The 144,179-nt window shown below is 41.8% G+C and overlaps 5 protein-coding genes and 1 long non-coding RNA gene across 9 annotated transcripts; 3 read left to right on the plus strand and 3 right to left on the minus strand.

Annotated features, from left to right (window-relative positions):
* Positions 1-4,501: 4,501 nt before the first annotated feature.
* Positions 4,502-13,750, minus strand: LOC141764454 (fascin-like). Its single transcript, XM_074629719.1, has 5 exons — positions 12,673-13,750; positions 8,221-8,377; positions 7,977-8,098; positions 6,999-7,169; positions 4,502-6,415 (listed from the first exon to the last, which is right to left on the minus strand). Exons 1-5 carry the CDS (start codon positions 13,520-13,522, stop codon positions 6,210-6,212), a joined length of 1,506 nt encoding a protein of 501 aa, XP_074485820.1. The 5' UTR covers positions 13,523-13,750; the 3' UTR covers positions 4,502-6,209.
* Positions 13,751-21,570: 7,820 nt separating this feature from the next.
* On the plus strand, positions 21,571-37,843 carry iqce (IQ motif containing E). 2 transcript variants are annotated; one of them, XM_074629731.1, is made up of 21 exons: positions 21,571-22,012; positions 23,156-23,197; positions 23,292-23,337; positions 24,393-24,542; positions 25,698-25,796; positions 25,980-26,050; positions 26,901-27,014; positions 27,096-27,146; positions 27,239-27,309; positions 27,402-27,474; positions 27,765-27,805; positions 28,461-28,612; positions 29,779-29,834; positions 29,927-30,156; positions 30,377-30,484; positions 32,136-32,406; positions 32,541-32,627; positions 33,970-34,100; positions 34,211-34,302; positions 35,714-35,812; positions 36,460-37,843. In XM_074629731.1, the coding sequence occupies exons 1-21, from the start codon at positions 21,953-21,955 to the stop codon at positions 36,582-36,584; spliced, it is 2,169 nt and encodes a 722-aa protein (XP_074485832.1). In that variant the 5' UTR covers positions 21,571-21,952; the 3' UTR covers positions 36,585-37,843. The 2 variants fall into 2 exon arrangements, with proteins under 2 accessions (XP_074485832.1, XP_074485831.1); XM_074629730.1 differs by having other exon boundaries at positions 21,572-22,012; positions 23,289-23,337.
* On the minus strand, positions 23,647-24,353 carry LOC141764465 (uncharacterized). Its single transcript, XR_012593267.1, has 2 exons — positions 24,190-24,353; positions 23,647-24,153 (listed from the first exon to the last, which is right to left on the minus strand). It is a non-coding gene; the product is annotated as an uncharacterized LOC141764465 (long non-coding RNA).
* Positions 37,844-39,164: 1,321 nt separating the features above from the next.
* Positions 39,165-75,263, plus strand: ttyh3b (tweety family member 3b). Of its 3 annotated transcripts, none has more exons than XM_074629724.1 (15): positions 39,165-39,694; positions 42,264-42,449; positions 53,021-53,217; positions 58,184-58,295; positions 58,590-58,810; positions 60,253-60,348; positions 60,493-60,565; positions 60,709-60,784; positions 61,882-61,937; positions 63,035-63,127; positions 63,325-63,417; positions 63,500-63,636; positions 66,246-66,419; positions 68,744-68,819; positions 72,235-75,263. In XM_074629724.1, exons 2-15 carry the CDS (start codon positions 42,324-42,326, stop codon positions 72,367-72,369), a joined length of 1,665 nt encoding a protein of 554 aa, XP_074485825.1. In that variant the 5' UTR covers positions 39,165-39,694; positions 42,264-42,323; the 3' UTR covers positions 72,370-75,263. The 3 variants fall into 3 exon arrangements, with proteins under 3 accessions (XP_074485825.1, XP_074485827.1, XP_074485826.1); XM_074629725.1 differs by lacking the exon at positions 39,165-39,694 and adding an exon at positions 39,840-39,960; XM_074629726.1 differs by lacking the exons at positions 66,246-66,419; positions 68,744-68,819 and having other exon boundaries at positions 72,235-74,943.
* A 3,603-nt stretch (positions 75,264-78,866) lies between these two features.
* On the minus strand, positions 78,867-92,843 carry LOC141764459 (beta-1,3-N-acetylglucosaminyltransferase lunatic fringe-like). Its single transcript, XM_074629727.1, has 8 exons — positions 92,329-92,843; positions 85,720-85,768; positions 84,633-84,735; positions 84,398-84,551; positions 83,707-83,792; positions 83,451-83,610; positions 83,267-83,352; positions 78,867-81,754 (listed from the first exon to the last, which is right to left on the minus strand). Exons 1-8 carry the CDS (start codon positions 92,683-92,685, stop codon positions 81,688-81,690), a joined length of 1,062 nt encoding a protein of 353 aa, XP_074485828.1. The 5' UTR covers positions 92,686-92,843; the 3' UTR covers positions 78,867-81,687.
* A 37,516-nt stretch (positions 92,844-130,359) lies between these two features.
* Positions 130,360-141,457, plus strand: LOC141764460 (uncharacterized). Its single transcript, XM_074629728.1, has 3 exons — positions 130,360-131,887; positions 132,317-133,676; positions 135,424-141,457. Exons 2-3 carry the CDS (start codon positions 132,802-132,804, stop codon positions 136,415-136,417), a joined length of 1,869 nt encoding a protein of 622 aa, XP_074485829.1. The 5' UTR covers positions 130,360-131,887; positions 132,317-132,801; the 3' UTR covers positions 136,418-141,457.
* Positions 141,458-144,179: the final 2,722 nt, after the last annotated feature.

A 144,179-nucleotide genomic window follows, 5' to 3' on the forward strand; every position in this document is an offset into this window, starting at 1 on the left:
AGGGTTAAAATAGTCTACTCCATCACAAGTAAAAGTTCTGCTTTTACAATTTTACTTAATTAAGAAAAAAGCATAGAAGTATTAGCTGCAAAATATACTGTAAAAGTATTAAAAGTGCTTGTAATGCAAAACGACCCCTGTCAGTATGATAGGGGAGACCGGGGATGATTCACCTTTTGTTCAGCCTCAGTAACTCAGTGGTTGTTTGTGCTAGGTCTCTCAAACTTTGATACACGGTACCCATATTTCTCTACTACAAATAAAACTCACGTCTGTACTTCACAAACACACATTATGTGAGTGAATGCCAAATGCAAAGAGTTCTCTTGTTACAACCTAACCCACTATACTGGGTGGCGGTTGTAACATTTGCTGGGGATAGCTGTGACAATAACAGGTTATTTGCTGAAATAATATCCCCCCTATCCAATTTATGCAAGAACTCTATTGAAGAATAAACAGTTTTGAATAAAGTGAACAATTTAAAGTTACAAAAAAAAAAACCTTTATTTCTTATTAATTTTGTAAACCACAAAAGCGTTTTTGAGGTCGGCTGGTGGCCCACAGTTGGTGTTCAAGTTCATCCCAAACATGTTGGATGGAGTTGAGGTCAGGGCTTTGTGCAGGACAGTCAAGTTCTTCCACAACAAAACTGATAAAAACAATTTCTTCATTTACCTGCTCTGCCACTCATTTTTTGGGAAATAACCAAACAAAGTTACAGGCACACTAAAATGTAATGCTGTGATAATAACATTTCTAACAGGAACTAGCTTAAATCGACACTAAATTGCCCGTATGTCTGAATGTGAGCTTGAATGGTCGTCTGTCTCTGTGTGTCAGCCCTGTGATTGTCTGGAGACCTGTCCAGGGTGTACCTCGCCTTCGCCCAATGTCAGCTAGGATCGGCTCCAGAGTAAGCGGTTATAAATAATGGATGGATGGTCTAGCCTAAACCGTGAAGAACAGAGATGTCCACATACTTTCGGCCATAGTGAAATCAAAATCATCTTCACATCATGCACACTAGATGGCAGCAGTAGACTCATTAGGACATTAGCTGACAGTCAGGTTAAGAAGTTATGCAAACACTGGAAAATCACTGGTGTCATAACTGTAGACTCACAAACGCACAAAAACAAAGAAACTTCACATTTTGTGTCATGCCCAACACATTTAGTACGCGTGTTATGAGTGACTGCCTCATAAAAATATTAATCAAACTGTTTTGGTCACAAAAGCTCATACTTGACATTTGAAATAATTTAGTGTTTTGAAAAAAACTGGCTTTACTAGCTTTTTCTTCTAACCACTTACAATCTGAGCAAACTCCCTCCACTGATGAAGACTATGAGATGTGTGGTCTTTATTGTGTCTCTCTCTCTCTCTCTCTCTTTCTGTTTCCAGTGCCACCAGAAGCTAAAAGTTTTCACCTATCCAGTAAGATATTTCTAAATCTTCTACCACTTGGATTGTCCTAGACATTCGTGGTCCCAAGAGGATGTATCGTAATGACTTTGGTAATCTTCTGACTGTTTCCTCTAGCGCCACCATGAGGTTGACAGCTGTGGTTTTAAGTGAAATATCTCTACAACTATTGGATGTATACAGATATTCATGTCCCCCTCAGGATGAACTTTAAAATGTAAATTTGTCAAATAGTTTGGTTAAAGACCAAATACCTGCAAAACTGATGACATTTCCATCAGCCTCAGCTGTATTTTGTGTTAAGTGCGAACAAGCCCATTTTTGCAAGCTAACACGCTAAGTGAACATGGTAAACATTATAGCTGTTAAGCATCAGCAGGTGAGCATTGTCTTTGTGAACATGTCAGCATGCTGATGTTACTTAGCTCAAAGAACTGCTGTGCATTTAGGGGGATCTATTGGCAGAAATGGAATATATTATTAATAAGTATGTTTTCATTAGTGTATAATCACCTGAAAATAAGAATTGTTTTGTTTTCGTAACCTTAGAATGAGCCGTTTATATCTACATAGGTAACAGGTCCTCTTCACAGAGTCCTCCATGTTGCTCCGTCATGTTCCTACAGTAGCCCAGAACGGACAAACAGCACGTTTTCATCCCGAAAATGTCCTAATTTAAAAAATCTGAACATAATTTCAAATCAATATATGTTTATTTTGGAACACTATTACATCATACATGTTTGTATATCATTTGTATAACCTTATATTAAAATCCATTTCTCTCACCTCTTGCTTTTTGGGGTCAACTTCCTGTTTGATGCTGACCACACCATGTGATGTCACAGGAATTATGTCATGTGACTTTGGTCATGGGCTTCAACCAAGGCCTATTGAAGGAGGCTGGGTCACACGTCATCAACGCGTCATATCTTTGGGGTACAAACACATGCGCAGTAAAATCTGGTCTGCACTCGCCAAAATTGAGCCAATCACAACGCACGACCGCAGCTTCAGTTACAGTGCACGTGTTGTACCCCATACCCGAAGACCCATGTCCGCCCGTGTCCCAGCCTCCTTGAAGCCTCCTTGGCTTCAACCAAGCTCCCAGGAAGTGCGCCGGGCTTTGAAGCAAATGTTCGTAGTGGCCAAACGGTGATACTACAACTTCCGGAGTTAAAGGAAACGCTACTGTGCCTGCTCTATGGGCCCAATGGATGCGGAAGATAGCCGGATGATCAAGGTACTTTATCCCTCGGCAGTTGAGGCATTTTGGCTTCATGCACCACTGAGCAACTCTCATAGTTCTCCGACACGCTTGACACATGGAAGTTTCAGTTGGTTGTAATCTGCAACCTCACCGCTAGATGTCGCCAGATCCTACAAACACACTGCACCGTTAAATGGTTTATATTATACTAAGAAGAAGGATTTTCTCAACTCATGAAGAAACATTTAATCCTTCAGTTTATCTGAAAAATACAAAAGCACCAAATCTCGTGAGGCATACTCTACATGGTTTTCCTATATAATATTATTCTGCCACCTGAACAGAGATTGAATATCCTCATTCATTTCCTGCTTTGTCTTCCCCTCTGCTTATTAGTCTTTCCTTCCTCCACTCAAGTGCCATATTGGATTTTTCCATGTTTTCTCTTACAGTTGTTTTACACACAAGGCATACGAACAGACTGACTGAAAGGATGCAGGGAATGGGAGTGTTATTGTATTAGTGTGAGCACATGTGAAAGCTCCAATTCATTTAAGGACTATCACATGTCTGTGCTTATCTTGAGGTTTTTATTTACAAAGGCCTCTTTCACTCACTTAGTATCTGAAGTGCCTCAGAAACTGTATCCGCAGTTATTGTCTATGAGTATTACGAGGTTTATTATTGAGATTATTGATCTATGTCTGTCTGTTACATCTCCAACTATTCATCCTCCTCAAGCCCCATCCCTGCCATTACCTGTTACCATGGCAACATGCAGAGACCCTGCAGTGAAGGATGCTCGTTGGTCGGTTCCCGTCTCTGCCTGTATCAGAACACACATGAAAACTTTGGCACACATTAGCATGACTGTTTAAAGAGGAGCAGAGCTGAGTTTCCTCTGCAGAAGGACGGAGAAAGTAGAGTAGGTTACCCCCCCCCCCCCCCCTCTCCACCCTCACCTTCCTCTCTCTTGCACAGTTTTGGCTCAGTGAAATCTCAAGGGTACACGATTCAGGCGCTTTCATCCTTCTCCCACACACAACAGCATTTGCAAAAATCATGACAATGGATTTTTTTTATCAGCACAAGATGGTTGTTACATTGGATAAACCGAGATAGGTCACTAAATTGAGGCCAAGATGGCCCATTTTTTATTAAAGCGAAGGAACATGACACCCAGTTAAACTGTGTGGCTTAAATGATGGAGCTCTATGACACAGAGAAATAAGCTACAATATAATAAGTTGAAGATGCAACAGAATCAATTCATCGTTGGGGCAGGAGCTCAAACAGAGGTAAAAAGAGCTGCTGCAGCACAGCCAGTATGAACTAAAGTAAAGCGTGTTTTGAACATTGAAGCCTGTAAACATGTTCTAGTAGAAACCCAAAAATACAAGTATGTACCTGAAAATAAGCAGTAGCCCAGAACGGACAAACCAAACACTCTCTAGAGAGAGCTTTTCCCATTTTTTTATGTTACCTGAAGGCCACCGTAGTTCCCCGACACGCTTGTGAAACTGCGGTGAGCCGCAGAGTGCAAAACCGTGGTACCGCCAGCCGCCGTCTGACTTTCGTTCAGCTCCTAAAGTAGTGTTATCATGGTAAGGATGACCTCTGAGCGAGGTGAACAGCGTTACTGAGGTTTTTGCACTTGGCGGCTCACGTTACCGCAGTCTTGGAAAGGGAGGAGTGAGCAGAAGGGTACTCAGTTGGTTGCAATCTGCAACCACACCACTAGAATCCTACCCACTGTACCTTTTGCAGTTTTCTTAGAAACTATTTATTTGGTAGAAATTAGATCCAATGAAAGCTGTTCAGATCCATATATCAGAAAATGGACAAAAAAAACAACAACAAAAATCAAGGAAAAGGTCCACAGAGGGAAAACTTTATTGTTATTTTTTACTCCATTCAGTTCAAATGTAAGAACATGAAATAGACTGAAATGCTCAATGGAAGGCACATCCACAATAATAGCCAGAGAGACTCTTTCGTTGTGTTTACACACCAGAAGCAGCAGCAGCACCCAATCTATAACAAACATGTGCTTTTCACGTCTTGCAGTTGGACATTATTGTGCAGATTTTGAGTCCTAGTATAATGTATCTAATATGACTGCATAACGTGCATTTGAGTGTGTAGTAACTAGGTCCTTCACTCCTTTTAACAGAAAGGATGATCATTCTCACTAAGAAGGCTCCTCCAGTCAATGAGTGAGCTCATTCATTTGGTTCCTCCTGAAGTATAATCAAAAACCTTACAGGAATCAGAGGAGAGGATTATAGTTTTTAAGGGAAACCTTGGACTACTGACTATTTCCTGTAGATGCGTCTGTCTATATACAGATTTTGTCTGCCTGCACATCTGATGGTACATGTCCACAGCCTCCGTCTTTTCCACGCTTCCCATTCATTGTCAATGTAAGCAGCTGTGCAATGCATTCTGGTAGCGTGGCGGCACGTTTCAAGAGATGGGGCGTCACGTTGGCCACTCCTCATTTGCATAAGGTTGAGGTTTAGGGTACTTTATGCAAATCAGGGACGTCCGGTGCGACTCGCTGCCTCTGGAAACTCCCTAGAAACTTGGAAACCTTTTGTCAATCTAAAATAAAGAAAGATTTACCAACTGCATCGCTTATTTCTCACATAAATTGTTTTCATAAACACATTTTTGTGAACTATTTTCATAATATAAGAGAAGAAAGTTTCCAAACGAGCCGCCATGTTGGTTCTGGTTTGAAAGCTGGGAGCAGCAGCCCACGAGGGAAAGCGTTCATCCAATCAGGTGCCTAGTGCCTTGTGTCTAGTAGCCCATCAAGTGTCCAATGCTGGGAAGCGAGACGATCCCTCGCGATAAGAAACGCCCCTGTGGACATGTACCATAAAAGTGAGAGGTGCAGCATACAGGCGAAGAGCGTGTCAGATCAGGCCGGATCTCATTTCTTTCTTTACACCCTCGACACACTTGTGCACTTAAAGTTTCCATGGTTACTATGTTTTTGAAGCATTCAGTGACAAATAAAGCCTTATTTACAGCAGAAACATGTAAATCAGTAACATCCGTTTTTCTGATGTGTGTTGTGCTTTGATTTGAAAGAAAGCAGCGCAATAGAGCCAGCAGGACATTTAACAGGAGATGGCTAGATAGTGTAAGTTATGAGTTATAGCATTCCATATGTTTGTTTATACCAGTAGTTACCACAGATAGGCACACAACTAATGACAGCAATCGTCCTGACATTTATCAGGTACAGCTTGTGTAAATGTGACTGGAAGAGAAACAACACTATGATTCATTCATTAAACAACAAGTCCATCGTACATCCAAATCTCCAGTAAAAAGCCCAGTAAGAAGAGATAATGATCGAGAAAGAAAAAGGGTAAAAAATAAAACACCTGTAGTGCTTTGGTGCCGTGACTTCCAGTTTATCAGCTTCAGTTTCCACCACACATCCATCCAGACAAATTCACAATTACACACACACACATATGCAAAAAAAACCAGCTACCTACAGTATCAATAGTTTGAAGCATTGTGTCAGATAGAGGAGAAGTCCGGCTGTGCTTTCTCAGTATTCCCAGCGGGTGGCGCTGTCCAGGGAGTCGACGCTGGCCTTGAGCCCTCCAGCATGGTCTCCTTTAAGGTACTTTCCCCCTAGAGCACGGATGGCCATCTTGTTGAGGTCACAGAACTCAAACAGGAACTGGACAGGTGTGGAGCTGCTGCACGCCACCGCTGTGTCGTCTCCAACGCACCAGTACTTCCCCTGGGAGTCTGGACAAACAACAACACACACTTAATGAGGCCGGACTCACACACAGCACATATAGACGCTGGGTGACATGTTTACGTATTCAAAGTGACGTGTTAAATAATCAAGTTGATGCTCGCTGCATTTAAAAGAACAGTGTGTAACATTTTGGGGATCTAGTAGCAGAAATGGAATATATTATTCATAACTATGTTTTCATTAGTGTATAATCACCTGAAACTAAGAATAGTTGTGTTTTGGTTAGCTTAGAATGAGCCCCTCATATCTACATAGGGAGCGGGTCCTCTTCACAGAGTCCGCCATGTTTCTACAGTACGATACCAAACACAACAAACCAAACACTGGCTCTAGAGAAAGCCTTTCTCGTTTATACGTTATCTAAAGGCCACCAGTTCTCCAACACGCTTGTGAAACTGTGGTAACGTGAGCCACCTAGTGGAGCATTTAGCAGCCAGATATTTCCCTCAGGAGTTGGTGGAGACCAAAACCAGAGCTAAAAGGAGAGTGATTATTGGATTTACATACAGCAGGTGGACAGAAACATGACTTTAAATGAATGCTGCTTCATACTTGGTGACTGCCTACCTTTAAGGGAATAAGCTCCGTTGTGAAACTCCAGCTGGAAAACGTCATACGATGCTCGGTTGGAGTCCAGAGTCGGTATTCCGGCTTTACGAGCCCCAATGAAACCGTGCTCCCCACGAAGGACGATGATCGGACGGTTGATCAGCTTCATCAGGAATTGTTCAGCCTCCCCTGAAGAGACAGTTGATCATGGGTCTGTCAAACAGATCTGGGTTTGTTTGCCCAAAGGCATCTTGAAGCTAAGATAATCATAGCCCATCGTCATACAAGGGTACCAAGATTATCTAAACCTGAATGTGCTTTTGGGAAACAGGATGCCTGGTGTGTTATTTGTTCTCTTTAGGGATGGAGAGAGTGCTATGATAGCCTAGCTGAGGAGAAGTAATGACACTTGACTTAAAAACAATTCTTCCGTAACTGAAAGCTACTACAAGGAACTTTCATTTTGTGTTGACATTGGCGGTCCCTGTGGAGGAAAGCGATAGTGTTTCTGAGCATCAGAGTCCCTTTAGAAAACCTCTCATTTTATGGCAGCAGGGCATAGAAGTTTATTGCCAAGAAGTGAAAGTCAATTGTTTGTTCCATTGCAACATCAGCGCCCAGCAGCAAAGCTAGGCTTCCGCCATTTTGGACTGAAAGCGACTACCGGACGCCAGTAAAACGTTTTTTACAAAAGTAAAACTTTATAAATATAGTAAAAAATATCATATTCTACCAAAATGGCCTGTGTTGAACAATAAAATATTATAGATATAATAAACATTTTCAGTCCAAAATGTTGTTTGTTAAAAAAACATCGGAGTTTCGTCTCTTTGCTTCTACACTGTAGAATTGAGACTGTTTCATAACCAGTTTAAAGTTCCTTGTAGTAACTTTAAAGTAAAATGAACATGTTTACAACGCATTCAAGTAAAGTACATGAAAATGACTTGGTTACATCATCGAGAGCAGTTCAGAAACATCAGAAGCGTGACTGACCTGCGTTGTCAATAGTAGCAGATAGCTGCCCGTTCCTCTTAGCGATCACATATTTGTTGTTAGCTGCACGCACACACACACGACCGTCACGCCATTCCAGTTCAAAGTAACTGTTGCCCGACCTGTGACACACACGTTAACAAACTCAATGAGCGTGTATGTGTGAACTAAAGTGTGTGATATTCAACATGATGCAGTGTGTGTGTGTGTGTGTGTGTGTGTGTGTGTGTGTGTGTGTGGTTACTTGTCGGAGGCAGTGCACTGCAGTCCTCCACTGGCTGTCAGAGCCCAGTATTTTCCAGAAGCGGTTCTGAAGGCACACTTCCTGTCCTCACGGCTCATCTCCAACTGGAAGACTTCCTGGTCCCCTTCTTCGTCCTGATTGGCTGACAGGTCCATGCCTAAGAAAGTGGAGCAGTCTGTTGTCAGATTTCATTCGTCTCTGGAGGTTTTTCTCCTCGTCTGAAACTCTTCTTCCCTCTAATCCATCAAGTTCCCCAGATAGACTCTTAAAGGGACAGAACATCCTGAACTCTCTGTGCCCAGCTGTCAAAGGTGTGGCCACACGGGTATGAGCCAGTCCTGTAAGGGACTAAGTAAGAGGAGGGGAGTGAAGGTGAAAATGATGGCTGAACAGCAAAAATGTTTTTTTCCAAATAAGAAAATTGAGAGTTGCAATTAGCCTATCAGTAAGAAATGCCAAAAATGTCTTGTGACTGCTTTCTGGTCTAGTGAGGTTACTGTGGATAAATATCTCTGCTTCTCCCATGGTGAATATCTAAACTGTACACTTGAGACATGAATTCAAAACACATACTGTTAGTCCCAAAAATTAGGATTTGAGAAGACTTGAGATGTGACTTGAAAGCAAAACCATTCAAGTCAAGGGGGCAATGGTCCCTTCCCTACTTCCTACCCCTCTACTTCCGACGCCCTGGCTTGGACCACACCCATCTTCAAACTCTGTCTTCATTTTGATCTCAACTACACACATTATGTATTATGTACACATTGTAGCACAATTACATTTTACATACTCCTTTATTTCTATTTTCTTACACTTCTTATGTCTATACAAGAGCAACTGTAATGGCCAAATTTCGCCCTGTGACAGTATCCTGCATGGTTGTGACGCTATCACAGTGATTACAGCCAGGCAAAGTACTCAAAACCACTTCTGTGGTAGTTCCCGCAACAGCAGGTGTCTCCAGGACCACATTTTGCCATGATGACACACACACACACATATTCGCAATACCAGCCACACACTGTCACAGCTGGTAAAAACGGGCACGCCTTGCATGGCCAAACGCTTTAAATACTTATTAGGCCCATGTATTAAACACTTCTAGTGACCTGCTAGTGATCTAGTCTCTGTACATAACTGTGACTAGGATCTCAATCTGAGACTAGGGCTCAGTTATGTAAGTAGGCCTACACTAGTTTGGAGTTGTGTTTCTGGTCAACTGATGAATCCATTCCAATATTCACGCTCTTAAAGCTCTATTTTGGTCTCCACCAACCCCTAAGGGAAATATATAATATATATAATATGGCTCTTTAGCTGCTAAATGCTACACTATGTTCACCAGCTAGTCGCTACTTGCAGTTGTCTACTGGTGCTGGGCGGGTAGTGCACAGCTGGTTTATCGCTGCCTGCTGCGTCTGAAGACGACGCTGATGAAAATTATGTTGGGTCGTAAAAACAAAAAAAAACAATCAGATGCTAAGACGCTCTGTAGGGCTGAAGGGAACTGCAGTCAGGTGATAATCCTCTGCTGGTTCATCACTACGAGCAACACCTTTCACATTACAGGTTGCAATATAACCCATTGTTAAAGGAACAGTGTGTAACATTTCAGGGAATCTATTAGCAGAAATTGAATATAATATTCATAACTATGTTTTCATTAGTGTATAATCACCTGAAACTAAGAATCGTTGTGTTTTCATTAGCTTAAAATGAGTCGTTAATATCTACATCAGGAGCGGGTCCTCTTCAGGAAGTCCGCCATGTTTCTACAGTAGCCCAGAACGGACAAACCAAACACTAGCTCCGACATGCTTGTGAAACTGCGGTAACGTGAGCCGCAGAGTGCAAAAAACGTGGTACCGCCAGCCGCTGTCTGATTTCCGCTGGTACTAAAGAAGTGTTATTATGGTGAGGATGGCCTCTGAGCGAGGCCAACGGCGTCACCACGGTTTTGAACTCGGCGGCTCATGTTACCGCAGTCTTGGAAAGGGAGAGTGAGCGGAGGGGTACTCAGTTGGTTGCAATCTGCAACCACACCACTAGATGCCGCCAAATCCTACACACTGTACCTTTAATATAAAACCACAGCTTCGAGAGAAAAATGTTGAAATCAGAGACAGGAGAGACTTGAATCTTGACCTTGAAGTTGCTCATAAAGACTTGAAACGTTGTCTCAAATGGCTGTGAATCTCTTCGCCATAGAAGCGTTCCGAAAAAAGCTCTCGCTCTTCATTAAGAGACTTGACACAAAAACCTAATTTTTACCGTTTAGCCGCTGGCTAACGAAATGTCTGTGCATGCCCACACTGAGCCTATATGGCACCCCATTAGGAGTTATTGCACTCCAGATGCAGAAGCACAGGTTAGAAATAATGTTACTATACTTCAATGAACGACCAGGTCACAGGTCACTGCCCTGCACTGACCTCATTCAAACATGATTATCTTTCTTCTTCTGCAATCCATCTCTCCTGGAATGCACACTTACACACACACACACACACACACACACACACACACACACACACACACACACACACACACACACACACACACACACACACACACACACACACACGCATTAAAGCATATCGACTGCCTGGATGAACTGCTGTCAGTGATCAGTCCCATGTGCACGGCAGCACAGAGTGAGACTGAGTGGCGACAACACAAAGAGGTTGTACAAAGATCCACATTCAGGACCGTCTGAGAGTCACACCTCCCTCTTGTTTTCTCTGCACTCTCCTCCATTTTATCCCTTTTGTCTCCTCCCTCGTTTTCTGTCTTTATTCTCAGTCTATTCTGAGATAAAGAATGATGGATAACTGTAGGCTGACCCTGAACCAGCAGCCAGCCACAATGCAGGGGTAGAATTACTGCAGAAAAATGTTAAGCTAGGCAGAGGCAGGGCCAATAGGAGGGAGGGAAGGAGAGGAGGAGAGGAGGGAGGGCATGATAATGAAAAACACATGGTGTGAGGAAAATGAAGTAACAGTAGTCTCTAATTCTCTCTCTCTCACACACACATTAAAACCATGCAACAGCTGCACATGTGGTGTGCCCAGTTATGCAGTGACTGGAGGGAATCAGGACACAACCTGAGGCACCACAGGCCAGAGAGCATCTCCACTCACAACAGCTTCTTCCCAGCTACAATAAGACTGGTGGCAAAGGATGTTAAAGAGGGACACAAATCCCCCACACCTCACCTCCATACCATTATTGGCACACAGTACACCTGAACTGAATGGACTGTAATGCTGCTGAGCATATATACTGTATATTTGTATTCTGGGGGTATCGTTCCTATTCAGAGGGTAGTTTAGTTTTTTTATTGACTACACTGAGGGCGTTTTATATTTTAATAATTTATTTATTTATTGTGTTGAGTTGAATGTGCTACTTATTTTGTACTGTAATTACCTTGTGCCTTTTCTACCTTTTTTCTTTTCTTAAAAGGGACTGTTTGTAACTTTTCACACAGGCGAAAGCGTGTGGCTATGCTGTTCAGACCGCTCCTCTGCCTGCTTGCCTTCACTCACACAACGCGCGTGTTCTCGCTCCACCTCACGTGCATGCGCGCTCACTACACACTGCAGAAGACTTCGTAGCTCTGAGAATATCTAGTGAATGTAGAGTGGACGTTTGTGCAGAATTAACTGCTGCAGCTCCTCCATACCAACAGAGGTTTCCCGTGTCTTGTGAAGTGACGGGGCTCCGCAGCGAGAAACGTTATCGTCTCCGACCGGGTGCCGGTGTCGCCACTGTTCACTCCGGCTGCGGGCGGAGACTATAACGGTTCTCGCTGCGGAGCCCCAGAGGCTGAGGCAGCGGGGCGTAAGCAGGAAAAGCCAACACTAGGATCAGCATTGATTCATGGAGAGACCTTCGTCTGGTCAGCTAACATTACTGCCAAGCAGGTGAAATATAGTGTGATATTGTGGTTTTAGCTGACGTGTGTCGCCTCACTGTTTTGAGCGATGCTCGTTCATGTCTATGTAGAGCGAACACAAGCGCGAGCCCGACGCTGACTTTCGTTGACTTAACGGCCACAGGTGTCGCTGTTAATAAGCATTTCTGATTCTTACAAACAGTCCCTTTAAAGCTGACTCGGTGTAAACTGCTCAGAATTACAATGTACTTATAGGTGCAAATGGCAAATAAAACTCTTGAATCTTGAATCAGTATACTGTAAGATGTGATTTTGTGTCTCTGAGTGGCTGCAGAGCCTCATCTTGCATAAGAATACAGCCTAATTCTCTCTCTCTCTCTCTCTCTCTCTCTCTCTCTCTCTCTCTCACACACACACACACACGCACACGCACACACATGAAAACCATGCAACAGCTGCATGTGTGGTGTGCCCAGTTCTGCAGTGACTCCATCATCAGTATGCAGTGAGATGTGCTTTGTGGCTCTGAGTGTCTGCAGACAGAGCCTCACCTTGCCTCGTGGACACGTTCCTCTCGTTGCCGGCGGTCAGCACGACCTGCGCGTGGCTGCGCTCGAGGCCAAACATCTCGTCCTTCCCGACCCGGGTCCCTTTCCCAGACTTCATGGTACCGGTGGGTCCAGAGGGCGCCAGGTAGCGGCCGGTGACGTCACGGAACGCCACTTTACCGGAGCGGAACTCCAGCATGTAGCCGGTGTCCTGGTCCGGTTTGGTGGCCAAGGTGCCGTCATTACGCAGGAAGCGGTTGTCTGACGTCTCCAGGTGGTAGCGCTGGTCCCGGTACACCAGAGTCACCAGCGAGTCCACTCCCCAGGGGACATCCCGGTCTATGGACACCTCGTCCTGCCGCGCGCTCAGGTGGGCGAAGCGTTTTCGCGCGAAGCTGTACAGGTTGACCTGCGGGTGCACGGCCAGGTGCACGCTCCACTTCTCCGATGGTGGCGCACTACTTTGCGCAAAGCAGGTGATGCGGTCCTCGCTGCCGCTCAGGTAGCGGCCGTAGGGCTCGGACTGCAGAGACCACCGCCCGTCTTCGTGCGCGGTGATGACGAAGCGGCAGTCGCGTCCGGTACCGCCGCTCCCGCCGCGCGTCTCGCTGTCTGCCGTCACGTTGCCGTCTTTGTCCGTGGCGAGGTAGCGGCCCAGGTGGGAGCGCAGGAACACCGCGCTGCTGTCGTCCTCTGCGGTCTGCTCCAGGGTCCACGTCTGCTTCTTCTTCAGGCTGCTGGCCGACGCGTTGATCTTGAAGCCGAACGTCTCCGCGGTCAGATACTTTCCCTCGCTGTTGATGAGACCCAGAGGGATCTGCAGCACGTCGCCGGCGGCGCCGTTAGAGGACATGATGGTGTGTGAGGAGAAGAGAAGAGAAAGAAAAGAGGTGTTCTGAGGTTCAGAGAGACGGACAGACAGAGAGAGAGAGAGAGAGAGAGAGAGAGAGAGAGAGGATGTGGGGGTGTCTGAGGGAGGGACACAGAGAGAGAGAGGCTCTCTGCTGCTGCTGATGATGATGAGGAGGAGGAGGATGAAGAGGAGGAGGATGAGGAGGAGGATGATGAGTGTCCCCTGACTGCAAATCCAGACTGAGAGCTGCAGGAGTTGCAAGACTGGTTTTTTTTTTCTAACAGCAGTACACGCCCCAAGATATACAGGCAGAAGAGCTGAAGGGAGATTACTGCAGTTTGGGAAAACCACCCCACCCTTGTTCATACATACATACAGCCTGTTCAGTATCACATATGTTTTGCAAAAAAAAAATACTTAAAGGGACTGTTTGTAAGTACTCACGCTTGCTCGCTCTACATAGACATGAACGAGCATCGGTCAAAACAGTGAGGCGACACACGTCAGCTAAAACCACAATATCACTCTATATTTCAGCTGCTTGGCAGTAATGTTAGCTGACCAGACGAAGGTCTCTCCATGAATCACTGCTGATCCTAGTGTTGGCTTTTCCTGCTTACGCCCCGGAGGCTGAAGCAAGAAGAGAAACGTTATCGTCTCCAGCCGCGGTCGGAGGGAACAGGGGAGACACCGGCACCCGGTCAGAGACGATAACGTTTCTCGCTGCGAAGCCCCGTCACTTCACAAGACACGGGAAACCTCTGTTGGTCTGGAGGAGCTGCAGCATTTATTTCTGCACAAACGTCCACCGTACATTCACTAGATATTCTCAGAGCTACGAAGTCTTCTGCAGTGTGTAGTGTGCGAGCATGCACGTGAGGTGGAGCGAGCTGAGTGAAGGCAAGCAGGCAGGCAGAGGAGCAGAGGAGCAGAGGAGCAGAGGAGCAGAGTACAGCAGAGACTCCGGCCTTGGAGACCAAAGCTACGGTCTCCCCTGCGTCCTCCGACCGCGGCCAACACTGTTTTGCAAGACGGGCTTCACTAGATACAACTTTGAGGTTTTGGTGCTTCAGTGTAGTTTGTGTTGGAGTCTGATGGTACGTGTCCACAGGGAGTCTGAACAGCGTAGCCACACGCGAGCGCGCATATGCGAGCGCGCATGGGAAACCGACCTGGTAGATTTATACGTGTAAAAAGTTATAAACAGTCCCTTTAAGTAGAATATTGACGTAGTTGTATTTTACTTGAGTATTTCCATTACATGGTACTTTATACTTACTACAACTCCACTACATCTCGGGGGGGAATATTGTACTTCACTACATGTATTTGATACTAATAGTTACTAGTTACTTTTTACATAAAAAAACATATATGATGCCGTACTGTACTGCTAATCTACCTAGTAGCACACTAATCGTGTTCCCTCTACTTTTACTCTGTGGTGGAAGAAGTATTCAAAAGTACCAGTACCAAAAATACTCTGTTCCAAGTACATTCAATTATTGGAAAAATGTACTTAGTGAGTATCAAAAGTAAAAGTTCTGGCAGTGGTGGAATTTAATAAATACATTTACTGAAGTATACTGTACTTAAGTAGAATATTGACATAGTTGTATTTTACTTGAGTATTTCCATTACATGGTACTTTATACTTACTACTACTCCACTACATCTCTGGGGGGAATATTGTACTTCACTACATGTATTTAGTATTACTAGTTACTTTTTACATAAAAAAAATATATAGGATGCCGCACTATACTGTTAATCTACTCAGTAGTACACTAATCCATGTTCCCCTTACTTTCCCACCCTCTAATTGAGATGTGCTCAGCCTCAGTTCCACATGGATAGATCCATTCAGTCTCTGACAGACCAGTGTTTGTCTCCAGGGCTGCGTGTGTGCGTGCTGGCTTATGAAGACATTGAATTGAAGTTTAATTAGAACAAGATGATCTATATCTGACTAGAACAATGATAACGTTACGTTATGATGAGTCAAAACTCTGCAACTACAGATCAAATCCAGTTACTAATGTTAACTTATTATTATTATTATTATTATAAATAACTTATTTACTTACTTACTCCTCTTTTCATCAACTATGGGTAATAAGGATGCAATGAGATCTTCTCCATTGCATTTTGTCCGTGGCAACATGCTGCTCCTCTCCCCCAGTAGCATCTTGTCCAGCATCTCCTCCAACTTAAGGCTAGCAGGGCCAGTTCTAGCTCTTTGGGGGCCCATATGCAAAATCTTGTTTTTTGACCAAATGCTACTTTTTACACAAAATATTTACAAAAAAATATTTTAATTTAATTTAGCTGCATTGTTAACATGAAAATCAAAACAAACGTGCAAATTATAAAAAATAAATAAAAATGAAATTGCTTTTTAAAATAAAAAAAACGTTTTGGATAAATTTAATTAAATTTTTTGATACATTTATGAACAAAAATAAACCACTTTTATGTTCGATTTATGTTAAAGGTCACTTTGAATGATTAACTAATGATAATGTAGAAAAACAAAGATTTTTAATTTGGGATGGTCCGCATTCATTTCGGGACAGCTTAGGTTGCATGTCGGGACGGTTCTGGGAGGATGGGGGAAAAAGTTAGTTTAGAGCCCTAACCACACCCCGGCATACTTTCTCTCTGCGTTTACTGTTGACGCGGATGGGTTAACATTGTAGTTAATGGACCGCCCAGCGCGTATTTGACACCCTGGGAATGAGAACGAGCTTTTATATGGCATGCGCTCATATATTCTAATCGTATTTGTTTTTTATGTACAATTTTTACTGAAAAATCAGAACTGTCAGATAGATGTAGTGGAGTACAATATTTCTCTTTATAATGTAGTTAAGTAGACGTATATATTAGCATAAACTGAAAATACCAAGTAAAGCACAATTTGTTAAACAGTACTTGAGTAAATGTGCTTAGTTACTTCCCATCAATGCTTTTACTTTTGGTCTGGCTGTTTTTTCTGGTTTGGATAAGGATCATTTTACTTTAATACTACAGCATATTAGACAATAGTGTGCTTCTTTAACTTTTTCAACATGACAATGCCCCAACACGATGCCAGGTCCATAAAGAAATAGTTTCTGAGTGTGGTGTGTAGTGTGGTGTGCACAGACCTCAGCCCTATCCAACAGATTTGGGGTGAATTGATAGAAACACTAAAGCTCAGGTGCTGCTGCAGGCGGTGGGCCTCTTGTCTCTTCCTCTCTCTGCCTTTAACTGCCCCTGGTGACATCTTGTCATGGTAACGTTAATGTATGTGTGCTGTAGGGTGAGAAGGTGTGTCTGTTATAACGTTCTCCCTCTCTTTGTTTCACACACAAACTATATTTCAGCATTATAAGCCCTGAAAAAGGAAGGGCTGTGTTTAAATGAAATCTGCAGCAGAGCAGGTAATGAACAATATTGTGTTTTAGGACACACACATGGAAATCAGACGTCCACAGCTAAATGAAATGTGTGGGTTTCCATTATGAGCATCAGCTGTTTCCTGACCTTGTTCCACCCGTTTCTGTCCGCTGATATGGTCGGGTCAGCCCTCCCTGCCCGTCACCTCCGTCCTCCTCCCCTGAGCTCTGTCATGACTCCTGCCTGCACATCCACCGTTATTTATACTGGACAGAGTGTTAGCGGGTGTGTGCTCATCTTTTCCCTCACACCTAATACAATAACATTAGCAGGGTAACGCAACGCCCATGAGAAGCCAATTTATCCAGTTAAGCTTTTTGAGCCATTTTCTTTGTTTCTTTAACTGTGAATCTGATTAATGTGCTGTTGACCGTGTATTCAAATATCTGATAATTAGGGTGTTTTACAAAGTTAACTATAATAGCAGTGGACTGTTTTGTCTTGTAATGACCGTCCTCCTCACCGACAAACAAGTTGCTTTCTGTGTTAGAGGGCCAGAACTCCTTTGTGCAACTAACTTCCTCCTACTGCTGAATGTTGAGCAAGCATGACACACTTTTCCTGTTTTCCGTTAAAATTCCATACTAAATGTGAAAGACGGAAAGGTTGTGACCCGTGAGTTGTTCACAGCAAGTACATTTGCATAAGTTTGCATGTGAACATTTTCATGACAATATTTATGCTAATTACTATGGAGGACAGAACCTGCCAAAATCCAAAATAAATCAGCCAGTAAATCAATTACTCGATAAATAAATAAATATCATTAAATGTAGCAAAAATAGATGTAGCCATTAATTAATTGATAAAATGTGACATTAATTGATATTTCTGTTTTAATTTGCTTCTTTATTTCTCTTTGTATTAATTACTTTATTTATTTACCCTTCTGTTTAATCTACCCTTAAATTTATTTATGTATTTATTTTTATTAATTTTAAAATGTATTTATTTATTTTTTATTTTTTCATTTTTAGGAGCAGGACTTGGCCTCTGCTTGGGAATCTGGTGGTGGACAGGACATGAAGACTGGCCTGGGACTGGCTCGATGCAGGAGACAGTTCAGCTCAGACCACATCGCCACCGTCTGGCCATTTAGAGAACCACAGCAAGGACATGGATTTGCATACATATACAGTATGTATGCAGATCCATGTCCTTGCTGTATATATACAGTAGAGTATATAGGAGGATTTTGTATGTGAGGTGATTGGGGTTGTTTGCCCTGAACGCTTGTTTGATTTTTCAAAGTTAGGTCAGAAATACAGAAACAACATCCACAATACAACTGACACTCACACTGCACCGCACATTTTCCACATTATTAGGTGTTGATTTTGCAGTAATGACTGGAAACACAAGCGTTAATAGGAGTGTTGTTTGCTCTGATGCGGGGACTGTGAGTGGACCTAACAACCACAGCATGTACAGTGTGGAGGACGGAACCTGCCAAAATAAATAAATGTAGCAGAAATAATATTAAAAATAAATGTAGCCATTAATTAATGAATTGATAAAATGTGACATAAATTGAAATTTCTGTTTTAATTTGCTTCTTTATTTATTTACCTTTGTATTAATTCGCTTATTTATTTAATCTTCTGTTTAATTGTCCCTTTTATTTATTTATATATATATATATATTTTTATGTATTTTTCTTTATTTATGCATTTATTTTTAAATGTATGTATTTATTTGATGACAAGTTAATTTTGTTTAAAAAGCTATGTGAGGAAAAAATCATGTCTGTTTAGTGTTATATCCCCATCATCTCTGCAGAGGGTTAAAATGGATGATGGGTTTTCTTCACTCTGGACACAGCCTGTGTTTTGAATTACAAGTCCAGTAAATGCAGCTACAGCATTCAGTGTGCTGGTTTGTTACCTACAGAGTCAGGAGGTAGTTTTCCTGGGCTCCACACAAAAACATTTCATTGAACCAGTTTAACTCTTTTGTAAGAAAACAGACAACTTTAGCAATGGGTTTGTTTGCCCTGAACAAAAGTATGCTGGCCTGCCTGGCTGTGTGGCTCTGGGGGTCCACCACCTGTATAAACAGTGTGTACGAGAATATGATACAATAACAAGAGGCCAGTGTGTTCTCTGCAGAGTTTGAGAGAAGAGAGTGTGAAGAACAATGCAAAAGGAGGAAATGGCTTATACATTTCTGTTCTTCCACATATACCGCACATGGCCAAATGCATCCAGCAATGCAGACCTTACCTGTGCTGATGGTAGAGACAGATTAGGTGCACTCTCTGCCTGCTTTCCCTTCTCTGTCCTGTTTAAAGGGAGCTCCTACCTTATGCCAATAGCCTGGTTTATAGGTCAAGAGATGGTGGCATGCAGTTGAGACATACAGAGTAAAGACAATGTTAACTTTTGTCAATCATTCCTTGAACTTCTCTTATCAGTTGTATTATGCTGCTGACCAAGAGGATGATGGAGTGATGGGGAAAGAGGTGAAAGAGGAAAAATGCACCCCCAAAATGGCAGGTTACAAGGAAAGCAAGATAATTAATACGCAGGAGGGAAAATTGATTCAAAAGAAAATATATTTGACTGACAGGATGCTGCTGGAAATTTGATTGCATTCCCAAGTTTTGCTGAAAAAAATTTAGTCATAACTATTACAATATGTCGAATAAGATTCTGCATTTCGTGCATGTTTCAGAATATATTTAAAATAGGCCAACAAAAAATATAAAATAAGGACATAAAGTTGCAGGAAGATGTAAGTTTTAAAGGTCCCATATTGTGCTCATTTTCAGGTTCATACTTGTATTTTGTGTTTCTACTAGAACATGTTTACATGCTGTAATGTTAAAAAAAAACTTTATTTTCCTCATACTGTCTGCCTGAATATACCTGTATTCACCTCCTGTCTGAAACGCTCCGTTTTAGTGCATTTCAACGTAATTGCGTTGCTAGGTAACAGCTTGGGTCCATGTTTACTTCCTGTCAGCTGATGTCGTTCACATACACTGCAACAGGAAATAAACTGGGACACATTTATAATGTTTATGTTTAAAACCGTGTAATGGTCTAAATATTGTAGATTTGTGACATCACAAATGGACAGAAATCCAGATGGCTTGTTTCAAACGCACAATTTCTGAATACGGGCTGTGTGTATTTCTCTGTATATTGAGAGCTTTGATACTTTCACAGTATTTATATAGGACTTAAACCTGCTGTATAATATAAAAGACATGAAAATCTTACCTTTTACAATATGGGACCTTTAAAGCTACTGTGAGGATACTGTCTTTGATTTGTTGTCATCTACGTATAAAAGCAACGTTATATACGTTTTTTTAATATATGTTTTTTTATATGCAGCAATGTTCTGTATATGTAAAATTGTATATATTGTACAACATGGGAGTCCCATGTTGACTTGCTGTGGATCACACTGGATCAGTCTCAAAAAAGTCTCTTTCACCTTCCCAGTCTCCTTCTCTCCTGCTATTGGAGGAAAACACTTTAAGTCCCTCCATTTTAGCACCTCTCCACCAATGAGCAACGTGAGGAAAATGAGTCAAAAGCAAGGAGGGATAAGAAAACTATTGACACTTAGCCCTGGGCTGTGGGTTCAGTTATTAGCTCTATCAAGCTAAACATAGCTGAAAATATACATCCGGTTTAAATTTTCAAAATAAGCCTCTTATTGGAAAATCATGTTACCATTTTATTTAAAATATTACAAAAATGTGCCATATTTAAAAGTATATGTGATAATTAATCCATAGTTAATGCTAAATATATCATATTAAACTTAATTTGACAAAAAATTGTCCCCCCCACTATCCCTCAGACACATACACACACACATGCTGCGTTCCAAATCGCATACTTTTTCTTTTTACTTCAGTATGTAATGCAGCTGCCCTTATAAAGTAGTTACTATTGCATGCAGTATGCATACAATTTGGACATACTACTTCATCATAACATTGCACAAACTTTGACCTTCTTGCTCATATATTCACTGCTCAGAGGAATGCGACCGGCTGTGCGCTCCAATACTCATACTACCATACTATTTAGTACGCCAGAAAAGATTTGGTATATCCCAAAACATAGTATGTCAAATGCAGTACTTTTTCTAGCTATTCTGACCCACAATCCTCTGCACAGCAGATATATGAGCAAGAGGGTCAAAGTTCAAGGTGCAATGCATACTGCAGGCAACAGTAGTATGTACTTTGTATGGGCAGCTGCAGTATGTACTAAAAGTAAAAAGAAAAAGTATGCGATTTGGAACGCAGCCACAGACTTGCACATGGCTTCGGCCCTGGACTGCTTTTTCATTCATCCATTTTTTATATCCATATGTACCGTATACTGTGTATACTACACTATTTTGCACAATTTTAAGTATTTTACTAGTACTACATTAATATCATTATTTTTTTAACTTTCAAGATGTTTTAAAATGTCCTGTATTGTGTTGTTAATTGTAACCACTCTACGAGCCTCTACAATTGCCCCTCGGGGACAAATAAAGTGATTTGAATTGAATTGAATTGAATCTTTTATCCTGTTTGACTTTTATTTTGAAGGCATACTTACGTAGTTTCCGGTACCACTGTGACGTTTTCTAGCTAGTTTGACGCAGGTCATTAACAGCTGCCTGGTTGCTAGACGACTACAATCTGCAACACTGATGTGAAAACAGTCACCTCTGCGCGGAAAGGAAAACAACATTTTAACGGATATTCAGCAAGATATGATCAACAGTGTGTATCACAGCATCACCGGCTCGTTCACTTGGAGAATGCGTAGTGTTAATGTGGACGAAATATCCGAGTAGTAGTTTAGCTAACGTCTCTTTTGTTGCTCCATGTTTTTACTAACGTTAACTAGCAAGAGAGGAGACCTGACATAGTGCGCTGTTTGACTCGTTAAGAAAACAATGAGAAGGTTAACGAACACACGGAGAAAGTCAAGTTCTCCAACTTAACGTGACTGTTTTGCTCAGCAGCTATGTTTAGATCTACTGCTAAGATGTCTCTGGAGGCGAGTGATGAAGACTGTGAGGAGCTGGTGAGTCCTTAGCTTTGGTTTAGGTCAACTGACTTTGTCCCAGTCTTTAGCTGGCTAGTTTACATATTTAAAGCCTGTAGTTGTGCCATGTATGACCCTTGTGTCTTAGCTTGTACACAACTATAGTTTATGGCAGTTATTCCCCAACACGTTTAGCTTGTGACAGCTTCAATCTTCAGTGATGTCTACTTGTGATGCCATCATTTGAAGATGTGTTGAGTAATTCAAGCAAATCCTTCTTGTTTGTTTGTCAATTGTCTTATTTGAAGGACTTTTAGAGTTATCTTGAGGTTAAAGTGTGCAGCATTTTACAAGAAAAGAGCAAACATTAGAGAGAAATCAAAAAATTACTTAAAGGTCCCATATTGTGCTCATTTTCAGGTTCATACTTGTATTTTGTGTTTCTACTAGAACATGTTTACATGCTGTCATGTTCAAAAAAATCTTTATTTTCCTGATACTGTCAGCCTGAATATGCCTGCCTCTGTCTTAAACGCTCCGTTTTAGCACATTTTGACGGAATTGCAACAGAATTGCGTTGCTAGGCAACAGCTTGGGTCCATGTGTACTTCCTGTCAGCTGATGACATTCACATACATTGCAACCAGGAAATAAACTGGGACACATTTAGAATGTTACGTTTAAATCTGTGTCAAGGGTCTAAATATTGTATATTTGTGACATCACAAATGGGAAGAAATACAGACAGCTTGTTTCAAATGCAGAGTTTCTGAATATGGGCTTTGTGTATTTCCTTGTGGATTGAGTGTTTCGATACTCTCACCATATTTATATAGGACTTAAGCCTGCTTTATAATAAAAAAACATGAAAATCTGACTTTTTTATAATATGGGACCTTTAATGTAAATCGAATATTTTGTGTAACAGAAGTATTTTGTGTCTGTTTTATCCATTTAATCATAAATCCAAATCCTCAGGTTGGGAACCACTGGTTTATGAGGCTTAATTTGACTGACGTAAACTAAAAATAGTCTAAACATTTTAAGCAGGAACCTGCATCATCATCATTATTATTATTATTATTATTATTATTATTATTATTATTATTATTATTATTACAGATTAATGCTTTCTCTCTTTGTCTGTCTTTCTTCTGACTGTCAATTCTGTGTCCAACATAGGTTGTGGATGGGTTCTCTTTCTCTGCTGATTTTTTGGAAAAGGTAAACAAATGAAGTGTTAATGATGAGAATTTCATCTTTGTTTGATTAACACACCTCCCCTCTGCTTTAACGCCTTGTATTTGTTCATTAGCAGAGAACAAGGAGGAAGAGACCTTCTAGCAAGCCTCCTCCTTCTCCAAGTAAGAACCGCTCAGCTGCTCTGTGGGGGGGGGGGTTAATACTGTAACAAACCCACTTTACAAATGCCATGATTGTTTATATGCAGCATGTATATCTGCAAACTTTCTTCAGTTAAACTCAGATAAATCTGAAGCCATTATCATAGGTCCAGACTCCTATAGCGAGCACTTCTACTCTCAATTGGTTCTCTGTCCTGCTGAATCAAAAACCAGTGCAGAAATCTAGGCGTTATTGTTGATAACAAACTTTGACCAACAGGTGAAGTCTGTCATTCAATCGTGCTTTCTGCAGCTTTGTAATATCTGGAAATTTGATTTTTTTTTATCTCCTAAGAATCTAGAAACTGTCATCCACGCTTTCATTATATCCCGTTTAGACTACTGTAACTCACTGCATTCTTGTCTCACCCAACACAAACCTCTCAAAACTTAAACTACTACTCACAAAATCCAACAGAAGACTCCACATGACACCTGTTTAGCATCTCTACATTGGTTACCTGTACCTTTTAGAATTGATTTTAAAATTGGAATGATTACTTTTAAAGCACGGTTGGGGTTGGCCCCTGATTATATCACTGACTTACTAATCATTTACGAGCCTTAATGCAGCCTGAGATCCTCCGGCAGAGGTCTTTTAGTTATTCCTATAAGTAAAGGCTAAAAACCAGAGGAGACCGAGCCTTTGGAGTCATGAAACCACGACTCTGGAACGACTTGCTGGAGGAGATCAGGCAGGCTGGCTCTGCTTTGTCTTTCAAATCTCTTTTAAAAACACACTTTTTCAGAATTGCTTTCTCCTAATTGTTTATTCTTCTGCTTTTATTCTAATTGCTGTAACTGTGTTGTAACTGTGTTGTAACTGTGTTTTAGTACTTCATTCCTTGCTTTTTATTTTTTACTGTATCAACTCTAGTTTTATTTATTACTGCCTGTTAATTTATCTTTGTAACTTGTTTTTGAAAAGGGCTATATAAATAGAGTTATTATTATTATTATTATTAATAATAATAATAATAATAATAATAATAATAATAAAATATGTGTGTGTGTAGGGTCTCCATACCTCTCCAGTATGAGTGTGAAACCCAGAAGAGCAGCAGTGGCGGCCTGGAGACTGCCGAGAGCCTCCCTTGGGGACACCAGAGGGGACACTCCTGTGGAGAGTGGCTCAGCTCGCCTCACATCCCTCAGCAACGGCCATGGTAGATACAGGCACACACACACACACACACACACACACACACACACACACACACACACACACACACACACACACACGGTGTCTCTCCTCAGGAGGGATGGTGGGAGGAGTGGCTGCTGAGGCTCACATGGAAAGAGAGATGGACGGAGCGAGAAGTGAGAGACTCAGTTTGTTCAGCTGGTTTTCTGACTTCGTAGGTGTCCTGCTCAGTACTGATGTCTTTGTGAAACTGATGATAAGCAACTCTGCAAGTGTTACAACAATACTCCATTTGGCTTGATCTATCTGGGATTTCCTTTCACTAATAGAAAATCACTTCTATACCTTAAAGGTTCTCTAACATATCCAGATCATTAATATATCAGCATCCAACTATTTGCAATGTAAAGGTATAGAGGAGTAATGCCTACCTGAGCAGAGAATGAAGTCACTCTCCCTCTGTGTGTGTTGTAATCCGAGCTTCTCCGCACTTTGTTAATTTATTTTTTTCTGGCCACATGGGGCCAAAATAACTCCACAACAACCTGAAAAACACTGAGTCTAGCATATTTTCAGTTAACAAAGTTGTTACGTCTAACATTTAGCAAATACACTCAGTTGCCAGTTTATTAGGACCACCTAGCTAAAACTAGTGCAGTGTAATGCAACAGTCCTGCAATAAATGATGATGGTTATCATGTGCAGTATTTGTTGATATTGTTTTAGAGGCGTTGATTAAACTTCATGATCATTTCAGAGGATGTGGTGCTGTTGAACTTGCATTAAACAGAGAGGTGTTTCTGTTATTTCCCTCCTTGATATAAATGGGCTGGACAAAGTAATAGAAACACTGCAGTTTGTTTATCAGTGTAGTTTGTTGTTGTTGCTGAGTCATTGAGAGCGGACTTTGCAGGCTACACAACCAAAAGAAAGAGTTAAAACAGGCTTAAAAAGCTCTGTAGAGTTGCAGATTCTCTATGACATCATGACTTCATGATCGCTGTACTTAATTGCATTGTACATACTTGTTAATTGATCCTTTGTTATATAGAAAAATTGGATTGGTGGAGTTTGAGGCAGTGCTCAAACTACAAAATGTTAAATGCATGAGTCAGGTGGGGCATTGACTTGTGTTGGGGACATATCTTGAACCTCTCTCTGTCTACCTCTTCTTCAGATTTGTCCCAGACGCTGAGATCAGAGTGTGACGTCACACCAGAGCTCCTCAGACAGACGTTGAGCATGAGGAAACACAAACATCTCTCTGGATCCAACGGTGAGAGAACGTGTGGGTGTGTCAGAGTGAGGGAAAGTAGAGACAGGCGAAGCTGAAGGTCAGAGGAGTTAACTGAGGAGAGGAGACAGTACCAGAAAACAGACTGGAGGTGTTATATAACTGTAAGGTGAGAGTGTGTGTGTGATTGTGGACCATCTCCCCATTTGTCTCTATACGTTGCAGGCTCCACCCTCAGCCCAGGTGACTACAGAGAGAAGGAGGACATGTATGATGAGATTATTCGCCTCAAGAAGGTAAAGAGTTACAAAATGAATGTGGTGTATTCAGCTTGTTCATGCATTCAGGAAGAACACACACACACACACACACACACACACACACACACACACACACACACACACACACACACACACACACACACACACACACTCTGTTAGAACACATTGTGCATTAGTGGTAGCGAGGTGGGAGTTTCTTCTTCTGCAGGAGAGTTCAGTGTAACATGATGTGTACCTTGCTAGTCTGCTGAAATGCTACCAGCTCCAGTGTGCTATTCTGTAATTAACTTTTATTGCACTCTATATATGGTTGGGCGATATGAACGTATATACTGTGCGATGGTAGATTTTACTGGAAGTATAATTTGCTAGGCGTAATATATATTTTGAATTAATTCAGAATTTGATTTTCACAAACTGTTGTTTTGGTCACATGAGGTTGGCACGGGTTACCGTGGTTACACGTCTCCGACCGGCAAGGAGGCTATGTCTGAAAAGATACATAGTACTGTTTATTCACACAAAAGTATGTTGAACGATAGTACACATATTGGGTATGTAGTACATAGTGTGCTATTTCGGATGCAGCCCAACCGTTTAGAGTCTTTTGTTTTTTTCAACTCCAGTGTTGTCTCATGAGAGGCCGTTGTTTCTGTTTGTATGGAAGTTCCAAATAAAAGAGAAAGTACTCAAATGTAATGAAGCAAGGTATGGTTACTTATTTCAAACCATTTCTTAATTAGATTTGCAGAACAATCACTGTATTGTGATATACGTATATCGTTACCGTGATAGAAGATCTCCCTCTCTTTTTATGTTGAACTTTCCTTTTTGTGTGATTAATCACTTGTGATGTTTTCTGCAGATTCTCCAGGCACAGAAGTCTGACAATCAGCAACTGAAAGCCAAACTACGCCGCCTGGAGGAAGATAACGCTAAAAGAGAGAGACAGATAGAAGAACTGTTGGATCCCACTAAAGTATGGTCTCGAAATTCATGTTTTTGTCATAGAAACTTTGAACAAACAGACACATTTTAAAAACATGTTTTTTTTCTGTAGGGATCTGAATATACTCGTAGTTTTGTGGATAAGAAAAAAGAAGGGAGTGTGGTGAGTATGCCCAGTCTGTTGATGAACATATCAGAGATTATTTGTAGGATTGATTTTACACAGATTTTGGAAAATTGATTGTATCCATGAAGGTTCTCAATGGGCTGAAACAGAGGATCCTGAAGCTGGAGCAGCAGTGTAGAGAGAAAGAAAATACCCTGAGGTATAAAAAAAAAAAGCTCCCACCTTTGCAAAAGTCCATTTGGTTAATATGTGAAGCGGCATAATGCTCAGTTTATTCACTTTTTCTCCCAGTAAACTACAAAGTGAGCTGAGGACCACCAACCTGGAGGAGCTGAAGATCACACTAGAAAGCTATTATGACGAGGTAACATGACGGCTTGTTGTTACTTTTCCTCCTGAATGTTGAAGTAAAAAGCCTTCTGGTATGTTACCCGAACACCTGAAACATCCACCAAAGGAATGAGAGAAAGAAGCTTACACTAAAAAATAGTGTTTGGATGAAAAACATGCTCCTTCACAGCTCTGTGTTTCCTTGGTGTGAGAGACGGATGTTATCATCACATTTACTTTGGTTGCAGAGTGTGAGTTCAGCTGAGGAAAAAGGAAATCTCCACTTAGCTTGTGAAGTTTATGTTTGTGTGCATCGTGTTTCAGATCCAGAGGCTGAGGATCCTTCTAGCAGCTGCAGAGAAGAGGTATGCATCTGCTCAATTTCACCCCTTTCAGCCCGATACTGTGACCCTGAATAAACCTGTTTATGTCAATCTGAGTAGAGTGTTACAGGGATGACGTATTTTTGCAGGCCAACCAGGGAGTTAGCATCACCCTGGTTCCCTCGACAAAAAGCCAATGGGATTTTTCCATTGGGTTTTGCAGAAAATAAACTCTGTGGCAAACACACGTTTATGATACTTGCACGTTTTGTTCAGCAAAATAATCTTCACTAAAGAACACGTGTATCTGGTCCAACAATAGGATTGCTGTAACCTTTTTAGTTGATTTTGGCTGTGACTTCATGCCCTCTGCTGTTCTTTATCTCCTGGATATTTGAACATGATTGTAGCTTATTGGCGGCGTGCTGGTTGTTGCATTAACTTCTCATGAAGCTGCCAAGTAAGCAAAATAAATCCTATTAAGATATTGTTCATTGCAGTGTAAATATTGCAGATTTCCCTTTTTCAGATCTCAAACACACTCGAAAGATCAAATCAGTCACTTTCCTTCCCCTTCACTAGCATTTAGAAAGGCTGAGGGAACCCTGGATGTAAACAATGGCCACACAGATCAAAGGATATTGTTGCAGGATTTGTGATGAATGTTGAATGTAAACCCCTCTCTTTGTGTCTGCAGTAGTCGAGCAGACAGCAAATGCTCCCAGAGGCAGCTGAAAGTTTTAAGCACCACGGTTCATCGTCTGTCTGAGAACCTGAAGCAGCTCCAACAGGAGAACGCGGCGCTCAGAGAGGAGCTCGACACCGACAGTCCTGCAGGAGGAATCGAAGGTCTTTCCTCACACACTAAACCACACTGACACCCTCGGCCCAGTGTCTCCAAAACCAACCAGACTAAAACACATTTACTTCATTTGTTCCTTTTATCAATTCCTAGCTTTACTTTTGCTGTACCTCCTTTTAAACATGCCTTCGGGAGCAATTTGGGGTTAAGTGTCTTGCTCGAGGACACATCGACATGTGATAGGAGCAGCTGGGGATCGAACCACCAACCCTCCGATTGGTGGACGACCTGCCTTACCCTCTGAGCCACAGTCGCCATATATCTCCCAAATATTCTGACACTAAAATGGCACTTTTCAGACGGACAAATCAGGAGAAAATTAACTTTGTTCGAGACCTTTCTCTGTCTCAGCAACATCGGGCAAATAACGTTTGCTAATGTCCTAGCTAAATATGTCCGTTAGCTGTGTAAATATCTAATGTTAAAGAAAATAAAAATACATTATGCAAATATAATCCAATCTGCTTTCATCCATCCACACGCCATGACCACGCCCACTTAGGAGACAGGAATTGTATACCATTTCAAACCATTGGCGGAGAACATAATGCATCATCTTTGTTATAGAGTATCTTTGGTACAAATACAGTGGAGTACAAACCATCCATCCATCCATTATCTGTAACCGCTTTTCCTATTCAGGGTCGCAGGGGGAGCTGGAGCCGATCCCAGCTGACATTGGGCTAAAGCGGGGTACAACCTGGAACAGATTGGCAGACTATCACAGGGCTGACACATAGAGACAGACAACCATTCACGCTCACATTCACACTTACGGGCAATTTAGAGTCAACAATTAACCTGCATGTCTTTGGACTGTGGGAAGAAGCCGGAAAACCCGGAGAAAACCCACAGTAACACGGGAGAACGTGCAAACAGCCATCAAAAATGTAATGTAAATTAAATGTAACAAAACATAAATTAATAAAACATAATGACTATCTATTAACCAACAGTCCTGCAAACAAAAGTAGCAAAATATCAGGTCATTGGCGTCTTTTAAAGTCCTATAACAGTCTGTTTAATTAATCCAGCTCTATTTAGTTAACTGGGTTGTTAAGACAGAATTCATAGGAGTCGTCTATTTAAGATTGTTGTATTCTGCACTGTAATGCTAATGAAACAGGTGTGTGTGTGTGTTTGTGTGTCCTAGGTTACAGAGAGTGGAGTAAACAGAGACTGTTGAGAAGGCTGTTGGAGGTGGAGAAGGTGAGAGGAAGCTGTAACTAGTTGTCCATGTAAACACATGCAGTCACCTGTGACAGATTCATCACAGACCGACTCCTCTCTCCTCTAATCAGAGGCTGGACGACAGCAGAAGACACGCCCAGTCAGCCAAACGCAGAGGCCAATTGGACCAGGAGGTCCAGGCCGCGCTCACGGAGATTCTGGGGTTTACCATGGCAACAGAGGCAGGGGTCTCCGTGGGAACGATCACTGAGAAAAGGGAGGAGGTTTGTGATCTGAGAGAATGCCTCGGGCAACTGGAGAAGGAGAGGGTGGAGCTTCAAGAGACGCTGTCAAGTAAAGAGTGAGTGAGCAGCAACCTGAGACTGTTTTTATATATGATATACAGTGTATCCATCTTTTCAAGCCATAATAAATGTTAATTTTATTATATGTTAATAATCTAAATTCATCATATTCACCAGAGGGAGAATTCAAGGTGGTTCATCAGACTATAAGTAGAGTTTATAAAGCCCCTGAATTTAGTTCTTGAGGCTGAGTCTGTGTTGTGTTTGTGTTTTCAGTGATGAGTTGAGACATTTTAGGACGGAAAGAGAAGAATTGGAGACGGAGACAGAACGATGGAAAGCTGAGCAGACAAATGAGCGGGACAAAGAGAGACAGCAGCACAAGTATGTTTTAGTTGTGATGTGCCATTAATATGATTAATGATGTTTCATTTGACTCAACCCTTGTTTTTAAAATCAAAACATACATATTCTTTGAATGTGTGGTGAAGAGAACTATGATTTTACGGGGAAATCTACTTCAGCCCATCCCACAGATCACAGCTGGTGCCTCTGTCATACAGATACTTTGTAGTTACTTCAAAAATGTCCCAGCAAACACAGTTGGCATCATTATAAAGATCCACTGGAGAATTGTCTGTAAGCAAATTATGTCTAAATATAGAACAGCCAGGCAAGACAAGGAGATGAGAGAAAGAGATGTGGCAGTGTGGGAGATGGTCAGATCAATATTATAATATATATATAATATATTATACTTTCAACTGGAAAGAGTCACTTTTACAGTTTGTTTAACTTAAACAAACTAGCCCTAAAGCATACTTTGCTTTATGGTCTATTTGACTCTAAATGGGACCATAATTTACCAAACGAACATCATGCTGTATGAAAGAAGACTTGAAATTAGTGATTGAGACCATAAACTCATGTTTACAATGTTTACTGAGGTAATAAATCAAGTGAGAAGTAAGCTCATTTTCTCATAGACTTCTATACAATCAGACTTCTTTTTGCAACCAGAGGAGTCGCCCCCTGCTGGCTATTAGAAAGAATGCAAGTTGAAGGCATTTCAGCATTGACTTCACTTTTCAGACCCGGAGGTTGCCCACTGTTACAGTTACACTGTCAATGCCTAAACATAAGAATCTTGCGAGAGTTTCACAACGTGTGGGTTACCTTCTAGATAACCAACAACAACACGTGTCACCCGCTACCCCCGATCCGTACATCCTGCCCGATCTCGCTTCTTTCTCATCTCTGTTGACGGCTGCACATGCGCCGTACGGATCGGGCAGGTGCTAGCGGAGAGTGTAAGGGTAACCAGAGAAAGCAAAATGTCAGAGATTTGGCAAAATTTGACCCTGGAAAATCTGTCAAACTAGATAATAATAGAAAGTTCTATGACATTCACTCTCTGTATGTACAGTATTTATTCATGTTTTACAAAGGGTTTAACCTGAGCCAGGCCATACAACAATGATAGCGAATCCCTACAGGGTTGGTAGTATACAGCTGTCAAAAAATAATGCTCATTTAAATATAGGGCTGTCAATTGATTAAAATATTTAATCGCGATCAATCACATGATTTTCCATAGTTAATCTTGAATAATTGCAAATTAATCAAATTTTTTATCTGTTTTATATGTACCTTTTAAAGGGAGATTTGTCAAGTATTTAATACTCTTATCAACATGGGAGTGGGCAAATATGCTGCTTTATGCAAATGTATGTATCTATTTATTACTGGAAATCAATTAACAACACAAAACAATGACAAATATTGTCCAGAAACCCTCACAGGTACTGCATTTAGCATAACAAATTAAAAATGGTATCAGAACATCTCTACTTGATCTGATGTATGTGTGACATAATAGGTTCCCTGTCCAAAACCTCTCAGAAAATAAAATGTATATTTAGCTCAAAACCAAAGTAAGCCTCAGCTAACTAATTGCTAACTATTAGAGGACGTCCACTATGGCTGCTAGTTATTGTTTATGTATTATTTACGTGTGTCCATTTGTGTTTCTCAGACAGGAACTGGACCAGTTGTGCGCGAGGATCCAAACTCTGGAAGACAGAAGTAAACCTGCACAAGCGGAGCTCTCCTCTCTCTCATCACTGGAGATTCATGAGGACTTTCAGACTGGAGCAGGTCTGGAGGAGGGAGAAGAGAGGGACACTGGAGGTGAAGAAGAGAAGGAGGTTGAAGAAGATGAAAAACTGGGTACAGATGCAGAGAAGAAAGAGAGAGAGAAAGCAACGTTGGTCATCCAGACAAAGTGGAGGAAGCACAGAAACAGGGTATGCAACACACCACAATTATGTCAAAGAAGTCACTGATGTGTCAGAGAAATATTATATAAATACAAAATGTCCTGACGCTTTTATCCCAGATTTGTCTTTTCACCTCCCTCCTCTCTGCATTCTGTCTTAAGGACATTGTGATGTTGCAGTCTGCGTTAAGAGGTCATCTCCTCAGAGAGTCACAGCTCAAGGACCTGCTGAAAGATGCACAGAATAAGGTTTCACCCACTCACAAACACTTCCATACAGACTCACAGTCACTCTGGGAACGTTCCAAATCGCATACTTTCTTTACTTTTAGTACATACTGCAGCTGCCCTTACAAAGTATGCACTGTTGCATACAGTATGCTTGACCCTCTTGCTCATATATCCACTGCACAGAGGATTGTGGGTCAGAATAGCCAGAAAAGCATGCTGGCTTGCATACTGCTAAATGTGACCGGATGTGGTAGAACATCCTGGCATTTTTGGCATACTGCATTTGACATACTATGTACTGGGACATACTTAATCTTTTTCCGGCATACTTAATAGTGTGGTAGAATGATAGACACACATTACACTTCAGAATCAATGTATCTCTCTTAGTATCAATATCATAGTTACGATTAAAAAACTATTGGCCACTGTAATAAAATATAAAGACATTATGTTTAGTGTATACTCAAGTTATTCTTCACACTTTTACCAGTCTGTAATTCTAGGTTTATTTTCACAGTACAGTATTACACTACAGTTTGCAGTAGGGCTGCACGATTTTGTGAAAATATCTAATTGTGATTATTTTGACTGATAATGCAATAGCGATAGTGATTTCGATAAAACTTTGATTAATTGTATAGCCCTACTTTGCACTATAGTCCTCACAATCATCATTTCTTTGTACTATTTGTCAGCAATGTTGTGATTTGGTATCGAGAGTGAAGAAATCAAAGAGTCAAATCAAATTTTATTTCTAAAGCTCAATATTGCAAATCACAAATTTGTATTAGAGAATAGATCAACATAGTAAAATTACAGTGTGGACAATCACAATGACACATTTATAGATCAGATTGTAAACATATAGACAAATATACGGGCTAGTGTCGCCTCAAATTTCTAAGAAAGTGATCTGACATCACAGACAGGAGAAACAGTCCGGGTAAAAACCACTGTCCTGCGTAATAGAATCAAGTCGAGGGCAGTAATCACGATGTGCGTCACAGGATGCAGCGTCACGGCATCTAACGGCACCAGCTTTCTCAAGCCCTGAGAGGGAAGGGTGTTGAAATGATGACTAAATCATAAAGTTTCATGTGTGCTCTTGTCTCAGCCTGGGGCAATGCTACTAGACATCATTATGGACAGACTTGTGCTGAAATAAATCACAGTTGCAGTTTAGTCAAATTACCACTAGATGGCTCTAAAAAGCATTTTCTAGGAGTTTCTCCCTCTGTCTCACTACATACATGTCTTCCTGTCTCTGTCTCCCCCACTGAACATCCCTTATCCCTTCCTGTACTCCTATTTCTTGGTCTCTTTTGCTCTGTCTTTCTTCCTCATCTCCTCTTTTCAGGCCGTAGAGGCAAAAAACAGTAGCGGCGATGTTGCATCCTCCGTAGAAGGAGGGCTGGATGTGGTTGCCTTGACAATGGTACAGTCTGCATTCAGGGGACACCTGGCTCGCTGTAGCCATGCATTAGAGAGGTGACTCATGTTTACACAGAAAAATGTTAACAGATCCAGTCAAGCATACAGTGCATTTTACAGCTTTATATGTGTGTGTGTGTGTGTGTGTGTGTGTGTGTATTCATTAGCTCGGGGTTCTCTATGTCTTCTCTAATGGGAAACAATTTGCCCACACTGGTACCAAGAAGAGCTCGCTCATCACACGCACCCAGCAGAACAGGTGAGGTTCACATATACTTTTTTTGTGATTCATTTCTATATTTATGTTATATATTAACAAAAGTAAGTGACTCAGACTAACCATAAGGTACAAAGCATCGCCCACAAAGAAACTTCAAACAAAGGAAGCTCACTCCTCCCTTTCTAAGACTGTGGTAACGTGAGCTGCCGAGTGTAAAACCGTGGTAACGCAGTTCGCCTCGCTCAGAGGCCATCCTTACCATAATAACACTACTTTAGGAGCAACGTAAGTCAGACGGCGGCTGGCGGTAACGCGGTTTAGCACTCTGCTGCTCACGTTACCGCAGTTTCACAAGCGTGTCAGAGAACTACGGTGGCCTTCAGGGAATATAAAAATGTGAAAGGCTATGTCTATAGCCAGTGTTTGGTTTGTCTGTTCTGGGCTACTGTAGAAACATGGTGGGGCTACAAGGGGTTCTCCATGAAGAGAACCCACTCCCTATGTAGATATGAAGGGCTCATTCTAAGCTAACGAAAACACGTCGATTCTTAGTTTCAGGTGATTATACACTAATGAAAACATAGTTATGAATATTGTTTTCCATTTCTTCTGATGATCCCCCGAAATGTTACATACTGTTCCTTTAAATCTTGTGTTTACCAGAGATGTGTTCATATACTCCTTGGAAATAAGTCATTCAGCATTAAAAAAGCATAAAACACAACTAATCGACTAAATAAATCTTAATCAATCAAGACCAAAACGACAGATTAATCAATTAATCGACTAAGAGGGGGCAGCCCTAGCTGTGATGAATCTTGCTGGCACACTGATCTAATTCCTTGGTGCCTGTCTCCTCTGCACCAGACGGAGCTTTTACAGCCTCCCTGTCAAACGAGGAGCCCCAGCAGCCCTGTGGAATACTAATGCGACTACCTCACCTGACCCCTTATAGATCTAAAGTTTCCACTGTTCAAGAGCCTTGTCCTCAGCTCCTTCCTTACCTAAATGACCCTGTTCAACTCCACCAGCCTCCCCATCGCTTCCCCCTCCGTCTCCCTTTCTTATAGGTTGACAGCAGATGGGTGCATAGAGCAGAGCAGCAATGTCAGCGTTTTTTTCCTGCATACTTACCAGACTGCCCCGGCATTTGATGTGCAACGGGCTTCATTGACAGATTTTGGACTGCACCAGTTTTAACTTGCGTAACTGATCCGATCTCTTAAGCAGACATAGGGTGTCAGTTTTGTTGCGATTTTCTTAAAAACATGCAGTTATTTACATTGCACAGTGTTATTGTATGTGGAATAAAGAAAACTTTCATTCAAGCATGACATGGCATGGTCCATATATTCATCCTGTTAAAAATAACTAGCTACCTCATTTATCCATCCATATATTTTTGTAGGATGCGTCTGAATTACGTTGTATGTGTTGCTTTGTTGCCAAGGTGCTGCATCTCCCCATAGAGACGGTGAAAATCAGGGAGAGAAAGGAGACCACTCGCTTGTCTCTAGCACTCACTCTTCCAGGATGACGCCCACAACAGGTTAGAGAGTCAGGACAGATCCTTTTTGTGTTTGTGGTACTGTTAAAGGCACCCAAGATCTTTGGGTCAACCACAGTTTTGTATTTATATTTACTTAAAGTAATATTCTCAAAGATTTTCATTTAAATAAATGTCTGTTAAGTCACTATCTATTGCTGAATGAGGTAACACAATGAGCCTATGGCCCACTGATGAAAGCCCTTGCATTTGCAGTATTACAAACTGGGTGTCTGTGGCCACACTCCTGGAAAAAATCATAAGCGGCACACAGTGGGCTACCTTCTGAAAAGTGAAGCCAATGAGGAAGTGCCTTAAACTTGCATTCTTTCTAATAGCCAGCAGGGGGCGACTCCTCTGGTTGCAAAAAGAAGTCTGATTGTATAGAAGTCTATGAGAAACTGAGCCTACTTCTCACTTGATTTATTACCTCAGTAAACATTGTAAACATGAGTTTATGGTCTCAATCGCTAGTCTCAAGTCTTCTTCAATACAGCATGATGTTCATTTAGTAAATTATGGTCCCATTTAGAGTCATGTGTTCATGTTGTTTTATTTAAAGCTGTTTAGGTTAAAAGCACTTAATAAATTGATGCCCAGTTGATTATTATATTACACTTATTATAATTATACCTGTCTATCTCCTGTAGTTCAAACAGAGTTTCACTGCTCAGCTGAGTCTGGTGGAGCCGCTGCAGTTGATTCTGACGATTCAGATGACATCATCGTATCTCCGTCACGTCCTCTGAGAAGCAGAGAAGTCTTAATGTTATAGACCTTCTAGGTTGTGTGTGTGTGTGTGTGTGTGTGTGTGTGTGTGTGTGTGTGTGTATATGAGAGAGTGTCTGCAGGAAGAATTGTTTCTACTCAGAGCCTGTATGTCAGAGACGCGTGCAGTCATACAGTACCAACTCTTTATTGTTTGGGTTCTTATTGTACCTGCAAATGAGAGCTGGAATATTCCAATATTAGTCAGGATAACATTGAACATACACAATGATTGCTGTCTGCAAAGCGCTTTTTTTCTCTACAGTAATAACCAGAATATTCTGGGACGTTAGATGCAGGTTTAGGACATAGACTGTATATAGAGATGGACGACGTGTCTCCACTTCCTCCCACTGTACAGAAGTGAAGCCAAAATATATCAAATATGAAAAAAACTTAAAATTACATCTTTGGGAAAAATGTATTGACGTGTACTTTGACTTTTTAGTTTGTCCCATTTAACATCAGCTAACATGGAGGAGGCAGGGTTTATGACATGTACTGCAGCCAGCCACCAGGGGGCGATCCAGATGTTTTGGCTTCACTTTGGGGGAGCTGTCATGTCGTCCATCTTTATATACAGTCTATGGTATTTCACATGAAGTTAAGAGGCACATAAACACCTCACTTTGCTCTTATTTAGGATACTGTCAACATACAATATGTCGATGCATCCCAGCGTTGATGTGAGGCTATAGGATATTCTCTTTTAGTGCAGGAGAAAGCACTTGTCATGACATTTTTGTTTCATTTGAGCCAAATAGCCCTTTTCAATGAGTCTTATGTATTCAGTAGTTGTTTTGTTTGCCAAAGTGCCTACTGCATGGTTATTCAAATAAAAATTACAGTAATAAATGTGTTCATCTCTCTTAACCTGACCACATCACTTTAAATTCCTCTGGATTTCACAGGCTTGAAATAATTAATGAATCATATTTTGACATGCCTGATTTGTAACACACATTACGCTTATCTATCGTGTGTGCTTAATAAATTATGTCTGATTCTGAGGTATGACTGAGGGATGATTCTCAACTGATGCACTATTTAGTCAAACTGTGAATAAATTATAGATCAGTCTGCTGCAATATAAACACACAGTCAGGACAGTGGAGGATACACAGGGAGTACGTCTAATATCAATAATGATAATAGTGATAACCTATAAGAGGTCGACGGAGAGAATGGATGACCGCAGTTTCCCCCATATGATGTGTGTAACTTCATTTCTGAGACATTCAATAAAATGCTGTTTTTATAATGAAACCTCTCATTTCTAATGTCGTTCTTGTCTGAAAAGCAGTATCCAAGTGTAATTACTCAGGTACTATACTTTGCTTCAGCATTTTTTTGTGATCACATTTTTTATTTTTTATTATTATTTGAACCGAAGACATCTAGACATACAATCAGTAATACAACAGTGAATACAGGTAAACAAAAGGTAATCAAACCAAACATTATGTATAAAGGACTGGTCAGTAAGATTAACAAAAATATGACATATATGACAAATACAGATATTAAAGGGGACATATTGTGCTCATTTTCAGGTTCAAACTTGTATTTTGGGTTCTACCAGAACATGTTTACATACTTTAATGTTTAAAAAAAACTTTATTTTCCTCATGCTGTCTGCTTGAATATACCTGTATTCACCCTCTGTCTGAAAAGCTCAGTTTTAGCGCATTTCAACGGAATGGCAGCGGAATTGCGTTGCTAGGCAACAGCTTGGGTCCATGTTTACTTCCTGTCAGCTGATGTCATATACACTGCAACAGGAAATAAACTGTGACACATTTAGAATGTTTACGTTTAAAACTGAAATGGTCTAAATATATATTGTATATTCGTGACATCAAGAATGGGCAGAAATCCTGACGGCTTGTTTCAAAACCTTAGTTTCTGAATACAGTGCTGTGTGTATTTCTCTGTGGAGCGTCTCGATACTTTCACAGTATTTATATAGAACTTAAACCTGCTTTATAATATAAAAGCAATAAAAATGTCACTTTTTACAATATGGAACCTTTAAGACATCTACACACCCATGCGAAAGAAAAAAAACATTTATACACACACATACTGTATACAGTGTGTATATATATACACACATATACAGTATATATATGTGTATATATATAAATATATATATACATAACTACATACACACACATACAGTATGCACATACATACATTGTATACAATTCATACATACAATAAAGTTATCAACCTCAAAACTGAGCAGATATCACAAAAGGACATAAAACATTTACACAGAAAGTGATTGGGTCAGATAACTTTCAAGTAATATAAAGAGCTCTTTGGCATATTTTGATTTTATTAATTTCAGGGACCTTTAATCTTAAAAAATCACTGGAATGGTACTCCATGGATGTATTGATGTATTGCTGTATGGATGTATATGGGGTATACTCACCACTGATTGACTGTAACATGTACTACCATCATTTCAACGTTAGGAGGCGACCTCTTTGCGCACTCATAAACTCTCTCTCTCTCTCTCTCTCTCTCTCTCTCTCTCTCTCTCTCTCTCTCTTTATCACTCTATCACACACACACACACACATTCACAGAGCTGGAGCTGCCGCAAAGCCCCGTCCTCCAGGGCTTTTTAAACACCGTGTTGGCTTCACGCTCCAACAATATCATCCAATTGAAGAAGAGCCGCCGCAGCAGCGCTTTAACGCACTGAACCGACCGACCGACCGACCGACGGGTCATCGTGGGAACAAGAACAGAGAACAAGAACAACAGCGAGCCGTTAATGGTGTAGGAAGAAAGAAAGAAAGATAGAGTTAGCGGGTCAACGAGTTTAACCCCTAATCGGCCAATCTGGCATTGTTGCTCTCTCGGGGAGTCAGAAACAAGGAGCTTGTCTCGGTGAAATGAGAGCGGACCGGCTCGGTGTTTTCAATGTGGTTGTTGGGACTGCAGCAGCAGCAGCTAGCTCGGTACAACCGCGTTGATGCAGCAGCGGACACGGCTGTGGTGTTCACATTCACCACCGGATCTGGGAAGACAATAGGTGAAATATATACTGGACTCACCAAGACGACACCAAACGAGAGTCTACATCCGCTTCGGCTACACTAGGTAAGGTAGTAACCATGGATGTATTAAGGTAGTAACCATGGATATAGGTAGTAACCATGGTTCCTGCTGGGTTCTTCCTTCCTCGGTTGCCTTGACGACTCCGCGAGACTGCGGTAGTTTTAACGGACAAAGCGGGGATTTAAAACTAGCTCATCTTTAAGCTAACAACCTCAACAACGCATTAAGAATAGATAAATAAGGCTTGCGGGCTTGAATATGTGAGGATACCCTCGACTGAGTTGACCTACATGCGTCGGTACAGTAACGTGAGTGTAATAGAAAGAGTCGTGGCTGTGTGTGTGTGTGTGTGTGGTGGGTTTGATATATAACGGCCATTTCACCGTCACCGTCCACAACACCGTTACAGCTCTCACGATGAGCCCGTGTGTGTTTCCGCTTTATGGGCGTACAGCGGGTGATGTGAGGCAGCTGTCAGGCTATTGCCATGCTATAATTCATGTACAGTATGTTCAATTACAGTGTGACCTCATAGGTTTAATGTTGCTATTGTGGACATCATCATATCAATACATTTTAATGGCTTGTTGTTGATTAGAGTGGCAATAACAGATGAGCTGCCCACAGTTATCATGATACATTATATTACCTATTAACCCACAATACACCAGGAGCTGTGAAGGAAAACAAAAATCATATTGATCCATTATGAATAACAGCATTTTAAAGAAAATGAAGTAGTATATGTCATATTGCAGTGTTTTAGCCCCTTTTAACCACTCACAGCAGCATATACAAGTGTGTCATTGATGGGAAAAGACATACAAAAGACAGACGTGTTGCACCTTTCCAATTGGTGCAAATTAACAGAAAAGCAAATCATTTTGTTCAATTTATAGGACATTTTTATGGAAACTGTGTATCATGATTAACAAATGGCAAAAGAGTGTGTGCAATGTTTTTGGCATGTTGATGTTAAGATAAGATAAGATAAGATAAGATAAGATAAGATATTCCTTTATTACTATTTACAATGACATTTTAGGACATCATCATATCAATACATGTAATGGCTTGTTGTTGATTAGAGTGGCAATAACAAATGAGCTGTTGTAGGCTATATTGCCCAGAGTTATCATGATACAGGCACATTATATTACCTATATTAACCCAGTGAAGGAAAACAGCCCATAAATGGCAAAATAATCATATCGATCCAAGTCATTGTGAATAACAGCATTTTAAAGAAATGAAGTAATATGTCATATTGCAGTGTTTTAGCCTTTTTAACCACTCACAGCAGCATATACAAGTGTGTCATTGATAGGTTTAATGTTACTATTTAAAATGACATTTTATGACATCATCATATCAATACATGTAATGGCTTGTTGTTGATTAGAGTGGCAATAACAGATGAGCTGTTGTATATTGCCCACAGTTATCATTATATTACCTATATTAACCCAGGGAAGGAAAACAGCCCATAAATGGTAAATTAATCATATTGATCCAAGTCATTGTGAATAACGGCATTTTTAAAGAGAAGTGAAATGAAGTAGTATATGTCATACTGCAGTGTTTTAGCCTTTTTTAACCACTCACAGCAGCATATACAAGTGTGTCATTGATAGGCAAAGACATACAAAAGACAGAAGAAATAGGGGATGTGTTGTACCTTTTCAATCGGTGCAAATTAACAGAAAAGCTATGTTCAACTTATAGGACATTTTATTAAAACTGTGTATCTTGATTAACAAATGGCAAAAGAGTGTGTGCAATGTTTTGGCATGTTAAGATAAGATATTCCTTTATTAGTCCCACAGTGCGGGAATTTGATTATTTGCAGTGTACTGCAGCAAAGAGGGGATATTGCAGAAACAAGAAGCAGCAGTAAAAACAAAACTCAAGATACAACACAGTGCAAAAAGCAAAACAAAAGTACTAATGTAAATGTTGATCGGCATGTCTGTCCCACTCCTGTTCGTGACTAATCACAGATAACTCATCACATTGGCCTTTATAATAATGTCATTACTACAGTTGATGAAAGCAGGTTTTGATGGTAAACAGTAGGGATGCACCGATATTGGGCCGATACTGACTCAAAAGCTGGATCAGGTAGCGGTGACAATGGGGCCAATCTATTACATTCAATTCCATGTTTAAATACTATATACATCATATACTGGTATTTTATCGGGACTGAAAAAGTCGGATCGGTGCATCCCTAAAAGCAAATTACTATGTGAAATGTGTAGGACACTGTGTGCAAGGGAATCCTTAACAAATGGCAAAAGAGTGTGTGTAATATATTGGCATGTTGATGTTGTTTGGCAAGTTTGTCCCACTCGTGTTCGTGACTAATCACAGATAACTCATCAAGTTGGCTTTATAATAATGTCAGACATCAGTAATTCCTCCAGTTGTGGTAAACGGTATAAGCAGCAAGGACTGTGGCTACTGAACCTTCATCTTACTAATATGTTTGGTGAAATGACACCGTTATGAGCCGTTTTCTAGCTCAGCCTGTCATGACAGGTGGTGTGAATTGTGCATGAAGTCATTTATGTGCCCCGTTAACCCACAACGGTCGTAAATTTCTCTACAGTGTCCGCGTGAGGAATCGGTTCAGAGAGTGAAGTGACAGCCGGCAGGTAGCTAAATCAGGATGGCGGCCGTGGTGAACTACTCTCCGCCTTGGTGGGTGAATCTGCTCCACCGGATGCCTCATTTCAACATCGAATTCCAGCTTGTGAGCAGCGACTTCAGACCGGAGGACTCTGAGTACCAGAAGGTAAGACGAATAATTACCTCCCACTCGGAATTCATCATCCCCTTCATCATGCAGCATCACCTTATCATCCCACCTCCTGCCCACACTGTATAATTTCACAGGAGAGTGGTCGAGTGGTGACCGAGGCTGTACTGTTGTGGGTCTCCTCCCTACATCGATCAATGCTTTGTGTGTGTGTGTGTGTGTGTGTGTGTGAGAGAGAGAGGGAGAGAAATGTCCTTGAGTCAAGACACTCTACCTGCTCCATCATTGTTATGGATATATGCAGTGCAGAATTTATTAGTTGGTTAATCGATAGTCAGGTGGTTATCAACCTGGGGTTATGACATCCCCGGTCATATTGTACACTTATTTAACAATTATGCAAAAAAAAGTGCAAAACACTTGATTTCTTCATATTTCCATATCAAAATCCAATCATCTTTTCTTCCTGTATCTCTTCTTCCCAAAATATGCCATTTGCTCCATAACAGTGATGGCGACAAGGGAGGTATGTGTGGAGCATGGATGTATAAAGAGAACTGGATACAGCGTTAGAGGCGAGGCCCCGTTCATGACCATGACTGTTGCTTAGTAGCGCATGAAGCAAAGAAAGCTTGACTTCCGAGTATAAAATTCGATAAAATTACCTGGATCATCCAGCGATCTTCTGCATCCATTGGGCTCATAGAGCAGGCGCAGTAGCGTTTCCTATAACCCCGCCTCCCAGCCCTTGGTCCAGCCTCGGTCTGGGGCTCATTCACATGAACGGAGGAAGGGAAATAACTCTGGATTCAGCTATTAGTACATTAAACAACTTTTAGGGCCTAATGATTTAAATAAGGGCTATTAGAGTGTTCGTATTGGGAAGATGATTTACCTAAAAAAAAATTATCCGCTGAGTTACAGACGTCTCTTTCCCAATGTAAGTCTATGGGAAAAGGTCTTTTTGGGCCCATCACGTGATGGACACAGAAGTTGTAGTACCGCCATTTGGCCACTACGAAGATTTGCGTCAAAGCCAGGCGCTCTTCCTGGGAGCTTGTTGTGGAGCCATAGTCCTCTGTAGCTCTACATTCTATCCCGCCCACTTTTTAGCAGTCTAATCAAATGTGAAAGAATTGATTTAAATCTCTCTTGTAACTGTACACCGCTCAAATATTCAGTTTCACTGGGGAATACTCACAGTACAGAAGCTAAAGACGCTCTTACTTTTGTTTTACTGGGACTTTTAAGTAATTTTCCAATTCCAATTTTCTGGTTCCAGTTTCTTAAATATGAGGATTTTCTGCTTGTATATCATTGTAAATTTAAAACCCATGGGCTTTGGACTGTTGGTTGAACAACACAAGCAATTTAAGGGCACCATCTTGGGCTAACTTATGATGGACATTTTCACTATTTTCTGACATTTTATTGTATTAACGATTAATTAGGGATGCACCGATCCAACTTTTTCAGTTGGCGATCCCTGGGCTTGGGTATCGGCCGATACCGATACAAGTGTTTAATTAATAAGCTGTATGACTCACTGTGTGGAAATGACTGGGATCATTCCTTTGTGTGTAAGGTAACATCAGACTTGACTTAAACATTGCCTTCCTAACTTTGTAAAACAAAATGTAACAAATAAATACATAGATATAAATATACTAAATTGTTATTCATTATTAAAATAAAGCAACTTGGTAAAAAACCTTCAAAATGAACAGGAATTACATTTCAAGTGTAAATCTTTTTAAGGCAAAAACAAATTGGTCAAAACTTACACAGGAATTCAAATTCCAGTATATACTGTATATAGTATACAAACAGAATTGAATTGAATTGATCAGCCCAATTCTCAACGCTACCCGATCCAGCTATTTGAGTCAGTATCTGCCTGATATCTGATCCGGTATCGGTGCATCCCTACGATTAATCGATTAATTGAGAACAATAACCAGGAAGGAAAAACAGTCATTAGAATGAATTAAAAGCATAAAACTACTGGCAGTCATTGTGTGATAAAACACTGACCGAGTGTGCAGCGCCGCCTCAGAGAGCAGCTCTATCTCAGAGAGGGGCTTTGGCCCAGTTTTGCTGCATTTCATTTGAATCCTCAAACAAGGTGACTTCCAGGTCTCTGCACCAGAAAACACAGCCCTGCGAACACACATAGAGCCGAGACGCATCGTTTAGAATCCCACATTTCATGGGCCGCAGTCACCCCTCAATGTAGTTTGCTGACATGTACGTACAGGGGGGGAGAAGAGGGGAGGGAGGGCGTGCAAGTTCAAGAGCCGAGCGTGGGAAGGCACCCACGGCCATAGACAAGGGAGAGAGATGGGAACTGGGGAGAGGAGGAGTGGAGGCGAGAGGAGAGAGAGAGAGAGAGAAGACTCGATGAGCCATGGGAGGTGCTTCTAAATTGCCAAATAGCCACTTCCTGCGAGCTATTCAGTGTTTCTCTAAGGGCCTTTGTGAGTGTGTGTGTCAGTGTGTGTGACCACTGGAATTTTAAGGACCCCCTTTTTAGTCTAATTACATCCTGACATATTTTAGCAGATGGGGCTGTTTCTATGTCACTGAGCATCCTGCAGTATGATCATTATGTTTGTTTCTACCTTATTTGCAGTTGTGCATTTTATATACTGTATATGCTGCATGTATATTACGCCGCATACAGTATGTTCACTTTCTGTGTCAGTGCGTATTTAGCACTTCGTGTTGTTTGTCGAGGTGAGGTCACAGATCTCCCTCAGGGGTTGTGTGTGTGTGTGTGTGTGTGTTATTGTGTGTGTGAGTGTGTGAATATAGGGGTCCTATTCAGGGTGAAATCATTAATTCTGGCTAGACGGGGGGAGGTAGGGATAGAGGGTGAGAAGAACAAGAAGAGGGAGGTTGAATTGGATTGGGGGAGGGAGTGAGGAGGGAGGGAAAGGAGGGGGGGGGGGAGAGTGGGAAGGGGAGGGCTGTAGTCTGTTGTGAAAGAATGCTCTCTTTCTTTCTTTCACTCTTTCACTGAAGCCCGTCTTTAGATTGGCTCAGTATATCTGTCTCAAAGGCTTTCATGCATCCACTCATCCAGCTGAGAAACGCGCACACACACACACACACACAAACAAGGTCCACTACACAGTGTCCTTCAGTGCACCGAGTCCGTCACCACAACACACACAATAGAGAGAGAGATTCTTCTGTGTAGTGTTTTTCTTTCTGATGTGATTTGGCTCAGGTTCATTTGTATTCAGCTCCGAAGCTGCTCAAAAACTTTCTTCTCACACAATGTCACTCACTCTCGTTCTATCCTATGCATGCAGACGTTTTTTTTCACTCTTAAACACAATACAAAAAAAACTGTTTAGCATTCATTCACAAGAGCAGTCGGTCTCTGATGACTTTGACTTTATTTCGGGATGCTGACTCCGTGGCTTTTTGCAAGAAAACTGTTTTATTTTTTTTCCCGGGGAGCTGAAATAGGAGCTCTTATGCTGAGGTTCTGCAAGGCATTGGGATAGCTTGTGTGTCTATCAGTGTGTGAGTGCGTGCGTTCGTCTGTTTGTATTATGGCAGAATCGCAGAGTCAGCTACCAGCCACAGTCAAACAGCTGCAGAACATTACAGAGGAGTCATGTGACCTGTAATAACACATATTCCCAGCTGTGGAAAGTAAGTCTGTAATTGGTATTTTGAATAGTATGCTACAGTTTGCACAGTGGAAGAAGTTATCTCACGGTATTTTGAAAAGGATCAAAGTGGATCAAACGGCAAAAGGCGCCACTCTTGAATCTTTTTTTTATATTTAAGGTATTGCTGTCAATTGATTCAAATATTTAATCGCGATCAATCCCATGATTGTCCATAGTTAATTGCGATTAATTCCCATTTTTTATCTGTTTAAAATGTATCTTAAAGGGAGATTTGTAAAGTATTTAATACTCTTATCAACATGGGAGTGGGCAAATATGCTTGCTTTATGCAGTTGTATGTATATATTTATTAGGGCTGTCAAAGTTAAGTCGATAATAACGTTTAAATTTGTTTTAACGCCACTCATTTCTTTAACGGAGGTTGCAACGGGCTCAGTTTTGAAGCTAGAAGTGAAGATACTGACATCATATGAAACTACAAAAACCTAAGGAATCCATTGGTACAAACCATGTCATAGCTTGTTGCGAAGGAGGTTAAATAAAGCTCCAAACTTTTGCGCTAAATGTTGGGGAGTAAAAACTGTGTCTTTATATAAATCAACAGCAACTGATCCAGGGCTGTTGATGTGTATGGGCTTAAAGTAACACGTGTAATCTGACTGAGGACCAGATCTCTGCAGCCACTTGCTCTCACTGCGTATGATGGCCGCTAGATTAACTGTCAGGCTGACAAACCGTCAGAGCAGATTAAGCATGGATCAATTAGCTACTAATAAGCGTGGTGATCTTGGGTCTGCATGTGTGTGTGTGTGTGTGTGTGTGTGTGTGCACATCTCTGCTACTGGATATCAGCTTGCAGGCTGGAGGAGGGGCTACATTTTAAACGCCCAGGCACAGTGATCTACTTTCAATCTGTCCATTTAAGTGTGTGTGTGTGTGTGTGTGTGTGTGTGTGTGTGTGTGTGTGTGTGTGTGTGTGTGTGTGTGTGTGTGTGTGTGTGTGTGTGTGTGTGTGTGTGTGTGTGTGTGTGTGTGTGTGTGTGTGTGTGTGTGTGTGTGTGTGTGTGCGCACGCCTGTGAATGCGCGTGTGTGTTTGAGCTGACAGGATCAATCACTTCCACCTCGGTGAGTTGTCCTTGCACTCTCCATGCCTGTGTGTTACTCTGTAGTCGGGCCTTGCCTACTATCCTCTCAGCTTCTTTCCTGAGGCGCTGACTGACCTCCAGTTCACTCTGCTGTTATTCACCTGTACAGCCGGGTCAAAGAGCAACCAAAACAATAGAGGCAAAATACGCAAAGGCCATTGATGACCTGTGTGGCATATTTCTAATCTTTAAACTAGAGCTGTCAAAGTTAACGTGATAATAATAACGCCTTAACACAAATTAGTTTTAACGGCACTCATTTTTTTTTAACACATTAACGCATCTTGCGATTTTTAGGTTGTTCAGTTTTAAAGCTAGGGAAGGAGCCTAAATAACGCTCCAAACTTGCGCTAAATTTTGGTGAGGAAAAACTGTCATGGCCATTTTCAAAGGCGTACCTTGACCTCTGACCTCAAGATATGTGAATGAAAATGGGTTCTATGGGTACCCACGAGTCTCCCCTTTACAGACATGCTCACTTTATGATAATCACATGCAGTTTGGGACAAGTTATAGTCAAGTCAGCACACTGACACACTGACAGCTGTTGTTGCCTGTTGGGCTGCAGTTTGCCATGTTATGATTTGACCATATATTTTATGCTAAATGCAGTACCTGTGAGGGTTTCTGGACCATATTTGTCGTTGTTTTGTGTTGTTAATTGATTTCCAATAATAAATATATACATACATTTATATAAAGCAGCATATTTGTCCACTCCCATGTTGATAAGAGTATTAAATACTTGACAAACCTACCTTTAAGGTACATTTTGAACAGATAAAAAATGTGCGATTAATTTGCGATTAATCACGATTAACTATGGACAATCATACGATTAATCGGATTAAATATTTTAATCGATTGACAGCCCTAGAAATTATACACTTTCTCTATCATATTACTTTCCTCTATGTCACTGTATCTGTGTCATTCTTGTAGCATGATTTATGATGGATGGATGTCATGGAAACATCCATGGTTTGATTCTCATTCTGCAAAGCTTAATGCATTTAACCCTATATGGTATATGGTATTAATCCCTATCGTCGATATTAAAGACACAAGAGATCAAACAATGCATTAGTGGAGCACAGTAGGCCTTAACCATAGCACTAAGCCTATAGATAATAACAGAGCATAATACCAGAGAATCTACAGAGCTTATCTCCCCTCCCTCTCCCATCAGGATCCTTTCCTCCCATCCTCCGCTCATCTACTTTTAACCTGTTGGAGAAAAGCAGTCTGGGAAAAAGCAATCAACTGCGTTCCTCTCACTCAGCCCGGCTTTACCAACTGCTTTCTCATGAGAAAGTAATAACGTGGTAATGACAGAAACACAGAATTGACACATAAATGCAGGCTATTCCTTACGGGTGATTGTGTAACTCAAGTTGTAAAGGCGATAGAGCCACAATCACTTTATAATATTTAAACTAGGGCTGTCAATCGATTCAAATATTTAATCGCGATTAATCACAATTGTATTGTCCACAGTTAATCGCAATTAATTGCAAATTAATCATAAATTTTTTATCTGTTCAAAATGTACCTTAAAGGGAAATTTTTCAAGTATTTAATACTCTTATCAACATGGGAGTGGGCAAATATGTTTTTGCTTTATGCAAATGTATGTATATATTTATTAATGGAAATCAATTAACAACACAAAACAACCACAAATATTGTCCAGAAACCCTCACAGGTACTGCATTTAGCATAAAGAAATATGCTCTAAGCCCTAATTTAAGCTAAGGGTTAAAATTAAGTTAAAGTTTTTTTTTAAGCTAAGGCTTTTCTCCACCCCCTGAGTAGTGTGAACATTTAAACTTGAATTTGAATGCTTGTAATTAATATATCCTGGCTGTTGGCCTGTAGTTAGAGACCTCAGACAATAGAAGTACTTTGAGGCCTCAGCAGGGAGAGACTGAGGGTTGTGGTTTCGACTGCTGTTCGAAGAGTAGCCCTCATCTCTCCCTTAAGATGTCACATTACACCACTGCAGGTCACATCCTATTATATATCATATTATATCCTCTCTACTGTAGTGTTAGTGACCCAGTAGCCTGGCTGGATTGGCTGGCCTGGTTATACATCTGCTCACACTGTTCTTGGAAACGCTGACCTTATGAGGCTGCATTGTTTCTCAATGTGAAAAGAGATTTGTGTCTTCGAAGATTAGCTAGTGAGTGACAGCATATCAGCTGGCTCTGGTGGGACTGGTTAGTCTCAGCAGTTCTGTGTTGTTTCTGAAGGAATTTCCCTAGGAAAATTAGCATGCCATATCAGGCTCCAGAGATAACAAGCCAACCTTCAGATAAGCAACAGATCACATTTTGAATTCAAAATCCTATTTTATTCTTAATGGAGATGTCAGTGTTTTTAGCCCTGTAGCAACGTGGGTCAATTGGTTGGTCGGTCCACGGTCTGCCATATCTGGATGGATAGCCAGGAAGTTGTATACAGACATTCATGATATCCAGAGGATTGGAGGAGGAGGAGAGAGGATGTGCTCTGTCAAAGTGGTGCGATGATGTTGGGTGTTACAGGGACTGTGATAAATGCAACTGTAGATCCCACTGTTCTGATTGCATAAAAAAAGTAAGCTTTCTTTACTCAGATTTTATGCATATGGTGGTGTGTTCTTTATACAATGAATTTTTTAGCATGTTGAAGTTAGCATTAAGCTCATGCTGTGTACATCTGCAAGCATGACTGTAGACTCTAAGGCCCTGTTCAGACCTGGCAACATGCGTCCTCAGTGATCCGATCACAAGTGGACAGCTTTAAGTACGTCTGTTCACACCTGGCATTAGGATGCGTATCCACATGCGTCTTGAGTGGCCACTTGTGATTCGATCTCACTTCCTCGCTCTATATGCAAATAAACACGTAGTAAACACACGGCCAATACAGCAGCCGTTGTGACGTAATATTACATGAATGTCAGTAGTAATATCCTACATATTCAGGAATTCTGGTATATTGTATCAACATCAAAATAAAAGGTGTCCAGATAACAGCGGGGCACATAGCTCCAGAGAGCCGGGGAGGAGAGAGAACAGGCGGAGAGGCGGGCGGTCGGGTTTCAGGTCCATGCAAAGCAGCGGGAAAAAAACACAGCACACATCTCCGACAATATGATAATAATGCACTTTGCGTGCCTAGTCTGATAGTCTGTAGATATGTAGCCTATAAACAAGATATATTTTAATAAAATACAGTTGTACCGACAGGATACAGTAGAGCACAGAGGCCGTTTCCATGCTGACAAGCGCCCTTGTCTGCCTGTTTATTCACCTGAGGAGCGCAGAGACCCGCGGATCCCAGCGGGACGTCAGTTGATAGGCGGTCCTTCAATGTGGTCCAGGACACATTCGAGTACACACTACTAAAAGAATGTGACCATATGCGACCCAGACCACCTCTGAATGTGGTCTGAATGATCCGATCTCAGTGCGTCCTCAATGCGCTTTGAGTGCGTTCACACCTGTACTTAGAGCTGTCCACTTGTGATCCGATCACTGAGGACGCATGTTAATACCAGGTCTGAACAGGGCCTAAGGGGCCGTTCACATGTTGCGTCCACAACCCTCAGTCACTCCCTGCAGAGGCATCAAAGTACTTCTATTGTCTGAGGTCTCTAACTACAAGCCTACAGCCAAGAGAAAAAGATAAATGGATCTTGTAAATCCCTCAAAGTAGCTTTACTGCTCCATTTGTCTGTGTCAGATTGGCTGACTTTTCAACCTGCTTTTGTGACGTCCTTGGACAGAAAGGGTGAAGCCAGTTAAGTCCGTGGGACAGATCGTAAATCTCTGGGTTAGGGATGCACCGATCTGACTATTTCAGTCCCGATACGATAGTGATATCTGGGCTTTGGGCTCAGCCAATAACGAGTACCGATAACATCCACCCATTATCTGTAACCGCTTATCCTATCCTTAGTCGCGGGGGGGCTGGAGCCAATCCCAGCTGACATTGGGCGAAGGCGGGGTACAACCTGGACACGTCGCCAGACTAACACAGGGCTGACACATAGAGACAGACAACCATTCACGCTCACATTCACACCTACGGGCAATTTAGAGTCAACGATTAACCTAACCTGCATGTCTTTGGACTGTGGCAGGAAACCGGAGAACCCGGAGAAAACCCACGCTAACACGGGGAGAACTTTGTAAAACAAATGAAACAAAGAAATACATAGATATGAATGTATAAAATTGTTATTTATTATTAAAATAATAAATCATACACCAGCAACTTGGTCAAAAATCTTCAAAATTAACAGGAATTACAATTCAAGTGTAAACCTTTTTAATGCAGCAACACAACTTAAACAGGAATGGCAATTAAAGTATATAATGTATATAGTATACAAACATAGAAACCTTTTGGCTTGTGACCCCTCAAAATGAAATAAAGTCTTGTTACAAGCCCTCATCAACGGTTGTATATGTTTACTGATTGTGACCAGTTCACCAGATCTGTTTACTTGTTTCTCTTGTTTAGTTAATCATTTCTTGAGGCCTGAAGAGGTAAAATGATCCAGTAGTTAACTTTGAAAAAATGCATGGATTAAAGGAAAATCTGAAAAAAAATCTAAATGATTTTGTGAACCAAAAATACGTTACTGCTGTTAATCATCTTGCGACCCCTCAGATTTATCTTTTCAGTGTCCAGACCTCCAGGTTGGGAACCCCTGCTCCAGAATATTATGCTTTACATTACCAAGATGCAACATTTTAAGAAACAAAACATTATATTTAATGCATTCTTGACCATGACGTATATATTGGCACATATACACTCATCCAATGCAGGCGCATATTTACAGTAGAGGCGCATACAGTGCCGCAGGGTGAGGAAATGGCTGGCTGGCAGTGAGGAAAAATTGAGGTCAGCACAAAAACCAGCAGTTAAGAAGCCTGGGAAGCCAGGAAGTCTGGGAAGATCTTGGAGATCCTCCGATTTTGTTATCAACCATGGAGGACTCCCCAGAATCCCACTGTTGCTGTTTCTAGCACAACTGTGGCACAGTTCCTTTGTCTACTGTAAGTCGTCTAGCAGGTGGAGATTTTGGTTTTCCAGAAACGTGCCTTTGTCTCTCCACAGTCCTGCAGTACAATGACTTTTCCAGACACTCCCAGAGGGGAAAGAAAAACATTGCAGTGTGTGTGTGTGTGTGTGTGTGTGTGTGTGACAAAAAAAGATTTCATCAGTTCCAGACAAATTGTTGTAGCAGCCCTCATCTCTGTCTTTACCCATTTCTCCCTTTTTAGTGTTCAGTTCAGTCATCTTCTTTCACATCTTCTTCCTTTTCTGTCTCTGCAGCCTCTTTTTTTTTGTTCCAAATATACCCCCTCCACACTTCTCCTTCTGTCTGCCCCCACCACCCCTTCCTTCTTTTACACTTCAAAGCTTTTAGAGGGTGTGTGATCTGTGTGGTGGGTCTCTAGCGCACACAGCTCCCCAACTGCATTGCTTCCGCTCACTCCATGGAGGTGTGCCTGTTTGATGGTGTGCAAATGTGTTTTTCATGGTAGAGAGAGAGGGGAGCACACTTTGTGTATCTGTGTCTGTCAACACAGGAAAAACTAAATCATGTGGTCTGTCTTTGTATCTGGTTTCTGCTCATATCAGCTAGTTTGCTTCCTGTATATTTAACCCACTTCCTAAATTGTTCCCCGTGATAAGGACTGAATGAATCAAGCTCAAAGTCTGACAGAAAAACTTTATTATGACATCATATACTGTATTTTTTATGCCACTAATTGTTTTTTTTTCCTTCTCAATCCCTCTTCTCTCCAGTCCATTTTGCTGCTTGGGGCTGTGGCGTTGCTGTGTTTGGGCCTGGACCTCCTCTTCCTCCTCTTCTACTCATTCTGGCTTTGCTGCCGGCGGCGCAAGAGTGACGACTCCTCGCACTCCCATACGCACTCCCAGCAGCCCAGCGCCGACTGCTGCTGCACCGCCTGGTGCGTCATCATCGCCACACTCGTCTGCAGGTGAGAGGTTATCCGTCTATACATGGATAATGAAGTTGTGTGTATTCTTAAGTGTTTAACCCCCTTTTCCCCTGCAACCGCTACAACAATATTAGTTTTATTAAGAAGGGTTGAGTGAGTAAAGGTTGATATATTTAATCATTCCACCCAATTAAAGGAATCGCCCTGTAGCCTTGAGTGGAGTTTGTAACTTTTCTCTGGGGATTGATGGGAGGCCTGGCTCTGTATAATACAGCCTGTTGCTGTACAGCTGTAGAAACCATATCACTAAAACTGCACAAGACAGATACTATGTTTTAGATATACTGTCGCAGGTTAATCACGGCGTTCTGCGGTCTGTTATTTCTGTATAGCAGACCGTAGCTATGGGCGCAGTGCTGATGTCAGACTCTGGCGGACGGTTTTGTGTCAAGTTATTGATTTCTTCAGTAAGTAGCCGTGTAATAAGCGGGATAATGTACAGCTAGCGGGTCATTGTTGCAAAGAAATCCCTTCAGGGCGATGAGAGACCCCACCGCTTCGCTTTCTTTCACAACAATGACCGGCTCGCTTTACACTATCCCTTACATAAAACATAAATAAAAGAAAACCACACAACCAAAAACAATAAATAAAACAGACCCCTAGGCTCTGTTAAAAAAAAATGTGCAATGTCTGCTCAATGCCCAAGACTTCTAATTAATGGTAGGTAAATCCTGCTGTTTATTCCAGCATCATGTTGACTAAAATGTCGGTGACATTTTGATGTAAACAAACATGCATGGAAACACAACAGGCAATATCGAGGTCAGCAAAAACCATTGAGGTCATGTCCATATATTGTTCGATAAGTCGATAACGTAATTATCGTCACAGGCCTAATTGTGTGTACTCATGGTACGGTCAATTTCCTTGCATTAATTATAGTTATGTTTCCTTCCAACTGTTTTATGCACATTTTAAATGTGCACATAAGAAACTGTGGGGAAATGCCAGAAATGCCAAAAAAAGTTAATATCTCAAAAAAAGCTTTTTTATGATTGGCTAAGCTTGAAAAGTTACAATAGAAGCTGATGGGAACAGCCTGCTTCTCCTGCTGCAGACAAATCATTCACTTTAGTGTACATGCTTCCACTCCACCAATAAGCCCAAAAGATAGAAGAAAAGAAATAACAGTAGTGTCAAAGAAGCACATTCCCAGGTTCGAGTCCAGACGGGCCATTGTTGCATGTCACTCCCGTCTGTATCACCGTAGGCTGCATCGTAAAGCTGGATTATAACAGAAAAAATCCATTCTTGAAAAGGAAACGCCATCCTAGTTTGGAAACAACAATGAAATGCCATAATATATAAGAGATACTGGCGCTCAGTTATTTGCGCCATCCTGCTTTGTCCTCTAATTCATGGAAACATGCACTGATTCACATTTTATTATGCAGATATTTCAGACACCTGCTCAAAACATTTTAAAGGTAGGGTTGGTAATGTTCTTCAAAAACATTTTTGTTATATTAGTTGAAATTCTCATTACATCCCGACAGCAATCAATAAATCAAATACTCAGACAAAAAATAATTAAATCATTAAATGATTGGACGGGCTACCTGCCTAACTATCTACCTGTCTTCCTGCGTGCACTCTGCCCGTGCCCTCATTGCGCATCATTGAAGTCTTCCACAAGCTGCTAACTTGACAGCTGTGAGTACTAACAGTAGCCATGCTTGTTGTGGCTTTGGAGGGAGGCCTGAAGCGACGGACTGTCAGTGTTGCAGACTTTCTCGCTAGATTTAGGGACTTTCGGAGCTAGTGCTGCTAGCTACTTTCATTGGAAAAGAGTTGGCAACATTTTCGGTTGATTAATTTTTTTTTAATCTAGCGTACTCTTGCTAGTTTCTCAACATTACCAACCCTAGCTTTAATGGAAACATAACTAGTGTGCCTGACTGACAGTAAACTGTGTATTGCAGTTGTGGTGTGAAATCATTATATCTTTAATTCAGTAAAAAAGGAAATGTGCTCTTCTGTGAGTTTACAGAGAATAAGGGATGATAAACAGAAGTAGAGGGAGGGCAGTCTGAGGAAACCCTTTAAAAACGGTTTGATAATGTAAAAAATAAATTGCAATCAAGCAGAAAACACGGCTGCTCTTCCCTCTTCTTGCAAAGCCAACATTTCGGAGATACAAGCTTTTCACTGAACAGCAGTGATATGTACTGCACATAATGGCTGTAAATCTACCTACATTGTCGAAGCAAAAAAAGCCCATGAATTGTTGCTGGGAGCCAGACAGATGGTTACACTCCACTGTTTCTGTTTATCTGACTCTGAAGGCTGTGTACACTCTGAGATCGTTCACCCAATCGACCCAGCAGCAGGGTAGACAGTATTCCCACCACAGATACTGGGCTGTGTGGACTCTGCTCTTCCCAGCACACACAAACATACAAACTATTCCTCTTTCATTTACTCCCTCATCACTTGTCTACTCCCCCACTCCAGACACTTTCTCCCTCTCCCCCTTTTCTTCATCTCTGTTAGTCCCCCTCCGTTATTTATTATTTCTCTCTGATCGGCCTTCTCCCTGGCCTAGAAAGGTTGCCATGGAGACAGAAGCAGATTTGATGCAGAGACGAGAAATGAATTATACAGTCAGGGGGAGCTATGTCTGTGTGTGTGTGTGTGTGTCTGTGTGTGTGTGTGTGTGTGTGTGTGTATGTTCGCGTGACTCAGTACTGAAAAGTGTTTTTTTGCAGCTTTTTTAATATTTTATGATTAGCTATGATATTTCTTATTGAATATTTGATATGGATCTGAGTGTGTGTGTGTGTGTGCGGGTGTGTGTGCGGGTGTGCTCATGCGGTTCTTTGTCCACCATTTAATATGACATCATTCTCTATTTTTGGCACAACACTAACCACATGTGGACTTCCTCCATTTGTGTGCAGATGCTGTGTCTTGTATTAGGTTGTTTATCATTGTGCTACTTACACATGGTGCTGAAAGGATTAGTTGATTAATGGACTACAACCCAACGCTGAAATGTTAGCGAGTTTGCCCACTGGTCTGTATGTTATCAACTGTTTACACGGAATAGCAGTTCATGTATTCAGGAGGTCAGCACTGAGAATAAAATAAGACGTGATTTGGCTGTACCACTAATTGGATGCATTTATTTTGGATTCAGGTGAATCACTTTGGTTTGGACTTGAACTCATCATGGACCCAATTCTGACTGACTACATTTACTGTCTCATTTACTGAGCTGAGGTCCAGCTGCGTGCCTTTTAGTGTGCTTATTTAGGCACGGCAAAGCATTTTTAGCGTTATGATGTCAGTCCATTTCAGCTGAAAATGGACTGAATCAGACACTAAAGTTAGCCTCGCTCAGAACAGGCTGCTGTTTCTCAAAGAAAGAATGATGTCTTAGTGACGTATGTGTTTTTCTATGTGGGAGCTTTTTTTTAATCAGAGCCAAGCTGGCCAATGTTTGCTGTCAATTGCTTGACTTCTGAACTTTTGCCCCTCCTTTTATGTCTCATAACCTAAGCTGCTGGTTAATAAAGTCATGAAATCCCCTGATAGGGGCAGCAGGTATTAAAGCAGCAAGATAAACCCCATGGAGAGAGAAAGGAGAGGACGAGTAAACAGGAGTGATGATTTAGTGTTAGAAAACTGAGATGACATGGAGGATGGAGTTAGATGGTGGGAGGCCGGAATGGGTGGGGAAATGGACAGAGAAGATACTTACATTAACAAAGTACATTAATATGCCTCCGTGCCTTTATTCATCTTCTCTTGTCAAGTCTGCTTCCCTCTTTTATTTGTTGTTTTATGTACACATAAAGTCCATCGTAAAGCTCTGAAACACACACACACTCACACAAAGGCGTGTGTGTAAACCAGCTGTAACACGGGGCTACTCAAGATCTAATGGGCTAGAATGAATTGCCTTAACAATGGCCGTAAATTCCCCTCTACAAATCTGTCGGTTGTTAGTGTGCAGACAGAGACATCATCAATACAAAGAGTGCAGTCATACACACACACACACACACACACACACACACACATACAGTACACAAAGAGAAAAGAGGGTGAGTGTGAAAATAAGAGCATAGTGAGGAGGGGCTGTGCGGGGAAAGAGGGTTAGATGTGAAGAAATAGAGAGTAGAGAGGGGGCTTCTTTGGTGGTGGTGGTGGTGGTGGTGTTGCGTGGGCGAGGGGTTAGTTGTGGTGTGAACATGTTTAAGGAGTACAAGGCTTTTTGAAGAAAGGGTGTTGGGGCCAGGAACCTCAGATATTGTAACATGTGTCATGTGTGAATGTGGATGCAAAGCTGCAGAAGGATCATATTATGTGCGGTCTGGTGACCCAATTATTGTGTAGAGTCTGTGTGTGTGTGTGTGTGTGCGTGTACGTGCTTGTGTGTGAATCATTCCTGGTAGTCCTGTGCCTGCCCAAAGCCTTAGGGTGACACCAAATCACAGTACAAAGAGCTCAGCGTCGCCTGTTGCTGGTTAACAGAGGAACTGCACTTAATAACTTCACCTTCTTTGCTTGAGTTTTGTTGCATGTATGACTGTGAGTTGACTGTGGTTGAGTAAAGCTGCCTTCACATGATAAGAAATTTGCTCTTCACTCACCGCAGAGCCTTGCAGAGGCAGCAGGTAAAATATCTCCCCCAAAAAGAGCGCAAGGAACGCCATTCATTGTTTCTAGGCAACAGTTGCAGCTGTTCTCATTGGTTGCGCTTTGAAAGGTCAGCAGCAACAAAGTTGAAATAATTAGAACGTTGATCGCAGTGCTCTGTGGCGATTTCGAGCAGTGCGCCAGGCCAAGGTTAGCGCTTCTGCCAGGCGGGCAAAACCGCTCTCCTCATAGGAAAACAATGGCACAGCCAGCGCAGAGTGATTTTTCTGTTGACCATGTGTAGACGGCTCTAGTCATTGTGTTAACACTTGGCACTTCCTGTTTTCTGCCCTCCCAGCGCTGGCATTGCTGTAGGATTCTACGGAAATGGGGAGTCCAGTGATGGAGCTAATCGTTTGGCGTACTCCCTCCGTCATGCCAACCGCACCGTGTCCGGGGTGGAGAAACTGGTGAGTTACCTGCTGTATCCACTACACCTATTTCTCATGATCCAATACAAAACTAATAAAGAATAAAACAACACACTTAGGTCATGTGTATGCATGTTTCTATATTATTATTTGCATGCTAGGTAATGTTATGTACATGCACAGTATACCATGAATCAATTTAAGTTTAATTGGAATTATATCTGTATATGTATCCATGTTCTTTTCTGTCAACATGAACCAATAAAAAGTTCACCAAAAAAAGAATAAAACATGTGATTGGTGGCAGTTTTAAGGTTAATTTCTCTTTCCCAGGTGTCAGACAGCGCCCTAGCCTTAAACCAGACAGTGGAGGAGAGCTTGGTCCAGTTGGAGACGGCCTTCCAGGACCAGACAGACTATGTGTCCATTGTCCAAAAGCTGCAGGGACAGCTGGACGAGCTGGTGAGGCTGATGGTGGATATTCCCTTCTGGTCCAATACGGACATTTCCCTGGAGGACTTGGCCCGCAAGACGGAGACTTTTGATTTTTACAGGTCAGTATTGGTATGTGTTTTGTAATGCAAAAAGTATTTGCCGGATCAAAACTGATCTGTGCAGAGGGAATCAACAAAGTTATGGTATGATGTTTTTACATTACAAATATTCCTCTCAGACTGGCTGGAGGGTGCAAGTTAATACCATTAAAATTAAAACCACTCTGGCCTGACCATAACGCTGTTAACCAACCATGGCAACAATGCTGAAAGTGAATAAACTAATGGCCACTTTATGTTTTATAACCTTGTGATTCTGAGTTCAAAACCTTTAAGAAAAATTAGCTAGTTATGTCACGTCTGGAGTAAGCAGGATAACAAGGGATAAGACCTTAATGCAGACTACTACGCAGACGGATACAGTTCAGAGCTTTATTGGAAAACTAGGAGAAGGGTACAAGAGCTTACAGAATCATGAGCAGGCGACACCGGGAAGCCGTCCATACAGGCAAACAAAGCCGACGAGGGACAGGAAAGGGAATCCAAAGTCCAAATGCAGAGGTTGAAACCAGGGAGGCAGTCCAAACAGGCAAACAAATCCAAAAAGGGTTAGGTAGAGAATCAAAGGTCCGCGGCTGCAGTCAATAGTAAAAAAAACAAATTACGTCCTATGTCTTTACCCAATCACTTTTCCTTCCTACCTCTATGGAAAACCGCATGAAATGAAAACATGTGAAGGAGAATTCTGTGCAGCAGGTTTTCGCCCGTCCGCGCACATCCACATTTTTATAACTATGCAGACATGGATGGGTGGCGAAAATGGAGAACTTTAAGGAGCTTTAAGAATGTTGGTTTGCCGCGAGGAGAAACCCGCATGGACTATATAAGATACAAAAGTTTCCTTGTCAGGATTTCACATCAGCTCATGTCCGTGCAGCCATCCTTGCGGAAAGTATAACCGAAGTTTTAGGAAAAGACAACAACCGCGGTGCTCAGAGAATCCGACTGCACGTCCTATGGTGGATTTATTTATTAATTTAAAGGGAAACTGGTGATTATCAGCCGGCTGTCTGTGTCACGAATGACAAAAGACTGCCGGATAGATGACGCGAAACGACCGCCGGACTTTTGCCGATGGGGGTCTCCAGGCGCCGTTATCTGCATGTACTGACCCCCGCTGCAGTACCACAGAGCCGGTTGAAAATCAGCAAAGTTTCCCTTTAAAGCAACTTTATTTACAACACATAGAAAATGAGTCAAGTTCAAGTAAGGATTCCTGTCAAACACATTCCCCTTAAGAAGGATGTTTTCAATTTATCCATAGTGTACAGGGAAGGGACAGAGAGACAAAGTGTGACAAGTGAACTGATTGACCCTGGTATATGTGAAATGTCCTACATGGTGTAATTAGCTCACCTTCTACGTTGTGGCTGATGTGTTTTGCTTCTGTGTGTTGTGTAATATCTTTTATGAAACACTGTGGTAAATGTGTTTGTTTACAGGTGGCTGGGGTACCTTAGCCTGCTGCTGTTTGATGTGCTCATTTGTCTTCTGGTGCTCTTCGGCCTGATACGCAACTCTAGAGGCACTCTGATTGGGTAAGCTGCTACACATCACACCCCAAGAGTCGCTCCTATTGGACGAGCCAAATCCTCTCTACACTCTGTGTCTGTTAAAACAGTGAAATGCATGTCATGTTGTTAAGCTAAAACTTGACTTTAAAAATCTTTTGTGTCCTTCAGAGTGTGTCTGCTGGGTGTTTTGACTCTGATAATCAGCTGGGGGTCTCTCGGCATGGAACTGGCTGTCGCTGCTGTAAGTGTAACCATGGCAACACCGCCGAGCTCTCTGGCTCTGCAATGATGTAATCTTTTTTTTTTTCCTCACCGCTCGAGCGAGTGTGTTGAGCGTGGATGTTACTGTAGCCTGATGTGTCATGTGTGCTTACCCTCTTACAGTCAGCCAGCGACTTCTGCGTTTCCCCGGATACTTACGTCACCAGGGTAACCGAGGAAAACGCTGTCATCAACCAAGGTATGCAGACAAGAAACTGCAGAACAAGTGAACTGGTATCAGCTGCTTTTAAGGTTTTTGTGCTAGAAGACACTTCCAAGACTTTTTTAGGCTTGTGAATCGTAAAAAAAATATGTTCATTTGTTGTAAGCACTTCAACCAAAGACTATTTTTTCCTTCTCAGATTTGTTTTATTTGAGTATTTTTAGATGCTTGAAAAGATGAAACAATCCAGTACTTCATAAGAAAAAAGATTTCTGTATACCATTCCCATTTCATAACTGCTCATATTTATGACAACAGGGGATGACTGAGGCTCTCCACTGCTGTAGAAAGACAACACATTTTATAATTAGTAGTGTTAATTATAAGGCTGGAAATTGAAAAAGGAAAGAATGAAAGATAATTTGGTCTGCTGCTCATAGGCAGATACTGTGTGTTGACAAATAAGCAGAAACATCTTGAATAGACTTCAGTATTCACAATGACAGTTGAGTCTCACCCTGACATGTTGCTGCTATTTTAAGACGCTAGTGTGTGTGTTTATGTGTGTATCCAAGGGGATTGTGTTTGACTGACACTCTGGTATCTAAAAAGCTCTTACTCTCTCTCTGCTGACTGCAATGCATCAGCAACCCTACACACTTCCCCTTTCCCCACCACTAGCTCTTCCTCCTGCCTGTCCCGAATGTAAAAAAAAAAAATCTTCAGAGCACATTTCGTCTTTTTCACTTAGGATCATTATCTGATTTGTTCTCTCTCTTCATCCTTTTATGTCCCTCTTTACCTCTCGATTGCTCCCTTTCTTCCTCTCCCTCCCTCATTTCCCTCTTTGCACTCATCTAATGAGTTCTGTTGTCTGTCAGTTGTTTCCGCTCTGTAGAGCACAGATGTTGCCTCTGTAACACACACATATAACACACACAGACACACACACAGACACACACAGATTTATGCCTGAGTAATACCGCTAACAAGCCTCCATAGAGAGATTCTGGGCTTAGAAATTCTTGATACATACTGTACAGTGATGGAGTTTGCCTTTCGTTCATTAAACTGTATATTTTAAATGTATGTATTATTATTCTATTGATGTGTATGTAATGGTTCATTCCCAGATATCCTGCAGTATTACCTGAGATGCAGCCCTGGCCAAATTAACCCCTTCCAGCAGGTAACTTCACCCTCTTCTTGGAGTTATTCTTTTGATTCTAATACATTTCCTTCATTTCATGTGATTTACCTGCTTAAAGGTACTATGTAGCATTGTCAGTTGATGTTTATAAACATGCAGCATTCAAAGTTGGCCCCTCCTCAGTTCAGATCAAGTTTATTGTTATATACATATAACAATAATAACAAATCCTACAATAATAGATAATTAATAAACAAATCACTGTGGGTAAAGTGTTGGTGCATTATTTGAAGAGAGAGCGGTGGCGGTCAAGCGAGCTGGAAAGAGTGAATGAAGAGAGGGAGCGGTGTTAGTGAGAACAAAGCAGTGAATCAGAGAAATAAAATAATATTTTCTGATTGTTTCACGGCGGTTGCATTCCAAAGCGCAAATGAACACGACCACACCTCCGCACAACCCTGTGCGAAGGCGCCAGATTTTCAGCATAAAGTAGTGCAAAAACTAACATCGCTAATTCTTCCTAGCCCGTCGTCTGCCATGTTTGTTTACACTAAAGTTTGATTGCGAGAGATTTTCCGAGATTACCAGTCGGGACTCTTGTTGTTCGTGAATGGAGTCTGTTAGTGTGTGGTTAACTGTTAAATTTAACACAGCATATTGTTATATGTGGGGTCTCTCACATTTTCAACATCTGTTAAGATTTGAAAAATCTTTGAGTGTGGACCAGACTTAAGGGTGCCCCGTGCCTCGGTATCAGAAACCGAGGGGCGTGACAAAGCAGCGTCATTTGGCAGCCTGAACGGGCTGCACACCCTGCACACTATATCATTGGCTGGAGGTTACACCCCCACATGTTGCCCAAAAGCTGTTTGCTGACGCCCAGAAACATCCCGAACACAGCAAAATAATAAGAATAGAGAAAATACAGGCAGAGGGCTGCAGAGTCTCTATAGATACAGACACCACCACACACTTCTAGTGGGTCAACAGTGATGATTGAGAGGGATTATTTTATGTATACATTGTTTTTTAGGAAAGTGCTGCATGTTATACCTTTAAACCTGTAAAGCAATCAAATAACCAAAAGATGTATGTTTGTGTGTGTTTTTTGTTTGTGTCTCTGTATGTTTTTATAGAGGCTGTCAGGGAGTCACAAAGCATTGGTGGAGATGCAGGATGACGTGGCAGAGCTACTGAGATCAGCGACACGTGATTATGCCAACACCAAGGTGTGTGTGTGTGTGTGTGTGCAATGATCTGTAGGTCTTGATTTTCACGGATGAGTGGATTTGCGTCAGTGGGAGCGTAACGAAAGCTGCAGTTAAAAAAAAAAGTGCCACGTGTTTTATCTGGTGTGTGAGGATTTACATGAAGGTGGATGTCTATATTTGAGCGCACATGTGTAACCTTTGCTTCTTGTGTGCAGGGGAGTCTGGAGCAAATCCAGTCCGTGCTGAACTCCACTGAGGTTGGTCTTCACCAGCTGACTGCTCTGGTCGACTGTCGCAGCCTACACATGGTGAGTCACGTTGTGTGTCAGAAGAGAAAATTCCTCACATCCCGGACTTTCTTAACAACTCTCTCCTCTCCTCTCCACGCAGGACTACGTTCAGGCATTGACTGGGCTGTGTTATGACGGCGTGGAAGGCGTCATCTACCTGGTTCTCTTCTCCTTTGTCACTGCTCTGATGTTCTCCTCCATTGTTTGCAGCGTGCCACATACCTGGCCTGGCAAGAGGTAACACACACACATACAGTCTCTCTCACAAACACACACCAGACTCGCACATTCCTATCTCTTCAGTTAATCTGTACACTAACAGCTAACATGTTACTAGATCTAACTTGTTTAACTAAGTTCATCTTATGACCTGAAAACGGTGGAAAGACCCATAAAGAATCTACTCCATGCATGTCATTCTTTAAGTGTTTTTTGCCTCCTGAGCTGTTGTATCCTCCCGTACGTCTTCCTGCTTGTCTTTGCATCCATCCAGTTTTCTCTGCAAGTTTATTTTATTTGTTTGCCGTCAGCACTGCCAGTCTGGCTGATTGTTTGTCTCTATGTTTGTACTTATCTCTCATTTTTCTTTTCTCCGCTGTGGACTCGGAGCACCAGTGTTGTGTTAGATTGTGTATCACCACATTTTTTTTAATTTTTTTTTCTGTGCCCCACTTCCTCCTTCTGTTCCGTCCCTTCCTCCTCTCTCCCTGTCCTGATTTGGAAAATGCTTTGGGCTTCAGCGAATGATGGTGGATATCAAGGGAATTAAACGGTCCGATAAAACGGCCCGTTCAAGTAGCCATTCAAACAAACAAATGATTATTTGGTAAAATTAGTGCAACGAGCTCTAGACTATACATGCAGGTTTCACTCTGGTGAACGATTTGTATTATGAAGCACAGCTGTGCCACAACAGCGATGTTTTTATGCTTGTTTGTTGGGTGTGAATATTACCAGCAATGCTAATGCATGGCCCAGCAGGTATTTAACAATAATCCATAATGTCCCAGAAGAATAACTGCTCATGGGGTTGGTTGCATATTAGACTGACTGTGCTGCAACTGCTGAGTCTGTTTGATGGGCTGAGCTCTTTTTTGGTTGCCTGAGTGAAACACCTCCATCTGGTGGCCAGTTAATGCAGTAGCTGCTGTTGTGCCTCATGTCTCTGTTAAAGCTGGAGTAGGCAGATTGGAGCAAATATGATTAAAACAAGTTATTTGCATAAAACTATATCACTATATCCTGTCAGTAGTGCATGAGACAAGTAATCTGAAAAAAAATCATGTGCCTCTGTGTCCTCCGGTGTTCCTAATGACATCTGCAAGATTTTATAGACCGGAGGAAAACAACCAATCAGAGCTGGAGTCTGCTGTCTCTGAGCAGATACCAATCACTCACGAACTCAGATCAAACGGTCAAACTAGGCAGCGCTGATCAAATATGAATCAATATTGTGTTACTGTAATGACTAAATCTAGTATAAAATGTTTTCAGAAACATCTTGTAGTCTACTGTTTAGCTGTAAATGTTGAGATCAGATGAAGAAATACCAAGCACCGCCCACCAGCCGAAACAAACTTTCTCATTTTACAGCTAAACAGTACACTACAAGATGTTTCTGAAACTTTTGAGGCGAGAAATAGGCATTACAGAAACAGAATATTGATTCATATTTGGTCAGCGCTGCCTAGTTTGACCGTTTGATCGGAGTTCGCAAGTTATTGACAGCTGTCTCTGTTGAATGAACAGCCAATAGGAACGCTTCGCTCTCTGAAATGACCTGTGATTGGCTAAAGTCTCCCGTCACGGGCTAGATTTTCTAAAGCCTGAAAACAGAGCCATGAGGAGGTGCAGAAGTCTAGTTTTCTCTCAGAACACTTGAATTACAATATGCTGAAAGGTTATTGTGGAATTTTTGCCCAATGATGCCAAACATATTCTGCCTACTGCAGGTTTAACATACTGTAGGGCTCTGCTGGATATGTTCTTCATACAGCTCCCTCCCTCTTTACTATGAAACATTACCAGCCTGATGCTATGATGGTATAGACTTCCCAAAAAAACAACAAAGAAGAAAAAAAATAGTCTTGATAATAAGGTCCACATATTCACATGTACATGTATTTTGTGGTTGACCACGCCAGTACATTTCTGTAGCCAGAGATCCAACTTCCAAATCAGCACATATCTTATTTGATGCCTCATTCTGTTACGTTGCTGGCCGTTTTACATTTTTGACCATTTTATGTCTGAAAATGGTTTGCCCCAACCAGCCATGTTATCTCTTTTTTTTCCTGATGTTTTTTTTTAATTTTTTTTTATCTTTAAGTTCCATGGAGCACTTAGTGATGCATGAAGTACTTTAAAGAAAATGGATTTTTGAAATTTGGACAATTTGAAATGGACGGTAATTGTCAGGAGCGAATCCTCTATGTCAATAGAGTATGAGTGCATGAAGAAAATGACTGCATGTTTCTACGTATTAAGAGAAAATCGAAGAGTCTGCTATCTTTAATATTATGTAACCACACACAGCAACAAAAAAACAGCTTCATGGGTCCACTCTGGGCTGTGTAGTAATATTAGACCCCACTGTACTTGTAGATGTATGCTGCCCATGTTCCTTTTCTTCTTGTTCAGCTGCTTTGGTGCTGAAGGCATGGCCTCACCCAGTCTTTTGTATCAGGGGACTCCACGTAGTACAAGTACACCTTCCCCTCTCCTAACCTCCTCTTCAACCACTTGTTTACACTCTGTTGTCTCTCTCGGATCTCCCTCCCCTCTACCTTCTCCCCTCCTATCCATCATAACCTCTCGTGCCCTGCCCTTACCTTGACCAATTGAAGGACGGATGAGGAAGACGGAGAGGACGAGTCGGGTGCCTCGCGGGCCGGTGTGCACGATAACCTGTACCGCGTTCACATGCCCAGTCTCTACAGCTGTGGCTCCAGCTACGGTAGCGAAGCTAGCCTGCCCGCTACGGCCCACACTGTCAGCAATGCCCCCGTCACTGAATACATGTGAGTTAGCACCCACCGCTAGCTAGAGCCTAGCAGGATCAATACACTGCCTGCCATAAGTAGCTGATGCTTGCCCCCCCTCCGTGACCCAGACTAGCAGCGTAGCAGCGCCTGCGAGTTAGAATAGATAGTGTTTTGCTCTGTATGGCTCGCATTTCCCTCGTGACACATTGTCAGTCAATATTTCTCTCAGTGATTTAAAACCCTCCGCTAGCTTTCCCCTTCATGCTCATAGAAAAATTGCTGCCTGCTGTATCAGCCAGCCTGTAAACAGTAGCCTGTTTCAGTCCACAATGTTAGCAAAAAAAACAATTAAAAGAGAATTCACTCGCTATAGTATAAGTTAATATTGCCACCCTGCTTGCTACGTGTTTGCCAAAGGACTGCTTGCTCTGAATACAACAAATAAGACAGAAGCATATGCATCTCTAGTCTGCCACTGCTTGCATCCATTTAAGCTGTGAGTTTATCAAGTACTAGGTGGTGTTTGCTGCTAAGGATGAAATAAGGAAATAGTCATGTGGCATAGTGAGTTTCTTGGACCATTAAAGGACCATGTTTTCCATGTTTTGGGCCTTTAACAAATCCTGTATGCTTAACAATACTGATGTTTTAAAGCATACAGTTGGGTTTGACAGCGATTTATTCCCTTCCACGTAGCCAGATAGTCAGTTTTGGTCCATACCAAAATGGTATGAGACTTGACTCTTGCCTGAGATAGGTAATCTCTTACAGTGAATGTTTGGTCATATTTGCTTTTAGTCAAAGTTAAGCTATCAATGCATGATTATACAGTTTTGAGCCTATATTTTTTTTCTTGTCGTGCTTGTGAAATCAGACTTTTAAGAACAAGAGTCAGCTGCCAAAGAACCAGATTCACATAATCCAAGGAAATCAGTTCAGTAACATACAGTAGACCTATACTTTGGCAGCAATGTAAATTATACATGAATAGTTAATGGACCAAAACATAGGAAAACATGTATATGTCCTTTAAGTATAAAGATCTTAAACTGAAACAGAGCTTTAAATACAGAGCAATGATTACAGTATCAAGCTACCTGGGTAAACATTTTATTATTATTTTGTATTGGACTGTTTCAGGTAACTTTGATGTATTTCCCTTGTGGGAATGATAGTCTTCTCCCATACGTATCTCTTTGCATTAATACTGTAAGTTGAACCATGTTCCTTCAGTTTTTTCAGACATTTATATCTACCTAAGGTCTGTAGGTGTCTGACTGTTAACATCAGTGAACAGTTGCGCTGTGAGATCAAGGAAATAGCCCTTATTTGGCTTGCTATTAAGTTGTGCTTGCAAGGGACATTTGAAGTTTAATGAACAAAGTCTTTTTCAATCCTTTAATAGTTACAAATAACCAATATATACTTTTTACAATTTGTGCTGAAATCCTGTGGGTACGCACACTGATAAGTGAGAGCCAGTGAGACTAAATGTTTTTCTTTTGTGCTTTGTTAAGAAAGAATGTTAACTATGTAGGACTGTGGCAGAGGTGTTTAACCCCTGGCTATATGGCACCACCAAGCTTAAGTCCCTGACTTGTAATTATTACTGAGGCCATTTGTCAGAGAGTCATGAAAGGGTAACTTACCTGGACCATGTTTTCCCATGTTTTTGTGTCTAAGTGACTAATGGGAACAAGACTTTCTGAAATTGGTGCAGTATTGAGGGAGAGCGCTGCAGAGGGCACCCGCTAAACAGGCTGCAAAAATCATATCTCGCAACTCCTCACAATTTACTGTATGTCCTTTCGTCCACACCCAAACGGTGTTTTAGGTCACTGAAAACTGATCTTTTGTAAAACTTTGGCCAGGGTGAAGATTTTCAGAAACTCCGTTTTCAGTGTTCAGTTTTTGGCTCCTTTGTGAGGCTACAGTTACAGTTACTGTACAGTTAATCTTCCACTATAGAGAGCCTAAGTCACGCCCCTTGGGGTGGACCCAATGGGACCTTATTTGTTTACAAAAATACCTGTGTACATGTGGACTAGGCCTTAGTGGACATACCTTGATCGTGAGGAGTTGCCCCGAGCGATTACATTACGGCCCGTTTAGCGACAGCCGTGTGCAGTGTACTCCCTCAATACTGGACCAATTTCAAAAATTGTTGTCCCCATTAGTCAGTTAGACATAAACATAACAAACAAAACATGAGAAAATAAGGTCCAGGTTGAAAAATACCAAAGTTCCCCTTTAAGTCGTAATCATGAGCTGACCACAGACGGATGACAGATCAACAGTTCAACAACTGAGCACCAGTGGCAGGGTGACCACATGCAGTAACCTCTTATTCTATAATGCAGGAGCCAGAACGCAAACTTTCAGAACCCTCGGTGTGAGAACACCCCCCTGATTGGCAGGGAGTCCCCTCCACCCTCTGTAAGTGCACACTTTCTAGAACACACTCTCCCTCCACTATCTTCCAATACCCACAGTGCTGCTGGGAAATATTCAAAACCACAGAGATGGCATTTTATAGCTGTAGAGTTTAATGAAGGAAGCATGGTGTTGATAAATGTACTTGTATCTGATGTTTTTATAGCATGCTAGTGTGGATATTGGAAGGTAGTGCCCTATCCCTACACCACTGCAAGTGTCCTCTGTGCTCAAACTAGACCGTGATCATGGATCGCCTTTACCAAGGTCATTTTGGCAGCCTGGGATAACTGGAAGACTGAAAAGAAGTCTGTTGTTAGTAGGATTTGCACTTGCATCAAAAGAGAGGCTTGTCTCTTTTGATAAGTGTGATTGTTTGGTCATGTTAGACACAAAGTTGTCCTCTATTTCTGATGTAAAAAGTCTGGTTGGTTTCACTGTGGCTGTCAGTGCCATGTGAGGAGAACTTGTCGACCACGAGAAATCATTGACAGGAACCTCTTGGGATTTATTTTAATATTTAGAAATGTAGTGCATCAAACCTTTTCTTCAATACCAAAAGACCCAATTCTAGAGCATCAAATAACTAATTCAAATTGATCAGATAAATGAACACTTGAACATTGATCACTATAAGAAGATGATTATTATAACCGCATTTTATTGAGGTGCGTCATTTCTCATGCAGATTACCATCTAATTGACATTTGTATATTTATTACATGAATAGAAAGTAATGAAACGGACCGCTTCGCTATTTACTGGCTCACTGCCAATTCTCCTGCCTCTTCCCTCACCGAGGGACCAGCTCTGCAGTGCGAGCGTGCATGCAGAACGGCGCCCCTTTGCCAGGGCTCCTCGTTCTCTCACCCGGTAGCGGTATGGAGGGAGACTGGCGCCGGTCTGCATGCATGCTGCAGAGCTGGTTGAGGATTGACAAAGCTTCACTTTGGGGGTATTACGTTACCAGGCATTATCAATCCACTTGACGAGGGTGGCTTCAACCACAAATGCTTTCTCCGTGCACATTTGTTTTTTAGTCAGAGATGACTTTCCTTTTCCCGTTATGATATCAATGTGCACGCAGGATCAGCCTCAGGTATCCAGCCGGACAGTAGATTGTCCGTAAGGCAAAGTATCAAGGGAGTAAAGTAAAAAAACAAAACAATAAAGTTAGTCTAACCTAGTTTTAAAATGTTTTTCCATACGTTGTCATGTATGAAAAATGAACACTGTAAGCGGACTACTCAATTACTGTAAGAAAATGATTTAAACAGCGTTTGTACAGGAATGATTCCGTCCCAAACTTTTGATCCATATAAGCGGTTTCCACTGTACCTAAAATGACAGAAACCATCTTTGGGATAAAATGTATTTGACGTGTACTTTGACTTTTTAGTTTGACCCATGTCCCTTCCACTAACATGGAGGAGGCGGGACTTATGACCTATACTCCAGCCAGCCACCAGGGGGCAATCCAGATGTTTTGGCTTCACTTTTGGAGAGCTGTTATGTCGTCCGTCTTTATATACAGTCTATGATTCACACACCTATTCATACAGCGATGGTGGCAGATCTAGCATTATTACTTTTAGGATACATTCCTTGCTGGCCGTGCCCTGCAGTGAAGATGAAACATTATGAGCCCAAACCTCTAAACTTCCTGCTCCCCCTCCCCTCCCCCCTCCCGTTCCCACAGTGTGTCTATGTGTGCATCTTCTTGTCGAGGTGTATGTGTCCTCTGTTTCTGTGCCCCCTCACCCTTCACCATTAAACAGTAACAGGAGCACACGTTTTCCCACCTCCACTGTTGAACTGTAGCAGCCACCAAACTGGCCACGATTCATCACTCTTATTAGGCAGGGCCGTGGACCAGGCCGCCGTCTGCAGAGTGCTCACCCATCATCAGAGTCTGCAGCGATGTGGAAACCAGAGAACCTCCAACAGTAACTAGCTAGCTGCTCACAATAGACCACTAACTCATACCAGGCTAACCTACTACATCAGAACTAGAGCACTAACTACAAACCACTGACAAAATGAACCACATCTGCTAATTTACAATAACATCATCCAAACCTTAATCAGCTGCTCTATAACCAATAACTGTTGTAATCAAACCCCCGGCTGTCCAAATGACTGGTCAAAGTACTTCTGCTGTACCTGTTTGTGTTTGTTTGCCTCACACGTCATAATCCTATCTATCTATCTATCTATCTATCTATCTATCTATCTATCTATCTATCTATCTATCTATCTATCTATCTATCTATCTATCTATCTATCTATCTGTCTTTCTGTCGTCATATTTCTTGATCTAATGTACATTATTTAAAGGGCCAGTGTGTAGCATTTTGGGGGATCTATTAGCAGAAATGGAATATAACATTCATAACTATGTTTTCATTAGTGTATAATCACCTGAAACTAAGAATGCTTTTTTTTAGCTTAGAATGAGCCCTTCATGTCTACATAGGGAGCAGCTCCTCTTCACAGAGTCCGCCACGATGCTCTGCCATGTTTCTACAGTAAGCCAGAACGGACAAACACTGGCTCTAGTGAGTGCGTTTTTAGGTTACCTGAAGGCCACCGTAGTTCTCCGACATGCTTGTGAAACTGCGGTACTGCTAGCTGCTGTTTGACTTCCGTTGCTCCTAAAGTAGGGTTATAGAGTGGTGAAGGGATGACGTATTTTTGTAGGCCAACCAAGGCCTTTTGAAGGAGGCTAAGACACGGGCAGAAACAGGTCTTGGGGTAGGGGGTACAACACATGCGCAGTGTAACTGAAGCTGCGGTCATGCGTTGCGATTGGCTCAATTTCGGCGAGTGCAGACCGCATTTTTACTGCGCATGTGTTGTACCCCAAAGATATGACGCGTTGATGATGCGTGACCCGGCCTCTTTCAACAGGCCTTAAGGCCAACCAGGAGGTTAGCATCGCCCTGGTTCCCTCAACGAAAAGCCAATGGGATTTTTTAATTTCTGGGTTTTAGGACTCATTCCTGTAACACTCTATTATGCTAAGGATGGCCTCTGAGCGAGGCGAACGGCGTTACCACAGTTTTGCACTCGGCGGCTCACGTTACCGCGGTCTTGGAAAGGGAGGAGTGAACGGAGGTGTGCTCAGTTGGTTGCAAACTGCAACCACAAAACTAGAGGTCGCCAAATCCTACACACTGTCCCTTTTACTGTGAGACTGTTTCTACATTACTTGTTCTATTCTTGAGTCTAAATACAACTTGATGATAATCCAAACATGTTTTCCTCTTCTTCTTCTTCTTCTTGTTACCTTCCCTCCTGCTTCTAATTGTTTCCCACTTCAATTTCTCCCTCTGGTTGTCTTCTTCCCCGACATATTTCCCGCTCTTCACTCTTCTTCTACACCTCCTCCCTCCTTTACTGTCTTCCACCTCTTCAGTACACCTCTAGTATGAGAGCAAAGTACCTGGCCACCAACCGACCGGACCAGAACCGACGCTCCGTTCCCAACGACCAATTGGACCCGGCTAGCCGGCCTCACCCCGCTGCCCGACCACAGTCCTCAGTCCACTAGAGACCAGAACCGCATCATTCCACCCTCCACTACTGCCTAAATCCAGTTTTCACAGCCAATCCCAAGATCCAACTCAGAGCTCAACCAGAGCGGAGTGTTTTTAAAGCACCGACAGGACCCCCCGGTTAGTCAAGGTCCACTGAATTTCACCAACACCGACCGGTTCACCAGAAACAACACAGTCAGAACTCATCAACCAAGCACCTCAGCGAAGGACTGCACTCTGAACGTCGACTTCTACTTCTCACCACAAAATGATCCAAAAGTTAAAAAGCCGAAGTCCATCCTTAGTGGACACACACACACACACACACCGAGCTGCTCGTTCCACCGCTGCTGTGACGGATTAGCCCACATACCCACAATGCACAGCAACTAAACCGCCTTGGCTCCAGTTTCTTCTTCTACTGTTCAATTCTCTCTACTGGGATCCGTACACTGCCCTCCAGTGGAGACAGCTCTCACCACCCAATCCTCTGACACCTTTACATTCAGACCACACACACGCACACACACACACACACACACACACACACACACACACACACGCACACACATACATACGAACACACACACACACACACACACACACACACACACACACACACACTGTACAGACCTGTAAATAGTAAACGTGTGCTTTACTCTCATGAGAAGTAGACTGTTGAATCATTACTGGTAATGTGGTGTGCTGCGTGTTTATCATGGAAGTCTTTGCTGTATCTCATACAAACACACACACACACATACACACACACACACACACACACACACACACATAGTCGGACACATCTGTATAAATAACAAGCCAGTGAATTAGAAAGCCATGTTTAGATAGAAACAGCACCACCGCGTCCACATCCTCTTTAGCTTAACATTGTCGTCTAACTAAGACTTGAATCGTGAGCTTGAAAAGCGTGTCCACGTCTCTCTCTGTGTTTGTTTACGTGCACATGCAGTACACGTGTCGATTAATGCATTTTGATCATGAGCCAGGAATCCTGTTGTGTTTTGAACTTTTGGGGCATCAGAGCGAGAGATGAGGGACGTAAGAAGGCTCAACCTGTGCCAAAAAACTCTGGATGCCTGATTCTGCCCTCTTCTCGTCCTCTACTGCCTCCACATGTCTCAAAAAAAGGGAAAAAGAAACTCACATGGAATGTTTTCCCTCCGACTGTAAATAAAAAGGGAACGGAAAAGACACTTGAAAAAGGAAAACGATGGACAGAAACAGAGACAGGTGCTATGTACGCCAGTCAAGGTCCCAGAAGACGATTGGGACCGAGGAGTTTTTTTTTTTTTTACTTTAATGTTTTGTTTTCATTCAGGGATGTGATCAGGAATATAACAAGCAGTAAAAAAATAAAAACAGCTTTCCATCATTTCTGAATGGAAGTCCCGAAATCCTGGAAAACAAATCATGTCCCTGATAAATAATGTTACATCAAAGTGTTGAAGGTGGGTGTTTTGTTTTTATGTTTTATCATAAGCTGAATTCAGGATGTGATACTGTGACCAAGTCTTCTTCTATACTGCTTTGTGCTTTTATTTTGTTAACTGGTGACCTTGGATCGACCTTTAGCCACCAGTCTTTTTTTTTCTTTCTTTTTTTTCTTTTTTTACCCACAAGCACAAATTCTCTTCAAGGTGACTTTGCGAGACGGAGAAGAACAACACACTGCCAGTGGTTTCTCCTTCCGCTCTGAAACTCTCTGTACAGTGTATAAAAAACTGTATTCGTGAACCCGTGTGTGTGTGTGACATCACTGCAGCGTGATTGGCTGTTGCTCTATCTCAGTGTTACTGCGTGTATGTACAGTGATCGGTGTGTCTGACTGGCAGCATCAAGCGAGGGCCGGCCTATCTAGCCTGAGTCATTTCTACACAGACGCCGCGCATGCCCCTCATACACCCACACACACATATACATTGAAACACATACATGCTGTACAGACATTCAATACACACACCACCGTTTCTTATAAAAAAAAATCCCTACTTATGTCCTGTTTACATTCACATCTAGAACTGTAGTAACTGCACGCCCTCCCCACGGCTGATAACCATTTGCATTATGGGTGATGTAGTAGGTAGAAACCACATTTCAGAGAGGAATCTAGTAGTTAGCTGAGCGAGCAGAGCCCTAACATTTCAAGCACCATTCCTGTACAGCATTTTAATATTTTATTATTAATCAATGACCACTTCTCGTATTAGCGAGACAATCTTACATGTGTGATTTTACTAGAAAGAAAATGTCCATGTTATGGTAACAATGCTACCTATGGTCTAGTACTTTACAGTGTTTTTTGCACCATAAATGCAAACAGTGTTAAGATCTGTGGGACTAGTCACTGATTAATGGCCTTTCATAATGTTTTTAAACTCTTACAACACTCTTCATATCACGTTTTTTTTTTCTCTGTCTTGTAAAGATCAAACTTTAAAGATAAAATAATAGCTAGCTGTTTTGTAGGAGAATAAAGGCAAGAGCAGCGTTTTTCCTCTCTTATTAATGGTGAATGACTCTCTGTCTTGCAATGTTTTAATAAAACTATTCCAGTGTCGTCTGCACACCTGACGTTAAGTTGTATTTGAATTCCTGTGCGATGATTCCTGGGATTTAACCAATCTGGTACAGTCTGTCTCGATGGAGAAAAAAAAAAAAGATCACGTTGAAGAGTCGGCGATGTTTGTGTGTATATGTGGTATTTACAGGACTTCAAGTACACCTCTGTCCAGATGTGACGGACAAACAATGTTTTCTATGGCTGTTTTTATTTTCTGATGGTTTAACTAAGGTATTAATGATGTACATGTCAAAACTGTGGTAATGATATCATTCAGCCTGGAATAAATGTTTTAAAAAAAGAAATTAAAGCAACTTTAACGTACTGATCAAGACTAAGGGTTCTTTTTAATGTGAGTGAATGAGCAGAGAGGTTTCTGTCAAATGTTAGAGGAACAGTTTGTAACATTCTATTAGCAGAAATATAATATAATATTCATAACTATGTTTTCATTAGTGTATAATCACCTGAAACTAAGAATCAATGTGTTTTCGTTTGCTTAGACTGAGCCCTTCATATCTTTATAGGGAGCGGGTTCACTATAATTCCATCTATAAGTAGCACTATGACAGAATGTAGGACTATTTCTCATACACTTTCTGTAATAAAACATCTAAAAACAAAAACCCTATCAGATGGGGGACCCTGGGACAAATGCTTATCAAATGGGTGTCCGTAAGTCAGTTATGTGGTCCTTGATGTGAAAAAGTTTGGGAACCACTGCTCTGTCAACGACAAGATTAAAGGTACAGTATGTAGAATTTGGCAACATCTAGTGGTGTGGTTGCAGATTGCAACCAACTGAGTACCCCTCCGCTCACTCCTCTCTTTCCAAGACTGCGTTAACGTGAGCCGCCGAGTGCAAAACCGTGGTAACACTGTTCGCCTAGCTCAGAGGCCACCCTTACCATAATAACTACTTTAGGAGCAATGGAGGTGAGACGGTGCCTGGAGCTACCAAGGTTTTACACTCTGCAGCTCACGTTACCGCAGTTTCACAAGCGTGTTTGAGAACTACGGTGGCCTTCAGGTAACGTAAACAAACGAAGGGCTCTTACTAGAGTCAGTGTTTGGTTTGTCTCTTTCTCGAAAACATGGCGGAGCAACATGGTTGATATGAAAACCAGTTAGTTAGAGGACTACTTTGACCAATGTTATCTAGAATTGACTCGACCTTTTGTTAAATGGAAATATGGAAAATGAAGCTCATGCATTTTAGATGTGAGGGATATCACAGGTCTGATGATGCACTTGCCACCTCTGTTTTGGTTTGGTTCATTGAGAATATTCTAATATAAATTATTTATAAAATATAATACATCCAACTTTGTTAGCGATAGAATGATAAAGTACTGGGCTTATTTCCATCTTTGTACTGGGCTTATTTCCATCTTTGTCCCTGGTGTGTACACAGTCCACGGACCTTTACAAAGATGTCTTACCTGAGAAAAACTTTAAAATACCTACGTTTCAATGAGGGCTGTCAATTGATCGCAAATTAATCGCATGTACCTTAAAGGGAGATTTGTTAAGTATTTAATAATCGTATCAACATGGGAGTGGGCAAATATGCTGCTTTATGTAAAGGTATGTATATATTTATTATTGGAAATCAATTAACAACACAAAACAATGACTAATACTGTCCAGAAACCCTCACAGGTACTGCATTTAGCATAAAAAATATGCTCAAATCATAACATGGCAAACTGCAGCCCAACAGGCAACAACAGCTGTCAGTGTGTCAGTGTGCTGACTTAATTATAACTTGCCCCAAAACTGCATGTGATTATCATAAAGTGGGCATGTCTCCTTTGAAAATGACCATGCCAGTTTTTCCTCGCCAAAATTTAGTGTAACTTTGGAGCGTTATTTAACCTCCTTCCTGAGGTAGTATGACATGGTTGGTACCAATGAATTCCTCAGGTTTTCTAGTTTCATGTGATGCCAGTCTCTGAGCCGACTACAACCTAAAAATTGCAAGTTGCGTTAATGCATTAAAGAAATTAGTGCTGTTAAAAGCGTTATCGCGTTAACTTAGTATTATTGTTGGGTTGCAAGTCTGTTGACAGTTGAATAAACAGCTAGTGAAAGGTTCCCTTTCTCCATTTTCACCAGGCCCTGTTCCCCAAAACTAAAAGTGTTTTTGTGTTTGTTTAATTATTAATTTCAGTCAAATGTTTTAGTTTATTTGATACATTATTAATTGAGGGGTATAAACGACACAAGCGTGTTTAGTTTGTTTTATGAGCTGATTTGTGTTGTTCTACCTGAGATGTTGGTGTAAATCAGCTGCTCAGCTGCTCAATCAGGGGAAGTGCAAACAGGTTTGTCTCATTATGTCCTCTGAGCAGGGACGGGCGGGGCTCTGTTATGATGTAAGCTAGGTAAGACTATAATATTTGGTGTTCTCATTGGGTGCCCATAGATAAATTGAAATGTCAGCAGTAACTTAGAGATTTTGTATTAATGATTTGTTCATTCTTCTGTGTGAATTTGGTTGCTTGTTCAGTTTAGCTCACCCGATACTTACGTACCTGGGCAGGTGGTAGCTTCCAGTTAGGTGAGGCTGAGAAATCCCATTCACTGGAGTAAAGAGAAGTGGAAAAAGGAGTTGGCAGCTTGGTGTGAGGGTGCAACTTTCTTTAGTTCTGCGTTCTTTTGATTCAGTTTAAATGTATTTTTATATAAATTCCTGGGTTTCATTTTGCCCTTTTTTTTAGTAATTGTTTTGTCAACAAATGCTTTTTTTTCACTACTCCTTAGGGTGACCAGACCAATCAAATGTGGGATAAAGAGTGGGACAATGTGGGACACGTTACCAAGGCTGAGCGGTGGTCTACAATTTTGATACAATGTCTATCTAACTTAAATAATAAACATTTCTATTCTGCCCCTTATCTTGTAACATCTCTATGCTTTGCCCGGATGCAACGATAGATCAGCACATCTCTTTTTGAGCCAAACATTTCTTGTCTCACATGAACTGTGTCGCTTCATGTCGTATTACTGCCGGTGTGAAATTTAAAAATAACTGTCAAACTTCACAAAAAACTCGCCTTCCACCGGTTTCACCCACTAATAAGAGTTCTTGTTTGTAGTTGCATTTCTTTTTCTTTGTGGTAGTTTCCATCATATTTTGCCTAAATATGCATAGCTTGTGACTTTGCGGTGACTCGCAATTTTCCGTAGCGTAGCAAAGACGGTGACAGGTCAACCTGCACTTGACCCAGGTGTGCATAATTTGATTGACAGCAAACGGCCCCGTGATGACAGCCTTCCCTGCTTTCTTCACAGCCATTGGATAAAAGCCAGAAAAGTGTCTGCAGTGGTTTGACTTTTGTAAAGTGGGACACCTGGTCACCCTACTACTCCAGTTTATAATCCTGGTTCTTCAACATCCCTTTTTAAAGTTGTCCTTTGCCAAACCACCTCATCTGCCCTTTATATTGGGGATGGCAACGCCGATGACTCAGGACAAGCAACAGTGACCAAAACTAGTTTTTTACTCTTTGCAGTAACACATGCAGCCAGCAGGTGTCACTCAGAAGCATATTAAACCTCAGAATAACCTCACAAATTCACTACTGTGTGTTACTGTTTGTCTAAGTACTCCCTGTGGTCCACACAGACCGACATCTCTGAGAGAGGCCATGACACACAGAGGCCTGCAGTCCGCTAATGTTTTGGTTCCGCCTTTATCTCTCCAGGGTCTTGTGCATGGCTCAATCAGATAAGAAGACGGCTGTTGTTGTGGGGTTACGGTCGGATGCCGGAGGGGTCGGAGGGGCCAGGGGTCTCCAGACAGGAACCCAGTAGCTCATAAACAAGGTCAGAGGTGAAAGGTGGAAGCGGTGTCCCTTACAACCCCATTTAAAATCACCCCAAAGTTTTACAAGCACACAATCACAGAAACAAATTCACGTCTTACGGACCAAAAAAGCTGTTTTTATTACATGTCTACATACAGTCCAGATACTGGAGAGAGCATGCACGCTTCAAAAGCAACAGTTCATCATATACATTCATTTAACAAAGGGACAGAATTTAACTTAATAACTTTCATTCAGTTGTAACAACTGCTTTCAATGCACAGAAAGACGACCCAACATGAGTCATTTGGGGAGATCTTTGTTACACTGCCACTGTGTAACATTATAAAAAGCGGGCTAATATCATAAAGGCAGGTGATATCCGCCACTTTTGGAAGAGTACTTTGTAACCGAGGCCTCACTGGATGAGTTCAGAATATGAGATTAGTTCATGCAGAGTTTCTAAAAGATGTTCATTTTCGTATTTGTTTTCTTGCCAAGAGTTAGATGAAAAGATCTATACCACTCATGTCTGTACGGTAGCAGCCAGTTAGCTTAGCTTAGCACAAATACTGGAAACGGAAGGAAACAGCTAGCCTGCTTTTGTCTGAGGGAAACCAAATAATCTTACCAGCACCTCTAAAGCTCATTAATTACCACGTCATCTGACTGTCGTCAAGAAAAACAAATTAGCATATTTCCCCAAAATGTCGAAAAAGTATTTTTAAAAAATATTATGAATTGCAAACAGCAGAAATAAAACAGCAAAGTGCAGTCATGATGATATACTTCAGAGAAATGATAATACTGAACACTGACAAAATAAAATAATGAATGTTAATGTTGTTCCTTCATCTTTTCACTGTAACAGTGTCATGTAAATCCAAACTGATTAACACTGGAGCATGTGGGCAACCAAGTAAGTAACGTATTCACAGCCGAGAAAGTGGAGAGAAGACACTGAAGATGTGAGGGAAATCAGAACAGGCTACATTAAACAGCAGCAGATTAGTCTTTAGGGATAATAATCTCAATCTGTCAATTCGTCTGTCGGTCCATCACTTTGGTTCAGAGTGAAATATTGAAAAAAACTATTGAGCGGATTGTCAATAAATTGGTACAGACATTTATGGCTCCCAGACGGTGAACGCTTTAGTGACTTTAGGGATTCTCTGACTTTTCATCCAGCAACACCAACACCGCCACTTATCCAACATTACGGGATTAGGATAATTGCGCTTTCTTACAATTTGGGTCTTACGTTCGTGCTTACTTTGGTCTTACTTGGGTCTTTCGTCATCATTTCTCTCCTGTAATAATAACGTTGTCTCTCACCATATTAATTACAGAGACCTGGAAATGTGGCAACATGGCTAAAAATAAGTATTGGTGGGGCAAGATTGAACCTGTTGAGGTTTTACACAGTTTTACAGTGCAATGGGATTATTACTGACATTTCAATGTGTATACTTTCAGTTTTAATTCCAAATAAAGTGGTTTAAATCCTTTGACTTAAAGGAATAATTCAACATTTTGAGAAATAGGCTTTTTTTTTCTCGCATTTTTGTTGAAAGTTGGACGAGAATATTTATACTTATGTTAAACATAAAAACTACAGCCAGCAGCTGATTAGCTTAGTTTAGCACAAAGACTGGAAACAGGGGAACCAGCTAGTCTGGCTTTGACCAACAGTAACAAAAACATGTTACATCTTGTTTGTTTAATCCCAACAAAAACCTACACAAAGTGTAAAAAAGACAATTTCATTAACTATCTGATTGACTGATTGCTCATGTTTCTTGCCCCGTTTGATGTTGTTGTAGCTGTGCCTGGATCTCAGCAGTTACTTTGGTGAGCACACAATGTTATCATAACTAATAAAGAAACAAGCTACAAGAGACCAAAATGACCATCTCAGCCTTAATATGAAATGTCACATACTACGATAGCAGAATAAGTACAGCTGAAGCTAACAAACAGACAGCTGAGCGTGACGAGGTGCAGCTGAGGCTGATGGATGTCGAGCGTAGACAAGAGGAAAGATAAGGTTATAACGTTTGGAGCTCATCCCAACTCGTCACATATGGCTGCTTTGTCACGCCCCTTGTTGTCACTTTAGGATTAGGCAACAAAACCACTATAGTTAGGTTTAGGTTACATGGTTGGGTTTACAACTACTACGTTTTTAAAGTGAAAATGAAACTGAACATTGTGAACACGATACACGAACAAACAGCTGATTGTAACGTGACGCACGGGACCCAAACAGCGGTTTCCTGGATGAAAGCCCTGTGTCTGTTGGACCCACCCCGTGAGTGTCTTTTCGCTATTTAAAATAGGTCACCACAGTCACTCCAAGCGCACTTTATCAGAGCGTTTACTGTTGCCACACATGGATTTACATTATAGTTAGTGGTACGCTTCATACCGGTGCTAAGGGGTGCCTTGTGCGGCGGTAACGCACGTCAACGGCCGAGACAAAGCGTCGGTATTTGACGCTCTGGGAATGAGAACGGGCTGTTGGAGCTGAGGCGTACAGAGAATAAATCCTTCTGATTTAGGTAACGTTTCCTCTCGTGCCACCCTCAGGATCTATAAAGAGCAAAGGTGTCTCTCCATTTTGACCTTAAGTCTTCTGGTCTGGTTGCACTTTTGACACCAAACAACAATTCACAGGGTCAAAGTTCAGGTGTCAAACTAATAAAACCCTCATAGTCCCTCATAAAAAGTCAGTCTACTACTCAGACTGCTGTTGGACGTGAGGAAAACATTTATGTCCAAATGTTTCTTCATCACGCCAGAAGAGGGCAGCAGTGAGACTCCTTCGCTTTATTCCTGGATGTGCAATGATTTCCTCCGCTATCAGAGAACATTGAGTCAAGCCAGACATTTACTTCTTCTCCTCCTCCACCACCAGTCAGTCTCTCTGGATGGTGTTAGTGTCGCCGGAGGCCGGGGCACCAAGCAGTGTCTGGGTACAGCAGACAATGGACCGACCTGAACCTGAGAGAGAGAGGGAAATGACTGTCACAATGCCTGGAAGCCGCCAACTGGGGATTTCAAAATAAGACTGTGAATACAATTAGCCGTGTGCATACATTCACACACACACACACACACACACACACACAATGAACAAAGCCAGGAAGCTTGTCATAGTAGTAAAACATACGTTTACATAAAGGAGAATTGTAGTACACATGCTTTAAAGCCTTTCCTCAAACAGCTGCAGGGCTGTGTTGAAATGAAAAAAAAATACAATAAACAATATCTATTATTGATTGTTTGAAAATAAATTTAATCTGTTTCAATTAACCCATCCACCAATAGTTCAACAAGCTTATCTCGTTACCTGCAGCCCTCCAGGCACACTGCCATCAGTGTCTATTGACAAGCTACAGAAATAATGACGATTAGCCCTAATTCAATACACAATGACACGATTACTGACTGGAGGACGAAGCAATGAAGGGAGAGAAAGAAAGAAGGGAAGCTGGGCAAATAAAAAATAAATCCCCTTAATGTCAGGAAGGGTTAAGATAAGATCAGCTTGTGTTTTGTCCTCCGTATTGTTTTGTTGGCCTGTGATGTCAGCATGTGAGGTGTCATGAACCCTGTACTGTAAACAATCTTTTGTGTTAGACTGAGCATCACAGACTAGCATTCACAGGCTAAAGTCTCATCTTTTGCTTCATTAGCATTTAGCAGAGGTACGGTGGCACATTGGGGCCTTCGTAGGTAGAAGAAATACAAATACGGAGCTCGGGAAGGGGGGTATTATTATAAAAAAACTCAGAATTTCCAAGATTAAAGTTGTAAATTTACGGGAAAAAACTTGAATACTCAGAAAAAAAATCAGAAAATTGTGTTTTCTTTGTCAAGGAACCAACTATGTCGCTTCACTTTGCAAGGTTGGATCAACCTCATCACACCACAGACGCCGCTGCTTACCGTGTATTATGCCTGCAGTGGATGACCTCATCAAATTATAGTTTGCAATCAGATTTAGCAATAAGGACACGGGCCCCCCCAAAACATGGGCCCAACGGACGCAGAAAATCGCCTGAAGATCCAGGTACTTTTCCAGTCAAAAGTCGAGCTTTTGCTATACAGTGTTAACCTGGGGGGTGAACCAAAGGGTGGGCGATATGCTTCTGCAACTGACAGCGTTATCAGCTGTAACCGCTGTATGAGGGCAGTGCAGAGCGGTTTCTGTAACCAAGCCAGTGGGGCATGCTCACATGCACTAAAAGCACGCACGGCCAGCCCGGCTATATCAACAAAGCACGGAGAAGCTCTGATTACAACACACACAGAGGGAGAGTGACTTCATTCTCTGATCAGGTAGACATTACTCCTCTATATCTTTACATAGACAGTAGTTGTTTGCTGCTATATTAATGCTCAGACAACCTTTAATTACAGCCCCAGATGTTGCGCTCTTTTGTACGGTGTTCCTTCCTGCATATCAAAGAAACTAAATAAATGTCATAAACTGATAAACATATATTTTACCTTGTAGGATCTTCATTTATTGAAAATGGTCCTTTCAGGTTGACAGTGTTTCTGTTGTTTTCCACTGTGCCGTAGCTGAGAGTCACCTAGAGGAGCAACCAAAAACACAAGCTGTTTAGACAGTTGGCACATCAGTAAGTCTGTTTCTGTGTGTGTGTGTGTGTGTGTGTGTGTGTGTGTGTACCTGGTTGTGTATGTCTGACACCAGTCCCAGGTTCTCCAGGTGGGAATGGAACAACGCTGAGCGGATGAGGCTCACGCCTAGCAGCGCTTCCACGATGTAACCAACGGTGCAGTCGTCGGGGAGGTGAATGTGCTCAGCTGTCGCCATGAAGCTGCCATCACTGGACAGAGAAAGAGGTAGAGAGCATGAGAGGAGGTTTTATGATCAAGCTGAACGGGTGGCAAAAATATCTCAGAATTCATCAGTGAGGATTTACCTGGCCCAGGGCTTCATCTTGAGGGCGAGGCCTCGGCTCAGACAGAATCCTGCTCCTCCTGTGGCGAACCAGAAACGCACCGGCTTCTGCAAACAAAGACACATTTACATACATTATACAGCTCTGTGTGTTGTGCTGCAGTCTAGGGATCAGTGAAGGGCAAACCGATGTAGATCTCACGCTGAGCTCAGCAGAAAACCAGAGTGAACTTTATTCAGTAACTTTTGCAACTTGAAGGGTAACTTCAATATTGTTCAACCTGGACCCTGCGGATATTCAGATTTCACAACGAGACTTCTCCTTGAGCGGGAGTTGGACATAACAAACAGACCGGATCAAGAGGAAGGTAAGACAAACATTTTATTTCTCCGTAGGGGCCATAATGTTATCAGACACTTATAAGAACAATCTGAGCCTGTCAGTGGCAAAAACAACGCTTTTAGTAAACGTAACGTTACATTAGTCACTTTCCCTTGCAGCTTGTTTCGCTGCTGCCGGTTACAGTGTTATTCCTCAAAACTGGACCAGTTTCAAAAATGTTTGTCCCTATTAGTCAGTTAGGCACAAAAACGTGAGAAAACAGGGCCCAGGTTGAAAAATACAGAAGTTACCCTTTAAAGAATGTTTTTAAGAAGCGAGCGATCTAGATGCATATTTTAATTATGGAGCACGAAATATAATTAAATTTCACCATTTCAGTGGTGCCAAGCCTCTCCGTGGCCTCTATTGGTCGCTCCAGGCTGGGCCGGCCGATGTAGACGTCCTGCGTGTGACCGTACTGAGACAAGAGCTTCAGGAGAGAGCCAACGTTCAGGTAGTTATCATCATCGACGTGACAGAACCACCTGCAACAGATGAGAGTTAGTAACATGCTCTTTGTGTGTATGTGTGTTTATGACACTGTGTGTGTGTGGATTGTGTCTTACTTCTTGCCAGAGTTAATAAAAGTGTCGTATTCCAGCGCCATTTTACAGGAGAGGGCCTGGCGATTGTGAGCCGCTGAGCAGTTGGTGTTGATCAGGTGAGCTCCTGATGATCAATAACAAACAAAGTAAGTAATGGTTATTATGGAATTAAAGGTACAGTGTGTAGGATTTGGCAGCATCTAGTGGTGTGGTCGCAGATTGCAACCAACTGAGTACCCCTCCGCTCACTCCTCCCTTTCCAAGACTGCGGTAACGTGAGCCGCCGAGTGCAAAACCACGGTAACACTGTTTGCTTGGCTCAGAGGCCATCCTTACCACAATAACACTACTTTAGGAGCAACGGAAGTCAGACGGCGGTTGGAGTTACCAAGGTTTGGCACTCTGCGGCTCACGTTACCGCAGTTGCACAAGCGTGTCAGAGAACTACGGTGGTCTTCAGGTAACGTAAAAACGAGAAAGGCTCTCTCTAGAGCCAGTGTTTAATTTGTCCGTTCTGGGCTACTGTAGAAACATGGCGGACTCCGTTAAAAGGACCCGCTCCCTATGTAGATATGAAGGGCTCATTCTAAGCTAATGAAAACACAATGATTCTTAGTTTCAGGTGATTATACACTAACGAAAACATAGTTATGAATATTATATTCCATTTCTGTTAATAGATCCCCAAAAATGTTACACACTGTTCCTGTTCCTTTAATAGGAAATATGTATATTTGATGAAGCAACTTTGACTAAATATTCGTTTCAGAAGCAAGAAAGCTGTTTAAAAATGTGATCCCATTACAACCCGACTGCTAATGAATATCCTAATTACACATTTTTCTGCATCGGGGTTGTACAATGTGTCCGTTAGTGAGAAGAAAACCTCATTGAAAGTAAAACAATTCCATGAGTAAGATGAGGAAAGGCCTGTTGATAAAACTGAAGTGATTTCCTGCACTTCATGGAAACGCAGTATTGCTCAGTCAGCAGCCTGGTTCCTGCTTTCCTGCTCACAGCTCTGCAGATAACGCTGCTGCTACTCAGCGAAACTGCTGTGTGTGTGCGTGTGTGTGTGTGTGTGTGTGTGTGTGTGTGTGCAGCTCACCCATCCTCTTCCTCAGCTTCTCGTCCTCTCCATCAGTGAACACGAATATCTGTGGAAAAACACACACGGTTCATGTTATTCCAGCGGCCTTCAGTGACCAGCAGGGAAATAAAAACACCATTATACAGACGCTCTCACTGCTCCACCATCGTTGTTCATGGATGACTGTTTATGATCTCAGGTGAGACTCCACCTGTTTCCTCGGTCACACACACACACACACACACACACACACACACACACACACACACACACACACACACACACACACACACACACACACACACACAAACACTGACACAAGCCAACACACACAGCAGCAGCAGCATGCACTGCTGATATTGGATGGAAGCCAAGACAAAAGGTGAGCCTCTTGTCTATCAGCAGCAGAACAGCTGGTCTCAGCTCTGTCGCTGTGTGAGTGTGTGTGTGTGTGTGTGTGTGTGATGAGTGACAGGGTCGTAGGTCACAGCGTACTCAGGAAGCCGTGTAGACCCCTAAACTTTCCACAGGAAGTAAACACACACCCTGGGTGCACATACACAGTATAAATATTGTTTTGGCTCTGTACTCCAGGACAATAGATTTGAAATGAAACGATGACAATGAGGTTAAAGTTCTGAATCTCAGCTTTAATTTTAGGCTGTTTACATCCATGTTGGATGAACAATGGAGGACTTGTAGTCCTTTTTATACATACAGTTGGCTTTGTCCCCAAGGTCTAAGATAATGCAGCAGGACAATGATCCTGAACATATAGACAACGTATCCAAAGAGGTTTTTTTTTATGGCCAAACAGTGTAATGTTGTTGTCCAAGTCAGTCACATAACCTCAGTTCAATTTAGAAGCAATTTCACTCGCTGAAGATCAAACTGAAGGCAAAAATTCCCTCGAAACAAGCAACAAGAGGTAATGATGGTGATTTCCAGCCATGCTAGCCGCTCTGTGAGGCTGAACTTCAGCGGTGGAGGTAACGAATTACATTTACTGACGTTACTGTAACGGTCTTTTTTTTGTGTACTAAAGGAGTACACAAATTTTACTTTTACTTAATTACTATTCATCACAAGTATTGTAGACCTACTTCACTACATTTCACATCCGTTACAGAGTAAAAACAAAGTCACATGATAAACTGTGTGAGAGAGGAACAGAAGAAAGGAGATAAATCAGCAGCTGCAGGTGTGTCTGCGGCTGCATGAGGGTAGCTGAGCTCAAGACAGGAAACGATACATTATAAATGTTTGTGTTCACGGGCCAGGTTCAGCACAATCAAATCAATGATCACATATGGGGTGTGGTTATTATAATTAGCATTATTGTACTAATAATGCTATTATAAAATACCTGCATTAGTTTTGCAGGTATTTTTGTCACGAACCAAAGTATTGGACGAATTCAAATTTTGACGTGATGATGGAGCTAGATGAAAAGTGAAAGGACCAACCAAAGTTACTACAATTCATCCTCTGGGGACCGTGAATGTGTGTACAAAGTTTCATGGCAATCCATCCAATAGTTGTTGAGATATTTCAGTGCCATCCCTGGAGCTCAAACATTTCCAAGTGTCCAAGTTAAAACTGGGCTGACTTTGGTTGTAAAGTATTAAAGACAATGAAGCAATTTAAATGTTGTCACATCGATGCCAAGTCGACTTTTGACCTGCAAACCAACAGATCATCAATATTTAATGGGATGCTGCAGTGCAGGCCTGGCAGGATGTCAGCAGGGAGGATGCCAAGAGTCTGTTTATGTTTGTGCCAGTGAGCTACCTGATCTGAGGAAGTGTCTGTGGCCACACTCCTGGGAAAAATCATAAGCGGCACACAGTGGGCTACCTTCTGAAAAGTGAAGCCAATGAGGAAGTGCCTTAAACCTGCATTCTTTCTAACAGCCAGCAGGGGGCGACTCCTCTGGTTGCAAAAAGAAGTCTGATTGTAAAGAAGTCTATGAGAAAATGAGCCTACTTCTCACTTGATTTATTACCTCAGTAAACATTGTAAACATGAGTTTATGGTCTCAATCACTAGTTTCAAGTCTTCTTCAATACAGCATGATGTTCATTTAGTAAATTATGGACCCATTTAGAGTCAAATAAACCATAAAGCAGGGGATGCTTTAGGGCGTTACTACATTGTGATTGACAGGTCGCTACCACGGCCTTGTCTGGTCTGGTAGTTGTCCGTGTTTTCGTCTGACAACTTTAACCCTTTCACAGTGTGTTTTCAGTTCTTCAAAGTTAATTGTAACATTTTGGTCGGCTGAAAACGTCTTACTCGTTGTATTTAGCTCCGCCCTCTCGTGGAATTTCTGGTTGCAAAAAACCAAGACGGCGACGGACGAAATGCTGAAGGCTTCGAGGCTTCAAAACGGCAGTCCTCAAACAAATGGATGACGTCACATTGACTACATCCACTTCTTATATACAGTCTATGGTTTGTGCATTATAGCCTTCAGACATTATAGGGCTGTAAAGGTTAACGCCACTAATTTCTTTAACGCATTAACGCAACTTGCAATTTTTAGTTTGTAGCGGGCTCAGTTTTAAAGCTAGAGTGAACATACTGGCATCATATGAAAGAAAAAAACATAAGGAATCCATTGTTACCAACCATGTCATAATAGCTTGTCGAAATCTGCTCAATAACGCTCCAAACTTATGCTAAATTTTGGCGAGGAGAAACCGGCATGGCCATTTTCAAAGGGGACCCTTGACCTCTGACCTCAAGTCAGCTCACTGACACAATGACAGCTGTTGTTGCCTGTTGGGCTGCAGTTTGCCATGTTATGATTTGAGCATATTTTTTATGCTAAATGCAGTACCTGTGAGGGTTTCTGGACAATATTTGTCATTGTTTTGTGTTGTTAACTGATTGTCAGTGATAAATATATACATACATTTGCATAAAGCAGCATATTTGCCCACTCCCATGTTGTTAAGAGTATAAAATACTTGACAAATCTCCCTTTAAGGTACATTTTGAACAGATAAAAAATGTGTGATTAATTTGTGATTAATCCCGATTAACTATTTTAATCGATTGACAGCACTAAAAAAAACATGTTTTTACTTAATTTTAAGTTTTCGTTAACTTATATATTTACTTTCTGTCCCCTAAAACATCTGTAATTTGTTCATCTGATTGTAAACATCCTCAAATTACAGATCAAAGTCAGCACCTCATAATCGCTGCTTCACTTCAAATCGCTGGAGTGCTGGAGTACAATAACAAACATGTGTCCTACTGTCTTCACTGAACTCACAACCCCAGTGAGGACAAGAAGACCAGGCTCAGAGGGATTTCCACTCTGCCATGCAGCACAAATTCAATAATAAATCTTTGGTACTGTGTGATCACACCGCTGCCTTTGGTAGAGAGAGAAAAACATCTCTGTGTGTCCAGCCAGCTGTGAGTTTCCGTCAGTCTGTTTTTTTTTCCACTCTGAGCCTCTTAAGCCTCTAGAGAGCAGTCAGCTTCTGAGTCAGTTTATGTCATAGGAGGACAAGGAGGAGGGTGGGGGGTCAGAGTGAGGAGAAAATGTGGATTTGAAGGGGGGTCGGTGGTTTCGCCAGGACTTAGACAGGAAACAGCGACAACAACAACCACCGAGGCGGGAGAAAGTGGTGTCTGTGTGCATGTGTTTACTCTTGTGATCAGACACATTTTTAACTTCCCATGAGAAATCTGGTTTGTTCCCAGGGCATGTGAAGGTAACACTGTGAGAATGTGTTGCTGCATTTCCATTACTCAGCAGTCTCAGAGTATAGAGGTGTGTCTGGGAAACAGGTAGAGTTACACCTGGCCGTGAGAGCAGAGGCAGGTATGCGTCACACACCAGCTGATTTCCCCGACATGGTCTCTATTTACATGTCAACAGTCTCTGTGCAGCATGAGATGGGACTTGAGCGAGGCCTTTCCTCAAACACTGAGGTTTAAATGGGAATCAGATCGACCGCCATGCGCTCCGCAGCCGCGTCTGCCTTCGATTATGAGCTTTGAAGCCGCTGGGTGCAGCTCACCACAGCCCCATGTGTTTTACAGCAACAGATTCATCTTTGACTCACTCACCACCGTGATTCAGAACCAAAAAGCTGTCTGTTCGTAGCCGTTTGATCTCAAATATTTATCTGTGAGGCTCAACATGATCTCTCTTTCAAATCCAGTAGTCATGTTACGACTCATCCAGATCACAGGACTGCTGCTTGGTTTAATGATGAGGAAAAGATGGTTTCTAATAGGCTCAGTGGCAGAAGAAGAATTCAGATTTAGAGCTGCGATGATTGGTCAATTAATCGGAAATCAACTGGTAACTATTTTGATAATCGATTACTTGTTTGGGTTGTTTTTCAATCTGAGTTCCCAGCTTCTTTAATGTCAGTATTTCCCAGTTTCTTTACTTCTTTATGGTAGTACAGTGAATATCTTTGGGTTTTAGACTGTTGGCTGGCAGCTTGGACTTGGGGCATGTCTAGAAGGGAGCCCGCAAATTGCATAATCTGATCTGAGATCTGCAAAATGTTGCTGCCCGACGACCTATCCTAACCTTAACTATTCAAAGTCAATGCCTAACCTTAACTATTTTGTTTGCACCGCAAACCAAGCAATAAAACAAAGGAAGGCATAAGAACAATAAAACATGTAAAAGATAAGAATAAAACAAAGGAAGAGCGACGGTTAGTTAAAGGCAATGCTAAATAAATGCGTTTTCAAATGTTGTTTAAAAATGTTCACAGAGCTTGCATCTCTCTTGCAACACTAGTCCGCCTTCAGCTTAGTGGTGGTGACGTGTGAAATCATGCGACCGTGGTGTAGTTCGTTTATAGCCCAACGTTAGGTTTTTACTTCTGGGGATTGCATTCACACTTCTAAAATCATAAAAGTGGTATTCATTTGTGAAGATTATCTCGCTGAACAAAACGTACCATAAACGTTTGTTTGCCACAGAGCTTATTTCTGCAATCATCCAAAACCCAATGCAAAAATCCCATTGGCTTTTTGTCGAGAGAACCCGGGCGATGCTAACTTCCTGGATGGCCTACAAAAATACATCATCCCTGCAGCACTTTATTCAGATTATTAACTTAAGTAAAATAAACAATGGTACAATAGAAATATACTAAACTACACATAGGCTACATGTCAGACTCAGGCTAAAGAGAGGCTCCTTGGTTGTAACAACATTTTAATGTTGAAACTGGTCCAGGTGGAGCATCATCTTTACTCCTTTATCTGTTGTTGGGTAGTTTATAGGCATTGAATCATATTATATATGTTTTAACGCAAAAATAACCAGTAACTACAGCTGTGTCATAACTCTAGTGGTGTATAAATTACATTATTTCATTCTTAAATGTAGTAGAAGTAGAAAGATGAACAAAAAGTATCTTAAAAATGTATTTGTATGTTGTTTCCATCCACCTCTGAAGCTTACTTTCTTGACTTTCTCTGTTATTTCAAAGCCATGACATCTCAGTTTGTATGGTGTTTGAAGCTGTTTTTTATACAGTGAGTCTCTCTGCATGTTGATGACAGTCTGAACTACAACTGAACAAATGTTTTGTTGTATTCGCAGCCTTGAAACAAATCTGCATCTCATCGAGACCATAATCCAGGATTCATTCATCCATCTGAGTGCTACAGACTTTCTATTCCTCTTCATGTCCCCTGCTGGTATAAATAATGTCAACACGTTAGCAGCAGTGTGTTCGACCTGTTAACCCTCTCATCTCCCTCTCATACATTACAAAGGCCTCTATCTCTTGTTTTACAATCCAGCGGCAGCCTGGATCAAAGAGCTACTGGTCCCAGTCACATCAGGGGGATTATTTAGAACTGGCTTATTGCAGCAGGAGATGAGGGAAACCTTTATTATACATATACAACTTCCCCTGATATAGGAACTATTCACACAAGGATCACACTTTGCATAAAGTAACAGATAATGTGCATTTGAACTCAAGACAAATGTTCCTTCATGTGACCACCTCCCCAGCTGATAAATCACATAAACACAAGTTTACAAGTAAATTCAAAGTATTATCTGGTAGCATGTTTATTCTCCTCTTGTGTGACTATAGGATTTGCACAAAATAACATAATAAAGGCTAATAAATATTCACTTCCTGAATGGTTTGGACCTGCATTAACACAGCATGTAGCTTACTTCTCTTCAGGTTTCTAACAGCTGTCATGTTTTTGTTTATTAAGTCCCATTTCTATGATTTGAACTGTATTGAGTCAGTTTGTGTCTTCTGATCTCTGTTTCTTTTTTTATACTTTATTTTTTCCCTTTTTTCGAGGTTGTTTTCATATATGCAATTTACAGTTTTCGTTATTACAATAGTTTATAAACCAATTTTTTAAGTAGTTGAACTTATAGACGAACATAAGAGTGATATAATAATAATAATAATAATAATAAATAAATAAATAAATAAATAAATAAATAAATAAATAAATAAATAAATAAATAATAAATAAATAAATAAATAATACAAGAGAGTAATAATAAATTAAATAAACAAATAAGTTAATAGAAAATAAAAAGGGATGTTCTCTGTTTCTAAGTGACAGGTATATGAGATGACCTCTAGTATACTGGCTCACCTGTTGCATGTTTCTGGAGATCCAGGTGTCCAGCAGGAGCTCCAGTCTCTGCCGGTGATATCTCCCGGTGGTCTTCACCGCTATGAACAGGTCAGCCGGTGAGAGATGCTCCACCGGTCCGGGGGCAGCGCTCCTCCTCGGTTGGCCGCTCATCGCTCGCCTCTCCCGGGTGAGTTTCCTGAAATACGCGGAGAAAACTTTCGTCGCTGCAGCAGCTGGAGGCTCCTCCGGCTCTCCGCTGCTCGGGTGTCCGACAGTGACGACCAGCATCCCGGTCACCAGCAGACAGGTGACCGCGGCGGCAGCAGCAGCGGAGCAGCTGAAGGTGCTGTCTGATCCACCGGCGGGTTTCCACATTGTTGTGACGCTTCTTTCATGAACAGAAACAAAAACAAGTGTGTAAAGTTTCACAACATGTCCAGTGTGTGCAGCCTCCAGTAACAGAAGCCACCCTGCTGGTGTCTTCCAGTGGATGATGATGATGACCTCCTGCTGCTGCTGCTGCTTTATGTCACACTGAAGTTATAAACTCCTCCAGTGGGCGGTACCGGGTCTTGTTCAACCAATGGCCGGTTTGAGCGCTCTGTGTGTGGGCGTGGTTAACTAGCAAAGAGGCGGTGAAGTTTCTGGATGAACATCCACATGGCAGCAAACAAGCCAACTTTATGTACTGTAAACTATGCAGCATTTTTACATGGTGCTTTGTAGGAAGAAGAAGAAAAATGGAGAAAGTATAAAGACAATATATAAATCCTAGAGATTTAAAGGGACTGTTTGTAAGAATCAGAAATGCTTGTTAACAGCGACACCTGTGGCCGTTAAGTCAACGAAAGTCAGCGTCGGGCTCGCACTTGTGCTCGCTCTACATAGATATGAACAAGCATCGCTCAAAACAGTGAGGCGACACACGTCAACTAAAACCACAATATCACTCTATATTTCACCTGCTTGGCAGTAATGTTAGCTGACCAGACGAAGGTCTCTCCATGAATCAATGCTGATCCTAGTGTTGGCGTTGTTTTTTTCTTTGAGAGTTTTTTTTTTCTTTAATAAGCACCTGGGTGTATTTGGTTGTGTTGTTGTGTTTACAAGGCCTCATAGTGAATTAGAGGGAGTCGACACCACAGAAGACTGTGGTTCTTGAAGGGAACACAGGGTTAATAGTAGCCTCTACTTCACTGCTACTGATGCACTCACAACCTTAATAATACTAGGATTAAAATATGAATGTTATATCAGGTATTTCATATGCAAAGTAATGCGTATGATATATAACTCAGCACATTACAGCAGTTTGGAGTCGCTGAAGATGAAAGCAGCAGTTTTCCTCGTTGGAGAGCAGCGTGCCCGGAGTTCCTCTGTGTGGGAGCCTGGCGGGTTGTCCTCCAAGTGGACAGATGTTGAAGACGACCGTGACATTGGAGTGTGTGTAGTGCTGCCAACTACACACACACACACACACACACACACACACACACACACACACACACACACACACACACACAGAGGACAGACGTGCCAAGCAGCCAGGTTGCCAGATCCACCAACCATCTGAGGAATGTTTCCTCCCTAATAATGTGTAGTTTGTCTGTGCTGTATAATCTGTGCCGATCCCTCAAGCAAAGTCAGTATAATGTTACACTTTAAGAAACTCTCTGTGACCCCCAAAGGATGGACATCGCTGGGAGGGTGGAGGGCTGCATTATGCTGTACGAGTGGCGTTCAAACGTGCCCAGTCCTTAAAACTGGTGCACTTTACTGAGATGGAAAATATGTTTAATTTGTCCAAGCAATCCAAACTTTCTAGTTTACTAGTTTTGATTGCATCCATAGAATTTGAGGACGTGTCCGTGTTGTCTTAAAGGGACTGTTTGTAACTTTTTAAGCGTATAAATGTACCGGGTCGGGACACATGCGCGCTCACATATGCGCGCTCGCATATGCACGCTCAAGTGTGGCCGGAGTCTCTCCTCCTCTACCTGCCTGCTTTCACTAACACAGCGCACGTTCTCGCGTACTCGCTCCACCTCTAGACGTGAACGCGCGCTCACTCCACACTGCAGAAGACTTAGTTTAGCTCTGAGAATATCTAGTGAATGTACAGTGGACGTTTGTGGAGAAATAAATGCTGCAGCTCCTCCAGATCAACAGAGGTTTCCCGTGTCTTGTGAAGTGACGGGGCTCCGCAGCGAGTAACGTTGTCGTCTCGTTACCGAACGGGTGCCGGTGTCTCCCCTGTTCTCTCTGGCTGCGGGCGGAGACGACAACGTTACTCGCAGCGGAGTCCCGCTGCCTCAGCCTGCGCTGAAGCAGGAAAAGCCAACACTAGGATCAGCACTGATTCATGGAGAGACCTTCGTCTGGTCAGCTAACATTACTGCCAAGCAGGTGAAATATAGAGTGATATTGTGGTTTTAGCTGACGTGTGTCGCCTCACTGTTTTGACCGATGCTCGTTCATGTCTATGTAGAGCAAGCAAGCGCGAGCCAGACGCTGACTTTCGCTGATTTCACGGCCACAGGTGTCGCTGTTAACTAGCATTTCTGAAAGTTACAAATAGTCCCTTTAAACATGAAAGTTCATTTTTGGCCTTGAAATCAGTGGGGCGGCTGTAGCTCAGTAGGTATAGCGGGTCGTCCTCTAACCGCAGGGATGAAGGTTTGATCCCCGGCTCTGCATGTCGAAGTGTCCTTGAGCTGAACTCCAAGTAGCTCCCTGGGAGATTTACAGCAGCTCACTGCTCCTAATGCTCAGGATGGATTAAATGCAGAGGTCAAACTTTATGTATGTACCTTTATGTATATAACAAATCTAATTAAGTTTAAGGTTTTTTGTTTTTTTTAAGAAAACAGCGGTTTTAGTTGCATATCTGTCATGGAGAGGGACCTGTTGACACACAAGAGAAAAAGCTAGTAAATAGACCCTGAGTTGGGGTTGAGTAGGCCGAAAAGTTTGCATCTCCATGACAAGTGAGCAAACTCAATGTGCTGAATGAAGATCATGTGAAATGGTTAAACGCTCTGGAAAATGCCAGTAAGTGAACCTTGAGTTTGGATTATTTTATTATTTAACTGCTATTTCCAAGGTGAGGAATGAGTTTCCATTCTTAAAATGTTTAATCAGTATCTGCTAGTGTATGTATTGCTAATGTATGGCGACATACCGTAGAATGAAGAAATGACTTCACATCCTGTAGCTTAATACCATTCAGATAAACAACATGTTACCAAGAACTCTTTTAACTGATAGTAAAGGTCACCAGGAAACACAGTAGGCGTATCAGCATGCTTCCCATTTCGTATCACAAGTGACTAAAACTTTAAAGCTTCTCAATACTGAAACTCAAAACTGAACCAATAAACATTCAATGATCTTTGGCCTTACATTTGTGCAACATATCGGACATTTATGTGTTGTTTTGTCAGGGGAACTGTTATCTCACACAATCTAATCATCAGTCAGGCTGGAACATTAGTCATCATCCTGTTGATCACTGAGAACTTTAAGACACATTAAAGAAGATGGAAAAGTATATTCACACACATCTACATGCATAGCAGTTAAAAATGCTTTCTTACAGTTGACTTTTGTCTGTTTTACTTTTTGATTACAGTGCTGCTGCTTCTTCTTGTAGTGACACCTTTTTTTCTGTTTTATACCACAAATGAACTAATTATCATAAATTATCAATAGTCATTAGCAATGGTGTAACAGTACTTAAGTATTTTTGGGAGTATCTGTACTTTACTGGAGTTTCTAAATTTCTGTCAACTTTCACTTTCATTTCACATTTCCTAAATAAAATGTGTACTTTTACTCCGATACATTTCCCCTAAGCATCTTTGTTACTTCGTTACTATTGCAAGCAAGCAGGTTTAGGGAATCAGTGGTCCTAGTTAGCAAGTTACATCATTCACGTGATGAGCAAGTGCAAATAAAGTGCTTTTAAAGCCTTAGTTAAGTTTTGATTTCTGCTCAAGTCCAGGCAGGCTGCATGTCAGATCATGCTGAAAAACTGGATTTTGCTCTTTAAATCCTTTAAGTTGCGGAGACCTCGTTTTTCTTCAAGCATGTAAGCTCCATTTTAAAGGTGGTGTACATGTTACATGTTAAGAGGAATAATAAGATCATGGTCACACTTGCGGGAATGCAGGCGAGTGATCGTCGCCTGCTGAGGCGATTGTTGAACTGAAAGTTCACCAAAGCGACCTGCATTTTGAATGAAAAGATGAGAATTTGCTTTCGCTCGCGGTGAATGGAAGTGAATGGGAGCCGAATATTAATTTTGTGCATGTGTGACCGCCCCATAAACTTCATAAATCTCAAAATTCTGACTTTTTTTTTTTTTTAATATATTAATAGCATTTACTTGGGACTTTTACTTTCAATACTTTTACATTTAATATCAGAAAATTATGTTTAATATTTAAGTAGAGTAAATATCAAACACTGTAAGACTTTTACTCAAGTAATATTCTAATAGGTGACTTTAACTTCCACTAAAGTCATCTTCTGGTTAGATATCTGTACTTTTACGCAGGTGTGACTTTCAGGTACACAGGTTTCACAGGGGTCATCCCGGCCCAGAGAGAGAGGGAGGTTCGTGGGCTGGAAGCGAGGCACACCAACCCGTAAGCCCCACTCAGTTTCACTGGACAGGTTTCAAAGCTACAGGGCAAACCAAAGTGCAGGAAAAGTGTTAAATTAAATGAACCATGGACTGATTTATCGAGAGTAATCGGGAGCATCTAAAAGTGATTTTGGATGTTGTACTGTATTGTGCCAAGCAGGACATCCCTCTTAGTGGACACAGGGAGAATAATACAGATGCTCTCAATAAAGGAAACTGTTCAAGTTCATGTGCCAATATGAGCTGGCCCTCTTCTCTTTTGAAAGGGAACTCAGTGACTCTTTGGACTATGATGAGATCATCTCTGTGGCGTTTTGTAAGCCATGAAGACAACAGAGGTAGGTCTGCTGTTTTACTCATTTTCACTGTTTCAGCCCGTGAAGAGATTTTACATTAAAGGTCCCATATCGTGCTCATTTTCAGGATTATACTTGTATTTTGTGTTTCTACTAGAACATGTTCACATGCTGTAATGTTAGAGAAAAAAACACTTTATTTTCCTCATACTGTCAGCCTGAATATGCCTGTATTTACCCTCTGTCTGAAACGCTCCGTTTAAGAGCATTTCGACGGAATTGCAACAGACATGCGTTGCTAGGCAACAGCTTGGGTCCATGTGTACTTCCTGTCAGCTGATGACATTCACATACACTGCAACCAGGAATAAACTGGGACACATTTAGAATGTTTACGTTTAAATCTTTGTAAAGGGTCTAAATATTGTATATTTGTGACATCACGAATGGACAGAAATCCTAAATCACACTTTTTTATAATATGGTGACCTTTAAGCGATGGTGTGTTAGCTTTATAGTCCTACTGTTAATAGGCTACATTAATTTAAATTAGTTCCTTTTTTTGGAAGCTAAATTTCAGCCAGATTTCTTTGTATGTATGTGGTGATTTAATATAAATGAAGGAGTGTTTTGTTCTTTCTTAATGCAAACAATGCTCGGCTGGGTGTTTTTATTCTTTGATTTCCTGCTACTGCTGATTTGTGTAAACAGCTGCTTGGAATTCTGAACTTTCTGTACAACATATAGAGGAAACACTGCTGATACCTTAAAGAAACGGACACATATTGAGAGAACCAGCGGGACGACAGCAGAGCCAGGCCTCTCATTATTTCCCCTTCTGTTTGTCCTCTTCTGTCTGTCTTTGTCATGAAAAACGTCTTTATTCTTTCCGTCCCTTCAAAGATAGTAGCAGCTTACTGCCTTCACTTTCATCCGACTGGAGATCATGTAGCGCACAACAGCTGAACTGCACATGCACTTAAACACACTCACACACAACTTCCTCTCTTTTATGATGGCTTTAATTTCCTCTCTAACCGTATCAGTGCCGCCGCAGTGTGAGCTGAAGCAGTGTTTGTGTGTGTGAGTGTGCACTTGGAGAATGTTGTGGTTGCTGAATAGACGTGGATTGAAGAATCTCTATTTATAGTGCTGTCAGTAGCTGTGTGTATGCGTGCGTGATGCTTTTTGTCTGTGTTTAGAGCATAATGGTTCACTTTGTCTCTCTGTGTGTGTGTGTGTGTGATATGTGCAACAGTAACATACAAGGACAGTCAAGCTCAGTTTTTCCCCGAGCTTAATCCCTCTCTTTGATTTTTGCTTCTCAAATCTCCCTCCTCTCTCTCTCTCCCTGTCTTTCTTTGTTTCCCCTCCCTTCTCTCCTCTTGTTTCATCTCGTCGTCAATATGTTTCAGGATTCAGAGTGCAAGGTCACAGTTTTCCAAACCTCAAGTTGGGACTTTTCCCTTCCCCGTTTCCTCTCACTTTCTTCAAACTGCACAATAAAAAAAAATCCCCCTACACATTCTTGAGTTTTAAAAGTGCCTTTCATCACCGCGTTTAAATTAATCAAAGATCAACTGCTGCTTAAATGTGGTATTCCCGTGAAAAGAGAAACCGTGTGATTGCGAGTGGGAAGGAGAACAAACAACAAGGTTGTTTTCTCCCTTTCTTCTTGCCAGAGAGAGGGATCGCTCTCAGACCACATCTAGAGGAGAGGAGGATGCAGTGGTGAGGGGGGGGAGAGAGGGGATGGAGCAAGTGATCGGGGTTGGGGGGGAAAGGAGGAAGACAAGGACAAGGAGGAGGTAGATATGTGATAGGTTGCAGTCTGGGACAGAGCTCTGTGGCTATCGTGGCATCAGTCACGATTTCATAGGATTCTGGTCCACAATGTGATATTGATTAAAGCTTTTCTCTCAGAGGGAGGATCAGGAAACAATTCATCTGCTTGTCTAGTTGAGCCTGTGTTTGTGCTTAAAGGAATACTTGATTTTGAGCATGCTTGAAAGGTGGCTATGATGCTAGTTTGCTGTGTGGAGGACAGCAGCTGCAGTCAGCTTTGATTCACAGCAGCTACAGTGGATTGTAATTAATGAAGACCCACAGTAATATCAAGAAAAACTTCTCAAAACTTCTAGAGAAACTTCTCAAACTGCTCCAACAACATAAAACTGTTCTCTGCTCTTTATCCAAAGTTTCAGTCCCAAAGCTGAATCATCAACCGGGTAAAGCTGGCAGCTGCCTCAGAGCCTCAGACCCCCATAGAGGCTCTGCACTGTGTGTCAGTTGGTTTTCAGCCGTGCTGGTGGAGCGACTTTTTGTACATGCACGAAATATTCAGTTTTTTTGCGCTAGTTTTGTAAAAAGACAATATTCCTACTAAGCTGTTTACATGGCTAATGAAAATGAATATTCCACTAATAGTCCTGTTTACATGCAGCTGTGCATACTCAGATTAATGCCCCTCTTGACGTACGTCCTGCGGCTACACCTTTTAAATAACTTACATTTTAAGTCTTTCATAAACTAGGTGTGTTTCTCCTTTCGACCAGAAATGAGGGCTTTTCTTTTGAGCTTGCATTTCTGCAGAATGTCGGCTAGTTGGTTTGTGTACAACGCACAGAGCTGACGGTAAACAGGCAAGAGGCTGTGTCTCAGCAAACTGTGGTAAAAACCCCAATTGAGACGCATATTCCGATTGCGCTGTATACATGTCCAAAAAGTGCTCCTTAAACCAGAATAACATTGGCATATCCCACATGTCTTAAGGCCTTGACACACCAAGCCGACAGTTGGCCGTCAGACTACCACCACCTGCTGGTGTGGAGAGTTATTTCCTCTCACGCAGGCGCAGAACGTACGTGCTAACTGGCCGCCGGCTGTAGTCTTTGCGGTGTATTTAAGTGCAACTTGTTGACCAAGACAAAGACAACAGTCGGCCTTCATCGTTGCTGGTTCTTTGATGTCGGCTTGGTGTGTCTAGGCCTTTAATCGGAAAAATGCAAAACTAAAGAATCACATGGTTGGATGTACTTGAGGCCATGATAATAGGTGGTATTAAAGGAATAGTTAGACATTTTGTGAAATACACTTATTATTGCTTTCTTGCCAGGAGTTAGAGGAGAAGATTGATATCACTGGAGCACATTAGAGGCAGGAATTCAATAAGGTCAATCATCGTTAATGCTAAATACGGCACTTCCAATCGAATTCATAAGTTACGCCAAGGCAATCGTGTGAAAGAAGAAATGTATTTGGCTTTGTTTTTGATAAACAACAAGAAACAGTGCAGCATATTAAACCTATTGATCAACAACAGAGAGATGTATTGTCTGCAGGACTGGTTCGCAAAGTTTCTTTTTATTGTTTTTTTCGCTATGACTTTGGTTGGTATTAGAATTAATTGCTGTGAATCCGAGCTGCCGTCTTCCATGAAAAGCAAGCTGCAAACCTTTCCAAGTCACCTTTCGGCCTAAAAGGTCAGACAGTAAATATCGATTTTTGTTTGAGTATTCATTTAAGACTTATCTTCTTTAGATACTGCACAGTCATGGAAAGAGGCAGCACAGATAGACGGGGCCAAACAGACACCCGCACTCTGAGATCATTGTTTATTGATGAAGGAAAAACCTGCACTGCCTTAGTGTAGTGTGTGTGTGTGTGTGTGTGTGTGTGTGTGTGAGAAAGAGAATACGATTAACATTTAACAGAAAGCCGTGTGTTTCAGTCTCAAGGACGAGAACAAATGAGAACAATCTGGATGGAGCGCTTTTTTTTTATTCTCTCTATTTTTATCCATCCTGCTCTCTTTTCTTAATTCTCTCCATCCACTCAGTTTAGTTCAGCACATTCATTATCTCACCCTGCGTCTGTGCTTCACCAGCTCTCTGTTTCAGTGCCACGGTAGGTACTTTCCACTGTGAACCACCAAAACAAAGGAGGAGGGATGCAGGCAATCGTGTGGTCATATGCCAAGGCTTCCCTGTTTCGCTGCTTGTGTTTCACATCAATCGCCTGTTTTCATGCTGTAATGCAATCACGACCGCATTAACAGTGAAATATGTGTGTGTGTGTGTTTTTAATCTGTCTGAGACCTTCTTCTTCTCCTGAACAAATAAACCCACAGACGAAAGAAATTTCCTTTCGTTATACGGGATGTTAGACAATTTCCAGAATGTGTGTGTGTAAGTGTGTGTGCGTGTGTGTGTGTGTGTGTGTGTGTGTGCGTGCGTGTGTGTGTGTGCAGCTACAACAAGAGGTCTTGTCATCTTAACCAGGATTGTACAGTCATGTGCTTCTCATTAAAATACTTCCCTTCAATTTTGGATAAAAGGACAGATACCGCACAGTCAATATGTTAATGAAAACTAGTGCTGTGTGTGTGTGTGTGTGTGTGTGTGTGTGTGTGTGTTTGTGTGTGTGGGGTCTTTGTATGATCTTACTGCTGGTTGACGTCCTAATGAAGAATCTGATTAGTGTTTCAGCTCAGCTGGAATAATGAACTATGTCAATAATACTGACATGGTGTGTAGATGATAGTGTGGTGAGGCTGCTGCTGCTGCTGATGCTGATGATGATAATGATAATGATGATGATTAGAAAACGCTCAGAGCCACACAAGTTTCCAGACTAACAAAAAAAAAATGCGAGTCATAATCATATGATGAATCTAAAACAGGAATAAATCTTCATGGATGACCTAGCAGCTACTTACGCAAAGCTGATTAACTTGGACCATGTGAGTCCATTAAATGATATTGCAACTGCACATACCACCCAGTGTGTGTGTGTGTGCGTGCGTTTGACTGCATCGTGTGTGTGTGTGTGGGTCAAAGGCGCCTCCCAGGAGCGGTTGGAGACAGTGTATGATCCGTGGGGAACTGAAGCGCAGAATCCCTGATCACAAGATTTCACAGCAGTTCACTTAAAGGAACAGTGTGTAGCATTCAGGGGGATCTATTGGCAGGAATTGAATAATATTCATAATTGTGTTTTCGTTAGTGTTTAATCACCTGAAAATAAGAGTCGTTGTGTTTTCGTTACCTTAGAATGAGCTGTTTGTATCTACATAGGGAGCGGGTCCTCTTCACGGAGCTGGCCGCCATGTTTCTACAGTAGATCAGAACGGACAAACCAAACATCGGCTCTAGATAGGGTGTATTCGGGATATTCGCGTTTTCGTGTCGGTCACCGTAGTTCTCCTACACGCTTGGCACGAGGGAGAAGTTTCAGTTGGTTGCAATCTGCAACCTCACCGCCCGATGCCACCAGATCCTACACACTGTACCTTTAATGAGTCTGCTGTGTGCATTATGTGTGTTACGCCAGCCCGTTCTCATTCCCGGGACGTCAAATACCTACGCTTTGTCACGGCCGTTGGCGTTCAGTACCGCCGCACAAGGCACTGTTTAGCACCAGTATGAGACGCACCGGGCGTTCCATTAACTACAATGTAAACCCAGACGCGTCAATATTAAGTGTTCAGAAAAAGTGCACCGAGAGTGAATGACTTAGTTTAAAGAGAGAAAAGACACACTAAGGGTGGGCAGGACATGGAGGTGGATGTGTCCAACAAACACAGGGCTGTCATCCTGGAGACCGCTGTTTGTGTCCCGTGCGTTAAGTTTCATTTTCACTTTACAATCGGCTGTTTGTTCGTGTCCCGTGTTCACAACATTCAGTGTCATTTTCAAGTTTTAAGCCCAACCATGTTGTTTTTTCCTAAACCTAAATAAGTGGTTTTATTGCCTAGACCAAGGGGCGTGACAAAGCGGCGGTATGTGACAAGTTATGATGAGAACGTGTTGGGCACACGGCAGGAAATTTCAATTGGTTGCAATCTGCAACCTCACCTCTAGATACCACCAGATCCTACGCACTGCACCTTTAATGAGTCTGCTGTGTGCATTATGTGTGTTACACCAGTCCGTTCGCGGGGAAAGGTGTATAAATGCCAGAAGCTAAGTTTGTTTTCTTGCCTAAACCTAACTGCGTCCGTGTGATGTTAGTATTTATACATCCTCCCGTGAGATATAATTTTGTTATGTTGGTTATTTTGTACACATGACATCTACTGCATGTCCGTCCGTCCGTCCAGGGAGAATGATCCGTCCTCAGTTGCTCTTCCTGAGGTTTTGGGGGGAGTATTTCCTGATCTGAATCAAGGGTCTAAAGGACAGAGGATGTCATATGCTGTACAGATTATAAAGCCCCTTGAGGCAAATTTGTGATATTGACCTACAGTATATAAATAAAGTTGATTTGACAGATTTGTATAGTAAATCTAAAGGTACGTGTGTCTCTGAATGTGCGTAGGAGGCTGTTAGGATTCTCAACAGTGTGTGTGATCTAATAAAACGAGTTATTGTCAGACACTCAGGAGTTGATGAAATGGAACCGCTGGGTGAAATATGTAATTGTGGAGTTGTAAAGGGCGACAGATAAGTTTGATTCATTCTGTGGTACAGTAATAGTTAGTGAGACTGATGACCTTGTAATGCAGTACATGACACCAGAGAGAGTCAAATGTGATTTCTGGTTTTTCTCTCTTCACCTTTTTCATTTCCTGCCATCACCTCTCCCACGATCGTACCACAGGCTGCACATCAACTCTACATTATCACTCACATCAAAGGCAGCGACATCATGATAAAGCCCTGTGTGTGTGTGTGTGTGTGTGTGTGTGTGTGTGTTAATAAGTAAGTAAGTAAGCTTATTTATATAGCAGCTTTTAAAACACACCGTTACAAAGTGCTTCACACACAAATGAAAACATCAAACAATGATGAAACCAAAGAAAAATTACGATATGAAACACAGTGTGTGTGACAGTGAGGCTGAGAGACCCAAATATGGCTGGAGAAGACTAATAATGAAGGAAAGAAGAGGGGGAAATTAACTGTTGTTTCATTTGGGTCTGAGCCAAAAGACATCTAATCAGTCTGGATTAATATCGCTGCACACACATGAGTACGGAAACACACACATAGACACACACGGAAAGGGGAAAGGGTGACGGGAAAATGAATGAAAAGAAAACAGATGATTATAAAGGCGAGAGGTTCATGTGTCTGGTGGCAAATGTAAACACTTTCCCAGGATGGATAGATTGACAGACAGACAGATAGATAGATAGATAGATATTTGTTTATCACTTTATCATCCAGGTTTTGCCTTTTATTTCCCTTTAAGTAGCTTTAAAGGGGACATATCATGAAAAACTCACCTTTTCAGTGCTTGTGTTCATACATTTTGGTATCTGGAGTGTCTACCAATCCACAAACTGTGAAATAAGACAATCCAGTCAGTTTTTTTGTGGGCTGTCTAGATCAGAAAACATGTGATTCAACAAGCCATTCAGATTTGGCTCCCCTTCCTATGTCACATGCAGGCTCATTAGAATATATCACCCACAGCTTGAGAACTACCTTTGCAAAGGGAGACCGTATTTTTCTTATAAGCCAATCAGAGCAGACTGGGCTTTTTCGGGAGGAAGACACACACCGAATTCACACCAGGCAACGGCAATTTACAGTTTGCTGCACTAATTACACTTTTCTACGTCCAGGAGGTGTCATCATGTGTTTCAGGCGGGAAGGAATTCTTTGTGACACAGGTCAACATATCACAATAGTCACAAGATCTGTTTACTGATTGGCTGCAGGTATTCTCTGGCCGCACTTTGCCTAAAAGTTCAACTTTTCCCAACTTTAATTTGGCCGCAGTATCAAAACGGCCGCAGTGCATTGAGCTCGGGAGCAGCCGCCACAGCTTTTTTCATAGGGATTGCATGGCAGCTCACTAAAACAGGCAGAGTTTCAGACAAAGGGTGAATACAGGTTTATTCAGGCAGACAGTATGAGAAAATCAATGTTTTTTGAACATTAAAGCATGTAAATATGTTCTAGGAGAAACCCAAAATACAAGTATCAACCTGAAAATGAGCATGATTTAAAGTTGGAAAAATCCCCACACTGTGACAGTGTTACATTTACTGTATGTCCTGTATTGGCTTGTTCAAACTCTTTATTGAAGCTGTACAACATATTCCTCATACAAACGGTTCGTATGATTTCTTACAAAAAGTTATTCCTAATTTTTCGTGTGTTTTCCCACGAATGTCCAGCGTCAATTTCTGCTCCAGTCTTTTCAAAATAAGAACAATTTAGGTTTAGGAAAAGGTTGACTTGTTTAGGTTTAAGCAACAAAACTTCATAGTTTAGGTTTAGGAAAAGATCACGGTTTGGGTTAAAATAACACCGGACGTGGTGTCTCACATGTTGGCATCTTTGGAAAGTTTTGCACCTCCACGAGATTTAGAAATAAAGTTCTTTGTGTTTGTCTGCACATCATACGTTTGTAATGACCCACCAGCTGGTCAGTAGGGTTTAAGAGACTAAACTTGTTTTCTTTACAACTAAAATCGTCGACCCTGTTGCCTTCACCTCAGCCAGACGCTGCCCTCAGCGCTCTCCCTCCAACCCTTGAATCCTAACGGCTGATTTGTTCCCCCTCCCCCCCAGTGATTCACCCTTAACCCCTGCTTTCCTGGTCCCTGAAATCCACACCGTCTGCCCTGACCTCCTCCAACACACACTGACTTTCACACATTCAACAAACTCTAACTCCATCCTCAGGCTCTGTGAAATCCAGCCAAACAACTCTAAGCCATGACAAATGCAGGGGAGCCTCTTGTCTGTGTGTGGAGCCTCAGCACCGTCACGGTGTCACAGTCGTCGTCTCAAAGTGGAAAGTGAATCTGCTGAACTGATGAAATTGAAACAGGTAAAAGCCCCATTGAAGTGATGCCTGTAGGGGAGTGATGTCTCTGCTTTGAAACAGCGTCTTTTTAAAGTTATCATTTGAGGACAGGAGGAGGATGATGGGGGGGAAATGGAGCAGCCGATCAGGTTTTGTTTGCCTCCACAGAGTGATAAATCTACAGCTGTTATTCAATCTTAAACATACATATCTGGCTCAACTGTCTGCTCGCCCAAGAGTGTGTGAGAACTGAATTTTACTTGCTAAAAGAGACTTTCCATTTTGCAACGCATGACACTTATGGCAACTGGTGACCTCCCTGTGAGCGTGTGTGTTGTAAATGTGGCTGCATGGGAACATGGATTCATATTCATCTATAGTATGTCATGCTATAAAAATGTAATACTGTAAAAACTCCCCGACACAAATCACCCAGCTCAGTATGTAAAAACAGAGACAACGAATGAAACTAAAATATGCATCTGCAAACAAACTATAATTCAAGCAGCTGGAGCCTCCTGACGTCTGGGGAAGAAGCCTAAAACACATTCAGTTACATCACTTCATTATTAAAATGTGTTAAATGCTGAGATCTGTCTTTTTGCAGAGTCAATAATAAATCATATATGACTTATATTATGAATAAATTCGGCTCAGAGTCAGAGTTAAAATTGGCGCCTAGTCTGGGGAAAATGTTGAAGTTATAGTTCGGGTCCTGCCACATTATTCCACTGACCTACAGGTGGAGGTAATGCTCCAGGAAATGCACCATTTTGCCAACAAAGGCAGGCAAGAAGAAGACTGATAGGGAAGTAATCATGTATGTAAACAATACAGATTTCAAACTTTTAAGCAAAATCATCTTTGCAAATGTTTAATGAGGACATTTAACATGTTTGCTGACCTCAAGGATCTCCACAGTGTGTTTTGGTGAGTAATACTGAATGTAAACATAACTTTTGTTTGTTAGTCAGCAGTTAAATATATTATTATCTTGTGTACCGGTGTCATACCCTGCATTTTGCGGTCCTATTGGCCACTTCAGAAAGGTGGCCTCACAATGGTACCACCTCAAATATTTAGATAAATGAAACAGCAAGCAAGTGTACAAAAGTACTTTTTACAGCACAAAATTCCAGCATGACTCATTTAATTCTATAAAGGATTCAGTTAAATGCATTGACAGAAGTTGGTCCCAGCAATAACAGCTTTGAGAGAATTTTCTTTTGAAATCCACTATTTGAGGACCTTAAACGCTTCCATTGGTCTAACTAACTAACTAAATAAGTATTTTCTGTGTAGCCAAAACCTGGTAGAACTTACGGTATTACTCTGTATCATAAAGCTCCGTTGTTGTCCAGAAACTATGAAATACATATACATTATCTGCGCTGTTGCACTGAGTGACTTATGATATTTGACTGTAGTTTTATTTAAGGCCCCTGAGGCAAATTTGAGATTTGTGATAGTTGGCTATACAAATAAAATTGACTTGAGTCAATCCCATACACACCGTTTTGCTCATAGACTGCATATAAGAAGTGGACGTAGTCACCGTGACGTCACCCATTGATTTGTGGACTGCCGTTTTGAAGCCTCAAGTTCGTCATTTAGGCCGTCGCCATGTTGTTTTTTTGCAACCAGAAGTGACACGAGAGGGTGGAGCTAAGTACAACCGAATGCTGAGTAAGACATCTTCAGGCGACCAAAAAGGTTATAATTAACTTTCATGAACTGAAAACACACTGTGAAAGGGTTAAAGTTGTAAGACAAAAACACCGTGGTAATGACTTGTCAATCACAAGGTAGCCACGCCCTAAAGCATACCCTGCTTTATGGTCTGTTTGACTCTAAATGGGACCATAATTTACTAAATGAACATCATGCTGTATTGAAGAAGACTTGAAACTAGCGATTGAGACCATAAACTCATGTTTACAATGTTAACTGACGTAATAAATCAAGAGAGAAGTAGGATCAGTTTCTCATAGACTTCTATACAATCAGACTTCCTTTTGCAACCAGAGGAGTCGCCCCCTGCTGGCTATAATTGATCTTTACATGGGATTTGTTGATGGTAACAAAATATAGAAAAACACAATTTGTATCCTTTAAAAAGAGCTCTGGTCTGCAGCGTCCGCAGTGCTACTGGCATCAATTAGAAAGACATTTTAAACTTTCATTTTGCTCCATACAAAATGATTATGGAATCTGATTGCAAAAATACCTTCTTGTAGTAATGAATCCTAATAACTATTTAATCCTGATAACTAACAATGACAAACAGTGAATTCAGTGTGAAGAGTTAATTCACCGTCCTGTTTCCTCCACTGAGACCTCACACGGGACAAAATGAGGTGAACCCAAATCAGCATAATGTCCTCACAAGCATATAGCCAAACAAGACAATGTTTGTGTGTCTGGTGTGTGAGCGATAATAACTCTTCAAATATGGCAGCACATTAATCTGTCAGTATGAAAGGAGCTGACACCTTTCAGTTTGTGTGAATGTGATGGTGACAGAGTCTTATCTTATCAGCGAGCTACAAACAGGCCTGCAGCAGAGGTGTGTGGCATCAGTCTGACACCTGCAAATCTCCACTCACACACTGCCAATTACATCCTCGTTAACTACTCATCTGTCACACACACACTCCTGCTTTTTATCTAATTTAATCTTTACATACCATTCTATGCATTTATCTGTATTCTACTCTATTTCGTCTGTATTGTATTGTATGACAGTCATCATTATACAGTAGTTTACAATAGTAGAAGGAGGTACACGACTGATTTACTTCCTCCTTCAAATTATGCTACATGCAAAATCTATTTTTATGCCTCCGCGCCTGGAGGGAGTTTCTTCAAATTTGGCACAAATGTCCACTTGGACTCAAGGATGAACTAATTGGAATTAGGTGGTCAAAGGCAGGGATGTGACGGCCAGGAAATTCTCCCACCGGTTAGTAAACTCGTGACAACACAGACGTTACCGATTACACCGGACATTCTACAACAAAAGATGAAGGTCAATATATGTAGCGCGCTTACTTTGAGCTTTAACGTTTGGTGGCTGTGTGTCTGACATCCCGGTGGAGCTTTCGCTGCCGGTGTGCGCTGGACAGGGCAATGGGCTCATTAACGTTACGGTTCCATTATAGCATTGGGTTTAAATCTAAAATATTGCCAAATAGGTGCCTTAGGTTTTTCGCTTCGCATCTTCTTGTCTGTCAGCTCTCTCTCAAGTCTCTAGTGTCAGTCGTCCGACTTTGTATTGATAACACGGTGCTGATACACCAAAATGAACTAAATGGGTTTTATTTCTGTGAAAAGAGCAAAACGGCGGTGGGGGCGGTGGGTACGTAATGTAATTGGTGTGTGCCCGACCACCGTGTAACACCGGTAACACCGACTACCGCGACAAGCCTAGTCAAAGGTCAAGGTCACTGTGACCTCACAAAACACATTTTTCCACTCGAGACTCGAGTACGGATCAACGAACTGTGCCCAAGTACGGAACGAAGTGTTCACACTAATCAAACAAACTGAACTTTGGGGTCAAGGTTACTCTGATCCTCGCATGGGTTCCTGATGTGAAAGCCTCCTAAGAGTCCTTTAATGCATGAGGGAGTGAATGTGAGAGTGTGACTGTGTGTGTGTGTGTGTGTGTGTTATCTCCCAGAGAGACCAAATCACATCAAGGATACCAAAATACACCAGAACAGTGCCACCAATGAGTCATCATAGTGTGAGAAGAACAGCTCTTTCTCACACACACACACACACACACACACACACACACACACACACACACACACACAAAAGAAGCTGCCCTTACAGTGCAACACTTTCCACTGACACTGATAAGCCAACAACCCCGGGGACACGTTGAATCATTTTTAGCACTGCTTTATCATTCTGTGCATGTTTGATTGACTATCTGTGGATTTCACATGCATATATGTGTGCAGAAATGTGTGTCTATTAAGCCCTAAAATCCTTTATAGTAAGAAAGCAAAGTTTCTCCAAAAACAAAAACCCCTCGCCTCAGACCTAGAGCTCTCCAAATGAAGCCATCTATGGGTTTAGCTCTCCTCAGGACTCAAACATGACAAGAGGAATCAGTGGAAACCAATCAAAGGATGACTTTGAGCACCAGACCAGATCTACAGGCGAACCTCTGGTCAGATTAAACTAATCCAAGCTGACCCCGAGACCATATCTGGAGTTCGCCCCGGGCACTTTACAGCCCGGTAGACAAAAGCTGCTCCAATCCTCTGGAATACTCTGTGTTTTTATATTTGAGCTGGCCTTAGAGAGCAACATGCTTTACCCAGCTGACTCCTTCAAGTCTCAAGTTATCGGACTACTGTACAAGACAAGCGGTGCTATTTGTACAGCTTTTCTGTTGAATTGACTCAGCTCAGGTGGCCTATAGGGGGCCGCTGACTACAGAAAGTGTCACAGCATAGTTTATTTGTGCATTCTTGCAAAATCTAGGTGGTGGAAACTCGGTAACATCGTGACGACTACAGTTCTTGGTTGGTAATCAGACAGTAAATTTATATTATCCAAGGGAATGTGTATAGAGCCAATATGCACATATTTATATTTAGTAAAATTGTTTATGTTGGCATGACATATTACATAAGTTCTAGTTTTTACCAGTTTTCATAAAGCTTGAATAGCCACCATGCAGGATTATGCTTTTTACCATTATCTTGTTATAGAGCTAGAATAGACATTTTATTATTTATGACAGGATATAGTGCCTTAGGGCAGTTTTTCAGTGCCAACGGCCAAAGAAGGATATGCAAGGTGTGAAGTCTGCGTAGGTGTGGATTGCATCAAGTTTTCGACCTTGTCATTAATCCTGCCGTATATAGCAGATGGAACATCAAGTCGGTGGTGGGCCGAGAGATGTAACTTTGATGGAAATCACCTGCCGTAACGTTGTAATTGCTTCTCAAATTGACCCTCGTTCAACTTTTCCCTGCCTCCTGTGAATAAATTGGGTCTTCACAAAAAATTATTGAAATTAATTGGAACACGAGTCGTAACTGAGATACGTCGCAGACTAAGTGGCATAGGAACTTGGAGCATGGTAAAACGGCCACTACAGGATGTATTAGCACCATCCACTCCTGTCTCACAACCGACTGCATCATATTCTGAAGCAGTTAATACTCCAGCAGAGCAGGGGTATATTAAAGTGGACACTTTCCTCCATTTTGGACTCTCTGGTTCTCTGTCCCCTCAAAGGTCAGCACTTATAAGATGTGTTGAAGTTGGTCAATGGCCCAAATTCAAGTTGAACTCTCGGCGAAAGCTAAGTACTAGTTTCTTTAACTTTACACTGTTTACAGTCCAATTAATTCAACAGAATTCAGTTTGAGAAGTTGCTGTTGAATGCATGTTAGACCGGTTAGGTGTAGGCAACACCACCACTAGGGTTAGGAAACGCTCGTGCTTGACTTCACTGAGAAGTGACTCACGGGACCGACGATACCGACGAGTCAGTGACTAACAACTGATGTGACAAAATAAGTCAACGTTACTTTTAGTTTCGCACGGGACATGAACACCGGTCTCCTGGTTGAAAGTCTTATGTTTGTTTGACCCATCCACCACCCATCATGCCCACCTTTAGCGGACTCTCACGCTATTAATACTACGTCACTTGCTCAGAATAACACCGCGGGTGGGTTCACATTGGAGTTAGTTGAAAGCCCGGTTCGTCACATACTGTTGCTAAAGGGTGCCGAGGAGCACTTAAGTCATTCTCTGCAGCACGTATTATTTATCTTGATTCACTTTTTGTATTCACTTCTGTAACTTGCTGTTCTCAATGTAAATGCACCGGGGCAATATTTTCCATACGCAAGTCACTTTGGTATGTCTTTTTTTTTGTAATTGGAGCTTGTAACACTGCTGCTTCACACATGTAGAAGAAGTTTAAATGTGACAGAGCATTTCTACCCACTAGATGGAGCTGTAGCCTCTGTCTGTAGCATGTCACATTCATGTACATAAATCCTCAAAGGCTTTTTATTTCCCACACACATTATGCAAACGCACACTCATGCAGAGACAAATGCATGTATGGAAGGGCATTTGTGAAACCATTACTATTCCTCTGAAAATCCAACCGAAAGAGAAAGCCGATAGGTCACACATGCATGCTGGGAGGGTGTATGAATGATGCAGCTGATGTAATCTACTCATCATGCAGCTCACACGTCTTCTCCATGAGAACAGACGGGGACTCATCGACGTGTCAGTGTGAAACAGAAAGTCTCAAGTGAAAATTCATTTTGTGGTGCCATGGGGAATTACCCTGGCACGGTTTGTCAGTCCTGCCCCCCCCCTCCTCTTCCTCCTCCACCACACACGTGCAAGCATATCTATATCCCCCTCCCTCCATCCTCCCTCCATCCTTTCCCTTGTAACAACGCCCCCTGGCTGTTTGTGTCAGTGTTCTTCCAGAAACTGCCCGGTGAAATTAGTGTGGAAAAACCTATAGCCTGTAGCCAACAGATAAAAGAGGCCTGTGCTTTTCCTGTGACGTCGTTGGTAACTTGTCTTACAGGACAGGATGAGGTGTAGAGTTCAGAGATGAGGAAGAACAGAATAAAGGCTCCATGTATTTCCATATTACCCTCGTTATTGCACAGCAAGTGTCTGCACAGCATGAAAAAGGAGGATGATACATATAAAAGAGTCACCTTGCAGAATGACATGTGACCCTTGGTTAAGTTCTAATTATAGCAGCTTCTGTTAAATGATTCAGTTTCACATTTTTATAACCTGTAATTTAATGGATTCATATATTCACTTCGACTCCAAGTCAGGATATAAGACCCAGAAATTACAGAGATACTGACACTCACCAAGCAGGGTTATTATAGTAAATTAAAACTCAAACTCAAACAAACATAAGACGTGAAAAATATTTTTAGTAAACTTTAAACTTTAAAAAACAAATAAAAAATAAAATAAAGCTGAACGTAAATTCATTTCAGTTTTAGATTTTTAGCTATAATATATCACAAAAAAGGAGACCACATGAATTGGCAAAAAACAATGCTGCACTTGCTTCATAAAAGGACACTAAAGTAGCGTGAAGATTGAACATTAAACATTATGGTCATTCCTACACAGTTCTCCAACCATGTGTTTTATATGTACAGCATATTTAGCTACATACGTCTGAGAGAGGGCGAAGTTGTTGTTTCATTTATTCATCGAGAGAAATAAACTGCACACACACTGCTACACCTACGTTCACAGCTATAACGCCACCAACAACCTCACACTCACCGCCAACACACACGGTCTGTTGGAAACTCGCTAAAGTTACGCAGACTACGTGTGCGGCTGCGGCGAGCCTCCGGCAATGCTAGAGCTGCTAACGTAACACAAATACACACTGTTTGTTGGCCACTCGCTAAAGTTATGCCGGGCAGACAAAGCATCGTTACGCCGGGCAGACACACAGCTGACAACCTGCTAAACTAAACTAAATGTGCGACGGAGACTTTTACTGGGAAAGTGGCTGCATGTCCGCTAAGCTGCTAAGTTAACATTCCCGGACGGGTGAACGGGGGACTCCCGTCAACGAATATCTGTTGTGCTCCTGCAGCTGGTACGAGGCACAAATCTTGTCGGTTAACGGTTAATAATCGGTTAACAAGGGTCGGTTATCGGTTAAGAACATCTTGCAAAATGAGCATCCCTACTGTCAATCACTTAAAATATTTAATCGCGATTTTAGCCATGTTACAACCCTGGCTCAGACGAACACGAAAGAGGAAACCAAACAATTGGATAAACTCAATTTTTACCACGTACTACGAAGGACATAACACCCAAATATAAACTGAAAAGTTGCAAATCTATTGGTGCCATCAAGTGTGTGGTGGAGGTTGGTAGGAGCTCTACGGCTCATGTGCTGTGAGCCGGGTCATGTCAATTTACTTTATATAACCCAAAATCACATACTGTACTTGTCTGTGTGATTGCAACCTACAGGTACAGTATGGGCTTTACAAAATCTGTACAACATATCACACACTGAGTCCTTACAGCCTTGATTCATGGGCCTTTGTCAGCGTTAGCACCCGGTGAGCAATGATTGGAGTCAATGGGGTACCATGCAATCTTTTCTCTAATCCATGTGTGTGGCAGACAAGGCTGTAACAGAAAACAGAAAGACCCCAGTCTGCTGATGGATCCCTGAGAGAAAGCATAACTGAGTAATTGAAACACAGTTTTTGTTAACAAATATGTGCTAATTTGCATACATTTCTAGAGCAGAAATCTGAACATTGGATAAAGCCAGGTTCAAAATTCTTGTTTCATTTTGTTGACATATTAGAGTCAAAGGTTTTTTTCAAAGGGAATATTGGATATCTTTTTTTATCACTGCATAAATCAGAAGATACTGTCAACAACCATAAAAAAAATCAATTTTCTCCATTTTTTTAGGAATAAAATGTTCTATAAATCAGGCTATGAATGATACAAAACAACCCCCTCTGTAAAAACCTTCATAATATAGATGTGAATGAAACTGGAAAGTTTGGTGTATGTAAGTGCTACTGAAGTGGAGATTGGTAGGCCGTTTGGTAGAGACAAAGTAGTAAAATAAACACCTAAATGTGTATTTTGGATGTTTTCTTTCCACGAGTCTGAAAGAAGTCATTTTAGAAGCAAAGTAGCCCAAAATCTCAAAATTGATCATTGCATGAAAAACTATGTTTCTAAAACATTTAAGAGTTATTGATCCCAGCAGTGTCACATTATAATACTTTATATTACACTGTGCTAGCAGAGAGAAAACTGAAGCAGTTTGACTCATACATTTACACTATCATTGTCCTTCTCTATATATCCGCTTTTCCTCAATGACACCATTGTTGCGCTTTGCTTAATATTTCCTGCGTCAAAGTCTTCACACCACATCCTGTTTCTGAAGCTTGAACTGAACTCAAACTGGACCAGAAGTGAGGAGAGTTAGAGGAAGGAGATATGTAAAATTACAGAGAGCTGAGCACACGTTCACCCCGACAGCACACTGGGGACAACTGAAACACCAACTACAAAATGTAAAGCTAAGCACATATAGGCATACTGTATAAGGTGCAGTGGTGTTATTCTATAAATATTCAATATGTTGTGATTCACATGTACTTTGAACATTGTAAAGCGTTACATAAGGCCTTCTACACGCCATGTTTTTCCCATGAAGAGAGCTGAGCCCGGCGGCAGAGCTACCTTGGGCATTGCAGGCCTTTCAAATTTCAATGCCTCGCTCGTGTGCTCAAAGATCAGTCAGTTTCTGCTTTGACCTTGTTTATCTGCGACCCTTCAATGCACAACCAATGAGATGACAGCTATCTGTGACGTATATACCCTGAAAACCCGCTCTGGATGATCAGCGCCTAACCAGCTTCTTTCAGTTTAGTTTTTTTCTGGACGTTTTATGTCTGATTCTTTGATTGTAGATCAAACAGTGAGACACTGAAGACGCTGAGTCATTAGCAGTCTGGTAAGAGCAAATAGTTCAACAGGCAACATCTTGATGAGAATAACAAGAACCCCACCACCCTTTACTCTACGATACCGAACTAAAGAAGTAAATAAGTAAGATAAGTAAATAAAGTGTAAGAGAAACACATATCATGCCTTTATGTTTGTTATCACTGTAGAGATGTTCAGTACATGGACGGACCAAACTTTAAACTGAACTGACTCTGTCACGATGTCTGCCTCTGTCTCTCCTTTCAGCCACATTCCCACTTCCCCACCTCATTGCCATTTCTCTACCTGTTCACCAGATGTCATGAAAAATAAATGATTTTTTTTTTTTTTAAATACATGAGAAAAAAACGACAAAAAAATAAAAAATAAGGTTATTATATAAACAAATAAATGATTTCTTCCCTCTCTCTCTGCAAAAAAAAAGAGCAAATTGCACTCAGCTGCTAAACTCAATGGGCATGTTTGCACTGTAATATCATTAGCCAATATCTCCTGTGAATCAGACCTTGAGTCGGGGCATATAGCGGTTGCAAATGATGCAAAATTCATGGTGCTATCAGCGGCCGCAATTCATGAATTCACTCACCTCGGTCAGTGTGTTGCCTGACTTGCAGTTCCCGACATGGTGATGAAGGTTTTTCAGGCTTTAAATCAAATTTATCACAACATCTCTAAATCTAATATTCTCTAACTGGACAAATTGCATTAGATGTTTTACAATGTAGATGGGTGGAGTTCCTTCTTTTTTTGTTAAAGAAGAACTCATATTCTTTTGTTATTTTAACTTTATTTATCCAGGATACTCCCATTGAGATTTAAAATCTCTTTTCCAAGGGAGTCCCTTCATAAATAGTCTTTGCCAGATGCATTGTTTGGTTTTTCAAATTTCTGGGTGCTTTCCTGCCACCTGCCGCTCATTGTAGAGCTGGGCGATATGGCCAAAATCTTCTATCCCGATATAAGTCATTTCATATCTCGATAACGATATATATCACGATATTACATTTTCATAATGTTTTCTGGTAATTCAATAAATTACATACTCTATATGAAATAATCACAATACTTGACAAATGAAAAGTACGGAGTATTTTCTCATTTAAAGTGTCAGTAGGCAGTATATATTTTTGGCATCATTGGGCCAAAATTACATAATAACCTTTCAGCATATTGTAATTCAAGTGTCAAAATCTAGCCCGTGACGGGAGACTTTGACCAATCACAGGTCATTTCAGAGAGAGAGCATTCCTATTGGCTGTGCTCCAAACTTTCTCATTTTACAGCTAAACAGTACACTACAAGATGATTCTGAAAACATTTGAGGTGAGAAATAGGCATTACAGTAACAGAATATTGATTCATATTTGATCAGCGCTGCCTAGTTTGACCATTTGGTCAGGGCACATGATGTTTTTCAGGTTACTTGTTTCATGAACTACTGTCACGATATAGCGACTGCTTTATAAAAATACGTTTTTTTAATCATATTTGCTCCAATCTCGCCTATTTCAGCTTTAATTAGTGCAAAATGAAGAGTTTCAGGTGAAATTATAGAGGAAAAAATAGTATGAATTGCCAGCTATACACTGACTATATTAACATGTAGGGAGCACTGACTTTATAGCTGTGTTTCCACTACATGGTACGGCTCTGCTCGACTCGACTCCACTACCTGTTGGTACCAGGTCCTTTTCTCTATGCAGTGTTTACACTGCCGATGGTACCCCCTCAGTGTAGGCGTGGTTCTCAGCTGGTTAACACAAAGACCACTACATGTTGTTGGTTTCACATGGGATGGCATCCTGGGTGAAAGCCCTGTGTTTTGTGTTTCACACCATCTATACTACAGCGCCTGACTTCTGCTTCTGCTCCTGTCATAATTACTACGGTTGCTAGAGGTCGCCGTCGTATTCTTTTATACCTTCTTTTGGTGATCGACCATGTGAATAGATGATAAAACCTACTAGTAGGTGTAGTAGGTCCCTATTGACCCACATCTATGGGGCTTAAAGTGACGATAACTCCTATTTAATAGCCTGACAACAGTTATGTCCATGCAAAACATCCTCATTAAAGATCTTCCTAGAGCCGCTGTTCAAGCTTATTTACTCTCTGCCCTCAAATAATTGTATTTTAAAAAAAATATTTTTCTAAAATATAAAAATGTATAATGTTAATCAGTAAAGAAAACCAGGCCAGAGCTGTGAGATATGTTGAGATGTTGACATATTTACCATTTTCTTTGACAGTTGTTGCCGTGGCAGCACATGTTAAAGGTCACGACACCATTGTACAGGGATGTGCTGTTATATGGATTTTCAGGGCTCGTGCTGTCTCTAATAGGTATTGCTCGCCAATTTCATGGTTTTGAATTTAAGCTGTGGTGTAAATAGTGTTGGACACGTGTGTGTGAGACGAGTAAAGGAAACGGTTGAGAGGCAGCAGTGAAAGGTCACATTATGAGGCAGGCAGATCAGGGAAATAGACTGTATTCATAGAGAGAGAGAGAGAGAGAGAGAGAGTGATACGTGTACTTCATATGTGTGTGTTTTTGTGTGTGTGTGTGGAGGGGGTTAGTGATGCCTCTGGAAATTGATTGTCCTCGTACACACATCCTGATGGCAGAGATGGTTCGTTAAACGCTTTCAGAGATTCAATTAATAGCAGAAATTAGATCATTCTGTGTGCATGTGTCGAACATGATTCATATGTGCCTTCAGCGGGGATCCCAGCATTACCACAAGCAGAGAAGCTCTAATGATTTATGATAATCACTTCCTGTCCCCAAAAGGAAGCACAAGATGAAATATGATAAAGAGAAAGGAGAGAACAACAGAGAGAGAGAGAGTAGTGAACTGAGGTTGTGTCACTGGTTGAGGTCTAGAGGCTAATCTTCCTTTCAGGGACATGTCGACCTGCATGTCACAGCTGCACAGAACAAGAACAAGACAAAAAGGTTATCATCATTATAATAGAGTGATTCGGTTTTTCTGTCTGAGGGGGGAAAATGTTGCAAAGTGATGACATGTTATGCAGACATTTGTTTTCCATCATTTATCTCACCCATTATCTTATCTTTTATTTAATTTTATTCATCTATTTACAAGTTTCCACATTAGTGTTGAAGTAAAAAAAAAAAAATATCAGTGTTTGTGCTACAACTGGTGTTTATATTTTGTATTACAGATTTTTTTACCCGTAAAAACAAAATGAAGTGAACACTGATTGTTTTGTTTTTGTTTCATTCCGTCATAAAATAACCTAAACGTAACGCACTTTGTCACATATTCACCTAAAAAAACACAAACAAAAGCTCACAGATTCAAACCGACATCAAATATGCACATGCAGAAACACAAAACGAAGAAAATAAAAACAACCTGTGAACAGCATATAAAACAGACGATGTGTTATTCATGAAAAAAACACTGAGAAATTGATCTGATGAATTCAGTTCTTTGCTTGATCAACCCGGCCCATCCTTCTGTCTTAAGACTCAGTCAGCACAACACGAGGATATTTGGAAATTAATTTCAATGGAATTGCCGCAATAAATCAGTCACAAGGCCGAAGGAAATCTGCACATCCTTTGTGTCAAGTTCAACACAAAATAGACGAAGCTTGTTGTAGCTTATTAGCTGTGGTGCACCACCCACTTTATTTTATTTATTGAATTATCAACTGCTAAATAGTTTGCAGACGGTTATGTGAGTTAATTGTACAAATGTGTCTTTTCAATAAATTGTGTGAACTTATTGTCCCGTTAGCAACGGATCAGCAAATTTATAAGTGCCTGCTCGCGCTGGATCCCAATCCTAATGGCGTCCTCCAAAGTCGAGCGCTGCACACACACACTGCCCCACAGGGGTATCGTACCGTTTTTAACGCCAGGGTATCGTGATGCCTTTCTTGTATCGTTATACCGTGCAACACTACTAGGCACGAGAGTTCCTCCTCATCATCTAACTCTTCCATAATTTGTTTTCCAGCCATGGAGTTGTGTTTTAAGACGGAGTATTAGGGCCACATTGAGAGAGAAAAAAATAAATTGGAGATTTCGAGAATAAAGGCATAATATTACGAGGATAAAGTCATCGGTTTATGAGAAAAAAAGTCGTAATATTTTGAGAATAAAGACAAAATATTACAAAGTAGTAATTTTACATGTTATTTTAGAGGGGAAATAGAGCAGCTGTGTGAAAATGAGGAACGTGGAGCATCTTGTGAAGTTATACTTTAGTTTAGGTTTCACAAATAACGAAATATTTAATCTTTTGGCACATCAGCATCACATTTTCACAAGTATCAGGATCTTGAAAAGATTGTGCAAGAAACTTCATTTATTCTGAAGAAAGAACCACACGGACCTGATGGGGAAGCTGCCTCTTTTGTGGAGGAGGAAATTACTTTTTTTCTCGTAAAGTTATGACTTTGTTCTCGTAATATTACAACTTTTTTTTCTTGAAATAGTATGACTTTATTTGTATTAATTAATTCAGACTTTTTTCTCGTAATATTATGACTTTATTCTTGAAATAAAAAAAAAAATTTCCCCTCAGCGTGGCCCTAATACTCCTTCGTGGTGTTGGGCCAAACTTATATGGAACGATTGAAGAAAAATAAATGACATGCTATGAGCAATATGCTGCAGTACTATGTATGTAATACATAAGTAAGTAAGTATGTACTGGAATATAAATGTGGCATCAGAGTAATGGTGCGCAGTGGAGGGATGAGTGTGTGTTTTACTTCCAACAGTGAGAGTTCAGAGATCTCTGTGAGATGTGTTTCCAGTTATTATCACAGAGGCATCATGTCAATAACTCAGTGTGTGTGTGCGTGTGTGTGTGTGTGTGTGTGTTTGTGTGTGTAAGGAAGCGTCCTGCTAGCATGTTCACCTCCTGTAGATGAAAATCAATCAGTTTGTTTATCTGCGCTCCGTACCATGATGTTTGGTTTGTGCTGTGTGACACATGGATCACATCAGTGTATAGATTCACTGGAATGAAAGACTGAATGAATAAACCAACAGGAGGAAAGATATTTTTGTTTACTCACTTCCTCATCAAATCATTTCATCCGCATAAAAAAATCTCCATTAAATTTTATATTTCCAAACACTCTGACATGTTGATTCTCTGAAGGTTTCATTATTTTGCATGATGTGTGTTAGCATACATGTATATTTGAAAGCAAAGTCTTATCTTAAATACAAAATAGACTGTCACACTGGCCAGACTCTGACCAGCTCATGACCGTTTCTTGGTAGACTATGGTCATAAAGTGGTAACGTCTAAGCCAGGTATTACGGTCATAGAACCGTGGCGATAATGTCTATATGGCGTAACACGTTGGACCTTCATCCAATCTTAATCAACCATTGTGTAGCCTAATTCACATAAAATCAAAGTGATCTGACATCCAGCCAGACACAGTTTCATAAACAGTTTTACACTTCTCAACGGGTGGGGTCCGTGCAGTCTGCTGGCTGGCCATCGCATCGCATTTCCTCTAGTGGACCGGCTCTAGGTCGGCTTGGAAAGGTGAAGGTGGCTCGGTCTTCAACCGTGATTTACCTCGCCGCTTCCTGGGGCTGTGGAGTGCTTGTTGTGCAGTGCGCCCTCTCTCCCTGCGGGTGCGACTGTCAACTGAGGCGGACTGTCCTCAGTGCATCAGGGGTCTGTGGCGATATCGACACATATGTGTTTATGATTAAATTGTTTACTAGAGCACAGAGTTCTTCATAGATCTAGCCTCTTCATTTTGCTGTCAAACTGCACCAGATTGATGAATTTAACTTTAAAATGTACACATTTTTCTTCCAGGGGACCATGATCCTGGACCCCCCTAGAGGGTCTGAGGTCCAACCACCACAGTCTCACAAAATCCTGTGGGGAACACTGTATTACGTCATCCACTGGTTCAGCCCGGTCGCATGAAAAAGGCATATGGATGATACGATAATGTTCAAGACAAAAGCGTGCGATAAGAGCGATGTTCTCGCTTTCAGTGTGTCATTTGTACGCCATGTAGTCTGTACTGACTGCAATGTAAATGTAAATATGCTCAGAGCTAGTGAATAAAAAGTGAGAAAGACAGCTTATGGCGGGCAGGAGGGTAGGTGGATGGGTCCAACAAACACAGGACTTTCAACCAGGCAACCGCTGTTCGAAACGGGTGTTTTGTTTTGTTACGTTAGTGACATGTTTGTGATGCGTTTTCCGTTCTTATGTTACGTTATTTCCGTATGTATTGTAGGCTACTTAGTCTACGTACTTATTTTAAGCCCAACCATAATGTTTTTCTTAAACCTGCCCCCTGCTGGTACTGCACCTTCATACACGCGTGTAATATTCAGGCCTCGGTGATGCAAAAATGTGACGCTGACATGCTTTCCTCTTGTGGACAGGCGGGTCTATTACACACTTTGGCGTAATACTGAGTTGGTGGGTCGGTGTGTGTGTGTGCACATCTACATCCTTTACTTTGGCAACTTCAAAGCACGTCTTCATGTTAACAGCGCCAACGTACAGAAACAAAAGGATTCTGGTCATTATACACATGTAAAGGATCAGTTTGTCAGTCACACACACTCACACACTCACACACACTCGCACACCAGCCACTGTCTTTGAAGTGGACCCTGGAGAGAATAAATGTCCACTCAGAATGAAAATGGATGGTTTTCGTTCTTCTTTTGCCTCATTTAAATGATCACGTCTTTGTTTCCATAAGTCCTTGGGGCCACATGAGTGGATGTGCATCTCTGAAAAACCCATTAACCACTTTGTAGAAACCCACAGCACACTTGTGTTAGGGTGAAAATTATTGACTCAAGCAATCAAGACAGCTTGTTTCAGCTGTGCAGAGAATGAACACTGTGTCATTCTCAGTGATGAATTACACTTTCAAATCCATGAAGAGGGCTTTCAGCTGGATATTGACTGTCAAACTGCGTTACAGTTACTGCTAAGAACTCGTGTTTTCACCCTGTTTTTGCTTAGTTGTCACATCAGTTTTACTTACAGTAAATAAATCACCTCTCGCCTCAAATGAAAAATATGGCCTTAAAGATTTTTTTGTGCATGTCAGCGTAGATAATACAGTGCTATTTCAAAAGAGTTTTCATAGCACATGTTGGTGGTTCATCTGTGGTTCTCTTAAACCCTGTTTCCACGTTATCCCGGAACTAAGAACCTTGTGTTTCGACAGCAGGGACCCTAGAACCCAGGAAGAGCGCCGGTCGTTGATCCCAATTTTCGTAGTGGCTTGTACCACAACTTCTGTGTCCGTCACGTGATGCCATTGGGCCCAAAAAGACTTTTCCTCATATACTTACATTGGGAAAGAGACGTCTGTAACTCAGAGGATCATTTTTTCTAGGTGAATCAACTTCCCAGTATAAACACTTGAATAGCCCTTATTTAAATCATTAGGTCCTAAAAGTTGTAAAATGCACTAATAGATGAATCCAGATTTATTTCTCTTCCTCCGTTCATGTGAATGAGACGGAGGTAGCAAGCCGTGACGACAGCGTGATGTTTGTGACCCCGTAACCGAGCCATGTGACCGCTACTGCGTCTGCTCAATGTGCCCAATGGATGCGGAAGATCGCCGGAAGATCCGGGTACTTTTCCATTCGGAAGTCGAGCCATTTTGGCATCATGAGCCACTGAGCAAGGCCACCGAGGGCAGTAATGTTTGAAGAGGGAGACAGCGTGGCGGTGCTGTGAATGAGAGAGAAAAAAAGTTATGTTTGTTTCACAGCGGTTCCGTTTATGTTTTTCTGTATTTTTTAGATGAAACTGGCGGACATACTGAACTGCACTGCAGAGTGTGTTTACCGCGACCACCAGCAGCCCTCATCCCGTGTCATGTTGCTTTTTCATACGTCAACGGACTAATTTGCCTAAACTTTGGAGGTCTTTAGACCGAGGTGGAAACGCAGACGACAGTGGGCTGAAGGGACCTTTTAGTTCCTGGAACAAGAGTTCCAGGAACTAAAATTACCAAACTATTTGGTGGAAAAGGGGCTTTAGTTCCCATAATGTGTGCATTAAGGGGTTATGGCGTTACTACCTTGTAGGGACTGCAACAGCTGTGATTTGCTGCTTTGTGTTTTCTCTTTCCAAGTTTCTGACAAGTTTCCCTACAAGCAGAGACTAGAGAGATTGTCGAGAAAGAAAATAAGGAAGTTAAAGACAGAGTCAGAAGTGTGCAGCAGCCTGTGTTTGGCATTAGTTGTAAGCTAGCTTGCAGTTAAGAGTGTGTGTGCGTTTGTGTGTCAGATGAGCCTCTGACTGATCTCAGAGCTCACCATGAACTCCATCTTCCTGTTATTTTCCTCCAATCTTTCTCCTTCTCCATCTTATTTCTGTGCCGCTATGAAGTAATGCTATAGCTTCAAACAGCCCCAAGTGTGGATTTTTCACTCAAGTTGAAACATTTGCAACTCGTGCAGACGCGTCTTCTTCGCCTCAGCAAATATGTGTCCACTCTTATCTTTTCCTTGACTACACGTTGAAAACTGCAAACCTTCTGCTCGCTGCAGTTGCTGCTCGCTGTGAATGAAAGGACTTGATCACAGAAACTGCACGGCGGTTGTCTCATTTTCGGTAATTCAGTTCAATTTATTTTTATATAGCCAAATCATAAGAGAAGTTATCTCGAGACGCTTTATATATAAAGCAGGTCTTAGACCGTACACCATAGTTTAGAGACCCAACAAGAGATCCCACCAAGCGCGCTGTGGCCAGGAAAAACTCCCCGTTTAGCGGGAAGAAACCTGGAGCAGAACCGGGCTCTGGGTGGGCGGCCATCTGCCGTGACTGGTTGGGGGTCAATAGCAGTGGATGTAAAAGAGTGATAATACAACTATCTGAATTGAGGCGTCATCATTGGGTCCTCCTCAGACGGGGGACAAGATGAAATAGAAGTTACCTGGATGTAACTCTAGTTGAAAATATGAAAATATGTCGTAGCATTGTTGCCATACTATATCACAATGTAGGGAAAGATGTGAACATAGTTGCTGTCGAGAATAAAAAGCACAATGCAGCCCATGAACATACAATGCAGTTGTGTAGTGTTGTGTAGCTGTTAACAGGTGAAATCCGACGCCGAACTATCAAAATCCACACAGTAGATATCAACGAGGGGACTGCCATCATTCCCTTGTGTCAGATCCATTTTAAATGAGTTCCTAAACTGGACCTGTAAGCTAAATGTACTGCATTTTAAATCCCTGGTCACTTCCTCCAGTCTCTCTCTTCAGTTTACAAAGTTTGGCTTCACCAGAAGGCTCTGAACATTGTTAGGGATGATTCTGGCAGCAGCTCCCCTCTTTGAGGAAATGCCTGGAGGCGGTTTTACTTTATCTCTGTTTTAAATCTAAGAGGTTGATTAGAAGTACAGACTCTGAAGCTATTCAAGTCTCAGATGGTGAACCTTTGTCAACCAATAAGGTACATTTTGTTTTTAGGTTATTGCTTTCTTTGCAATTATTTGTGGTATTTTACGTGTTCTTTTTTTTTTCAATGTACATGTTCTGTAAATGTACATGCATGTATGTAGTGGAAACATACTTACAATAATATTTACATTTTTTACATTAGAATATTTAATCGTGATTAATCACATGATTGTCCATGATTATTCGCAAATTAATCGCACAATTTGTATCTGTCCAAAATGTACCTTAAATGTCAAATATTTGGCAAATATGCTGCTTATGCAAACATATGTATATATTTATTATTGGAAATGGAAAGCAACAACAGCTGTCAGTGTGTCAGTGTGCTGACTTGACTATGACTTGCCCCAAACTGCATGTGATCATCATAAAATGGGCATGTCTGTAAAGGGGAGACTCGTGGGTACCCATAGAACCCATTTTCATTCACACATCTTGAGGTCAGAGGTCAAGGGACCCCTTTGAAAATGGCCATGACAGTTTTTTCTCGCCAAAACTTAGCGCAAGTTTGGAGCGTTATTCAGCCTCCTTCTCGACAAGCTAGAATAACATGGTTGGTACCAATGGATTACTTAGGTTTTTCTAGTTTCATAGGATACCAGTATCTTCACCCTAGCTTTAAAGCTGAGCCCACTAGAACCTCCGAAAGATCGATTGTGTTAATGCGTTAAAGAAATTAGTGGCGTTAAAAGGAATTTGCGTTAATGCGTTATTATCGCGTTGACTTTGACAGCTCTAAAATATACATATAAAACAAACAACATGTCCACCCACCCGTCCCACTCGCCTATACATGGAGTACACACCTAGAGGAGCAGGGAAAAAAAGAAAAAATATGAATGAGGTTGCGTTTAGCTGTACCCATAATGTAAAATACGATATACAATCATAATGACATATACGCAAGAACCCTTTAAACATTTGCAGTGGCATGTGGAGGGAGACAGAGTATCTAAACTATTCCTCCGGACCCTGTCGTACATACATTAACAACATATATTAACAACAAACTAATAGTGATAAATATGGAAATGGTGAAAAAGTAATGAACAGACATTGATACAAGTATATAAGTATATAAAAATGTTTTGCATGCGACAATTTACACAATGAGCATGTTGGTACATTACTCATAGGAACACAATTCAATTCAAAAGGAGAGAGATACTTTTTGATCACCAAGGCTCACTCGGTGCGTCACTGAGCAGAATGAAGGCACAATGAAGATAATGATACATTTAAAATCTGTTGGACATCGATGAATGAACATACAGTCATGTTGTGAGAACATTTGCTGCAAACATTAGTTTAGTTTAAAGTAGTTTCAATGAAAACTGTTCAGTGGGGACACTGTTTATTTAGAAAGTTTTTGTTTTTTTGTTTTTCAAATATCATTTTTCACCACAAACAAGTGTTGGGGTGAAGGCAGATATATATAAAAACCTGGACACATAATATGGAGCCAGGACAGGGACGTCAGTTTCTGGCATTGAAAACAAAACCTGAACTGAAAAAAGTTTTATTGGCATTGGCAAAAAACTTAGCACTGAAAAATAAAAAACAGCTTCCAATAAAGACTGAATGTAACACACTTTACACTTACAATCTTATTACTTATTATTCTTTTTCATTTCCGTTTTAGTCACTGGCTCCATACCATAAAGCTATGATGAATGATCGTATGATTTTATACCACTAGAGATACATGAGAAAACATGTTTTTTTTGTAACGCGGGCATAAACTCACAGGTGTTTATGAGGATGTGGGTGAATGCTGCTGCCCTTTTGTTGTGCTGCTCTTTACAGGCTGAAACGCAAAGAGCGTTTCTGAATGCTGCTGCTTATATTTCTCATCACCGGAAGAGCTATAGAGAGTCCAACCGGCATTTACTCTGCAGCATCTTGGCACACACTTATCTTTCACAGTTCAGCAATTCAAGGCCACAAGAATGTGTTCATCCTCTTCGTAAAAGTAAACACTGCTGCTTTCTGCTCTTACGGAAAGAATACCTGCAGAACAATGGCAAAAAAAAACGTATGAAACCTACACAGAGGAAGCTGGAAACAGTTTGAACCCACAATATTGTTAAATGAACTTCACTACTCTAATTACATCAACCATATGTTTATAGAACTTTTGGTCTTAGTTTCAGGTGAAATTGTCCTCAAAGTGAATTACAAATGTATTATTTTCAGAGGGGTATGTACCCCCAAAAATACCTGAGTATTGACTGGCAATTTGATCTTGTTGATGAATGCGGAAACTATTTAAAGAGGACCTATTGCTTTTGTGCTTTTTTCCCTTTCCTTTAGTGTGTTATCAAGTTTTTTGTGCATGTAAAAGGTCTGCAAATTACCAAGTCCACACCAACTGGAGTTACTCTCCCTCACAAAAACACTGCCCCTGAACTGCCAGAAACACCTCGATTGAAGTCCTGCCTTTAGTTCTGTAACGTGATGATGTCATCAAGTAACACATTTGCATAATAGAGTGGTACAGGAATCCTAAGACCCTGTTCAGACCCGGCATTAACATGCGTCCTGAATGATCGGATTACAAGTGGACAGCTCTAAGTACAGATGTGAACGCACTCAAGACACATTGAGATCTGAACGCTCAGACCACATTCAGAGGTGGTCTGGGGTTAGACCAAATATATCTTATTTATAGGCTACATATCTACAGACTATCAGACTAGGCACACAAAGTGCATTATTATCATACTGTCGGAGATGTGTCTGTGTTTTTGTTCCGCTGCTTTGCACGGAGCTGATACCTGTCCACTTGCTCTCTCTCATCCCCGGCTCTCTGAAGCTCTGTACCCGCTGTTGCCTTGCAAAGGCGACAGTGTCGGCAAATTCACAGATATGTAGAATATTACTACTAATAATAGCCAAATCCAGAGTTATTATCCCTTCCTCCATTCATGTGAATGAGACCCAGACCGAGGCAGGAGCACAAGCCGTGACAACGGCGTGACGTTGGGACCCCGTGACCGAGTCATTTGACCGACCGGACACTACTGTGCATATTTCATGTGCTCAAGATCCGGGTACTTTTCCAGACGGAAGTCGAGCCATTTAGGCTTCACACGCCACTGAGCAACTTTCATAGGAATGAACGGAGCCCCGCCTCCAACGCTGTATCCAGTTCTCTTAATACATCCATGCATCTCTGCAGCACTCTATACCTTCCTAGCGGCTAGTTTGGCACACCCTCAAACTAAGCTATAGAGCGGAGCTGGAGCGGAGTCCGAAGAGTTTGGTTCGGTTGACCAATCACAACAGAGTGGGCCAGTATGAGAAAAATAGAGCTTTTTTAGAACAGTAAAGCATGTAAACATGTTCTAGTAGAAACCCAAAATACAAGTGTGAACCTGAAAATGGGAATAATAGGTCCTCTTTAAACCGTGTGAGAAAAAAAACAAAAGGTTTAATTACAAAATGCAATGTTGGCCTGTCTGTTTGGATACAGATATGAGATTCACCAGGGGAATATGGGGGGAAAAAACATGAATGATTCAGTCTATAAAAATGGAACTAAATAATATATATCTCTTGAGCTGACTCATAACTTCAACACCAACTTTTATGCCAGCAGTTAATATTGCAGAGTGGGTGTCTTTTTCTTTCTTTTTTTCTCATCGTGGGTGTCTAATGATGGAGCTAAACTCTTCAAATACCAAGTGGTTCATTGCTTTATTATATTGAATGAGAAATTTTTTCCTCTGCTGTGAAAGTTGGAATTCTGGTATTTCATTATGCATCTAGTTTCAAAGCTGTGGCAGACTTTTTTATGATACCTATGAAAAACCCTATCAAGTTAAATTTACCATCTTTGTTGTTCAGACATGCCAGAGAAAATGTGCTGCTTGGTTTACCCCACATTAAAAATGTGAGAGCCGGTTATTTTGCCACGAGCCATGAACTCATCGTCTATAAATGGAGACGCAACCTGTCGACCTGAGACCAAATGAATGAGTCCACTGTGGAGAGAGCGACAGCAGCATGTGCATAAACTCAGCCCATTTGATCAAAACGCTATATGACAGGGAATTATTAATTCACTGATACTGGGCTGGAAATAGGAAACCTGTCCATGCCATTTTAATTTAACCTTCCAAGTTCATTAGCAGAAAATGCATTTCTCTCTATTTGATCCTTTTGTTCCTTTGGTCTGTGCCTCTGAGAGATCTCTGAGCCCACTGGTTATCAATATTAACAAAAGAATGTGTGCTATGGTCAATACTGGGGCCCTATCCAATTATTCCATCACCTCTGACTGATTTAAATACATTTTTCTGTAATACCAGCAGCAGTTAAAAACATGAAATTGGTTTCACACAGTCTGCATTGCTCAGTAACAGGTTGTAAGAATCATCTGTAATAATGATAGATGATGAATGTTTGTGTGGTTTTATGTGTGTGTTTTGCCTCCCAGGATTATTATTACAAATCTTCATGCATTATGCATTGTTTTGTATAAAGCTCTATCTCAGCGGATATAAAAACACAAAGTTCATCTCAACAAAGTATCTGCACATATTGTCTGAATTCTGTTTGAAAACTGTTGAGGTGTGGTCACATCACACTTCAATCCCATGAAGCCTATATGACGGACAAATTCAGCCATGTGTTTCCTGTTTCGGGGTTATCTCCGGCCGGCTTCGTAGGTCAGAGCTCACCTTTGTTCAGTTTCGAAGAAGCGGATGTGCTCCGCTGGCCAGAAGAAACACTCCGGCATTGTGTTTGGAAATTGTTATTCAAGTGTGTTTCCTTCATTCCTCATTGATCAGCTGCAAGGGACACGGACGGCTCCAGTGTGACCATTATTTACCCCCGCCACAGATTCATAATGAACGAAAATATTTTCACACTTCTCAAAAGTCTACCCGGAGGATTCAACCAAGCCTCCAGGAAGAGTGCTGGGCTTTGAAGCAAATTTATCATAGTGGCCAAACAGTGGTACTACAACTTCTGTGCCCGTCACGTGACGCCATTTGGCCCAAAAATACTTTTTCTCATAGACTTATGTTGGGAAAGAAACGTCTGTAACTCAGTGGATCATTTTTTTTTAGGTGAATCAACTTCCCAGTATGAACACTTAAATAACCATTATTTAAATTATTAGGTCCTAAAAGTTGTAAAATGCACTAATAGCTGAATCCGGAGTTATTCTTCTTCCTCCGTTCATGTGAGACCAAGGCTGGAGCGAGGGCTGGGAGGCGGGGTTAAAGGAAATGCTACTGCGCCTGCTTTATGGGCCCAATGATTGTGGAAGAACGCCGGAAGATCTGGGTTTCTTTTATATTCGGAAGCCAAGCTTTTTTTGCTACATGCACCACTGAGTAACTTTCATAGGGATGAATGAATGTCCAGAAACCCTCACAGGTACTGCACTTAGCATAAAAAATATGCTCAAATCATAAAACGGCAAACTGCAGCCCAACAGGCAACAACAGCTGTCAGTGTGTCAGTGTGCTGACTTGACTATGACTTGCCCCAAACTGCATGTGATTATCATAAAGAGGGCATGTCTGTAAAGGGGAGACTCGCCGGTACCCAATGAACCCATTTTCATTCACATATCTTGAGGTCAGAGGTCAAGGGACCCCTTTGAAAATGGCCATGACAGTTTTTCCTAGTTTCCAAGTTTGAAGCGTTATTTAGCCTCCTTTGTGAAGCTAGTATGACATGGTTGGTACCAATGGATTCATTAGATTTTCTAGTTAAGATTCCAGTATCTTCACTCTAGCCTGGAAACTGAGCCCGCAGCAACCTAAAAATCGCAAGTTGCGTGAATACGTTAAAGAAATTAGTGGCGTTAAAACGAATTTGCGTTAATGCGTTATTATCGCGTTAACTTTGACAGCCCTAGTTATAACATGAAACGCTTTATGTTGTAACAAAAAGTTATAAAATGAAACATTCAGTAGTATATTGTTACAACAAGCCTATGTCATGATACTGATCTGTTTTCTGGCGTGGCAGCAATACGCTTCCGTAATAGGCTACATAACATACGAAGCATACATTTCAACACATTTCTGTTTGTCTTTCCTGCAATGTTCCTGTTTCTGCCCTTTAGCATTTCATCATTTATTTTAAGAGGAATGTGTTTACTGTTAGGCTACCAGATTGAAAAAAAAAAAGCGGCTAAATACTATAATATAATAAATGATGAGGCTATTTGATGATTGATCTTGTCAGAAATCATTGTTGTTGTGAAAACGACGACAGGAACATAAGCTACAATCAATAAGCTATTTGGCTGTCACAATCAATCAAAGGGAATCCAGTTGTCCTGATTCTCTTGAGTGTCAAGAAAGGAGGCAGCCGTCAACCTTTCAGAAAATATGAAGTAAAGCCTGCAGAGTGAAGTGACAGACACTTTATGATTGATTACAGATTTTAAGAAATGGCATAGGTGCTGCACCGTTGAGTGTGTGGCGGTGTGTGTGTGTGTGTGTGTGTGTGTGTACAGCAGCTGCTCCCTCCCTCACTTTACTCTCCTCTCATATTCAGTCCTGCAGTAGCGGATGGACTCGCAGCTCTTGCCGGCAGGAGCACAGACATCTGAGGAGCCCGTAGTGTCAAAGAAAAGCTGTCGGAGACACAAAGAGCTCCACCAACAACCAATCTCTCTGTATACGGATTATTTAAAGCGTGATTTCGTGCTGTAAGCAATCCAGGAGCAACTTTGCCATTGTTTCTGGGTTTTTTTGTGGTGCAGACCTTCAGTCAGTCAACACCTGGCTGCATTTTCAACATCTTCAGGCTTTCAGCATCAACGAGGATCCACACACTGTCAGTAAACAGTGACTGGAATTTGGCTGGATTTGCTTTCTTCTGAGGGTAAGATCATTATTTTAATGAACAGCTACTCCTCTATGCCTTTTACCCATTTAGGATTCAAATAGGTCTTTTGCAGGATGAGCCTGGGGTGGAAATTATTAAGTTTCTGTATTGCAACATTTGACTTATGCCCCCCTTTTTTAAATAGCAATAATTTGATATTGTTGTACGTATAAAACATTTTCTTCACCATTCATAAAATTACAATAAATCAAGTAATTTCCTTCCTCACTTCCTTACTGAATATTTCTACCAGCTAAGTGGGAGAAGCTCTGATCCAAACACACCAGAAGGAGATGTTAAAAGCTTTTCAGTGTTTTTATATTCAGGAAATGTGTTATTTGCTGTTGTTTGGTCTGCTACACAGAGCTATTAATACAGCTGCAGGTGGAAACAGCCTCTGAAATCTGGTGTTTTTCCCCTAAACAGATCTGATTGCCTCCCTGTGATGGACTGAAGGTGTGAGGAGGAGGAGGAGGAGGAGGAGGGAGAGGAGAGAGAGGTCTGCATGATGTTAGCCTTTCTTGAAGGTGAGAAAGTCTATTAACAGCTGGTGGGGGATTATCAGATTCAGTCAGCCGCTCCCTGGAGGAATGAATGTACATATGTTATATAAGGACTGCACTGGGACCAGTGCTGAACGCCATCATGACTCCAGCTGACTCATAGGATGTATGATTTACAATTCAAGATGTTTATCCACTCAGAGCAGGAGGACCTGCAGACCACATGACTGGAACCTCAAATTATGTTTTTTGTTAAGGATTTCCTGCCTTTTTGGATTTTTTTTTGCTTTTCCTATGAGTCTATGAATGGATTTTAATGAGGACCAAGGGAAACCAGTACAGTAAGCCGTACGGTCGGGAGATTTTCATACCTCTCTGCTGTGGTTTTGTTCCCGCCGGGAGAGCAGCATGGATCTGTCCCGGGACCAGCAATCAGACTGGAGCTCAGTCCAACCCAGCTTCTCTCCGCTGCTGCAGTACGACGGCTCTCAGGAAAGACTCAACCACACCTACAGCTTCCACAGCTCTATAATGCTGCCCTCCACCTTCAGCTCCCCCACCGCCTCCCTCCATCAACCTCTGCCCTCTCTGCTGCCCTCCTCCCTCATCTCCTCCCCTTTATTCTCCACCACCTCAGACTCTCGACAAACGTCCACCTTTATCTACCAACCCTCCTCCTCCTCCTCCTTTCCTTCGTCCTTGTCCACTTTTTTTTCCAATGACTTGGCCAACCTGGAGAGCATGCTGCTCTGGACTCTCCACGAGCCCAGCACCATCGCTCTGACCATCATGTACTGTCTGTCTTTCATTTTGGGATTTGTTGGGAACTTAATGTCCCTGCGCGTCCTCACCAACAGGCGGAGCCGTCGGCTGGCTGGCGTCAGTGCCACGCGCAGCCTCCTGGTGAACCTGGCGGTGTGTGACCTGGCTGTGGTTTGCGTGTGCATGCCAATCACCCTGGGAAGCCAGATCTACACCGCCTGGGTCTATGGCGACCTCCTTTGTCGGGCAGTGCCCTTCACGCAGGCGGTTTCAGTGTCAGCCAGTGTGTTGACGCTTACCGTGATCAGTGTGAATCGCTACTACAGCGTTCGATCACCGCTGCGAGCTCGCTCCATGTTTACCCGCCGTCGAATCTTGGCGACCGTCGCCGTGGTGTGGACCATCTCTTCGATTATATGTGCTCCTATTGCGGTGATGAACCGGCGAAGGACGATCAGCTTTGGGACGTTTGCCATCTTGGTCTGTGAGGAGAAGTGGCCTCAGCATCGCCTTAAACAGGGGTAGGTTCTCCAACAGACCAGTAGGATCTAGTCTAGGATCAGATCCTCTGCTCTCCAACTGATTTTCAGAACTTTTGTCCACTTAACAACCATGATGCAGCCTGACACACCAAGCGGACAGCCGCGTTTCCATTGAAGTTTTTATTTGTATTTTGAAGTAACACATTAGAAAAGCTGTATGGAAACGGCAAAAATAAAATAAAACTTGAAAAAAGTTTTTACTTTCGGTTGAGGTGGTTTTTGCCTTTGTCGAGAGTTGATGCGCTCAATGGATAATGGAAACGCCTTTGCCAAATAAATTCTGAGGTAGTGAACATTTAACTCAAATGACTGATCAGCTGTTTCCATTGATGGCATATTCTCAGATGTTCCCATATCGTGTGAATGCTTGTCTTTGTCCCGTTCAGCTTAAAACATGGCCAATACTAGCTGACATGAAAGAACAATTAAAACTTGCCCAATTGAAACAAATTCCTGAAGACCTCTCTCCATGTGTCTCTTGTAGATGGTTAGATGGCCAACACGACTTGTTTTGTTTCCAGTTCACAAACTCTAGTTCTTCTTCTACTCTGTTTACTGGCAGATTACAGCCTTGCGTAGCCTGCAGCGCCAACTTCGGACCAAACTACACTGTAGCCAAGTTTATTCGCTCCAAACCAGTTGATGGAATTTGCTTTCTTTTTTCGTAACATTTCAAAAGTTTGCTTAAAATTTGCTTGACAATTGAAAAGAAACACTACTACTGTTGGGCCATGGTTAAGATTCATGGCCACCCATCACCGGTAGCTTTTGTTGAATCCAGCTCTGTTGGCAGTAATTCGCTCTTAATGGCCATTTGAGCATGCTGAATTGGAGGACGCCATCAATGAGAGAGAGATCTCTGATTGGCTGGACATACCATTGAATCGGTGATTTCAACCATTTTCTTCCTTCTCTGTTTTTCCCCCCAAAAAAGACCACAGACCAGGCAAAGCAAAGTTAAACTTTACTGTGTTAGTTACAACCTTTTTCCAGACATATTTTCAACTGATGTGTTGAGGATACAATCAGACACATCACAAACAGGCGCATAACTTACGTGCAGGTTGGCTATGTGGTCGGTGTTGTAGACTTTGTAACCTGAGGGAACTTGAGATGAAGCTGAACACTCACTTGCCGTTTGCCTGTACTAGTTCTTAAAATTTGGTTTGGTGTGTCAGGGTCCTTTAGATTCTCATATAGGGACCCACTTGTCATTCAAACCTGTGAGGTTCTTTAAGCGGCAGTCAGTCACTTTGAGAAAATATGGAAAAGTTATTTTTTTTAAAACTGTCACTATATCCTGACAGTAGTGCATGAGAAAGATAATATGCCTCCTCCTAATGCTTCCAATGGCATTTGCAAGATTTTACCTCGTCAAGTGTCTCAGAATGACTTCTATTGTGTTCACTCTGTATTGTCATATTGATTCGGGTATTTTGTTGATGAAAACAGGAGATGGTATTGAGAGGAGCTCATTGTGATGTAAATGACAATGACTTTACAATGAGCCCCTTTCAACACTATTGCAGTTGCTTCCTGTTCCTGATGACTTCAATGGGAGCATGTCATCATTGTAATGAAAATATCCTGGAGTATGGAGAGTATACAGATGAATATAATAGACACATTTTAATTAAAAAAACATTACTGATTTCAGTTTATAATAATTAATATTGTTTAATTAAATCAGTGTGTCATTTTTAATTGTTTCACTTTTCTTCCACAGATACAATGTGCTGCTGTTTGTGATGCTCTACTGCCTGCCGGTGACCTTTAATCTCACCATAGGCTTCCTAACTGGCAGGCGGCTGTGGGGAGGGAGGAAATCCGCTTTCGCCGATCTCGATCCTCGCAGCGAAGCCCTGCACGCTTCGCGCCTCAAGACGCGGCAGAAGATCGCCAAGATGGTGGTGTGTCTGGTGCTGCTGTTCGCAGTGTCCTGGCTGCCGCTCTACTTGGTTGACCTTTGGATCGACTGCGAGGAAACGCCGCCGTCTTGGCTGCTGCAGACACGGCCGTTCGCCCAGTGGCTGGGCCTCACGAACTCCAGCCTTAACCCCATCTGTTACTGCTTCATAGGGGATCTGTACCGCTCGGCTAAAGTGATACGGACGCGATACTACCAGAAAGTCGCCGCTCTCTTCGGCTCCTCCTCATTCTCCAGCTCGGCCGCGGTGGCGTCTCCTGCCTCGGTGATTACAGACAGCAGAGGGACTGCCGCTGAGCGCCACCATATTGCTGCTGCTGTGGCGGCGTCTGCATCCATCGTTACAATCCCCAGGCTGTTGATCTTGGCTCGAGGCCAGGGACTGGGGCAGAAGGTCTTAGACAGTTCAGACAGCCGAGCAGGGTCCGACCACAGTATCTCAGACTGGTGTCGGTCCAGTCCCAGCGTGTGTGACAGCTCCTTGTTCCCCTGCCAGCTCCACACGCTCCAGCACTCCATACAAAGAGCAGACCTCCTGCCCACGAGGAGACACTCTGTGAATGAGAACACGGGATCATTAACTTTAAGGATCGAGGCTGTGGAAATAGATGTGCTGCCTTCGAGGAGGCATTCGGGGGACAGAATATATAGTCTGTCAGCTGATAAGAGAGACATCATTACCATGGGCAGAGACGCTCTCTGTTACACCGGGCACCACAGAATCAAAACATCACAAACCTACTCTCTGGTAGGAGAGAGGGAGGATGAGACGACCGATATGACCAGTCTGTGAACGCTGCAGATTATCTGAAGTATGAGGATTTTGTTTCTCGTCTGTCAGCAGGCAGCAAAAACACACACAGCTCCTGATTCAGTTTGCAGTGGACAGTGTGGGTTAATCCCTTGCATAAGCCATTGTTTGTCTTGAGGATAAACTGACCTGATCTACACACTCCTTCTTTCGCTGTGAAGTATTATATCAGTATCATCGATAGCACAGGAGATCCAGGATTGACGTTTGCACCGATGAGTTGAGCTTTTTCAAAGCAGCTGGAGGGAGAAGTGATGGAGTGATTCCTGCAGGGGTTATTTTGCCTCGGGCTAGAAAGTAAGAATCTCTGATCGAAGCAGTGTGCCATTAAAATGCAAGTCTTATCATAAGTGATTGAGCTGCTAGTCACAGTCGTGTCTGACATCTGCTAAAGACAATAACCCAGCAGGACGTATCTATGTTCTTCTCTTTCTTTCTTATTGCTTTGCTAATGTAGGAACACACTGTATCAGGTCTTTACAGGATAATGTCACCATCAATGTCTGCAGTCTGTGAAAAGATATGTACTGGAGCAGCAGTTGTTCATGTGTGCAGTCAGTCATACAGGTGATCTGCAGGGAATATGAGATAGAAACTGTATATGGAGCAGAACATCTAAAGCTCACAGTACAGTGAATGCTTTTGCACATAATAACTCTGTGTTATTACACGGCTTTGTTGAATACTCAAATCTGATTGGTCAATCACGGCATTCTACGGTCTGTTATTTCTTTATAGCAGACCGTTGCTATGTCCACAGCTCTGATGTCGGACTCTGGCAGACTGTTTTGTCAAATTATTGATTTCTTAAGTAAGTAGCTGTGTAATAAGCGGGATAATGTGCAGCTAATTGGTCATTGTTGTGAAAGAATCCCCTTCAGGGCGATGAGAGACCTCAGCATCGCCCTGTCGGGGTTTCTTTCACAACAATGACTGGCTCGCTGTGCATTATCCCTTACTTATTACACAGCTTTGCTGAATACTCTATTCTGATTGGTCAATCACGGCGTTCTACGGTCTATTATTTCTTTATAGCAGACCGTTGCTATGTATAACAGACCGTTGCTATGGGCGCAGTTCTGATGTTGGACTCTGGAAGACTGTTTTCATGTCGAATTATTGATTTCTTATGTAAGTAGCCGAGTAATAAGCAGGATAATGTACAACGAGCCGCTGTGCACACCTATCGGGGTTTATTTCACAACAATGACCGGCTTGCTGTACATTATCCCTTACATATAGCTATTAGATATGAAATAACTTTTTAAGGTTCATCACATTTTTGAAAGTGAGACCAGGTCGTCTGAAATACGGCCAAAAACAAGCTGGTTTACTTCACTCAGAGGGAATTTAAAAGGTCGGTTCACCCAAGAAACATATTTTCTCACGTGGCCTTAAGTGGTTTCTAATCATGGAGATAGTTCTGGTTTAATTTTCCGTGATGTTGAGGTAACCGTCGCTGACTTTTCTGATGCCATCCCAACATGTAATTTTGGTGAATGTAATTTAGTTGATGGTGCTCACAGGATTTAATAAAATCATCTGTCACATGATAATGGATAATGGATTGCCATTTCATTTTCACCTCATCATTCACTCTGACACTGTGTTCATTTTAGCCGCTCTCTGCTTGGTTGCTGTGGGGGTTATTTTGCCCCATCCAATCAGCAATGAATGAGATATCCATCATGCCAATGTCATTTTCAGTCAACTGTGGAGTGATGGTTGCAAGGAGCAGTAACGTTTTTCACTCAGATTGAAGAAACATGCCACTTAAGGGTGCTCCGCAGATTTTTCTTTTAAACAAAGTCACCTAAACACATTCTGTGTGTGTGTCTTTGAAGCCTAACAAATAGGCTGAATGCATTTCCACAAAAGGCATCTGCAAAGTTGTTTGTTTTGAAATGTTTTTATACGGCATTATTTACATCCATGGTTATTTGCTAGCGGTCTTCTTCTTCCCTACATATAGCTGACACATTGCTGTGTTTTTAGGTATGTTACTGCCACCCGTAGATCCTACGTGATCTCATCCCTACTCATCATATTTTGCCGCTTGGGCAAAAGCCCCCAGTGTCACTATAATGACAGCAAGGGCTGTGTTTGTGTAGTATCTTTGCCCAGAAGGTTTGCGTGTGTTTAACATTGTAACATGTGGTTAACATTGTGAAACGGTCGCGGTTAGGTTTAGGCAACAAACTACTTGGTTAAGGTTAGAAAAAAGATCATGGTTTGGGTTAAAATAAGTACGCCTTTTGGTTTCACACGGGACGCGAATGCCGGCCCCCTGGTTGAAAGTCCTGTGCTTGTTTGACCAATCCACCACCCCCTCCCTCATGAAGCATCGCGTTAGTTCATGTAGGACACAGGATTCATACGCCCCAGCTGTTATCATCTGACAGCCAGCTGATCGAACCATTGTTTCCGATCAGTCACACACCAATCACAGTCCATTCTCACAACAAGGTGGTCCATTTAAACATGTCTCCCTCCTCCCTGCTACACCAATGCTGCTACACACCGCTGCTGCTGGCAAAGCTTTGCCCCCACCACCCTCTTCTAGTTCAGAGTCCTAACATGCATAGCTCAAAGGTTAAAATGGTATCCAATGTCTTGCTTTGGGCCCACTCTTGTATACTCATGGGGGTTTTCTGCATTGCGCTCCCTGTTTTAGCGTAGCATGCTGCTTGGCTAATCCAGGGTGCATCTCGAGAGTGGAGCCATCAGTGCCAAGCATAACTGTATTTCTATATGTTATAATAAATGGTTAAATCTATGACGAGAGTGTTCCTGGCTGAACCACCCTAAGCAGACTTTCTGGCTCTTGATACTACGTCCGTTGCTTTCAGCGTCTAATAATGAGGCAGATGGGTTTACAGTGGAGTTAGTTGAAAGCCCGGTGTGTCTCATACAGACGCTAAAGGGTGCCAAGACGTCGAGGGCCACTGCCCAAGCATCGGTATTTGACATCCTGCGTTAGATCAGTGCAACCCTGTGAAGCCATTGGCAGGAATGTTTATCACGTCTCCTGCACGCTCATGCAAGTGCACTTGTGCATGCCCAAGACACACAAAAAAAGTTGACAGCCCCAATTTTATCAACACTTGTTGACCTTTTTCTGGCTCTGACGCAGGAAGATAACCCATTCTGTTCCCATTCTTCATCCACCTACAAAGGTGTGATTGGCTCAGTTGTTTTTTTCCAACCAGGGGAACAATTATCAGCAAGCGCAACAAAAGACCTATTTAAGGCACTTAAAGCTGAAGTAGCCGAGATTGGAGCAAATACCGGTATAACGCCAAACTACCGGTCACATGACCGGAACGCAGCCAATGGGAACGCTTTCTCAATGAAATGACCTGTGATGTTTCCCGAGATTTTTTAATGCCTGAAAACAGAGCCATGAGGAGGCGCAGATGTCTAGTTATCTCTCAGAACACTTGAATTACAATATGCTGAAAGGTTATTATGGAATTTTTGCCCAATGATGCCAAAAATATTCTGCCTACTGCCACTTTAAAGGGGCTATATGTAAGAATCAGAAATTGCTTGTTAACACCTGTGGCCGTTAAGTCGACAGTCAGCATCATGTTGCTCGCGCTTGTTTAGACGCGAGCGAGCATCGATCAAAACAGTGAGGCGACACGTGACTGACAGGCATGATGTTGATTAACGTTAGCAACATTAACCAGCTAAAACCCACAATATCACTATATGTTTCACATGCTTGGCAGTAATGTTAGCTTACCTGTTCAATAGGAATTTCGCCAGCTCAGGGTCCGTTTTGATACCCAAAACCAAACGAAGGTCCTCCATGAATCGAAGGCCCGGCTGATGTTGATCCTAGTTTTCCCACCGACGTCGGTCACATTCCAAGACGGGCTTCACTAGATATAACTTTGTTTTTTTTGTGCTACCGTGGAGTTTGTGTTTGAGTCTGAGTTGTGATCGGGTCCGGTCGTTCGTTGTCGTTAGCGGATTCCATTTATAACCGAACGTTAGCCAATGTTGCAGACTGTTAGCCCTGTAGCGGAGCTGAAGAGAGCAAGTAGTTGGATTTTCACGGAAAGAACGGGCCCACATTCTTCACATTAAAAGCAGTTTACAGGCTGATAGAGGAAACCCAGAAAGTCGTGGAAGGTCTCATATTTTAGGTTAAGTTACAACCTGTTCACTCATTAGCAATAAAAAACAATTAAAAAGCGTTTATACTTGTAAAAACTTACATACAGTCCCTTTAACAGGTCAGGGATCTGTAGGATATCAATGTTTTTGCCCCTCTGGATGATACTTGGAACCCTGTCAACAAGACTATTTCTTAATTTTAAGGTAGTTCCTGTGAAATTACATTCAGTCCTATTGCATTGAGGACAAATTAAACCAAAACTGCATGTCCAGATTCCACTAAAGGTCAAACAATTTGCCATTTGGGTGAGCTGACCCTTAACATTTTTGTATATCACATTGACTGTACTGTGAATAGCTAAGGAAGAATACATGAGTATATCAATTTTAGTATTTGATAACAGGAGAATGCCTTGTTGAGTAAAGGACTGAAACAGGGTGCCCAAATAGCTTTAAATGTTAAGGATACACATCCATAGATGCATGCACACAGACAAACAAAAATCTAATCTACCCTCAGGCTGCTGCTTCCAGTTGTGTGCGAGACAGAGGTGGTGAATAGAATGAACTGCTGTGACATCAAGCTGCTAATCACACTCTTGTCCTCGCAGCAAAAGTGAAGTGGTGCAACACTCAAGGCATCACACTGTGTTGAAACTGACCTATTTATGTCATTGGATAAGGTTGCTTTGTACCTCAGAAAATCTCAATGCCATTATGCTGTGACAGTGTCTTTCATCTCTTTCTGTCTTTACTTTCATCTACCTCTCTCTCTTTCTCAGTTTTGCACTGTGTTAATAGAGGGCATGTGTAGCCTACTAAATAATGTGCATTTTGGTGTTTCATTAAAAAAAGCAAAGTGTCTGTCTGTGGTCCCCTGCAGCTGTGACTGAAACGTCCCAGGATTTTCACACATTTTTAAAGGTGCAATGTGTAAGATCTGGCCACGATTTTAGTTTAAAACATTCCAAAAATGAACCAACATTATCAACAGATTGTGAAGAAGTTATAGTGTTGATGTTACGTCATATACGTCTACTGTATGTATTGTGTTGCAGAGATATGGGGCGGCACGGTGGTGCAGTGGTTAGTCAGGATATCCGGGACCTTCTTGCTCACAGCAATTGGGTTCGATCCCCGATCTGGGCAGGGACTTTCTGTGTGGAGTTTGCATGTTCTCCCCCGTGTTCGAGATGGTTTCCTCCGGGTTCTCTGGTTTTCTCCCACCACCAAAACATGTATCCTCCCACCCCCGTTTGCGTCAGGAAGGGCATCCGGCGTAAAACCCATGACAAATCGTGGCAACCCCTAACGGGAGCAGCCGAAAGACGAACATTGTGTTGCAGAGATATTCACTAAAATAAGCATGCTAAGCCCCTCCTGTCTTGTAATACCACATGTACGTCGAGAGGTGATAGTGAGTCTCTGTAGCATCCAGTCTGCCCTCAGTCAAACATGAGAGGACTAAGAAGTAGAGCTGCCCCGAGGGCTTGTCAATCATGTTTCGATAGTTTGTTTATAGGATTAAATCAAAATTGGCAGAAACAAGAAAACGACTCATATTTTCGTTTTGTTTTCCCTACCACCAGGAGACTACTTCGCTGTGAGAAGAGCGGGCGGCAGCTCCGGGAGACGGCCCTTCAGTTAGTACTCACATTCAACCAGTGTCTGATCCCGGGGGACCGACCTGACTCCCTGCCTTATCAGCAAACTTTCTGTTGCTGCCGGTACACAGGTTAGACTGGCTGAATCCACATTGCTACAGCTTACTGCTATGCTGAAGGTCTATCTCCCGGCGCCGCCACCTCCCCTTTGCAGGGAGGACGAAACAAAAATATGTTTTCTTGTTTCTGCCACTTTGTATTTAATCCAATAAACAAACTATCAAAAAGCAATGTTACACAGACAGTACAGTCCCCGGTTAGTGGCACAGTAAACACAGTATAGGCCGATGCTACATGTGAGGATTAAACTAGCGTCTCCGAGTTTCATCAGTTTGGTCCAATTTCACGTATTCTTGCCCTGCTGTTAGTTAGTAGTTTGCCATTTTCTTTTATAACTGATGACTGTAAATGTATATTGTATGTACCCAGTAGTCAAGGTAAAATGCTTCCCCCTATTTGTTTGGAGCATGTGGCCAGGCATTACACAGTGCCCGTAGGTGTGAATGTGAATGGTTGTCTGTCTCTATGTGTCAGCCCTGTGATAGTCTGGCTACCTGTCCAGCGTGTACCCCGCCTTTGCCCAATGTCAGCTCGGATCGGCTCCAGCCCCCCCGCGACAATGAATAGGATAAGCGGTTACAGATAATGGATGGATAGATGGACCTTTACGGAGCCTGCAACAAAGCTGTTCTTAAAAGTACTTCAGTTTGAGGGTTTTACATTGTTAAGTAAGTTGTCTTTAGCTAATCGGGACGTGATAAATGGTGGGAGGCCAAAAATAGACAGATAAAAGTTCTCTGCACAGTTCTTGGATCCTTTTGTCCCATCTTCTCTTCTTCCCTCAAGGCTTGATTACATCTTAATGGGATCTGAATTTAGTTATGAGTAGCACTCTCTCCTTTATCAAATGAGTTACAAAGAATTTGAAGGAGGGAGCCACTCAAAGACAGTGTCATCAAATTTGTGAAATGGACATCGCACCACCATGAATTTGATTAGTGATTATAGGATAAGTTTGACATTCAAATTTTTTCATGTAGGAAAGTTAGCTAAGAGATTTGAGAAACTAAAACAACTTTGGTGAAGGTTTGGATCGATGGCGCAGGTAGAAATCACAGCGTGGGTGGGCACAGGGAAAATCAGCTAGGCCTATAGCCCGTCCATGATCAATCATAGGATTCTTAATAGGTCCTGAAACGCAAATATTAAACCATTACAACACTTGCCTGAATGCACCACAATTTAATCATACAGGCCTTATACATCATCATCAGAGGTAATGTTACAGGCACCAACAAGACGCACATTAACAGCATTGCATAGCCTGGCATGGCGGTCACATATTCACACAGACGCAACATCATCATTAGTCAAGCCTATGGATGGAGGTACACCAGCAACAACATACTTAGTAATGTTAATGATGACACTTTAACATAGCCTGGCAGGGCAGCCACATAAACCACACAGATGGCAGACACATCAGCATAAAATCCAATTGTACACCCAACAAATACTATACCCAATAAACAATAACGTTGAAATAGGCCACTACAATCCTTAATGGTAAATTAGCTTACTTTTGATGATTACAGCGGGAGACGACGGGCCACTGAAATTATTTCATAATAGTTTCATTCAAAGGAGAGCAGGGACAAAGAGTTCAGTCTGTATGATGCCCTGATGTTAGTTTTTATCTGAGTGACAGCTGAAAAGAGTCTTTCAACAGCACAGCTTGTTATGGGTAACGTTAGGGTGACGAGGGGCCACATACGTGTCGTTATTACTTGGCACTTGTTGAGGGGAAACTGGCGCAGGAGTAGGTCTTGGTTGAGAATGATGGCTGAACTTGAAAGGGATTCTCCTCCTCCTGCTCCTCACGACGTCTTTTTGTGACAAACTTAAACCTGCAGTAGGCAGGAGGTTTTTGGCATCATTGGGCAAAAAATACATAA

This window comes from Sebastes fasciatus, chromosome 3 (assembly GCF_043250625.1).
Source record: "Sebastes fasciatus isolate fSebFas1 chromosome 3, fSebFas1.pri, whole genome shotgun sequence".
NCBI lineage: Eukaryota > Metazoa > Chordata > Actinopteri > Perciformes > Sebastidae > Sebastes > Sebastes fasciatus.

Excerpts from the sequence above, each read along its gene's own strand:
- LOC141764460 (XM_074629728.1), top strand. The coding sequence starts at position 132,802 with ATGGATCTGTCCCGGGACCAGCAATCAGACTGGAGCTCAGTCCAACCC. Across the intron at positions 133,677-135,423 it reads CAGCATCGCCTTAAACAGGG|ATACAATGTGCTGCTGTTTG; the intron begins GTAGGTTCTCCA and ends TTTCTTCCACAG.
- iqce (XM_074629730.1), top strand. The coding sequence starts at position 21,953 with ATGTTTAGATCTACTGCTAAGATGTCTCTGGAGGCGAGTGATGAAGAC. Across the intron at positions 27,310-27,401 it reads GAGAAAGAAAATACCCTGAG|TAAACTACAAAGTGAGCTGA; the intron begins GTATAAAAAAAA and ends TTTTTCTCCCAG. Across the intron at positions 34,303-35,713 it reads ACACGCACCCAGCAGAACAG|GTGCTGCATCTCCCCATAGA; the intron begins GTGAGGTTCACA and ends TTTGTTGCCAAG.
- LOC141764459 (XM_074629727.1), bottom strand. The coding sequence starts at position 92,685 with ATGTGGAAACCCGCCGGTGGATCAGACAGCACCTTCAGCTGCTCCGCT. Across the intron at positions 84,552-84,632 it reads TTTATTAACTCTGGCAAGAA|GTGGTTCTGTCACGTCGATG; the intron begins GTAAGACACAAT and ends CATCTGTTGCAG. Across the intron at positions 81,755-83,266 it reads ATAAATGAAGATCCTACAAG|GTTCAGGTCGGTCCATTGTC; the intron begins GTAAAATATATG and ends TCTCTCTCTCAG.
- LOC141764454 (XM_074629719.1), bottom strand. The coding sequence starts at position 13,522 with ATGTCCTCTAACGGCGCCGCCGGCGACGTGCTGCAGATCCCTCTGGGT. Across the intron at positions 7,170-7,976 it reads TGCTACTATTGACAACGCAG|GGGAGGCTGAACAATTCCTG; the intron begins GTCAGTCACGCT and ends CTGTCTCTTCAG. Across the intron at positions 6,416-6,998 it reads CGGAGCTTATTCCCTTAAAG|ACTCCCAGGGGAAGTACTGG; the intron begins GTAGGCAGTCAC and ends TTGTTTGTCCAG.
- ttyh3b (XM_074629724.1), top strand. The coding sequence starts at position 42,324 with ATGGCGGCCGTGGTGAACTACTCTCCGCCTTGGTGGGTGAATCTGCTC. Across the intron at positions 63,128-63,324 it reads GTGATTATGCCAACACCAAG|GGGAGTCTGGAGCAAATCCA; the intron begins GTGTGTGTGTGT and ends TCTTGTGTGCAG. Across the intron at positions 63,637-66,245 it reads CATACCTGGCCTGGCAAGAG|GACGGATGAGGAAGACGGAG; the intron begins GTAACACACACA and ends GACCAATTGAAG.